This window comes from Lytechinus pictus, chromosome 12 (assembly GCF_037042905.1).
Source record: "Lytechinus pictus isolate F3 Inbred chromosome 12, Lp3.0, whole genome shotgun sequence".
Taxonomy (NCBI): Eukaryota; Metazoa; Echinodermata; class Echinoidea; order Temnopleuroida; family Toxopneustidae; genus Lytechinus; species Lytechinus pictus.
The window spans coordinates 15,050,833-15,195,011 of NC_087256.1; the positions used below are offsets into that span (position 1 = coordinate 15,050,833).

General features: G+C 36.4%; 4 protein-coding genes and 1 long non-coding RNA gene across 10 annotated transcripts; 1 reads left to right on the plus strand and 4 right to left on the minus strand.

Annotated features, from left to right (window-relative positions):
* Nucleotides 1–5,272: 5,272 nt before the first annotated feature.
* LOC129272449 (ribonuclease P protein subunit p30-like) lies at nt 5,273–24,148 on the minus strand. Its single transcript, XM_064107184.1, has 9 exons — nt 23,990–24,148; nt 17,512–17,570; nt 16,695–16,745; nt 14,818–14,892; nt 11,019–11,174; nt 9,950–10,096; nt 8,556–8,593; nt 7,084–7,163; nt 5,273–6,396 (listed from the first exon to the last, which is right to left on the minus strand). The coding sequence occupies exons 1-9, from the start codon at nt 24,072–24,074 to the stop codon at nt 6,182–6,184; spliced, it is 906 nt and encodes a 301-aa protein (XP_063963254.1). The 5' UTR covers nt 24,075–24,148; the 3' UTR covers nt 5,273–6,181.
* Nucleotides 23,905–71,600, plus strand: LOC129272447 (kinesin-like protein KIF20B). 5 transcript variants are annotated; one of them, XM_064107178.1, is made up of 37 exons: nt 23,905–24,337; nt 28,714–28,978; nt 29,702–29,960; nt 30,331–30,539; nt 30,995–31,139; nt 32,169–32,396; nt 34,065–34,176; nt 35,220–35,291; nt 35,674–35,823; nt 36,538–36,703; nt 37,457–37,768; nt 38,471–38,619; nt 39,109–39,280; nt 39,875–39,964; nt 40,971–41,087; nt 41,896–42,009; nt 42,396–42,512; nt 44,934–45,050; nt 45,657–45,773; nt 47,345–47,461; nt 47,944–48,060; nt 48,418–48,534; nt 48,723–48,839; nt 49,258–49,374; nt 49,562–49,678; nt 51,772–51,888; nt 53,863–53,967; nt 54,633–54,743; nt 55,523–55,714; nt 56,347–56,457; nt 57,013–57,081; nt 57,711–57,901; nt 58,458–58,572; nt 59,686–59,799; nt 60,335–60,461; nt 67,353–67,597; nt 68,221–71,600. In XM_064107178.1, exons 2-37 carry the CDS (start codon nt 28,742–28,744, stop codon nt 68,317–68,319), a joined length of 5,181 nt encoding a protein of 1,726 aa, XP_063963248.1. In that variant the 5' UTR covers nt 23,905–24,337; nt 28,714–28,741; the 3' UTR covers nt 68,320–71,600. The 5 variants fall into 5 exon arrangements, with proteins under 5 accessions (XP_063963248.1, XP_063963250.1, XP_063963251.1 ...); XM_064107180.1 differs by having other exon boundaries at nt 67,404–67,597; XM_064107179.1 differs by having other exon boundaries at nt 24,217–24,295.
* A 540-nt stretch (nt 71,601–72,140) lies between these two features.
* LOC129273590 (AT-rich interactive domain-containing protein 5B-like) lies at nt 72,141–88,247 on the minus strand. The gene is made up of 7 exons (XM_054910646.2): nt 87,945–88,247; nt 82,833–83,069; nt 81,910–82,013; nt 81,345–81,570; nt 80,768–80,918; nt 79,706–79,889; nt 72,141–79,171 (listed from the first exon to the last, which is right to left on the minus strand). The coding sequence occupies exons 1-7, from the start codon at nt 88,216–88,218 to the stop codon at nt 77,210–77,212; spliced, it is 3,138 nt and encodes a 1,045-aa protein (XP_054766621.2). The 5' UTR covers nt 88,219–88,247; the 3' UTR covers nt 72,141–77,209.
* A 17,415-nt stretch (nt 88,248–105,662) lies between these two features.
* LOC129272958 (uncharacterized) lies at nt 105,663–106,207 on the minus strand. Its single transcript, XR_008585776.2, has 2 exons — nt 106,115–106,207; nt 105,663–105,780 (listed from the first exon to the last, which is right to left on the minus strand). It is a non-coding gene; the product is annotated as an uncharacterized LOC129272958 (long non-coding RNA).
* Nucleotides 106,208–115,414: 9,207 nt separating this feature from the next.
* On the minus strand, nt 115,415–129,786 carry LOC129273588 (ornithine aminotransferase, mitochondrial-like). 2 transcript variants are annotated; one of them, XM_064107419.1, is made up of 9 exons: nt 129,555–129,786; nt 128,557–128,781; nt 126,830–127,053; nt 125,219–125,341; nt 123,780–123,908; nt 121,682–121,795; nt 120,108–120,252; nt 118,623–118,828; nt 115,415–117,572 (listed from the first exon to the last, which is right to left on the minus strand). In XM_064107419.1, the coding sequence occupies exons 1-8, from the start codon at nt 129,739–129,741 to the stop codon at nt 118,665–118,667; spliced, it is 1,311 nt and encodes a 436-aa protein (XP_063963489.1). In that variant the 5' UTR covers nt 129,742–129,786; the 3' UTR covers nt 115,415–117,572; nt 118,623–118,664. The 2 variants fall into 2 exon arrangements, with proteins under 2 accessions (XP_063963489.1, XP_063963488.1); XM_064107418.1 differs by having other exon boundaries at nt 115,415–118,828.
* Between the last annotated feature and the right edge of the window lie 14,393 nt (nt 129,787–144,179).

A 144,179-nucleotide genomic window follows, 5' to 3' on the forward strand; every position in this document is an offset into this window, starting at 1 on the left:
TCCTTAATATGCTTTACCTATAGGCCATCTATATAGGAATGTACATTCCTTCAACAAAACAAAAAAGAAAATGAATTAAAAATTCTTCTCTGTTATTGCAAAAAAATGACATCTTCTAGCCCCAATAATTCACCACCAGTTACAAATCTCTTCTCTGCTGTTAGGAAACTTTTGTCATTCTATACCATTGACCTAATGCTCCATTTCTAAATTTTTTTTAATATCCTGTTGCTCATCACATCCTATGAAAGTGTACAAGTAATGGCATCTCACCTGAATATTTGATACATATATAATAACCATTAAATGAGTTCACCACCTGTGTGACATGTAAACCGATTGTCTTTTGTCACTTTTTTGACAACTATAATCCTCTTAGTTGATAAGTTAATCCAAAGCCACAGGAAGGAGCAAACAAGATTTAAGAATGAATAAAAAAAAGATTTATGCATATTTGATCCCTATCTGTACTGCTACAAGCGACAGGTGACACTCGATAGCCAAAGATAGCCTCTACATGAATATTATGCTAGATAAAGAAGACTTTGTGGGGTAAAGTATTCAATAGATGCTTTAAGGCTTAACAGGCTACTCTGGATAAAGATTTGCAATAAATAAATGGAATAAATAAATAAATAATTAATAACAAGTGGAATGCCTCTGGCCGTCTCACCTGCATTACGCGATTCAATATAGCAGCAGTGCTGATTTTGAAAACTACTATAACTCGCACAAGATGTTCAGTGATACTTGGTTACTCTTATTTCCACGTTTTATGAACTAGACCAATACACTTATAGAGATATGATGGCAATTCAACAAATACCCCCAACGTGGCCAAAGTTCTTTGACCTTACATGACCTTTGACCTTGATCATGTGACCTGAAACTCGCACAGGATGTTCAGTGATACTTGATTACTATTATGTCCAAGTTTTATGAACTAGACCAACACACTTTCAAATTTATGGCTGTAATTCAACAAATACCCCAATTTGGCCAAAGTTCATTGACCCTAAATGACCTTTGACCTTGATCATGTGACCTGAAACTTGCACAGGATGTTCAGTAATACTTGATTATTATTATGTCCAAGTTTCATGAATCAGATCCATAAACTTTCAAAGTTATGATGGTAATTCAACAGATACCCCCAATTCGGCCAAAGTTCATTGACCCTAAATGACCTTTGACCTTGATCATGTGATGTGAAACTCATGCAGGATGTTCAGTGATACTTGATTAACCTTATGTATAAGTTTCATGAACTAGGTCCATATATTTTCTAAGTTATGATGACATTTCAAAAACTTAACCTTAGGTTAAGATTTTGATGTTGATTCCCCCAACATGGTCTAAGTTCATTGACCCTAAATGACCTTTGACCTTGGTCATGTGACATGAAACTCAGGCAGGATGTTCAGTAATACTTGATTAACCTTATGGCCAAGTTTCATGAACTAGGTCCATATACTTTCTAAGTTATGCTGTCATTTCAAAAACTTAACCTCAGGTTAAGATTTGGTGTTGACGCCGCCGCCGCCGTCGCCGTCGGAAAAGCGGCGCCTATAGTCTCACTCTGCTATGCAGGTGAGACAAAAAATAGATAAATGAATAAAATAAAGGGGGGGGGGCAAATTTTATTTCTTCTAGCAAGAAGGGAATACCAGAGGATTAAGGCAGAACTTGTTTAGAACTACAGATCTTTCTTTGTGAAACAGTCTAAATCAGAAGGTTGAGAGTATGAATCCCAGTCACTGCGGTAATTTCCTTCAGTTAGGGATTCATCCACAATGTGCTGTACTCAACCCAGGTGAGGTCAATAGGGACCTGGCACGATTCATTCCATGAATACTTGTGTGCTGTAAAAGGATGCAGACTAAAGAGCATTAAGGGTAATAGCAGTGGCGGACCGTGACCCGGAGGAGACAAAGCATTGGAGGGGCACAGCATTGTTCACAAATACAGTGCCCCTCCAATCATTTGTCTCCTTCGGGTCACGGTCTGCCACTGGGTAATAGTAATACTATCAAGTGTTTTGGAAGCGCATAGGACATGGTAATGTGATATGTACTTACCGGTATACAAGAATGGTTTATTACAGGTAAAAGAGAGCAAAATTTGCAGCAAACAATTACTTCATGAGAAAGCTTTTAAAAGCAAGGTTAATTACCACCAAATTATCATAGATCTAGATCTGGTACATTGAAATCAACTCATCTTTGTAAAATTGTGAAATCTTAGTAGAAAATCGATAATTCTGATGATAAAGTTACAAAAAGGCATATGTGGGACAGTGTATTAATATAGCTTGGGAAAAATAATGAACATTTTATGGAATTCTGCGCTTATTTTACTAATTTCTCAACAAATACCCAATTTTTTATTTATACCTACAAACACTCTGGTGGTCATTTCATTGGATTCTGTTCGAACCCATTTTGAGATTGTTACCACAACTGGTCTTTATCTTTAGTATCACTATTATTAATAAGTGGAGCACCTATGGCAGTCTCGCCTGCATTACGTGATTCAATATAGCAGCGATGCTGACTTTGAAAACGACTATAGAATAATCATTCACAAAAAACACCATTCATATGATAAAATACTATGATCATTGACCCTAGATGACATTTGACCTTGATCGTGTGACCGAAATCTTGTGCAAGATACTTGATTACCCTTATGTCCATATTTCATGAACTTTCAGTTATATTTTAAAAAACTTAACCTTGGTTAAGATTTAAGTTCATTGACCCTAAATGACCTTTGGCCTTGGTCATGTGACCTGAAACTCATAAAGGATGCTCAGTAATACTTCATTACTCTTTTGTTCAAGTTTCATGAACCAGATCCATAAACTTTCAATGTTATGATGGAAATCAAGAAATACCCCCAACATCACCAGAGTTCATTGACCCTAAATGACATTTGACCTTGGTCATGTTACCTGAAACTAAGTAACTAAGTAACTTATGTCCAAGTTTTATGAACTAGGTCCAAATACTTTTTAAGTTATGATGACATTCAAAAATTTAACCTTTGGTTAAGATTTGATGTTGACGACGCCACCGCTGCCAACGGAAAAGTGGCGCCTATAGTCTTGCTCTGCTACGCAGGCGAGACAAAAACTCGCCTGCATAGCAGAGCAAGACACAAGAATGTAGAGAAGTGGTCAGGACATTACATTTTTCTTATAAAGTTTTATGTACAATGATACAGTTCCTTGTGAGGTTCCTAAAAATATACCTCAAATAGTGGAACGAGACCAAGATGTGGGACAAGAACAAGATGTGGTATGATGGGGAGCCTCATGTCTGCGCAACAAAAAAAAAAATGCTTAGATAAAACATGAATTTCTTTTAAATTTCACAAGAATTTTCAGTTGACAATGCTCCTTATATTCTTACATGTGTGCCAAATATATCACTATAAATTATGAGGAGTACATGATTTTCTTGGGGAAAAAATAAAACAAGTGGAATGCCTCTGGCCGTCTCACCTGCATCACGCGATTCAATATAGCAGCAGTGCTGATTTTGAAAACTACTATAACTCGCAGTCTCGCACAAGATGTTCAGTAATACTTGGTTACTCTTATTTCCACGTTTTATGAACTAGACCAATACACTTATAGAGATCTGATGGCAATTCAACAAATACCCCCAACGTGGCCAAAGTTCTTTGACCTTACATGACCTTTGACCTTGATCATGTGACCTGAAACTCGCACAGGATGTTCAGTGATACTTGATTACTATTATGTCCAAGTTTTATGAACTAGACCAACACACTTTCAAATTTATGGCTGTAATTCAACAAATACCCCAATTTGGCCAAAGTTCATTGACCCTAAATGACCTTTGACCTTGATCATGTGACCTGAAACTTGCACAGGATGTTCAGTAATACTTGATTATTATTATGTCCAAGTTTCATGAATCAGATCCATAAACTTTCAAAGTTATGATGGTAATTCAACAGATACCCCCAATTCGGCCAAAGTTCATTGACCCTAAATGACCTTTGACCTTGGTCATGTGATGTGAAACTCATGCAGGATGTTCAGTGATACTTGATTAACCTTATGTATAAGTTTCATGAACTAGGTCCATATATTTTCTAAGTTATGATGACATTTCAAAAACTTAACCTTAGGTTAAGATTTTGATGTTGATTCCCCCAACATGGTCTAAGTTCATTGACCCTAAATGACCTTTGACCTTGGTCATGTGACATGAAACTCAGGCAGGATGTTCAGTAATACTTGATTAACCTTATGGCCAAGTTTCATGAACTAGGTCCATATACTTTCTAAGTTATGCTGTCATTTCAAAAACTTAACCTCAGGTTAAGATTTGGTGTTGACGCCGCCGCCGCCGTCGGAAAAGCGGCGCCTATAGTCTCACTCTGCTATGCAGGTGAGACAAAAACCATGGTTTTTAGATTGAATGAAAACGGTGCCCCATGTCTGCACACCCATTCACTTTTAATGTGATTCAGGTATTTTGATGAGAAGGGCTGAATTTTTAGGACTGTCCATGAAAGTCTGGAATTCAATATTAATCCAACATTTTAAGGGGATATTTTAATGAACATCTATGTATAGTAGATGTAAATTTTGTGGTCATTGCAGGTCTGCGTATGCGCGACCAAGGGGCGCTGCGCAGACTGAGGGCACCTTACCATACATTTTGGTTTTCTGTCATGCAGTTTTAAACTTGTCAAAACTTATTCCCTGTACTGGGAGTATATTAAATATTGATGTAAAACTGACAAAATAAAGTGTCAATTGATCTACCTCGAGATATGCCAGTAAGTCTCATCTGACAAATATCATGACTTCAGGTGAAAGTGTAATTTAAAAAATATGAAATATACTTGTATAGGCCCTACCAATCAATTTTCACACTATGCTAGGTCAGTTGAATGCCAAAGTTCAGGGGCCCGTTTCATAAAGTGTTACAACTGTTGTAATTTTGCCATTATGGCAACTATCGTGGTAACCTTGATTATGATTGGCTGCTGAGCCCTGTTGCCATGGGAGTTGCCATAATGGAAGTTACAACAGTTGTAACTCTTTATGAAACGGGCTCCTGGCATATGTGAGCCCTCTTTGCTTCATACTATGCAGGCAACTTTACCATCCAATAGAACTGCTATGAAACTCTTGATTACTCCAGTAGTTGCCAATCAAAAAAAAATCTGTATTTTAGTGATCGTAACAAAAATCAGAAATAGAAATCCTCTGAAAAATCATGGATGATTAAGTTGCAATAGTAGTATTCAAGAAATGAATGCTTTATGATTTTATTATGCGATCTATATCTGAAAACGAGATTGGTCTCTAATCAAATTATTGCGTAAAGCTTTCAGGCCGAGTCTAGTGGATTGAACACTGGCTCGGCAAGAGCAGATAGATTGCATATTGGATGAATGAAGATTTGCATTATATTTTGTTTATATAAGTTTTGGATCCTCTTCTTTCACAAAATAAAAAACATAAATACATGAAGCTTACTTACTTACAGAATACATTTCACCTCACAGTTAATTAGTAAATCAATTTATGAGTAGCAATGTTAGATTTGTCTTATCTTGTCTAATTAATGATTAATTAACAAACATCTAAAATTATCCAGTATTGAGGGCTTACAAAAAATCTAAAGCCATGTTGGCCCCCCCCCCCCACTCACGATATCTTTCTATTTTCTGCTTGAAAATCAGTCTGCCTCTCGTATGACAATCATACAGCACTTTGTGGTTTGGCTCAATTTCTTTAGAGTGAGACCTCTACATCCATCAAACACATTCAGATTCCAATGTAACTTTCTACTCTCAGGTTCCAGGGAAGGTTTCACAAAGAATTGTGTCTGACTAAATGCAGTGATGCATTACATGCAACACGCAAAGGGAAAAGTGTGATCTTTAATGAGGCCTAAATCTTTGTGAAACACACCCCTGGAATCATATCTGGCCATGAACATGTCCTGACTCGTCTGATGCCAGGTGAATGTTACCGTCTCCAACATTGGATTAGGGTAGGTGTAGATTTACTCATATTGGGTTATGAATCTGCAACCAGATCATAATGCACTCTGCTTTTGCTATTTCAATAAGCTTTCAGAAGTAAAAGCTAGAAATTCAAGTCTATGAAGTGTATCTATAATAAGGAGTGTCACCTCTGCTTCTGTCTCTTCTCTTTAGGCTCCTCCCCAGGAGTTCTTTCCTGGCTCACAGGCTTTTTGGCAGTCTTTGCCTCCATCTCTCTGAGCCACTCCACAGATAAACCACTGGCTTCCAGGCTAGCCTTCACCTTCCAAAGTTCACTGGGAGCTAATTCCGTTACTTTCTGCACAGACATCGCAGACCTCACAGTGCAGTTCCTGGTAACTGAAATAACGATTAGAATACATTAAATGTATGAAATGAATAAGTGAATAATAAATCTGACAAGTTATTACAGAAATAATTTGTCTTCTCATTTCCTATTTCATAATTATTTTTCAAAAAGAATAACCATTATACAGTTACATAATGAATTTTAACAATCATAACAGAGTGTGTCAAAAGAAAACAATTCCCAGGACTTACAACAAGATTTTATGCAAATCATTTATGTATTCCATAGTAAATGAGGGGGAAAACAAATATCAATCATAAATATTATATTTTCAAAAGAAACCAATCAAGTTTATACATTCTACATTGGCAAGAAGGGAAGATTGCCTGCCCCCAGCCCCCAAGATGCACAATTCATAATTCAAAACCATTTCAAACATTATAGATTTCTTTTTACTATTTGTTTTAGCAAAGTGCCAATTGAATATATGTTACGTGAGAGTTTTCTATGCTAAATATGCCCTCCCATCATCAGATAAATGTAAAAAAAAAAAAAAAAACTTGCTATCAAACTGGGTTGAAAAGGCTTATTCTAATCTTGAAATGAACTGTAACTTGTTTGTGAATTATTAATTGTTTTATGGTGGTGGTTCAAATGATTATGCCTACTGCCACTCTTTCACTTAAACTGGTAAAAATATGACCATAGATGGCCAGGGTATGGAATATCATACATACATGCATGGACGAGTGCTGACTGACAGTTGGTAGAGATGGCAGCTTTTGCTTTATCCTCACTCAAATCAAACAAGTTTCCTCTAAACATTCATTTGTTAAGGGAAATAAAAACAATACTTCCAAAACTGAAGGAGGAATCCACTCCGAGAAGTTTTGCCAGGGGCCCGTCTTACAAAGAGTTGTGATTGATCCGATCAATCGCAACTATGGAAAGCCAGCAAAGTCAACATATAAAATGCAGGTTTGCTCAAAGATTTTTTCTACATATATATATCCATACCTTCAAAGATTTCGTGACAATTTGGTGTGATCTCCTTTCTTTTTAAATAAAGGACATTTTGCAAATTTCCTGTAAAAAAAAATTATGACACTGATGGATTTCCATAGAGTTACGATTGATTGGATTGGATTGTAAGACGGGGCCCAGATGTCCACATCAGTGAACATAATGTTTCATTGACATTTGGAATTTCCTGCACATTTTGAGACCGCATACAATATTGATTGTCATAATTGAGTTGCACATACATGTAGAGAAAAAAAAAAGGCTTTATGAACCACCCCCTCAATGGTAATAAGAAACAATGAGAAAAAAAAACCTGACAAAACATTAAAGCTACAGAATTTCAGTTTGCTGATCTCATATATCTAAAACATCAAACTTCTACAAAGGCTTTACTATACACAGACATAAGAATGTCGAGTGAGTTACCCCCCCCCCCCTCAAAAACGGGATTTCTTTTCTTTTCTATATAAAGGCATATTGATTGCTTTTATTCAAAAGTGACATATACATTTTTATTTCTTTTCATGAAAATTTTGCACCTGATACCTTAAACTAGTAATAATGAATAAAAAAGTGCTAAAAGAATATAAAGAAATAAATATTCCTCCAACCTCAGGTGCTTTATATAATAATCCATAAAATTTAACAGGAACGCAACCTTTATGCAGTAATAACAATAAACAAGCAATATAATATCATGTATCTCTTTTCAAAAGCATTGGCTGAAGGAATCTTATTGATGTATCCTAAGGCAAGTCGCTTCCTAATGGGTTCAACCTCAGAAGTGTTATATTTCATCAGTTTTTTTGCTTCCCATATACATGTACCCCACAGCATACATTTTAACTGCATTTCAGTCCTTGCGCTTAAGATATCAGGTTCAAGATAGGATTCAGGTTAGATTCAGGATGTTCATTGATGGAACTTAAACCTTTTGAGAAAAAAATTAAACAAAACAGTGGTATTGTAGATTTTATTTTTCCCAGAAAAAATCTAAATAAAGAACACTTCTCAGTGGCTGTATTTTTCTTTACCAATTTATTTCAATATCTAATTAAAAATGCAACATAATCTGACAATGAGTTTTTAATCAGATTATATTCTGGAAACTCAGATTAGATGTCACGTGTGTTCTTTTTGACACATCAATCAATACATTCAATAGGTCACTGAATTTAAAGGATACAAATTGGCAACATCATGAGGTCCTCGTATCTCCATTGCCTATAATCAAACAGAAAGGAAATCACACACATAAAATAAATGTTTTAAGTCAGTACTTATTATCTGAAAAAAACAATGTAGTTTAAAATTATCACATGATAATGCATTACCTTTTGTACATAAGTTTTTATTTTGCAAATTGTGCAATTAAATTTATAGTCATGTAAACAAAACAGGGAGTAATCATTAAATGATCACATCAATAGTTAATTTTTTGTAAAATCCTTTTGTTCAAGAATAACTCCCCCGAGATCTGAAAGCTTTCCTTGGCAGAGTTGATTTTTGAAGATGTGATATCCATTGCATTATTTGCTCAAGTAAGTGGATTGTAAGTTAAAGGTAAAAGATAGTAGTTGCAGCAAACAATTATTTCATGAGAAAGTCTTTAAAATCAAGATTTATTGTCACCATATTATCATATCTAGATCTAGTACATTTATGTAAACTTATCTTTGTGAAATCACGAAATCTTAGCTCAAAACCTATATTTCTGATGATCACTCACACAGAAAAACATATGTGGGTCAGAGTATTAATATTGCTTGGAAAAATACCCCAAATCTTATGGAATTCCATGCTTATTTTGCTCATTTCTCAGCAATCGCTCACTTTCTTCCAGAGCCACTTGGCACATATTTCTTATTCATACATACAAAAACTTTGGTGGTAATTTTATTGGATTCTATTCGAACTCATTTTGAAATTCTTACCACAACTGGTATTATTTTTAAAGGTAATATTTGGGAGGTAATTTCATATCCCCTGTGGGCCGAGGCATAACAGATCTCTGCCATTACCCTTCTTAAATCAAAGGCCAAGCCCGAACCCCCCTCTCCCTACAAAAAAAGTTGACTAGAAAACATACAACAAAATTCAATTAACTTCAATGGTCACTTTTTTTTCCAAACTCAAAGGTCAATAAAAAGTTATGACAATTCATATTCCACAAAAGAAATAGATTCAAAACATTGGCAGTACTTACTCAGTGGATCCTTTGTATCTTATATATAAAAATATAAACCCTGGGGTGAGTTCACACTGAAAAGTTGGATTTGCTCTTATTGTATGATTTAATCAAGAGCTTCATTATTACTAAATACAACAAAATGAAAAATATGATATTCCATTATAAAGTAAATAAAAAGTGTGTGTGACAATCATTGATTCTCTCATTTGCATATCAACCACGTTCATTTTTTATAAATAAAAAAAACTTCATAATGCCACATCTCTCTTATTTTTGATTGGATGAAATTTTCAGTGGTATGCATGTTTGACTTTCTCTTATTCAAATCAACTTGTAGTAGGGGTGGACTTCAAACGGATATATGGAGGAAGAAAATATCAAAAACTCACATTTTCAACTGCACCGCTCAAGATAATATTCTTGCCTTTGGTAACACTAACAAGGTCCAAAGCGTTATGGAACAGATATCTTCGTAAACTAGTGTCTCGAATGGCTGGTGAATAACAGATCTCAAACTTTACTCCTCTCTCAAGAGCCTTTATAGTGGAAAGAAATAGAAAGGTTTATTGAAAGCAGAGTGTGCATAGAAATGTGGGAATTAGTGGTCTCAATATTCATACATTCTTATCATTCATTCAGTGTTTCTTCAAGTTTTGATGTTTCTTTGAGTTTTTGTCTATGTGCAAATGAACTGGTTCAGGGAGATTCATTCTCCTTAAACTCTATTTGAACTGGGCTTTATGAGACCAAGTATTCATATACCCCCCCCCCCCCCCGCACTTTTCAGATATTGGCCACAAAAAGGGTTATCGACACAAAATTTTGCAGACATTCTAATATTTCAACATACAAAATTGTTTTGATTTGTATAATAATTATAATAAGTTATGAAAACATGAGATATACATTTTCATTTTTGTTAATATATCACTACAATTCTTTTGCAAAATTTTTATGAAAAAAATCCCCAACGTATGATAGCAGTTTCTGGAAAAAATTTCAAACTTGAATCAATTTGTTTTGTCATTTTATTTAATGTATTAATAATTTAATTTTCAATGTATTCTAATCTTGAATAATTTATAGTTTTTATTAATGAATATTCAATATGGTCAAGTAATATTTTTGACCAATCAAAAGGATGTGAAATTAGCAGCATTTTGTGGAATTCATAACATTCTTTTCCATTTGTTTGCACTTTGATCCTAATTTGGGCTCTCAACAATAGACATGAATCTACTCTATGGTACATAAATGAATTATGGAATGCATGATCTTATGTGTTGTAAATATGTAATGTTTTATTGATTTGGAAATAAAAACACTGACATTATGGAATGCATTTATCATCTACTATATTTAAATATATTTTTAATGATTTGAATGCATTTATTTGATCTAATGTAAATATGTATTTTTTTAAATGATTCGGAAATAAAGACATTGGCATTGACTTACTGGTTTTATGGAGTGATATTTGAAGTAGAAAGGCAGCTTTGTAGTCATATCACATGAGATGATATCAATCTCAAGCTCTGTGCATGCCTTGTGAAACATCTTCTCAGTGGTGGGCTCAACTGCCAGAATATCGTAGGTTGATGTGCTATCAGATCGCTGAATGGAAAGCATTATTGAAAAGATTTGTGTAAATTAAAAAAAGTATCACATCCATTAAGTCAACTGGTAGGCCCATAGTTTCCCGGGGTGGGGGGGGGGGGGGTGATTATCTAACTGATCGCACTATCAGTTGGCACTTTCTGGGCTCAATATTTTCCCCAGCCTAAGTACATGTAACTGGTTCACTAAACTTCTACAGGTCTTGGATCAAGTTTACCTTTAACACATGAGTATTCTTGCTCTGACTATAATAGACTTCCCCTCAACTTACTTTTTTTTAAATTATTGGTCTTACTAATCAAAGATCACATATTTCAGCCATTCAATATTCATCACAAAGTTTACAAAAGTAAAACGATATCAAGTGGAAATCTACAACTTATACATACCGTAAGTAACGGTGTATTAACCGCACCCGTGTATTAACCGCACCCCCCATTTTCAGATGAAAAAAAAAAAAAAAAAAATCATCCAAAAAAAAAAGTCATCAAACTGACTTTCTATCTCTAATATGCGTATTAAAGAAAGAGTCAAGAACCAAAAATGTAAAAAAAAATATCAAAGTACCGATATTACTGGTAAAAAAAATATGGGAAATCAGCGCTTTGTCACTTATCTGCAAATTGCCGACATTATTGGCCAACTACACACTCACCTCACACACACACATATGGTACCGGTGTTCATTGAATGTACCGATACCAGCATCAACATGGGGGCTCACCCACTCGAGAAGATCGTTCATACCATAATTCCTGCATCACAGCCCCACTTTTGCTTTCAGAATTCTGTCTAGCATTCAATGTCTTGACATGAATTTCAGACACGGGAATATGGGAAGGTTCAAGATACAAGAAATTTGCGATTTTGTTCAGGTGTTTTTCTTGTCTGCTTTGAACCACTACCGGTAGTTCTCAGTACGTGTGTAGCGGTATCTTACAGACAGCAAATAGGAAAAAAAATGCTAGTACCGGTATACCGTATTTTCAATGGGAGCTCTGGGCGGGAATAAAATGAATAATAATAATTAAAAAAAATAAAAAGTCGGAAGGAATGAAGACGGGGATTGAAGATTGATTTTAAGATGATGGATGATAGAGAGAAATGAAGGAAAGGCAAATGAAAGAAATTGGAGTTTAAAACACAGAGAAAAAAGGTAACGTGGGGAAATGATAAAGAGAAGAAATTTAAGAGCAAGAATGAGATAAAGAGAGATAGGAGTTCGAGATAAATAATTTTTCTTTCTTTCTTGCATATTAAGAAAAAAAAAAGAAAAATAAGGAAATGAACGAAAGAATAAAGAGGAAAATTATAGATTGATTTTAAGATGAGGGATGACAAAGAAAAAAAATGCTCGTTCATAACGCCATTAGGCCTTCTTTTTCTGTTCCAAAATTTGCTTAATGCGTGACAGAAAACATCAAAATAATAATACAGGTAATCAATAAATGAGTCAAATTGAAATTATGACATGAAGTTCATGACACTTTCTTCCGTTTACCTCCCTCGTCATGGCACAAAATTGTCAAATAATACCAATAATTTGTCAAATATTATAACAGCCACAGAAAGGTAAAGCGCCAGCTTACGTTGACGTTGCGATAAACATATGCGTGTCTTATTCGGCTAGCCGCACCATGCTGTTCGGTCGATTGTCGATTAGCGTCTGAACTTTGCCGCGTTGACTAATAAATGACAACAAAGACAAAGTCACACCATTCAAAATGTCAGTTTCATGAAGGTAGGTGCGTTTGTTACCGTAATCTAACTTTGAGGGACATTTACGGTAGATACCGGTAGTCATAGTTGCTTCCCTTTTACATCCGAGGCTCATGCCCCTCTCTAAACGGCATTGCCCCAAGCGGCTACGCTCGGCCACCCGACGCAAGTTGTAAACTGGTAGTGGTATCGGGCCGAGATTGGCTTGGCTCAGACCTATCACCGTGTATAAACCGCACCCCCGACTTTTGATTCTGTCCCGCCGAGAAAAAGGTGCGGTTAATACACCGTTACTTTTCAGAATTGTATGTCACAAAGTGGGCTTAGCATTGATCTGTGTATACACATGCATCACTTTACATCATAGTGAATATTATTTGGTTGTCTCATTTGCTTTTTGGTAGACTATGGCTATGACAAAAATACTCATACTCCAGGCTATTTTCAAAAATGCAATGAAGCAACGAATCTGCAGGTTAAAGGTCAAGTGCCCCCAGAATTTTTTTTATTTGAATAAATAGAGAAAAATCAAACAAGCATAGCGCTGAAAATTTCATCAAAATCGGATGTAATATATGAAAGTTATGACATTTTAAAGTTTCTCTTATTTTTCACAAAACAGTGATAAGCAAAATCCATTGACATGCAAATGAGAGTCGATGATCCCCTTCACTCACTGTTTCTTTTGTTTTTTACTGTTTGAAATAGACATTTCATTTTTTACAGATTTGACAATTAAGGACCAACTTGACTGAGACATATAATATTAAACAATGCTAATTCCACATTTTCAGGGAGGAATTATTGTTGTTTTGCTTGACAATGAGGAGAAAATTAAAATATTTCATATTTCATATAATAAAATACAAAAGAAATAGTGATTGGATGACGTCATCAGTCTCCTCATTTGCATGCCGACCAGGATGTGTATATAAAAGTTTTGTGAAATTAAAGCAAAACTTTCATATGTCATAACTTTCTTATTTTTATGACTGATTTTGATGACATTTTTAGTGTTATGCTTGTTGGATTTTCCTCTTTTTATTCAAATCAAATTTTCGTTGGGGTGGACTTGTCCTTTAATTCTCGCTACCCCAAATAGGAACAAAAATCTCATAATGCGCGAGACGAGATAATTTTCACTCCGTCGGGTCGTCACCACCACTTCCGGTTCAGAGTCATGCTCGCGCGAGGTTCGTGATACTGAGTTTTCCACCACGCTGAAATCGATGCCAATCAGCGTAATATGTACAGATTATAATACTTTTTTATTTAATTTGGTCAGTTTTGATTCCATTTGAATTATGAATAAAAATGAAAAATATATTTTACGTGAAAATAATTTTTATTCATGTTTTTATTAGGTTACAAAAAATTAAACAAAAAATGAATATCTTAAAATTTTGCTTTTAGCGACCGGCCTGACATTACGGTCGTATTCGACTAGACGCTAAATATATACAGCATTCATTCCGTTCAATCTTTCGTCGACCACAAAATGGATAAAAAATCAGTTTCGGAACTTAAAAAAAATCTTAACTGACAGAGGAATACCGTGCAATGGAAAGCGTCGGGCAGAATTAGTGACTTTAGCAGAAAAGGCCGTTAAACTGTATCGTAAAAGAGAGGGTTGTGATCACGAACTTTCCGAGCGAAAGCTACGTTGTGTTGTTGTGCATGACGGCAATGTTGATCTGAATGGCATAACAGTGCATTGGACTTCCGAACAGGAAGTTGTAATACCGAAAAAGCTATCCCATAATGCAATGCGCGTTACAGGGATTTTCCCGGATCTCGACGAAATCGCTATTTGGGGTAGCGAGAATTGAGATTGTATCATGGTAAACTGATGGCTTGATTTGTTATATTTTTTATTTCATTTTATTTGCATTGTATCTGTGATGAGGCTTGGCCAGCTTACCAGGACAATGGTTTGTGCAGAATCATCTAAGGTCACAGTTAATCTTGAGAGGACCTTCAGTTCCTTCCCTTGAGCCTGTTTAAAAATTGGGGGCAAAAAAAAAGAGAAGTGATCTTTGAAATGTGACCTGTGTATGTCTGTACACAACATATATCATGTTGGCATTTCCCATTAATTACAAAAGAGCAATCCCGAATTGACGACGGAAAAATAAGTGAGTGAGTGAGTGAAAGAGTAAGTATTAAAGTAAGTAAGTAAGTAAGTAAATAAATGAATGAATAAATAAATATATAAATAATTAATGAAAAGGGGGGGGGGTGGCTACTTGAAGATCCAAAATGTCCAAGAGCTCAGTCAAATGCACGAGCACTGTGGTCAAATAAAAAAAAAGTTTTTTATTAGTTGTACAAAGAGTAACAAAATACAACATAAAACCCAAATGAAACTCAAAATTAATTGATTCATATTGTTTGTATATGATTTGTCATTGAAATGTAAATATCATTTTATTTGAAATAAAATAAACATGAATTTGAAGAACAAAGGTGTTTTGAAATTCAACAGAATGACCCTGGAGAGTACAAAGTATGTCAATAGAATTTCAAATTTCTATAGTAAAACTACCATATTATAGTAAAAAAAAATATATATATATGTATGTATCAAAATGATAAAAAATTATATTCTCATACAGGGAAAAAATTATTTTTTTGGGGGGGCTCCGTTTTCAATTTTTTGTAAAATTTCGGGGGCTCCATTTCTTCCTTACGGGGGCTACTTCTTGCATTTCGGGGGCTCTTTTCAAATGCTACGTTTTTGTATTTTGAGGAATACCTGTTCACTTATTAACGAATTGTATAATATTGTATGATTTTTTTAGTTATTTTTTCATGCTTAGAATCTTGGATGTGGGTGTGTTTGTGTGGGTGTGACTATGAGTTGAACTTGGATATAAATAAATTCAATATCTAATTTCTACTCCATCTATTCCAGTACAATAACCTGTACCCGGCCATGTAATAAAGGCCCACATACCCTAACTTTTCCTGAAGATCTTTGAAAATGCAGATCTCCACGAAAATTGCATTTCTCTATGGGGGAGTCTAAATTTGGTGAGAATGAACTCATTAATAACTTAAATATACATGTACATGACAATGAAGAAATCATCAAACTTTATTGGCAGTTTTGAATAATATACCCGAAATGTAAACTCTGTCTGAAACAGAAAATCACCATCATTGTGGCCTTTACTGAGCGAATTGTCCCCCAGAGACTGGCTAGCTAGTACAAGCGCCAATGCGGCAGCGTACATGCGTGAGCCTCCCGCCGGCCTTGTAAAATAGATGGAGCTGTTTGATGATTTATTGTCTGATATTTACCTCATCCCCTAGAAAAATAAAACAAATGATTTTCAAGTTATAATTAGCAAATAAGATCACAGAATTGTGATATCTGTAGGGGAAAATGTGCATTAGAAATTGCAAATGGTGGTAGTCATAATGGACCCCTATACATGCAACCATTTCCCGACCGTTGCGTTGATTTTTTTTTCATACCATGTGCATGGAAAAACGTGGTACAGAAAAAAAGACGCAACTTCAGAATTCGAAACTGTGCTTCTCGCTATTTCCAAGGCTTGTTCATGATTTTGAGTGCGGATTTTTGATTATTTTTAAATGGTAAGCAGAGCTCGAGCATATGGTGCTCGTGGGCCGCTGAGTTGTTATCGCTCGGCAATAATTTCGGGGGCGACATTAAGATTTTATGTCACCCCCGAAAGCATGATTTTGGGTGATTTCGAGGGCGACTTTAGGCATTTCCGGAGCGAATTCGCCCGCCGCCCCCGTGTATTTTTTTGCTGTTCTCATACCTACCTTTAGCTGGTCACTTTCAACATGCTTTGACCTCTCAGGGGCACTTGGGATCTATGGAGAGATGTTTAGAATTTAAAAAGAACCATTGTTAAAAATAAATTAATACCACTGGGGCTGAAGGCCACCCAACCCCTTCCATTATTCTGAGCAACCCCACAAAAAAGAAAATTGAGGTTCTCCTTTCTTATTCTACACAAAGGCAAGTTAATTTTGACATTTTAAGATACATAAATAACCTTCTTTTTGATACAATTACAAGTTGAGGAGAAAGAAAGTTTGAATTTTGATGTCAAAATAAAGTTGCAATGAAAAACTAGTCAGACGACATCTTCAGCTGGAAATGGATGGCATTTCGTTTGTGTTTTTTTTTCTTAATTTCTTTAACTTTCTTTCATTGACTCTGTAAATGACTGGGGATGCAGATTCTGGCATGAATTTCTGCACACATTGTTTTGCCAGGCCTGTCTTAATCAAAATGAATAAAATCCCATGTGTGACATATCCACTAAGAAATTGGACTAAACTAAAGAGAAGTTTGCTCCGATTCTATTAGTGTAAAATACATTTGATAGTTGGGATACATGTATCTATCCGTGAAAATATGAGTGTCCGTTTTGATAGGACACACTGTATATTAAAATATACAGTGCGTTTACTGCAATGAATGCAACAATACAGTTTGTCATATCACCAATGCAACTACATACCAGAGGATTAAAAAGTTATGGGATATGCGCTATACAAGAGCTGTTTATTGTTTTATTAAATTGTGGAGTTTAAGTCTGATATATTATTAGATTTCAAGAACAGAACTCACCTTTGATTTGCGATCCAGCTTCTTCTGCCTATGATCAATTGCAACCACTTCATATCCCACTGGAAGGGGGCGGGGGAGGTGATCAAAATGAAAAACAAATTACTCTTAATCAAGTCCATGTCAAGATATTTGTAATATTGGGTGTGAAACTACATTCTTGTAACTAATACATTGTACCCTTTCCAGACTGTTCCCCATTTCCCAGGATCTCCCCTGTAGGGGCATAGTGTAGACACTTGCTGGGACTCTCCACCCAAACAAGTTGGGGTTTTTTATTGGGGAAGTGACCTTAGAAGGGAACTCGACATCTTATACCTGTTCCTAACATACATGTAATTGCTCATGCACAAAATGCGGAAACAAAAAACTTCCATTAAAAAAGTAGGTATTAATTTTATGAAACATGCTATCAATTGGTTAACTTCCTATTCGTCTAATGCCAATTCGTCAATTGCAAACTTGTCTACTATCATTTGGTCTACCATTAGTTCGTCCACTCCCCACATGGTTCGTCTAATGCCATTCCGTCTGTTAGTCTAAATAATCATTATCATTATAATAATTATTTATAATCACGTATTAAATTTTAGTATTATTTTAAATAATAATTTGTATCTATAAATTGTTCTTCAAAATGGCATTTTGTAACATCGCTAATCGAATGTACGTCACCCGATGCGTTTATACCCAGGAGGGCCCAGCATCGTACACATCCAGATCCAGAATGAAGCGGTTCAAGGGTCAGACCTATTGTATTTGCTTTGTTGACAAACGGATCGAGGGATCTACACGAGGTCATTCTGGTAAGTTAAGAATAGCCTGGAGGCTTCTGGGGAGTAAAATTATTTCTACTATACGTAGGCTTACTCCCCATGAAGCCTGGTAGGGCTAAGCATAGGCCCACACACAGGCGAGTATTTGGAGACAACAATGTTGCTCCAAAATGCTTGATTTGTTTAACTTGCTTATCACACAATTTTGTAAATGGAAAAAAAGTTCATTTCCCCACATTAGGCACTTATAACATTATTTTTACACGAAAAATAATACAAATATCAAGAAAAATCATGTTAGAAGATGAGCAGATACTCACCGATGATCTTGTCGCCATATTTCTGTCTTTGTTCGTAGCCTAGTTACAAGACGCGTATAAGAGGGCGATGATATCATGAGCAGTGCCAAAAAAAAAAAAAAAAACTTCAATCGGCTGATGAATATCGTGAATTGTAAAATTTCACGGCCAAATTCATCGGCCAATTGAAGATTTTTTTTTCATTGGCAATGGCACTGCTCATGATATCGTCGCCCTCTCTTATACGCGTCTTGTAACTAGGCTACGAACAAAGACGGAAATATGGCGACAAGATCATCGGTGAGTATCTGCTCATCTTCATACATGATTTTTCTTAATATTTGTATTATTTTTCGTGTAAAAATAATGTTATAAGTGAATCTCGGTACATCTCTCTTCCATCTGATATTCTGCGTGCTGCAATTGATGAACCATCGATTCTAAATAAAACATAAAATGCTGGTTCATACGCAGTTGTCCACTTGGTCTTCTTTGTCTTGCGTAGCAATACGAAGTCACCAACAACAAAGTTGTGTGTCTTGGTGTTTCTGTTCTCTCGTAACCTTTTTCCTCTTTCTTTGTATTCACCATCTTTCTTTTTGATCTTTTCATCCTTCATACTAGCTTCTTCTCTTGGGTTTTTGTGGTCAAGTTTGGATCTAACTGACCTGCCCATCAGTGCTTCATATGGTGGTGTGCTTGTTGCTGGGTGTGGTGTTGATCTATAACCCATCAACATATCTTGTATAGCAATCTCTCGATCCTGCTTCTGGAGATGTGCTATTTGCTGTCTTGTTAAGCACTTTCATTAAGCTTTCGGCTTCGCCGTTTGCTCTTGGGTGGCCTGGTGTGACTCTGTGATGTTCAAAACCTTCTTCCTTTGCGAAATCTTGGAATTCTTTCGAATTGAATGGCAGTCCGTTGTCGCTTTCAACTCTTCTGGGAACTCCATGCGTAGCAAAGATTCTCTTTAGTTTTGTCTTGGTGGCCTGAAATGAGGTTGATCGTGTTGTTTCAACCTCTGGATATCTGGTTCTCTTGTCAATGACAACAAGATTATAATGACCATCTGGATATGGACCTCCAAAATCCATTGAGACTATATCCCATGGCTTCTCTGGGATCGGAGTCGACTTGACAGGTTCTTCCCTGTGATCCTTTGTATTTACTTGACATTCGTAACACTGACTCAAGTGTTCCTCAGTCATTCTGTTTATTTCCGGGAACCAGTACTTGCTTCTCAGTAGTTGCTTGGTTCTTGTTATGCCAAAGTGACCTAGTTTGTGTGCTTTCTTGATCACTTTTTTCTGCAAGGACCTGGGTATCACTATACATTCTAGTCTGAAGATTACATCTTGTGCAATGTATAGTTCATCACGAAGTGGGTAATATGGTTTGATATCTTCATCCTTCCTGAATTCCCACCAATCATTATTCATGATTCTTTCTTTCACTTTCTGCAACTGTTTGTCTTTTCCTGTCTCTTCCTGGATTCTGTCTATGACTATAGCATGTTCACTTTCTATGATCTGCTTGATTACTTTCTCTGTGTCATCTGAATCAGTCTCTGGTAGTGGATGTCTGGACAAGTAATCCAGTGGGTCAACTTCATCTCTTCCTGGCTCATAGATTACTTCATAATCCACATCTTGCATTTCCATCACCCATTTCTCAATTCTAGGTGGCAGTTTTGCTGTGGGTTTGTTGAACATTGGAATCAATGGCTTGTGTGCTGTGACTATCTTGAACTTTGGTGCTCCTAGTAGGTACACTCTGAATCTGTTCTTTGCCCATTTTATAGCCAAAGCATCTTTCTCAGTTTGGCTATATTTCTTCTCTGCTTGTGTCATGCTTCTACTGGCAAAATGTACAGGCTGCAATCCCTTCTCAGTTTGCTGGAATAATCCTGCTGATAAGCCTTCATTGAAACTTGCTTCTGTTCTCAGAATGATTGGCTTATTGGGGTCAAAGTATGTGATAGTATCTTCACTTGTGATACTTTGCTTCAGTTTCTGGAACGCATTTTCCTCTTCGTCTCCCCAAACGAACTTAGTATCTTTCTTGGTCAGTTCACTCAGCAGTGCAGTAAGAGTAGAATATCTGGGTATAAATTTGGATAAATACCCGATCACACCAAGAACACTTCTCACTTCTGCCTTGGACCTTGGTTGTGAGCTTTCCTTGACTGCTCTGACCTTTTCTTCAGTTGGCTTTAGTCCATCTTTGGTGAAGAGGTAGCAATAGAATTCTAGCTGGTCTACTCCAAACTCACACTTGTCAGAATTGAAAGTGATGTTGAAATCTGTAGCTCTCTTCAGGACTTGTTCTAGAGTTGCATCGTGCTCCTCAAGAGTTTTACCTCCTATCAAGATGTCATCTCTTTGATTTAGGCATTATGGGATATCTCCAAAGATGCGAGTGATTGTTTCATCAAACAGGTCTTGTGATGATTTTGCTCCAAAGATCAGTCTTTTAGGCCTCATGTTTCCCCATGGGGTGCTGAAAGTTGCTATGTGTCTGGACTATGGTGCGAGCATCAACTGGTGGTATCCATTCTTCGTCTAACTTGGAAAAGACTTTACACTCATGAAACTTGTGGATGAAGTCCTCTACCACAGGATTTTGGTTTATCCTGCTCCTTTCCATCTCTTTGTTTGGTATTCTTAGATCAATGCTTGTTCTTATCATGTTCTGTGTAAGACTCTCTTTTGGTTTGTCCTTATACCTTGGCTTTGGTTGTATCACCAATGGTGAACACCATGTAACCGGCTCATCTTCTGGTAGTGGCTCAAATATGTCTTCAGCAACACAGTGATCTAACCATTCCTTCAGCAGTTTCTGGAGATAGTATGGAACAGGGCGTGGCTTTTGAGCAACTGGCACTGCTCCTTCTTTCATATGGAAATGTGCATAAATATCCTTGTTGCTTCTTTTGTCATGTATCTTTCCAATGCCCTTGAATGCCTGAGCATTCTTCTTGATTATCTCATCCATAGAATCTGGTGGCTTGCTAACTTTCTTGGCTTGCAGAGTACCATTGGGTCTTATCTCCAACATTCCTAGTTTGGTTGCGGATACTCTTCCTAGTAGTGGTACACTGTCTATCTTCCCTCTTATCACATAAAATTCTTTTTCTATACCTAAGGTTTCATTCTCCACAGTTGTTGTGAATTTTCCTTTGACATCAAGTTCAGTTGTCAATGCACTGAGTTTAACCTCTGTGGGATGTAACTTCAACTCTCTATCGGATCTGTTAGATAATGCTTTAAACTGGTGCTCATCCATAAGGTTGACCTCGGAACCACTATCTACTTCAACCTTGGCATCTAGATTAGCAATTTTTATGCTGACATGCTTGTCCTGGATTCCTATCTTCCAAATTCGAACTGTTTTGGCTTGCTTAGTACTCAAGTGTTGCATAAACTCGTCATCAGAACTTGTATCTCCTTCCTGTTTCTTGGCAGTTTTCTTGACAAAGCTTATGTGTTTTCCTTTCTTTTCTTTACCATCCTTGAAAGAACTTGTTGCCTTCTTTTTGTCATCTGATTTTACCTTGGAGTTGGAACTTGATTTACCCACTGAGGCGAAGTGGTTGTATTTGCGACATTTATTACACTGCCTCCCATAAGCTGGACAATCTTTCCCTGGGGGATGTTTGTCAATCATGCCACAAAATGAACAGGCTCTCTGGTTCTGCTTGTTTGACTTTGGGTACATCTTTCCAACTTTACGTACATCCTGCGTACTCATGTCTGCCACTTGAAGCGAAACATCTTCTTTCTGCGTGGCTTCACTCAATAATTCGTTCAGGTTCCACCCTTTACTGATTGCCTTCTGAATTAGAGATGTGCTCTTAAGGGTTTGAATCAAATGCTCTAGGATCCTCTCCTCCAGTGAACTTCCAAATTCACACTCTACAGCTTTTTCCCGAACACGAGCAACATAGGCAGCAGTGATTTCCCATTCTTGCATTCTTGTTTTCGAGAACAGGTAACGAGCATGATGCTGGTTTTTCTTAGGCTTGTAATACTCATCAAGTTTCCTCCTTAGCTTTTGGTATTCATTCATTGGATTGTTAACATCCGTTTCTATTGGGTCTGGGAGTGATCTTGCTAACCTGGCAATATCCTTTCCCCCATAGATGATTAGTGCATCAGCTTTGTCAACAGGGTTCACTATCCGGAAATACCTGAATAATTTTCTTTCTAAGTCTTCTAACCATTCTTCCCAAGCTTTCCCAATCGAAAGTTGGTTATCCGGGTGGGTAAATGGACCAGTTTTCAGGTTTCTTGTTTCACTAACCACTGTTATGTTTTGATTCTGCCCAGTAGCCATTATTGTACTCTCTCACCATATAGTCACAAAAGAAATCTCCGTAAAAGTTTTACTATTACAGCGAAGTGGGGTCAAAACGAACAGGGAAGTTGCGGCAGGAAGACACAGCTACTCACCATTGGGCAATGCGATGGCTGGGCACACATCCATCAGGTTCCGTGGCGATTCAAAATCTTGGCAGGGTCGCCAATTTAACATCTAATTCTAAAGACTAAATTTCGAATCAGTCCAAATCATTATCATATCAGTCATTCCTCAGACATGCCACTTCATAGTTCACGCGACTGAATAACTCAGTTACTTCTAGGCTTGAAATATAAGTTTCATAACTTTACTTGTGTGTTTGCAATTACGTCACTGTTACACAATCGTGGCTATTAATTATGACTATGTATGCAGTTCTTTGTGATAGTCTTTGCATTCAGACTTTTCATTACTTTCTAGTCAGGGATATCATAAGTAATTCAAGTAGAAATAATTTTACTCCCGAGAAGCCTCCAGGCTAGGCCAGGTAAGAAACCTTAAAATTTTCACTTTTTTATTAACCAATTTTTTTAACCTTCATACGCATTACTAATTAGGCATTGTCATTGATTTAAGGCTCCTTAACCCTGCCACACTCATCTGTACACCCTCGTCATGAAGACAGTGAGATGTGGCCATCAAGGTAACTCAAGGTAACTCAAGTCAAGGTAAGGAATTAAGCTAAACTAAACTTCAAATATCAATAAAATTAATTCGTACAAATTACTTACAAATACAATACTACAAACCGATTTCACCCTGTAACTATCCATCCGGGTGTCAAGGTCTCGCTTCTGCGTCTATGGAAAGAGCGTCAAGGCTCCATGATGAAGAATATATGTCAAAATATTAAAAAACATCATCATGGAGGCCGGCCCAGGTGCACGAGCGCGAGCCGAACGAGATCCGCCGCTGCTTTCGGCGGGAAGTTCCCCGTGCCGAGTCTGACTCTGACTCTGAGACTGAGTTGTGTCCGCGTCCGGCGTTGATGGAAGAATAACCTGCGCGCGACTAAGCCTTAAGGAGAAAATTATGCACAATACTTACATCTTGCTGCTCTAGCGATTGCTCTTTGTTTTCTCTTCTCGTCAAACCGATTATCTATCAAATTTAGGTCAAAAAATTGCGTCATGTTTTCGATTGAATTCGACTTCCATACATGCACACGTGGGTAAATAATGTTTGTTTACGTTACATTGCGTGGATGGCGATCGACCAATCACTTTGCCCGTTACTCCTCGCCGCAATTAATGACAACCCCGTGTTTTGATTGGATAAGGTACTTCGCGAGCGCTCGAACCGGTCAAATTCGAAGAATCGCCAAGACCAAGTACATCATCAGTACAGCCTCAGGTAAGTCCAAGTCATTTAGTAAATTAAATATCATCTTATATGGTAAGCTTGTTCAACTATCTATCTTTTAACATTAAAGTAAGGCCTTGTAATTAAGTCAAATAGTGTGAGGTGAGTGAAGTGTAGTTTCTGGTTGTAGTTGTACCGTTTTTATGTTTGTGGCAGATTCATTTTCGCCTGGGATGCTGTTAAACTTAATGCGATGCCGATGGTGTTGTCGTTCATGTGCTATATGAATACGCGTATCAAGGAACCATGATATCACCAATTCAGTTGTGTGCATAATAATTTACTTACGATTGTATCATAAATGGCCACTCTTCATGCAATGCTTTTGTGCGAGGTTTTTTTTCTTAATGTGATGAATTTGTGTATGATTACATTTCAAAAGTGTGACTATTGATAGACAGGAATAACCGTCGTTTCTGGGGATTTATTCAACAATTTCTGACATTTTACTGTAATCCCCATTTAGATTTTAGTTTTACCGACGGTAGGGTGTACGTGTGGGCTCGCATGTGTTCTCATTCCCTCCCTTTTGTCAATTCACAGTCCAAAGTTTGATGTAATTTTACACATCGAATTTACAATCTAAGGATGTATAAACAACAAACTTTTAAAACTTGATATTTCAATGTTTAAATACTTTAAACGATATAGATGAAAAAGGCATGAAAAATATACTTTACCAATGTTTAATTGGGTTGAACACGATAAAAATGGTCAAAATGGCAGCCAAACTATAAAATATTTACAAACGAACGTCAACAATCACGAATGTGATATCGATATTGCTTTCGATATTATACGATCTGCTCCATATGCGAACGAAACCGAAGATAAACGATACTAGTTATACTAGTACTAGTACTAGTTATAATCGCGATATATCGATTCGAGACATTAATAACGATAATGACGTCATTCAAGATGGCAACTTGCAAGAAAAACCGTCAGGTCAGGTGAAAATGTCTTAGATGACAGATTTCTCAATCATCCAGAGGATTTTTTTCAATAACTCCGGCCCAAGGTATGCAATTACTTAAGTTATTTATATTTCCCTGATAATGGAAACCATGAAACTTTCAATTTTGCTTAAAAAACAGTTTTAAATCGCGATCTATAAAACGCTAGTTCACTATACGTTGGCTGTAGGTACGGGGCCCCGTCCCCTTCAGTCTATGTATGGTGAGTGGAGCCAACGTAGTTCAGCGGAACAACCAAAATACAGAGACTGAAGCTTTTGGTCTAGACTATTGATAGCGCATAGAAAATACAAAAGAAATGGTGAAAATATAGCTGCAGCGGGGTGGAAAATAGAGATTTGTTTGTTTTTTAATAATGTTTTAACAATAACAGACTGAGTTTTGCCTTTTGGTAAAATTTACTAAAAAGTTTGTTTGCCTGGCTTCAGTTCAGTTCAAGTTCTTTCTTGCACTGTTTACATTCCATAAAATGTGTAAATTTCTGTTGTCAGCTTTAATTCTGGGTCAAGCTGGCACGTTTTATGTAGAAAGGTAAAAAAGAATGCACACTGGCTTGGTTAATTGTTAGGCTGTCTGGCCTGCCTGGGATTTAGAATTAGTATTTTTCGGGGCTCAATGAATTTTTTTCTATTCTGCTCATTTCGTGTTCTATGGCTCGCTTGCATTCTTTAGCGGCTAGAAAGAGGGTGAGAGAGAGAATGAACAGGTGAGAGAGATAACTGAGTTGTAAGATACGAGTCGTAGAACGAGAGAATTAAGTATAGAGATTGGATGAGAGAGCTGTAGTAGTGGGAGTGGTTGAAGTGTGAGAGTCGCAGAGGGGGACAAGTTGATCGAGAGAGCAGTTGGGGGAGTGGTGAAGAGAGAGTTACGTAAGAGGGAAGAATAATGGAAAGCCGAAGAACTTGAATTTGGAATCATTAATTAGTTACATTTTATACATTGATATTACAGGCAGATTAATTTGGCGCATTGCACCAAAAGGGATAAGACCGATTTGGGGAAGGGTTTTCTCTCCACGTGGTGTTTGAGCCAAGAAGTATAAAATGGGCGTGTGCTAGGTCGGGCGGGGTAGTTCTTTTCGTTAACGATTTGTTTTGCTGCCGTTAGCCATGTCGGCTTAATTGTACTCAAATTGCGGTCGCCCAGCCCATAGATGGGACGTTATTATACTATATCAGCTTGTTGATTTGACATGGATTTTGAATAAACACATACACAACTTTACTTTATCTCTTTGTTCGAATTTGTCATTTCTCGGCTCCGTCTTTCTTTGAACGTGGGCAGCGCAAGACAGTGGGCGGCCACCGGCCGTCTTGCAAAGCTGTCCCGCTACAAAAATACCGAAAACTAAATTAAAATCCAGTTTGGTTAGCAGTAGAGGTGCATGGCCAATAATTATGCCATATGGGATGGGAAACTGTCTCCCATGAGAGAGATTATCTCCAATATCAGACTTGTAAAGAATTTGGGTATCCAATTTCCGAGACAGTCTCCAGTTGGGAGACCAATTTCCTTTGTTTACATTTGCTGCAAAAGGATTAGCTTAGTGGCACTCAAGGGTTCATTACATGCCGCTGTGCACGGGAAAATCAAGGCACGACTAACCATAGCTAGGAGGCTCCTAGAGTGTAAAAATGATTTACTAACGTATGCTTACTGTCCACGGAGCCAGGGATTGCGTCCCATTAATTTTTTATTGATTTTCATCAAAACTTTACCAGTATTTTTTCTCATTTGTTTTCTGATATTTTACAACAAACTTTCCTTTACTTTCTAAAGGTAAACCTTCTTTAACCCTAACTAGGCCGGGCTTTTTTGGCTGTTCTGTGGCCGGGGGGGGGGGGGGGGGGGGTTGATTCAACCCCCCCCCTGAGATCTCGGCCACCGATCGCGCGAGCGCCGCAAAAATTTGCATGCTGGTAGTGTGCGATGTAATCTACAAGGCTGTATGGTAAAATTTTCCAAAATAATGAGATTTTATTTTATATGAATTAATTATGCTAATTTATGCATAAATCATACTTTTTGCTCTAATTCACTAAATAAAGCTCCTAGAATGCTAATTTTTGGTAAAAATATTCTTTGTAGTATTCTTAACAATGGCAATTGAAAAAAACTTCGGTTTGGAAATCAATTTCTTATGTATTTTATTGTTTTATGAATTTCTTATGTATTTCTTTGTTTTTTGACCTTTTGTTTTTCTTTGTTTTTTTCACCAGATTTATTGCACAACCTTTTTGAAGCATAATTATGCTAAAATCAATTGCTTTCAGCTGTTTAAAGTAAAAATAATCATATCTTTATGAATAAGATGAGAAAACTCAATTTGCATTGACTTTGTACACAAAATCACGTTTTTGAACAATTTTTGGTCTGACATGCACTTACAAAATGTTGCGTAATTTCGGAACCGAATTCCCGGGTGTCATAAATTTGGTCTCAAAAGATGCGCGAGACTTAAAAGTATAAACTCTGCTAGTGGCGCGGTCAAAAAATTTCGCGCGGCGGAATGATCGCAGAAAATGTTGAGGGGGGGGGTTGATTCAACCCCCCCCCCCCCCGGCCATTTTAGGGTTAACAGTTAGAGATTTGGCACTTGTTCAGTTTTGCACCTGTAAAATGTAGTGAACCAGAAAAAATGTTCTTATTTTTTTATCACCAATGTAGATGGAAAACCTCACAACTAAATAATGATGAAACTAGGGTGATATTTTGTTAAAAACAATTTTGAATTAAAAGTGGGTGATAATGCCAACAAGACTCTTATCAATTGTGTCCATGAAACCCAAGTTTGACCAACTTACTTTCTTTCATTTGACATTCAATTTTGATGATGTATTTTTTTGCCCTCCCTCTTAAATTTCTGTGAGTGTGGACTTACCCTTGAATACTTTTTGTTATCTATCATAAAGTGAGTGATATAGACAATACAAAAAGCTTCTTCCCTGATGCGACCGCTGGCCAGGCTGTGGAATGCTTTACCACAGGCCGCTGTCTCCTGTACCTCTCTTCTATGTTTTTTAAAAAAAGAAAGAGAGGTACATGTACTCAAAATCCAAATTATTTAATTTTCACAGATGTCTTGTTTTTACATGTACATGCAGCTGCACATAGTATTGTAGAACCTTTTATTGAGACACTGTACATAAACTACAGATACCTGCACATGAGTATGGAAGTATACCAGACCTGTACTTACAGCAAAGAAGGAGAGTGATGTGCAGGTCAAATTATGTTGAAAATGTCGTATTTTGATTTTGTGCTTCGTTTTTGTCACAATTTATTCTTTCAGAAATCAGAATAGATCTAAGGCTTCAAGGCCTAAATTTATATCATTGCTTTATATTTTATAGTTGAATTCAGTTGAACAAACATAAATGCAATTTGACATACAGGTGTATCCTTTTTTAATTTTCAATTAAAAAATAGTGAAACGGGGAAGGACAGTATCGGCAACATGAGTGATTTCCCAGCCTCCAGTAACTTCTCAGACACTGAGGAGGACGTTGTTGAAGAGGAGGAAGATCTGCTAGCCTTCCAGGAGAGCATAAAAAAGGACCTCTTTACAGAATTCACGTCGGCCACGCCCATGAAGATTGCCAGGGTTAGCGTCGCTCACAATAGGGAACCGATGAAGGTTTATCTAAGAGTGAGGCCTTTCACTAATGCTGAGGTTGAAGGAGGCGAGTCCCAGGTACAGTATGTTTTTAGGCCTCCACCAACTGTAGGTGGTTGCTGGCAACATTCTGTTTTTGGTAGTACATGCATACTGTTTTCCTTCATGCTATAACTAAGAGAACTTGCTCTAATTGGGATATCGCACAGCAATTTAAAAATGAATTAAAAATATTCAATTAGATAAAACCAATCTAGACTTTTCATTTATTTATTCATTCTTTTGGTGTTTTTTTTCTGTTCTGACAAATTAAATATGGTCCTGAGAAAAACATTCAAGAATTGGTTTGTTTGGTTGCACCAACTCCGCTTTACACATGCAGATCCAATACTAGTAGATGAACCAGTTCAACTTTATTAGACTTGGTACATAAATGAATGGATTTCAGAATCTGATTGGGCTCTCAATATATTTGTATTAACAATTAAGAAGGTAATTCTGCCATATACCTCAGACCTGTTATGTAGGGAGCATAAAGTTTTACCACTTTCCCTCTGTCTCCAAGAGACCACCACCCTCTGTTTAAATTACCTTTAAGAATAAGGTTCTAATTTCCCAATTGAATTGTGTATACATAATTATAATAATAATACATATGATTTATATAGCGTCTTTTCCATTTTGATTAAATGCTCCAGGCGTTTAGAAGAGAGCAAAACATAAAAGTAAAGAGAACTAAGAGAAGTACAAGAAAAGGTAAATTACAAATGAGGACAAATGTGTGTCTTCATCTTTTTTCAGGAATGCATGGACCAGGAAAACAACACCACTCTCCTGATGAGGGCTCCCAAGAACAGCTTTGCCTTTAAGAGCAGCCAGCGCGGCTTTGGAGAGATGAACCACAAGTTCACTTTCTCAAAGATCTTCAATGAAGATACCAGTCAGAAGATGTTCTTTGATGAGACCATGCTCGCAACAGTCAAAGACTTCATCGATGGCCACAACTGCCTGCTCTTCACCTATGGGGTAACCAATGCTGGAAAGACATATACCATCCAAGGTTTGGTTACTTTTGAGTTAACTAATCTGGCCCTTGCACAATTTATATGATTGTTATTCTCATTTGAAGAGTCTCTTTGTCATTAATAATTGCATTGCTGAAATAAGTGTATGATTTGCTTTATGAGTTTTGCATAATGTCTGTAAACTCTTGCAAGTTAGCTCACATCAAAGTGAATCGTCAACAACAGAAATTACAAAATTGTTAAGATCTTAGTTATGGAAAGAATTAAACAGGATGAATAAACGGAACAGAAATATATTGGTTGTACATAAAATGTAAGAAACCGGAAAATGAGGAAAGGGACAAAGTTTCAAACAGGGAAAGAGCTGGATTATCTTACATTTCCATTTTACTTCATTATAACCAGGTGTTCCACAAGATGGTGGGATTTTACCCCGCTCCTTGGACGTCATCTTCAACAGCATTGAAGATCGCCAGTACCTATCAAACAGAGTGAAGCCACGCTACTTCTGCGATGTAGTGAAACTCTCTGAAAGGCAGCAGAAGAAGGAGGAAGAAGTGAAATCAAAAGTGCTTGCTTTGGGAAATATTCCTTCTACTGGAGCAGGAGATCAGGTAACAGGATCGTTTTCATCAAGCAAAATGTCAGAGATTTTATCAACAACTGTTAAAAGCTGCTCAAATTCATGCATCTTATTGGCTGAGGGACATTTCTCAGTTTATTTGTTAAAGGTTAATTTGACCACCCCGTCCTACCTCCCTGTCCTTTATTTACTATGTAATCTAGTTAAAAAGCTACTTTATTTTCCATGAAATGAGTAAACATGAAAATTCATTGAACAATTATGAGTTGCATAGGTATCTTTTTTTTTTTGCCAGTCTGATATAAATCTGTAAGCAGGTCTGCTCTAGGTCAAAAGTTGATTGTTTACTATTAAAGATGTGCAAAATTGGTAATAAATAATCTCATTTCAAATGTTTCCATGCCTTGTCCATCCACCCTGTTTTTGTTATTGTACAACAAATCCATCACGATTGTTATTACCTTTGAACAACTCTTTCCTATCTAGACAACAATGTTAGAAGGTGAGAGCATGACTGATGATAGCCTGAACACGGACATATCACATGCATCCTATTCTGCCGGCAATGATGATTCCCAGGACTCCTCAAAGCTCTCAGAGAGTAAGATGTCCACTACCAGAGACATTGAGGGTAAGACTGAAGTACAGTACTAGCCATGAATTAAGATATCAAAGTTCGGCGATAGTCGCGATACCTACGTGAGAAATTTAATTAGATTGCCGGATCAGCAAACGAGAACAGAATTTTTATCCAAGTATTATAGCCAGTAATAATGTTCTATGTAGGTATTGACTGCTTTCAATGTATTCCTTATTCTTATTTGAATCATGTTGTTAAGTACTGCAGGGTGCGCAGCATATTTTAATACTCACGAATGATCATGTTGAAGCTTCAATACTGCACCAATGACAAAACTTTTTATACATGTACAAGAATGTGTGAGTGAATGTTCTTAATGGGGAGGGGAAGGCTTCTAATAAAACAGTTGTGTGGCATACATTATAGAGTTATTTTGGCACCTCTGCTTTGTACTGTACATTGTCTCACCAGATATGCCAGCAACTTGGTTGACACCATCATAACAAAGACTAGTCTGGGTGTTTTGGCTGTTCTCTGACCTTATAACCCCCTTGAGAGCTAGGTCGCCAACATTTTTAAATAAATATATATATTTCTTTGATTTTCAACCTTTTGTTTTTCTTTGGTTTTTTTCTCCAAATTTATTGGAAAAACAGTTGGAACCATAATTATGTTAAGATCAATTCAGCTAGCTGGTGAAAGTGAAAATAAACATGTCTTTATGAATTTGATGAGAAAATTCCACTATTTTGAAGCAATTTGTAGTCAGGCATGCACTTGACAAAATTTTCCCTTATTTTGGAACCACATACCCGGGCATCACTAATTTGGTCTCAAACAATGTGCAAGATGTGAAAGTATAAAGTCAGCCAGCTGCGATGTAAAAAAGAATTCGTGCGGTGGAATGGTCACAGAAAATGTTGAGGTGACAGGTTTTTTCAATGCCCCCCCCCCCCTCAGCTGTTAAAGTCATAAAGTTGTGGTAACTACCTCATTTAAAATAGTCAAATTAGAGCGTAAGAATTGCCTAGTGATCTGTGTTCATTGTGTTTGTCCTTTCTATAAACCTTTTCTCTACAGCAATGGGCAACCAGACATTCTTAGACGAGGTCAACGCACGCATTCCTGATGATACCATGGTCAACGTGGATGCTCAGGGCCCCATCAAGTTCAGCATCTGGGTGTCCTTTGCCGAGATCTACAATGAGTACATGTACGACCTCCTTGAACCCCTACCGAAGGAGAAGAAAATCAGGAGACAGGCGCTCAAGCTTGCCGAAGACAAAAATGGGAGCATCTATATCAAAGGTACGGTTTTCATCCTTCATAGTTACTTGTATGGTATATTGTAACTGCTCAAGTACAACCCATTTCCTCTTCATAATTGGAGCTTTTGTCCCACATACAAATAAATATTTAAAAAAATGCATGTAAATAATTCCTGCACTGATCCCCCCTGTTTGATTGTTATTACCTGTGCCAATATCATAATGGTTATGAGAGTAAATACATACATGCATGTAGATAAATGAAATAGGCAAACTGATCTAAATTCACAAACTCTCCATAAAATGCATAAATACACTGAATTAGATCAACAAAACCAGCAATAGGAAATCTCCATAGATTTTTTGTCTCGCCTGCGAAGCAGAGTGAGACTGTAGGCGCCGCTTTTGCGGCGGCGGCGTCAACACCAAATCTTAGACCATGTTGGGGGAATCAACATCAACATCTTAACCTAAGGTTAAGTGTTTGAAATGTCATCATAACTTAGAAAATATATGGACCTAGTTCATGAAACGTGGACATAAGGTTAATCAGGTATTACTGAACATCCTGCATGAGTTTCACGTCACATGACAAAGGTCATTTAGGGTCAATGAACTTTAGCCATATTGGGGGTATCTGTTGAATTACCATCATAACTTTGAAAGTTTATGGATCTGATTCATGAAACTTGGACATGATAGTAATCAAGAATCACTGAACATCCTGTGCAAGATTCAGGTCACATGATTAAAGGTCAAAGGTCATTTAGGGTCAATGAACTTTGGCCAAGTTGGGGGTATTTGTTGAATTACCGTCATAACTTTGAAAGTTTATTGGTCTAGTTCATAAAACTTGGACATAAGAGTAATCAAGTATCACTGAACATCCTGCGCGAATTTCAGGTCACATGACCAACATCAAAGGTCAATGAACTTTGGCCATAATGGGGGTATCTGTTGAATTACCATCATAACTTCGAAAGTTTATGGATCTGATTCTTGAAACTTGGACATAAGAGTAATCAAGTATCTTTGAATATCCCGTCCGAGTTTCAGGTCACATGACGAAGGTCATTTAAGGTCAATGAACTTTGGCATGTTGGGGGTATTTGTTTAATTACCATCATATCCGTGTAAGTGTATTGGTCTAGTTCATAAAACGTGGACATAAGAGTATAAACCAAGTATCACTGAACATCTTGTGCGAGTTTCAGGTCACATGACCAAGGTCAATGGACTTTGGCCATGTTGGGGGTATTTGTTGAATTACCATCATAACTCTAAGTATATTGGTCTAGTTCATAAAAATTGGACATAAGAGTCATCAAGTATCACTGAACACCTCATGCGAGTTTCAGGTCACATGACAAAAGTCAAGGTCTTTAAGGTCATTGAACTTTGGCCATTTTAGAGGTAATTATTAGATTGCTGTCATAAATTTCAAAGGTCACATGATCAAGGTCAAATATCAATGAACGTAGTATTGAATCATTATATGAATGGTGTTTTTTGTGAATAATTATTTTAAAGTAGTTTTCAAAATCAGCACTGCTGCTATATTGAATCGCGTGATGCAGGTGAGACCGCCAGAGGCATTCCACTTGTTGTTTTTTTTATAGAATTGGGTTATTGGCTGACCAAAGACCTTGTTATTCTAGATCTGTAGAGATTCAAATTGTTCAATTCATATATCATTTCTTGTGTGAAGGACTGAAGCAGATTCGAGTCAACTCTGCAGATGAGGCTTACAGGATTTTGAAGATAGGTCAGAGAAACCTCAGCATAGCAGCAACCAAACTCAATCATTGCTCGAGCAGAAGGTATTGATGTCATACTATTTGTTCTCAAAAGATTTTGGGGACCTTTGCATTGCCTTCCAAGATAGGCTTGTATAGTGTCTCCATTCAAAAAGCCTCTTAAAATAATCATTCACCTCTAAAAAGACTGGGCTATTTCGATAACGAAAATGACTCAGAGTCTGATACAGTAGCACAATCCATGCTTATAAATTCCATGTAAGAGTAAAACATTCAGTGTACGTATGATTCTAGCTTGTGGAAAATATTAACATTAAAGGACAAGTCCACCCCAACAAAAAGATGATTTGAATAAAAAGAAAAAAATCCAACAAGCATAACACTGAAAATTTCATCAAAATCGGATGTAAAATAAGAAAGTTATGGCATTTTAAAGTTTCACTTAATTTCACAAAACAGTTATATTCACATCCTTGTCGGTATGCAAATGAGGAGACTGATGACATCACTCACTCACTATTCCTTTTGTATGCTTTTATGTGAAATATTCAAATTTTCTCCCTGTTGTCGTGTGAAACAACGATTAATTCCTCCCTGAACATGTGCAATTAGCATTATTTGATACTATATGGTTCAAACAAGTTGGTCCTTATTGTCAAATCTGTGAAAAAAAATGAAATATTGTATAATTCAAACAATAAAAAACAAAGGAAATAGTGAGTGAGGGACTTCATCGACTGTCTCATTTGCATGTCACTGAGTTGTGCATATCACTGTTTTGTGAAAATGAGCGAAACTATAAAATGTCATAACTTTCTTATTTTACATCCGATTTTGATGAAAATTTCAGCATAATGCTTGTTTGATTTTTCTCTATTTATTCAAATCAACATTATTCTGGGGTGGACTTGACCTTTAAAATTATAACCTAATGTGAATGAAATTAAACTATGGAAGTGGCATTGGCATTTTGTTAACTTGGTTTTCTGTCTTTTCTACCTACCTGTTTTGTCAGTTAACATATTGTTATAAATCTAATTATTTGTCTCTGTCACTGTGGTTATATGATTCTACTCTCAACCACTATATATGTTTTGATATTTCAGTCACTGCATCTTCAGTATAAAGGTCCTGAGAGTAGTGGATGTTGAGGATCCCCATGTTGCCAGAGTTAGCCAGTAAGTATCTTGGTCACTCTTCTATGCTATCTATTAATAACAGAAATTAATATTCTCCATGTGGTTCATATATCTTGATGAATCCTCCAACATTCATAATCAATATCATAGTTTGGCTCTGTATCCTTCAATGCGAGGCTTCATTGTATACATGATGTAAATATAAATGGTGTCATTTGAAAGCTTGAAGGAATAGGAGTACTAGTCACCATAGTTTTGAATCCAGTTTGTCTCAATGAACATGGGTGTCCAAATTGACATCACACTTGCATTGATAGCTCCTGCCCCCTGTATCCAATATCTACTTTGTCTTTCTGATAATATATGATAATTATTTGTGACACTTTGAACAAATACTCTTCTCACCTTGTCTGTAATCCAGCCTATCATTCTGCGATCTTGCCGGATCAGAACGTTACACCCGTACACAGAATACAGGAGAACGTCTCAAAGAGGCTGGAAACATCAATACTTCTCTCTTGACTCTAGGAAAGTGCATCCATGCACTTCGCTACAACCAAAACCATCCAAAGTAAGTAGATATTAAAGGTGGTGCAAGGATAGCTACCCTTGAGAACAGTTGGCCAGGGGGAGTTGTCTCCAAGGGAAGCTTTTCTTGGAGGGAGTAATCTTGAAGCTTTCCTTATTGGGAGATGCTCAAGTTTCTTATTCCTAGTTCAATTTGTTTCAAATGTTTACAATTCGTTTCTCACTTTCTCTTGTTTTTCTCTTTCCACACAGCTATTTCATAACCAAGGTTGGACTCCCCTGTATGAAATTGAGAGTCTGTTCTCTCTAATTTCACTGAAAGAAAATTATTGCAGAATAACACATAAATTGCATCAGCGATCTTTTGTAGCACAACTAATGTATTACGGTCCCTTGTACTGAATTTGGTGTTGTGTAAAATCGTGAACATTATTCAGCGTGCCTCATCATCCTGACTTTAAAACAAAAATTACTGAATATATCACAGTCCACTAATGAATAAGAAACTAGTGAATAAAAAGTCAAGTTTATCAAAGCACTTTGAGGCTTTCAACACCTTGTTTTGGTTGATACATGTGCTGTTATAACGATCGAATAGCATTGTTCAGGGGTGTGAGATTTTAGCTGTTTAGCTGACTTCAGCTATTTTAGTTCTCCTTTGTACGAAAATATGCAAGCTCTTTCAATTTCTACTGTTCTTTTTTTTTTTGCAATCACTTGCAACCCTGATTGTTGTAAATATTTTATTTGCTTTCAGGGTGCATCCCAAGATCATCCCATTCCGTGAGAGCAAATTAACAAGGCTATTTCAGAGTTTCTTCCTTGGGAAGGGCAAGGCCTCCATGGTTGTCAATGTCAATCAGTGTGCATCTGGATTTGATGAAACCATGCATGTCCTTAAATTCTCGGCTATCGCCAAACAGGTGAGATGCAAAGATTTATGCCTAAGATTTGTGTGTAAGGACTAGTGCTGGATGATATTTGATTTCAGTGTTGGTCGATTATCACCAGCAAGATATCGCAGAGTCTGAAAACTTATTATAGAAAGTTTATTATGAGCTGCAATTCCGTTAAGAGCAAGGAATGGGGAAATGAAAGTAAAGCTCTTGGTGCTTTTCCACGAAAAACAGGCATTTGAGTACCAAATTACGAACTTCTGAGTTGGTTGAAAGCGATACAGAGCATCATTTTTGGTCAGTGAATAGTGATTTACTTTTCATAATTGCCAATATTTTGGGCATATCGTCTTACCATGAAATATTAACATAACCATAAAACCATTATTGCATGATATTGAAATATTGCCAAGCACTAGTAAAGACTACTGAAGGGGAAGAATAGTGGATGTGAAAAACAGTGAGACCTTCATTAATATGGTTCTCTTTTTTCTGCTGTTAATCTAGCCACTTTTATCTCATGGTGAACTGTAATTGCCAGCGTTTTAATGCTCAGTATTTAAAATAAAATGAATGAGAAACATCAGTCATTAATATTGATACCCCTCATTATCATAATGATTATTTATGTGCTCACCAGGAGATATTGATTCTTCTTGATACAAATGGACAATAAAATATATTCATTCTGAAATTGTTCCCCTCTATTGCCCTAGTCATTTGATAAGACAGTATTCAGTCAAATGAATATTAATGATTACCATTCAAATTGTACTTTAGGTTACTACTGTCACCTCCAAGTTGGACAACAGATGGAAGGAGCCGCCTCCAAAGAAATCCAAGCGATCTGTACGGAATGTCTCTCTGGCTCTCAACCAGGCCCTCGACTGCAATGTTAAAGGTCAAAGGCCATCGATACCTTGGGCGACCCCTGGCACCATCGCCCAGGTCATGAAGGAGACAGGTCATGTGACCTCTGTTGAGGATACAGTCTTTGAAGTGGATGAGGAGGAGGAGGAAGAAGGAGAGGAAACTATGGAATCAGACGTGGAGGATACTCCTGTAGCTAAGAAGGATCAGAATGCTATCAAGGTAAGACCTGTTTCATCAACAATGTTGTCTGACAAGTTGTCGGATCTGACATCTTTCCTTGATTCTGATTGGCTGAGAGGAACTGTTACTATAGTAACTGTCAGATTAAATGGGACATGTCGGATAAAACGTCCGACAGGTCCTTTCATGAAACGCTCCCCTGGGCCCCGTAACACAAAGATAAGCGATTAATTGCTAATTTGAGAGGACAATGCTGATTGGTTCCTAGACAGTCTACTTAGTAAAATGCGCATGCAACGATGATAGGCCATTTCATTTAGCGATTAATCGCTAACCTTTGTGTTACGGGGTCCTGGGGCCTGTAACACAAGGCTTAGCAATCATTGTAGAACATTTTACCATTGATTGCATTGACCACAATGTACATTCAATAATTTTTGAGTATTTTATATAATAAGACTTTCAATTCAACAAGAAAAATAGTTTTTTAACTTTAACATATTCAAAACAGATATGTAAAAGGAAAAATGTATGACATTTCTATGTCAGGAAGGCAACACGATTCAGTTGGATTGTGTTATGCAGGCAAGACCATTCAGGCATTCCTCTTGTTAAAGCTTCAGGTCTGAATTAGACTTTCAATTTATGGGGTCAGAGGCCAGGTACATGTATTCAGAGATGTCATGAAAATAGCTTGTTATTGCAGTAACTTATGTATTGTCTGTATGCATGGTTTAATAGATCCAGAAAGAGCTTCTTGCAGTGATTGAGGTACTGAAGCAGAAGCTGGTGGATGAGAAAGCAGACAAGTTCTACTTGGAAACCAAGATCAGGGAGGAAGTTTGCCAGGAAATGGCTGAACAACTGGTAGAGATCGAACAAGACTACAAGTTAGTTTCTTTGAAACTATTTTGACTGTTAAGATGACCATGGTCGTAGAGGATCAGTCATTCAAGTTTTTCTTTAAGTCTTTCACTTCTTACATGTATATTCCTCTGCACCTCAGGAGTAGTGAAATAGATCAGTGATTTTTTTTTCATAAATACTTTAATAATTTTCAGTTATCTTGCCTGTAATACAATATGTCTTATCAATATAGGTTGTATTTTAACAAACGTTCAGTATGCTATATATTTTTTAGTGTTTTTGATTTATTAAATGTTATTTTACACACAACTGTCTCTTTGTATTTCTTTATATAATTTCAATTATTTGCATGTATTGCAGGATACTAAAGGATAGCAGGGGTGTTTTTTTTTTTTTTTTTTATTAGGAATTGTGTTGAAATATCAATACATGAAAAAAAAATTAAAATGGTGCATTCCAAATGTATTTCTTATGATTATAAATATTTGTATTTTGTTTTTAATTTTACTTAGTGAACGTCTAGAGGAAGATAAGCAAAGAGCTGAGGAGGTGTATGAGAAACGTCTGGAGATCTATGCCAGGTCCGTCAAGAAATCACACAAGAGGGGGCAGAACGACAATGATAGGGCTGATACCGAACAGGTTTCCAGCTCCCTTCTTGCTGCTGAGCAAAACAGAGTCAAGGTAAATGAAAATAATGCTTTGTGTATACCATTTTTTATTATTTTATCAATTTTAGAATGGCTGAGTCAAAGCAGTTGGTCTGCTAATATAAAGAAATAAATAAATTCAGCATCACCAAGGACAGAGAATATCAACCACTTTATTTCCTTATCTAGATCTGTATATCAAAACTTTCACACGATGCTATATTTCTTACCTTTAATCAACCAACTGGACCTATGGAATCAATAGTACCTAGCAGGATTTCACAATTTTCCTATTTGAATTAATTGGCCCGACGGCCTGTATAGCTATAAAAATCTCAGTGCTTGGGTGCTGCCATTCTGTTCTGTTTGTGAGACGTCAAACCTATATTATATAGATACAAAATTTGATACTCAATTATGTCCATGGTAATTTGATCACTTGTTCCTCTGTAATTTTCAAAGTTAGTCTGTAATAGGAGTTCACATCAATAGGTTCCTATCATATTGATATTATTCAAAGTCTTGTAGTTCAAGCATTCTCTTGGAGCTCCATTCATGTTTGAATACCAATTTTGTTGCCATAAAAGTTATCAGTACTCTATATATTTTTGGTCTTTTATATTTTTAGGATCGTGATGCACAGATAGAGTCATTGAGGGCAGAACTAGAATCAACTGAACAATCTCTCAAAGAATTTGAAGATCGGATGCACAATGAAGTATGCTAACAATTTTCTAAAGTTTTTTCTTAATAATTTAATTATTATCTTGGTGTTCTGGTCTTTTTTGTCTTCATGTATATATAGTGTTGTCAATTTTAGGGATGCCTTCCATACCTTCAAAAACAATTTTTTATTTATTTAGTATGTTGATACCATGCCTTTTTATTGTTTTAACTTCACATATATTTGGATTGTAAATTTTTAATATGAAATTTGCAGTATTAATTTCCTTATTTTTCAGAAATTTAAATGATGAATGATCTAGTTCTATGTGATTCTGTTCTGTCTGTCTGTTTCTGTTTATGGTAACTCCCGTAGGAACTCGACAGGACAGCATTTTGCTGGTAAATGTCAAGCTGGTATATATAACCAATTACCTGGGAAACATTTTTACGTCTAGGTTAATAAGTCATAATGACTGACCTTGTAGACAACAGATATTACTCTCGGGCCTTTTCATCAAAGTGGTGACAATGGCAGAGTGGGGATTTGAACTCACAATCTTGTGTTTGTGAGTTCAATGCTCTAACCACTGGACCACACGATCTGCACTTAATGAATGAATGAATGTGGCTGCAAACAAACTGAATTCCATATCCAGTGAAATCAAAAAGATAAACGAAATATTAAGAGTTTTCACAGTAGCCTTGGAAAAAACACAATTTGTTTTCTGAATTCATTTTAAAATTTGCTCTGCAGCTATATGTTCCATTTTCTTTTCATATTGTTTGCCCTTTATCTGTATGTTCACTCTATATCCAACATGATTTTTATTAAATTATTGTTATTCATAGTCAACATGGCTTGACTGCGAAGGAAGGCATCTATCCTGTGTTTTACATTTCAACAAATTTTAATTTCCAAATTCTTTCCCTCATTCCAAAGTTTCATCACCCTTAGCTTCCATTCTCAATGATATGTGGGGATGTTTTCTGTCATCAATTATAACTTTTTCTGCGAAGAATGTTAGAGCATGGAGTATTTCTATATATTTTCATTACAGGTTACTGAACTGAAGAAAACGATTGCAGATCAAAAGACATGCATAGAAGAAAATGAGGCCAAGTCTGCTGAGCAAGAGAAGACATTCATGGAAACTAAAGAAGCTCTTCAGATTAAGGTACAATAGGAGCAAAACTAATCAGTTCATATGACAGTGACAGGACTGTATCTTCTGGTGAATAATCCACTGCCATTTACAAAGTCACTTTTGATTTTGTGTTTGTGAATAAAAAAGACAGAAATGTGTCAAATTTAGATTAAGAATATTTCTTAAGATCCATTTTCAACTGTAAATGTAAAGTTCTTAACATGAAATAAAGACAGGATCTTTTTTTAGGAAAGCATTACCAAATTAATGATATTTAAGCTGATAATGAATCACAAGATTTTGAGAGGATTATTTTAATGAAAAAAATTGAACAATATGCATTTGTGTTTGCAGTAGCAGATTTGATATGCAATATAAATTGCAAGTGTTCTGATGGTTATATTGATTTTTTTAAGTGTTCCTACTGCTGTATTTTCAATAAAACTTGCTCAATCTTTGCTTCACCTAGGGTGCTACTGTTGATTTCTGTATATTAGATGCACCCCCCCCCCAAAAAAAAAAAATAATAAATAAATAAATAAAATGAAATAAATACAGTATCTTTCATTTCAGAGTGGTGATCAAAACATAATATTTCAGCTATATCATGTATTAAAGCAAATGTAGTAGTGGTCCTTGTTTGAAGTCTTTGTGACATCATCTTCATGTCAATCATGTGTGTTGCCAATTTGAAATTTCAAGTGGTCTAGTGATTAAAACTCTTAAAGATGTTAGAAATTCATAACTTATTAACGTTTACTATTGTTTACAAATGTTTATTTTGGTTGGGTTCCTTTTATTTCCAATGATTGTTTTTTTTTCGCTTTTTTGTTTTTAGATTGATGAATTAACGAGAACCGTCACAGAGCAGAAGCATAGATTGGTAGAACAAGAAAGAGAGATTAGCTCCCATGAAGAAGTGAAGGGGGATAAAGATGCCCTTCAACAACAGGTTTGGGTTTTTTAACTTGCTTTTTTTTTTTAATACAAAAGTGGTGGATGCCATAAATTCTGCAAAAGTTGTGCAATTAAAGTTGCAAGCAGCATGATAAAATGCCAAACCCATCCAACCCCCATTAATTGCATCTTCCTATGTAAATTTCACTTAAATCAAACATATTTCTGTGGTCCAAGGTGGTTTGACATTTCACACATTCACCTGTACTTAAAATGAAATGAAACATTATTAAAATACTGCCATTTCTGCTGTGATATTTTTTTTTTTAAGTATGCATATTTGAAGAAAAAAACTCCCAGATATTGGTGATTGAGGAAGGAATTCTATAGTTGCTTATGAAGAGGATTTGGACAAATCTTTTTCTCCTACGAATTTTCCAGATTGCTGAGCTGAACGAGACTGTTGCCAATCAAAGGAGAGATCTTGAAGAAAAAGAAGATTTGTTGAGTCGTCAAGAGAGGCGTCATTCACAAACGATGGCAGAAGTGAACAACAGGGTATGTGATGTGATTGTGTTCAAATCGTTGAATTTGAGTGGCATACCCTGACCGGACCCAAAAGTGAAATTGACATCATTTATCAATCGAAAATTCATGAATTTCAAAACACAGCAATGTAAGGTTTATGCATTTTCACCGCTTCCCAACCGAGTATTTTTGCTTTAGAATAGCTCCAGTTACCGGGCTTCGAAAATAGGCTTTGTTGTGCTTTTCACTGTCTTTAACTCTACTAAGACTTGGGGGGGCTGATTCAGCCCCCTCTCCTGGACATTATTTGCGATAAATCGAAATTTTGCGACCCCCGGGTACGTGGTTCCGAAATTATGCAACATTTCGTAAGTGCATGCAGACCCAAAATTGCTCAAAAACGTGAATTAGTGTACAAATCCAATGCATATACATGTATAGTGTTTTTAGCCAAAATTCATAAATGTATCATTATTTTTCCTTTTACTGATTAATATCAATTAATTTCCATTGAAAAATGATAAAACACAAAAAGTAAAAAAAATCAAAGAAATGCATAGAAAACAATAAAATATATAAGAAAATAAATGTGATGTTGAAACCTTTTTATAGTACATTGATCAGATTCCTATAGAGTCTTTGAACAATATTGCTAAACTTTCAATTTTAATAACTTTGTTATTTGTTATCCGATTTTGATGAAATTTTCAGCATTTTGCTCTGTGAATTTTACTCTATTTATTTAGATATAAATATTCTCAGTCTGGAGCATCCCATTAATTAGAGCACACTTTGGATTTAACGCATAAATTAGCATAATGAATTAGCGATGAGATTTTTGCATAACTTGATCTTATCGTGTCGTAGATTATGCCATTGGTGACGCGCGAGCCAATTTTTGTTGCGATTGCGCGATCGACGGCCGAGATCATAAGGGGGGCGGAATCCCCCCCACCCCCGTCTACATTTTTCATGATGAATCCACCGCACGAAATTTTTCAACCGCGCCGCTCGCTGACGTTTTACTTTCAAATCTTGCACAACTTTTGAGAACAAATTTGCGATGCCTGGGTACGCGGTTACGAAATTACGCAACATTATGTAAGTGCATGTCAGACCCGAAACTGCTAAAAAATGTGAATTCGTGTACAAATCCAATGCAAATTGTGTTTTTCAATTGTGTATTGTGTAATTCATGAATGTATCATTATTTCTACTTAAAATTAATTAATTTTGTCTTGTTTACGATCAGAATTAAGTTTGTAACAATTTCCATCGAAAAAACAATAAAAAAAGTCAAAAAACGAAGAAATACATAAGAAATGAAAAACACAAACACTGCCAGTGAACACCAAACTTGAAATCACCAAAGTAACAATATTTCACAGTGATGTTATTTTAAGCTAACTTCACAACTGCACAAAAGAAAGAAAACAAATCTTTCCTAATACACCCAAACAAAGTGAAAAGAAAGAAGATAGCCAAATTGCTTGTGAATTCCTATCCTGAAACAATTATGTGAAATACCGGTATGTATATGGGGTATTTAGAATATTCATTGTTGGTGAACACAATCAAAAGTCATGTACCTTTTGACATTCTATGCACTGATGCGATGCAGAAATGGGATTATGTTATATGCAGGATGTGTACAGAAACTGAACACTTGGATAAAAATCATTTCATTTTCATTTCATCTTTATTTCACAAGCCAATCAAATCAGAAAAGGTTGTTTATAATTTTATATTCACCTTAATTATGACCCCGCAGACAAAGTCTGGAGGGGGCATTAAGCGTTGCCCCTGTCCGCCTGCCCCCCTCCCCCCACTTGGTTTCTGCGCGATAACTCGAAAATAGTTAATGGTTTTTGAAAATATTTAGTGTGTAGGTAGATGACACCGAAATACAGGCTAAGTTCAAGTTCAGAGTCTGCAGGTCAAAGGTCACAGTTCATTAAATATGCAAGTTGGTTTCCGCACAATAACTCTAAAAATATTTAATGGATTTAAAAAAAATTTGGTGTGAAGGTAGATGACACCAAAATACAGGAAAAGTTCGAATTAAGAGTCCGCAGGTCACAGCTCATTATATATGCGAGTTAGTTCAAAGGTCTAAATTTGTTCATTATATATATGGATATTGGTTTCTGCACGATATTAAGTTCAATCATATCGAATGAATTTTTAGCACGTTATTCAGAGGCATCTGTGTCCTTTGGACACTTCAAATTGCTAGTTTTTCAAATTTGTTGGAATGAAATAAAGATTTAAAAAAAATGATTTTTATGCTTATTGTACATGTAGTTTTACTTATAAAAAGTCCATGTGCATGGCAGATGTTTATAGCTTTGTACATACTTTCATGCGCTTCATATGTAGGTTCTTTTATTTATAAGAAGGTACATGGCAGATATTAGTTTTGTACATACTTGCATTTGCTTTCATGTGTAGATTGCTGAACTGGACCACACTGTTCAAGAGCAGACGACGACATATTCACAGGCGATAAAACGGATAGACACGTACAAAGAGGACGACGCTGAAGTCAAAAAGACTTTACAAAACCAGGTACGTATCATTAGGCTCTTTGGAGAAATCATTGACATTGACACCTAAAAATAAAAATGAATAAACCAATAAATATTGGTTTTAAATTGAATTAATAAAAAAAATGTCTTGGACATTAAACATGCATTTTCTATGGAAAGGAATTCAATATTAAACATCTACATGTATTCGGCCTGATATATATCAATGTTTATTTTTTGATAATTTTCATGCATCTGATTTATATCCCGTTTGCAAAAAGGAGTAGATACTGTTGCTTTGTACCACTGTTCGGCAATAACAGGGGAATCAAACCTTGGTAATAAAATGGTTCATATGAGAAGAAAAAATAAAAACAGAATAGTGAACTTTTGGAAGGAATCAGAGAAGTAATATGAAAGTTTTACAGTTGTTTGAAAAATGAAACGGGAAATTCGGAGGGAAGATTGTGAGTAGAGGTTGGACTGCTCTCATAGTTTTCTAATTCTACATCAAATTTTGGTGATATTTTCAGTGCTATGCATATGTATTAGTTCAAATCAGCTTCTTGTCCAGGTGTACTTTGCCTCTAGCCCAAATGGTTATGCAAAAGGTGAACTATTTCTCTTGATCTCTTCTTGTATATAGATTTCTGAGCTTGAGGGAATAGTTGAAGAGCAGAAGAAATGTCTTGCTGAGAACGAAGAAAGATTCAGTGCACAGGAGAAAGATCATACCCTCTGCAAAGAAACCTTGCAAAAACAGGTATTTTATAGCATTTGCTGTCTTTGTTTAAAGCGATGCTCATTGTTTCGTGTAATGTTTGTTTAAAATAGATATACTACAAGATTATGATATGCGCGGAATGCACACTTTAGAAAGCGTGTGGTTTGAAAATCACGAAAAAAATAAAAAGGTGCGTTTTGAATATTTCCATAAAAAGCGTGCGCTCCTACAGACCACCTTTGAGCTGAAGAATAACCTAACTTCCTATCGCCCTCAATTTTTTCAGTGTCCGCCAATTGCTATACTGTACAATGCCATGTGTAATATTCTTATGATTAAACTAATCCTCGTAGTACTCTGGCTAGTCTAGACTTTCACGCAAATTGCTTCTAATGGTCGAAAATGGGTGCAAGAATTTAGATAAACTTCTAATTGATATAATAAGAATTTAGATAAACTTCTAATTGATATAATAAGCTTATCACTTTTAGGAAATATATGCTGGAAAATACAAAATTTTGATGACAAACACACAGGGTCAGGTTCTTTGATTGTTCATCACCATGGTTTTAATACAGCTTGAGCATACAAATGCACCAGCCAATCACGTTTTTGTTACCATTTTCAGTTTATGAATAATCATTTGCATTTCGGCAATCTGCAAGACAGAAGAATGCGTATGGTATTAACCCTAAAGGACTTGGGGGGGGGGGCCATGATGGTCCCCCCAACTCTGAGTGCGATATTTCCGAAACGCAAAAAGATAGCGCCGCAAAATTTTATGACATTTTTCTATGAAGTCTTGCACAATTTTTGTGACATGGATATAGCATTGCGATGCCAAATCGAGACAATGTCATGCCGAAAATGGGTCATTTTTATACTTTTTGTACAAAGTCTAAGGGAGATGAAATTCATAAAGGGTGATTATTTTTCATTTTAATTGTTCTACTTTAATTGATTTAGGGTTTGATTTAGTGGATAAATGGTCTGTAATAATTTCCATTGAAAAAAACAATGAAAAACAAAAGATGAAAAAAGGAATAAGAAATTCTAAAAACAAAGAAATATATAAGGATAAAATTGGCTTTCACAAATTTTTGTTGTTGAAACCTTTAAATTAGATTACAAAGATGACATCTGGAAAAAAAGATTGAATTGAAATTAGGTGTTGAATATGAAAATAATGTTTTTGCACAAATAAATTTGCATATTTTATTCATAATGAAAAAAAATAATTATTTTCAAAATTTCTTTTATACTGGCTTTTAGTTTGTGGTAAAGAATGTATGTGCAAAATTTTGGCTCGACCGTGCGAATGGCAGCCGAGATCAGAAGGTGGGGGAGGGCACATGGCCTCCCCCAGTCCTCAATACATCTCAAATAGCCCAGTACTTTTAGGGTAAATGTGGGGCAAAAACTTACAATTAAAATAAAAAGGGTGCTCAGCAAGATTCATCAGATATAAAAGGTGTCATTTCCAGCTTTTTCATTAAAAGGGTGACACTCCAGACCCATTCCACACTGTACATATTGTAGCCGAACATTGGATCTTCCAAAAGACTTTTCCATTTTGTTTGGAGGTAAACATGTGTGTTATATCTGTGTAGATTGCTGACCTAAACCAAGTGATTCAAGATCAGAAAAACGAGCTTGCCGAAAGGGAGACACAAATCAGTGCACATGAGAAGGATGAAATGGATGACAAAAATGAACTTCAGAGAGAGGTTTGTTAAGATGATGATGATGGTGGTGATGATGATGATGATGATGATGATGATGATGATGATGATGATGACGATGACGATGATGATGATGATAATGATGATGATGATGATGATGATGATGATGATGATGATGATGATGATGATGATGATGATGATGATGATAATGATAATGATGAGGATGATGGTGATGATGATGATGATGATGATGATGATGATGATGAGGATGAAGATGAAGATAATGATGACAATGAGGATAATGATGATGGTGGTGGTGGTGGTGGTGGTGATGATGAGGACAATGGTAATAGTGATGACGACGGTGATGATGATGATGATGGTGGTGGTGGTGGTGATGGTGATGATGATGACGATGATGACGACGACGATGATTATGATGATGATAATGATGACACTAGTGATGATAAATGTGTATCAATGACAATGGCGACTGTGATGATGATGATTCTGATTGTTCATTACAGATTTCCGAGCTTAAGAAAACAGTTGCTGAGCAAATGAAATGTCTAGATGAGGAAAAAGCTAAATCTGGCAGTCTTGAGAAAGAGATGGTTGAGAGTAATAAGGCACTTCAAACACAGGTATGTAGTGATTGTAATACCTAAGACAGATTTATTCATAGAAAGCCCTGATATATTCATTTAGTCTGATTTGTAAGATATTTCATTTATAATCCTGTTAAGTTATTATTAACAGTTATGAATTATCAGGTCTGATTCAAACATACAGATGTATGTTCCATATGCATTTCATCATTTAATTAAGAGATAGTGGAGATATAAAAAAATGCCTCCCCCAGAAAAAAAAAGAATAAAAAGTAATCAAATGATTTTTTTTATTATTGGATCTGAAAATATACACATGATGGAAGGGAAGTATTGCTCTGATAGTTTCATTTACCTAAATGCATCTCTCCTTTTTTCTCTCTTGAAAAATAGATTACTGAGCTTGAGGGAATAGTTGAAGAGCAGAAGAAATGTGTTGCGGAAAACGAAACAAGATTCAGTGCACAGGAGAAAGAGCATACCCTCTGCAAAGAAACCTTGCAAACACAGGTACACTTCTTTATTTTCTACTTGACCCTATCTAGGCCGGGGTATTTGGGAGATCATATGCCGGGGGGGGGGGGGTTAAAATGAATTCAAAATTAAGTGCATAGACTATGATACTGATGTACCATTGTACTATTTGATCAAGCCTCCACCTGTTTATTAATTTGTTTGCTCTCGCTGTAATGTTTTAGATTGATGGCTTGAACAAAAAGCTGGAAGAACAGAAACTAAAGCTGTCGCAGAAAGAGACAGAGGTCAGCACACATGAGAAGGAACAAGCAGAGGACACAGAGGCTCTACAAGAAAAGGTATGTATACGATTCATGATGGTTGCTCTTTCGTTGTTAAAGCTAAACTTGAATATTCACAGCAAACTATGGTCTTTAAAACCAAGGTCAATTGTCAGCATATCATAGAGCTATTGTCGATCAAATAAAATCATGTAGTTACCTGACTTTGTGACGTCATGAAGTCACAACTAAAAAGCTTAAAAGTGAGAACAATGAATGCTGTTAACATTGATTAGCACATGTGGAACCTTGTATTATTGTTTTTAGATCATTACCACTACTGACATTTAAGTTTTAAGTGGCTAAAAAGATAGAACTACATGTAGGATTGATTTCCGTATATGTTCTTGTTCTTGTGAGAACAATGAATGCTGTTAACAGTTGATAGTTTCATTTACCTCAATGCATCTCTCTTTTTTTTTCTCTTGAAAAATAGATTACTGAGCTTGAGGGAATAGTTGAAAAGCAGAAGAAATGTGTTGCAGAAAACGAAACAAGATTCAGTGCACAGGAGAAAGAGCATACCCTCTGCAAAGAAACCTTGCAAACACAGGTACATTTCTTTATTTTCTACTTGACCCTATCTAGGCTGGGGTACTTGGGAGATCATATGGCAGGGGGGGGGGGTTAAAATGAATTCAAAATTAAGTGCATAGACTATGATACTGATGTACCATTGTACTATTTGATCAAGCCTCCACCTGTTTATTAATTTGTTTACTCTCGCTGTAATGTTTTAGATTGATAGCTTGAACAAAAAGCTGGAAGAACAGAAACTAAAGCTGTCGCAGAAAGAGACAGAGGTCAGCGCGCACGAGAAGGAACAAGCAGAGGACAGCGAGGCTCTACAAGAAAAGGTATGTATACTATTCATGATGGTTGCTCTTTCATTGTTAAAGAGAAATTCCAGTAGTTGCAGTAAACACTGATTTCATGAGAAAGTCTGTAAGACCAGGCTTAATTGTCAGTATATCATCGAGGATCTAGATCTGGTACAGTTACATAAACTGAACTTTGTGAAATCTTGAAATCTACGCTGAAAAATGTTCAGACTGAACTTCCCCAACACAGATAAGCGCACGTGGGACAGTGTATAATTATTGCTTTAAGCGTTGGGCCCGACGCTCTACCCGAATCCTGTGCTTATTTGCTGATTTCTCAGCAATTACACAATTTCTTCCAGAATCCTTTGGCACATGCGTTTTATTTATACAAACAGACACTTTGGTGGTCATTTCATTGGATTCTGTACGAACTCATTTTGATATCGTTACCAAAACTAGCATTTACCTTTAAAGCTAAACTTGAATATTCACAGCAAACTATGGTCTTTAAAACCAAGGTCAATTGTGAGCATATCATAGAGCTATTGTAGATCAAATAAAATCATGTAGTTACCTGACTTTGTGACATCATGAAGTCACAACTAAAAAGCTTAAAAGTGAGAACAATGAATGCTGTTTACATTGATTAGCACATGTGGAACCTTGTATTATTGTTTTTAGATCATTACCACTGCTGACATTTAAGTTTTAAGTGGCTAAAAAGATAGAACTAGGATTGATTTCCGTGTATGTTCTTTTGTCATGAATAGTTATTGATGTAGCTTTGAAATTATTTATAGTTTGGAACTGGTTGTAGGCCAAGTGAATATAAGCCTTGAGTAACAATGCTTTCAATATTACCCAATCAATGGGTAAATGAAAAAAAAGGTTTAAAATGTATTTCACTTCCTGTAGCCTGCATCTAGCTTTTGTGTATTTTGAATTCAATATGCAGACCTGCCAACTGTCCCGATTTTATCGGGATCGTCCCGATTTACAACTTTCAAAATGGCCAAAAAAAAATATTGTAAACTTAATCGAAAGAGGGCGTCATCATATTACCTGCGTATTTTTTTTCATGCTATGCTACGTACTGCGATTCACACAGCGCGTGTACAGTATGCACTCTGCAGTTAAGCATTCAGCAGTGCGTAATAGGTAATACATGCCGGAGATGAAAAAATGTCAGCCGTGTGTTGCTGCCCTCTACGTTCAACGAGTTGTGCTTTTATCAAGGCTTTCCGATTAATTTTCGATATCCTGGGGAATCAATGCGAGCGACAAGTTCCTAACGCACGCACATCTACAAACGCAAAGCAGCGGCACAAATCGCGATATATAGCGACTGGTAAATACGTCTGTAAGGATGATGATGTCATCCAAGATGACAACTTACGTTGACCAACGAAAGGATCGAAGATGACAATGTTTCAATCATCATTTGAAAGGAATTAGCGGTAACTGCGGTCTAAGGTAAGATATTTCTGAATTTTATACATTTTTTTGTAAATATGAATGTAATTTCTTTTTCATAATGTGACATTTTATGTTAAAAAAACGATCGGAAAATCGGGTTTCCGCCGAATGTTAGATCTAACGTTACTGCTAACACGTCTGTACGTACGGGCCTCCAAGCTCTTCAGTCTATGTATTGATGAGTGAGCCAACGCAGTTCAGCGGAACAACCAAAATACAGAGACTGAAGCTTTTGGTCTAAGACATTACTCAAGTTCCACAGAATAAAAACGAAAGTTCAGTTGAAAGGTAGGTATATGTGTAGTGTAAATAGTGCAAAATGTTTGGTGACATCAAAATTAAGAGACTTGCTGTTGTATTACAAATAAATACAAATAAATTACAAATGATAGAAATGTACAAGCCCACTTTGATTACACAACAGTGTATTTCAAAAGATTTTGCAACCTTCAATACATTCATTTCAAGTATGAAAATTGTGTTCCCTTGGCCTTTAAAGTTGCTAGGCGGCCCCCTGGACCCCCGGCCGGTGGTTGTCCTGGTTTTGGGTTTCCAAATGTTGGCAGGTATGAATATGGAAAACTTTTCAACATGTCTTGATTGATTAATTCTCAACCGATACTGTAATATGAATCACAATCTTTGTATAGATTGATGAGCTTAAGACCGTTGTTGATGTTCAGAAGGATCAACTCTGCAAGAAAGCTGATAGGATAGACACACTGGAGAAAGAGATGGAAGCCAGGAAAATTATCCTTGCTGAAAAGGTAAAAACATCATGCTCATTTCAGGGGTTGGTGGGTCTGTTGAATAAAGCGTAGGAGAAGTATAAGTTATAACTTTAAATACTTGAAGCAGGGTTAGGAATTCCGCAGGATTTTCGCAATGGAAAATTTCTACAGGAAGTTTGTGGGAATTTTAAAGAAATTGGAATTTTCCAAAAGCAACAATTTTTATGATAAATAATAATAATAATATTCAGTTCTTTTATAGCGCATAACACATAGCAACGCATGTCCCTATGCACTTGGATGAAATTAAGGAAAGAAATAAGAAAAGTAAGTAAAGAGTGTTGGGCACTGAATTCATTACAAGTTTAAACAGATACTTACAGATAAATATAGGCCTACACTGAATAAGAAGGAGTGCCCAGTCAGATATTGCTTCAGTGAGCTTTGTAAGCAAGCTTCAAGCCAAATGCTCAAACTGTCAAACAAAGCAGAATTGTAACAAACTCCATGGAAAAGTGTTCAGTGGCTGGATAGTTGGCATAATGGCAGTACACTGCACATGCATTGTGCCGATCCTAAGATATTAAAGGGGAAGTCCACCCTGACAATGAGTTGATTTTAATAAAAGCACGAAAGTCAAAGAAGCATATTGGTGAAGTTTTGATGAAGATCCATCAAGGAATAAGAGAGTTATGATTATTAAAGTTTTTAATTTGTAATGTCATATGCGAGCAGCTCTACCATATATCATGTATTATAAATTCTTTGAATTACATTTTATTAATGAAACATGATGAATGAAAATAATTTTTGTCTCACCTGCATAGCAGAGTGAGACTATAGGCGCCGCTTTTCCGACGGCGGCGGTGGCGTCAACACCAAATCTTAACCTGAGGTTAAGTTTTTGAAATGACAGCATAACTTAGAAAGTATATGGACCTAGTTCATGAAACTTGGCCATAAGGTTAATCAAGTATTACTGAACATCCTGCCTGAGTTTCATGTCACATGACCAAGGTCAAAGGTCATTTAGGGTCAATGAACTTAGACCATGTTGGGGGAATCAACATCAAAATCTTAACCTAAGGTTAAGTTTTTGAAATGTCATCATAACTTAGAAAATATATGGACCTAGTTCATGAAACTTATACATAAGGTTAATCAAGTATCACTGAACATCCTGCATGAGTTTCACATCACATGACCAAGGTCAAAGGTCATTTAGGGTCAATGAACTTTGGCCGAATTGGGGGTATCTGTTGAATTACCATCATAACTTTGAAAGTTTATGGATATGATTCATGAAACTTGGACATAATAGTAATCAAGTATTACTGAACATCCTGTGCAAGTTTCAGGTCACATGATCAAGGTCAAAGGTCATTTAGGGTGAATGAACTTTGGCCAAATTGGGGTATTTGTTGAATTACAGCCATAAATTTGAAAGTGTGTTGGTCTAGTTCATAAAACTTGGACATAATAGTAATCAAGTATCACTGAACATCCTGTGCGAGTTTCAGGTCACATGATCAAGGTCAAAGGTCATGTAAGGTCAAAGAACTTTGGCCACGTTGGGGGTATTTGTTGAATTGCCATCATATCTCTATAAGTGTATTGGTCTAGTTCATAAAACGTGGAAAAAAGAGTAACCAAGTATCACTGAACATCTTGTGCGAGTTATAGTAGTTTTCAAAATCAGCACTGCTGCTATATTGGATCGCGTGATGCAGGTGAGACGGCCAGAGGCATTCCACTTCTTGTCTTATAGAAGGGGGTATGAAATGAGGTGATTGATGATACATGTACATGTATATTTTTCAAATTGCATTTAAAAAATGGGGGGGGGGGGGCTCAGAGGCCAAACAAATCTGCCTAAAGTATGACACCATTCAACATGATTTCTGATGAAGTAATGAATTACTGAAACATCAGATACTCTTTGCCTTCAAGTTGTTTTGTAGAATTGATCAAATATTTCATTTTTTCAATATTCATACTCTTTTATTTTAGGTTGGAGAATTGACAAGTATCATAGAAAAACAGCAATCTGAAATAAAGGAGCAAGCAGAAAGCCTAGATCTGAAGAAGAAAGAAATGGAGGAGCTAACTCTTCAGGTATATTAACAAACAAATTTTGTTTTATCATGATTTTTTTTTATATCAAAATACTTTTTGAAATTTTGATTGACTTGACTAGAAGTGAACTATCTAAAGTAAGATAAGATGATTTGAAAATATGTCACAGTTGATAAATTTGGATAGAAATTTTAATCCAGAATAGAGCTTCCAGTGACTGATGCACTAACAAGGAGGGATATCGTTCTTAAGAATGATATTTGGGGCTGGATGTTTATCTCAGCTTAATTTCAATTTTAACTCACTAAACTTCTAATAGTCTGGACTCAATTTAATCATAGCTTATATTAATATGACAATCGATTCCAATGATCATAATAATTGAAAACCAGCAATATGAAAATAAAACAGCAAAAAGGCTTTGATGTGAATACCAAAGGCATTGTAATTAACCCCAACACATGTTTTGATCAATATTTCAGTTTCAGGTTTTTTGTCAAAATTTAAAAGGAAATAAATAAATAACAAGGAATAGTTTAATTTTCAGAATCTTACCTTACAGGTCAAAGTGGCTATTACTTTTGTAGGTGTCCATTCACTGTAAAATTCAAGCTTTGATCCTTTGTTTAAGCTTGGTATTTTTCCCAAAATCTTAAATACACTCTGTCTCTCCCTCTTTCTCTTTGTTCATTATAAATCTACAGCAACACAAGGATCTTGAGGAGCACGAGACTCTAGTGCATGATCTAGAGGAGCGAATGGAACTCCTCGGAGGAGCAGAGAAACAGCTCGCAGATTCCAAGAAGGAGATAGCTGTAAATCAAATTTCAATATTTGCATAATTGAACATCATTTACTATTTATATTGTGTCCAACTTTTTTTTTTTCAAGTGGACTTTTCAGATCTTGAATAAACTAAAGGAGGGGGGCATATGCCCCTATTCTAATCCTGGGACCCGTTTCATAAAACCTGTTTCAATAACAAATTACAGTTTAAAGCTACTGAAATCAGTTGATCTGGAGGGCGATTGCTGTGAGTGTGAGGTGAATCTGGTCACCCCGTTCATGGGGGACAAATCTGGATTGAAAACTTTGGATTGATGATGATGATGATGGTGATGATGATGATGATGATGATGGTGGTGGTGACGATGATGATGATGATGACAATGACGATGACGATAATGATGATGATGAGGAGGAGGATTGATTGGCTGATATTAATTTATCATGCATTTGTTATTATAACAAGTCTTTATTAAACAGCACCCTGGTCTATTACAAATTTGTAGTTACATCAAAATTAGATATATCTACATTTTCTAGTTTAATATTCGTGCAGTTCTACTTTCAATCTTTATTCAATATTTCTCCACAAAGCATATAATCAAGTACAAAATGCCTGTAATACTATTGGTTTTAGATCGAGCTTTATTTTAGTCTAACTAGTTTTTAGCCCAACTAGAAGTTGGACCAAATTGGACTAGTTGCAATTTGAACAATGGTTAGTACGCAAACTGGTTGTGGGCAAACTTTGATTAGACTCAAGTTAGCAGGCGTCGACCAATTAATTTACCGTTTTATTGTGTGCTAGGAGCAAGAAAGTCAGATAGCGGATCTCTACAAGCAGCTGGAGGAGAGAGACGCTAAGGTGAAGGAGACTGGAGAGACCATGACGGCTCAGCTTTGTGAAGAAATCAAGATGCATGAGGAAGCCCAGAAGGAAATGCGTGACACCATCCTCAAGAACACACAAAATGAAACAGAATCCGAGAAAGTTATTGAGGTATGTCAACACTTGAGCACGAGTGAATTTGGTGCTTTATTCATGTATGTAACATTATGGTTATTATTGTTGTTGTTGTTATGAGGGAAGCATCAAGGTTCTTTTAGAAAATGTTGTGCCTTTTTTTATAAGAAAGTAATATTTGTCCTTGTTCTTTGATATTCAGAAGCTCAGAAAGTGATTGCAGTATGTTCACGCAATATTTTCATATTGATGGTGACGATGACAATAGAGTCGGGGATCAGTTGGATTCCTTAAGGTGAAAAGTGACGGCCACATTGTCCTTATTCCATATACACAGACAAAGCTGACAACTAGTATTGACATTAGTACTGAGAACTTAGAAGAATACTGATGGCTTCATGCAAATTGATCATTTCTAAAGTTTCATTTTTATGTGTTGTCCTATAATGGTAATTCTTTGAAAATGCTTATTTTTCAGCGTTTAAACCACTGAAATGATATTGTTCAGGTTGGCAGCTCTGAACAGGAGTTTTTTTAGGCATCATATGCTGAATATCAGATGCTCTCTGTAAATAATCTGTTTCAGATCAGTGTTCAATTTGCTACTGATATTGGGTATGACCTTTGATATTTTCACTGTTATATGTTTGCCATGTTGTACTTCACAGGACCAAGAGGCATCTATTGAAGAATTGAAGGCTGTTGTTGAGACCAAGGAGAAGCAGATTGAAGAACTCAAAGAATCCCTCAGTTCTAAAGATGAAGAGATAACAGAAATGGTAAGAGCATTTTTGGAAAAGAGATTTCCTGAAAATCTAACAAATTGTGTTTATGAATATTTGTATGAAAAAATGTAAGGTCCCAATCACAAGAAAACACCTGAAAAGAAAAGTTCATTCTTTTTCACCTCAGTTTTAATAATAATAATAATAATTGATAATATAGGATTTGTACAGCGCACGTATCCACCTTGCTAGGTGCTCAAGGCGCTCCTATATTACCCCGGCTAAGCTAGTCTACCGATTCTAGTTCACACAGCTTTTTGAGGAATTACTTCCTGCCGGTACCCATTTACCTCACCTGGGTCGAGTGCAGCACAGTGTGGATAAATTTCTAGCTGAAGGAAATCACGCCATGGCTAGGATTCCAACCCACGAACCTCTGTTTGAAAGGCGAGAGTCCGAACCACTAGACCACGACGCGCCCAGTTTTGATGTACAGAAACAAACAAACAAAAAACAGGGAGAGTTTTAATAGGTGTCAATGAAAGAGCGTATGACACTGAATTATGACTTATATTTTCATCTTTATATGTTTCTTTTCTTTTCATTCAGGGTATAAAACTTGAAGCAACTTCCCAAAAATCATCCTCTGTTGAGGAGTCGCAGACACAGACAGATCAGGTAACTCGTTTTTTGCGACCACCGGAAAATTGACAGAAGTTATTGTATATTTAGAGTTTGATTCTGACAGAGGACAGTCTCAACCTTGAATTGGATGACCCTTGCAAACTTTACAAAGAAAAGAATGTTCACTACCATATGATGATGATGCTCTTGGAGAAAATCTCAAGATTAAATTTCACCAGCCTCTTGATGATATTGAGAGTAGTACATGTAGTTAGTCATAAATATCATGTAGATTTATCAGAACTTTTCTGTCTTTTCAAACATTCCTTTTCATCATATCTTTCCTTGTGGAGAGCACAATAAGCAGCACGTTCTTAACAGGCATGATTGTGGGCAAGTGCAACCCAAAAAAATCTACGAAGGCCAGGGATCCAATGGGCCGCCAAGGCCCCTGGAGAGATGATAACCAGCCATATTGAAGAAAATCTGACTATTTTAGACAGGTCATGAGAGCATTAGAATATCAAATTTTCTTTATAATCAGATGGAGCTTATTTCAATAGCTTTACTTTATTTTTCCTTCTGTAATGAAAATGTTACTAAGCACTTAAGCAGCATTTATGGAGGTACCTCCATGCATCAATCTCATAGAAACATTAGAATATATTTCTCCTCCTTTTCAGACGGAATCTTCTTACTTCACCTCGTCCTCCGAGAAAAGCGATGATGAGCAATCTCGCAAGAAGCTCACCGGGATGCCGTCTACTACCTCCCTGGCCTCCACCATCTCAACCACCAGCACTGAAGACGATGATAGTATCATCATCATTGAGCCTGAGGATCAAGCGGGATACAAGGCTGGTCGCCTGTCAAGGTGCGCATACCTACAATCTCTGTCCATTCTGAATTCCCCCCAAAAATTATGTATAGTAATGTGTAGGGATATTGATTGATCGTGTGACCAGGGGCCCGTAGCATGAAGCATTGCAATCATGGTAGAAGAACATCTCTGTGATTGATTGCATTGACTACAATGTACGATCAATCGTGAAAATCAAGCGTACGATCAATTGATAACCTTTGTGTTACAGTACCCAGTTATGATGGAGCTTTCCCAACTTATGTCACCTAAGAGGAAACAAAAGACTCCTATAATAATAAGTTGTTTGCTACTTGTTTTCCCTTCATTACGTTAATCGTTACTTATATTATGTGCTCTTTTGTTTTGGTATGTTTTAAAATCCTATTCATTACTTCGCATGTGCTTCTATCATGATGAATATCTGCACATTACAAGTGTACATGTTTATATAAAGAGTCATTGTTTCAGCAACTGACCTATTCCTTAGAACATGAATCAAACAAATTATCTGGTAAGCTACAATCTTTTTAATCCACTGCACTTGATATCGTTTTCCATTCCTTATCAGAGTTGAGATAGATGCTACCCCCCTTCAGAAGAAGCCATCTCGTAAGGGACGTGCTGCTAAGGTCACCAAGACATCCCTAAGGTCATCAAGAAAGAGAGGAGGAGGTGGAGACGATGTGAGTTTTTCTGTACTGTTTTCCTGCTTTTGGTTGCTATACTGTTGTTTTAGTGATACAAAGCATTTTTCTTTTCTGTTCACTTTTAGTTAATCGTTTTTTTTTTTTAATGCCTGAGTATGTTAATTCAGAATCACATTCTGCGATGATTTCCACACTTGCAACAACAAGAATTTAGCAACAGCAGAACAACAAAAATCTATGCCTTCTAGGTTGAACCCTTACTAAACCGGGGGGGGGGGTCAATTTCACCCCCCCCCCCCTTCCAGCAACAAATTTCGTCACTACGCCATCGTGTGACATTTTTTGACCGCGCCGCTCTCTGACTTTTTACTTTCAAGTCTTGCGCATTTTTTAGATCAAATTTGCGACACCCGGGTACGTGGTTCCGAAATTACGCAACATTTTGTAAGTGCATGTCAGACCCGAAATTGCTCAAAAACGTGATTCCATGTACAAAGTCAATGCAAATTGTGTTTTTCAACCCAAAATCATAAATGTATGATTATTTTTACTTTTGTTGGTTTAAATGGATTTATTTTATGCTATTTATGATCACAAAAGGGTCCCCAACAAAGTTCATCGGAAAAAAACAATAAAAAACAAAGGTTTGAAAAAACACAGAAATGCATAAGAATTTAAAAAAACAAAATGCATGAGAAATAAATTATATTTTAGCAATTTTTTGTAGATATATGTTAGAAATGTAATGATTGATACTCCCACCAAAAGATAGCATTCTACTTGCTATATAAATTGAGTTAAAGGCAAAAACATACACAAAAATACAAATTTAGGGCAAATTTCATACGCTTATTTGCATATGAATTAATAAAGATATATAAACAAATAATTTTTTGAAAATTTTACCATACAGTCTTATAGTTTACAGTCGGCTCTACACGCGGCGATCGCGCAATCAGCGGCTGAGATCTGAGGGGGGGGGTCAAATTGACCCCCCTCCCCAGTATATACTGGTGTGAAATAGCCCAGTTAAGATAGGGTTAAGAAATGCAATGGAAGGACTACTTAGACATCATTTATGTGTTTGGTTTGCTTTTCTAAGAAAGTTCATTTTATTAACCATTATTATTTGAATAACTTTGAACTCAGGACCAGGACGTTGAGTACTCAAAAAAGCTCAAAGGAGATGATGGTGTTGGTGTCAAACCAAAGGGTCGTCCACGTCGTGCCACAAGGGCATCAAGCAAGACCAGTCTCCATGAGGTAATGTAACTCATGACAGGGTTCATATGGATCAGAGAAGAGACGTTTAAAGTTAACAGATATTCTCGGAGCAAAAATTTTGGAGCTTCTAATTTTTTCTCAGAAATCAAGGAAAATCATTTTTCTTTAATTAATACATTTGACAAAATTCATATTTTGATCTTTGTCTTTCTCTGTGTGCATATTTGTGTATGTCTATGCCTCTGTCATCAGTCTCTCCTTTTCTTTCTAATATGTTGCTTATAATCCATATACTTATTACAGTATTTCACAACCTGAAACAAAAGCATATATTGCATAAGATTAATTACAAACTGTTCTCCCCCCATCCACCTTCTTTATGGTTTTGATGGGAAGGAGAGGGGATGTTCCTTGTGCCAGTCAGTCTTGTCTGAATTTTATGCTCTTGAGAATCTCTGTAAATTGACTGTTTATCCTGAAAAACATAATTCACCTGTTTATCATGTAATTTCCTCCATGTCGTGACCCTTGTCTTTCTTTTCCTCCCATCTCCTTTTTTTCTGCTATCTTACAGGAGATTGAGAACCAACCAGAGGATGGTAAATCCCCTTCGACATCATCCCACTCAGATAGCAGTCAGAGGAGAGGCCCACTGGCTAGGATCAATGAATACTTGCAGAACTCTCCTATTGGAAAGTCTGGTGAGTGTTAAGTAATAGGAGATACCAAAGGCCCAATGAGATATACCCGCAAAAATGTTGTGATAGATGACTATTTCAACGAAAATCATGTAACCCTCTCATTTTCAATCATGATTCCTATCAGTGTTTCAGTCCCAACATCAATACAGTGAAATCAGGATTCCCAGCCCATCAGGGAAAATTATTTTTGCTTTTTTTCCAGTCAGGGAAAAATCAGGGAATTTGATAGAAAATACCTCAAATCAGGGGGAAAAATGCCTCAAATGAGGGAAAAATCTACAGAATTTTGTTTGGCCCAACAGTCGAAAGCATGGTAGTCAGTCAGACTCTGTTATATTTTGTTGCATATCAAAACAGCATCCATAGAATGACTAGTTATGGTGGTACTAATTAGTTTTACATTATTGTCTTTATACTGAAAATACATGTAATTCACTCCAAGAACTTAGAAAACATGCAAAACTAGGAATGGGTTTGAATAATTATCAGGGAATTTTTAACTTCATCAGGGAATTTTATTTTCTTGAAAAGCTGGGAACCCTGGAAATGTGTATACTAAGACCACCCAAGGAAGACATGGTATTTATTGACAGATTCCTTTAATACATGTGTCACATCTGGGAAAACTAAAAAAAATGTCTTTATAAACGGATACATGTAGGCCTTGTATACAGGTCATTGATAAAACAGGTTTAAATTTATTGATTGCTTCAAAAGTCACCCATAGTCCAAATGAAAATATGTATTTCTTTTTCAGGAATACTTCTTATGATATGTTTGGAATTAAAAGCCTTTATTCCGTCTGCATGAAACTCGGATTCATTTTTCATTCATTATTCATGTAACTCTCACAGTAAATGTATAGGTTTTTCTTTCTGTTCATACCTTCATAACATATTCCACTATTAGTAATACTCGTAAATTTCATAATGGTCTTTTGAAATTCATAACATTAACTTCAATACACAAATATCTCTACTCTGGAAGTGTAGCTTGCCTCTTTGTAAAAAAAATAAATGCAAAATATGAAGTAATTATGCTCAAATATCATATTTTTGTCTTTCCCCTTGCTCCTTCTCTTATAATGCTCTCCCTTATTTATAGTGTATGATACTGGTGAGTAAATGTGCATGATTTGATGGTTTTAGAAATCCACACTGCTTGAATTGTATGTGCTGTGTTGTAGCACTCCCTCTTGCTTTTCCTTTCTCCCCTCCCTCCTACCCACTCTTCCTGGTTTTCACCCCCACCCCCTTCTCCATTTCTCTCTCTCTCTCTCCAACTACCTTACTATCTGATCTCTCTATAACTGTCTATTCAATATATCTATCCATTTCTTTATCATGTATTTATCTCTTGATCTTGATAAAGTTCTTGTCGCTGTTTCACAGAGAGTTGGATGTGACTTTAATAGAGTCAGATTTGATTCCTAATTATGAGCCGTACGCAACAATACTACATTGACCACATTTTTTTTAGGAGAATGCATACTTCTCCATGGTCATCAATGAATTCACACATTAGTACCATGTGTGCAGAAATCTAGCATTGATTTTTTTTTCAAAGTTTGAATTCATTGTCAGATGAATAAAAGATTATAAGAAATTCATATGTGAACGATGTGATCCAAAACCATTTAAAAACATGTGAAAATCTTAATTTATATATTTTTGCCTAATTAAAAACACTGGGGTTCCAACTTTTTCTACTTTGCATGAAGCCAGATCTCTTGCATGGAAAGCTTTCTAATAACAAAACAATAACTAAATCAATAAAATTATTGTGTAAGCTTGGAATGTATAGAACTGTTATAGATGAGGTCTTTTCCCTTCTAACCAAAAGTGCTATTAAATGAAATAGGATAAGGAAACTTATTCCCTGCATTGTGAGTATCTCTCTATGGTGGCTTGGGAAAGGTATCTTTATTCTAATAGAGGCCAAGCCAGTCTGTCAAAACATCACAGAGTGGGAGCTAAAATCACATACAATGGTCAAATCCAAATTTTCACGAAAAAGTTGATCATTGTTAACATTATTGATTTTTTTCTTAAATTTTTGATAAGTCACACTTTCCTGTTGCTCTTTGTGAATCAGCAGCCTAGACTTTGAATAATGTAAAACATAATTGCTTAGCTCTAGAAGCTTATGTATAGAGAGATCTATATAATCACATAGATTATTAATTCCAGCTTCATACATGTAGCTTTCTAGAAATTTGTAAAGTTGCTGTTCTCTGTTCGTTACTATTCCTTGTTTTTCTCATTTATACTCGTGTATCCACCAATTATTATTAGAATGCTCATGTCTTCACAGAGAGGGGGATATCTTATACTGTATACTAGAATATAAAATATGAAATAACAATTCTTATAGTAGAATTTTTCTACACATATGAAATCTTCCTTCTTGTTATATGTGTTCTGTTCATACAACAAAGCAATGTAACTAGTAACTACTGTCTATTGATTTGTTTATGACCTGGCTGAGTTGCTAAATGTTTGTTCCATTTTTCTCCTCTTCATCCCTTGCATGATGTCTCATATTTTGTTTGTTTGCATTGTTTATTTTCTTTGCGCCCATTGATCTTATTTTTCAAATGCATTGATGATAAATTGTCTGCTTACTCACCTATAATTGGAAATGTATACTAACTCTTATACTGGGAGAAATATTGATTTAATCGCATCTTATTTCTATTGCATTTGGATTCATTTTCTGTTGCATTGCTTTTTAATTGTTTTGCTTTTATCATATGCTCAATATGATCGTTTAATTTCATGTTTCACCTCCCTTTGTTTTATAAATCACTTTCCTAAATATTCTTATTCCCTCATATTTGCATTTCCCCCTTTTCACCTCTTTCTTATTTCCCCACTGCATGCTCCACCCCTGCTGCTGCTCTGGGCAAACCTTTCCTATTTCATCACTGTATACTCCACCCCTGCTCCTGCTCTGGGCAAACCTTTCCTTTTTCATCACTGTATACGCCACCCCTGCTCCTGCTCTGGGCAAACCTTTTCTATTTCATCACTGTATACTCCACCCCTGCTCCTGCTCTGGGCAAACCTTTCCTTTTTCATCACTGTATACTCCACCCCTGCTCCTGCTCTGGGCAAACCTTTTCTATTTCATCACTGTATACTCCACCCCTGCTCCTGCTCTGGGCAAACCTTTTCTATTTCATCACTGTATATGCCACCCCTGCTCCTGCTCTGGGCAAACCTTTTCTATTTCATCACTGTATACGCCACCCCTGCTCCTGCTCTGGGCAAACCTTTTCTATTTCATCACTGTTTACTCCACCCCTGCTCCTGCTCTGGGCAAACCTTTCCTTTTTCATCACTGTATACTCCACCCCTGCTCCTGCTCTGGGCAAACCTTTTCTATTTCATCACTGTATACTCCACCCCTGCTCCTGCTCTGGGCAAACCTTTTCTATTTCATCACTGTATACTCCACCCCTGCTCCTGCTCTGGGCAAACCTTTCCTTTTTCATCACTGTATACGCCACCCCTGCTCCTGCTCTGGGCAAACCTTTTCTATTTCATCACTGTATACTCCACCCCTGCTCCTGCTCTGGGCAAACCTTTCCTTTTTCATCACTGTATACTCCACCCCTGCTCCTGCTCTGGGCAAACCTTTTCTATTTCATCACTGTATACTCCACCCCTGCTCCTGCTCTGGGCAAACCTTTTCTATTTCATCACTGTATATGCCACCCCTGCTCCTGCTCTGGGCAAACCTTTTCTATTTCATCACTGTATACGCCACCCCTGCTGGTCTGGGCAAACCTTTTCTATTTCATCACTGTTTACTCCACCCCTGCTGCTGCTCTGGGCAAACCTTTTCTATTTCATCACTGTATACTCCACCCCTGCTACTGCTCTGGGCAAACCTTTTCTATTTCATCACTGTATACTCCACCCCTGCTGCTGCTCTGGGCAAACCTTTTCTATTTCATCACTGTATATGCCACCCCTGCTCCTGCTCTGGGCAAACCTTTTCTATTTCATCACTGTATACGCCACCCCTGCTGGTCTGGGCAAACCTTTTCTATTTCATCACTGTATACTCCACCCCTGCTCCTGCTCTGGGCAAACCTTTTCTATTTCATCACTGTATACTCCACCCCTGCTGCTGCTCTGGGCAAACCTTTTCTATTTCATCACTGTATACTCCACCCCTGCTACTGCTCTGGGCAAACCTTTTCTATTTCATCACTGTATACTCCACCCCTGCTGCTGCTCTGGGCAAACCTTTTCTATTTCATCACTGTATACTCCACCCCTGCTCCTGCTCTGGGCAAACCTTTTCTATTTCATCACTGTATACGCCACCCCTGCTCCTGCTCTGGGCAAACCTTTTCTATTTCATCACTGTATATGCCACCCCTGCTCCTGCTCTGGGCAAACCTTTTCTATTTCATCACTGTATACTCCACCCCTGCTCCTGCTCTGGGCAAACCTTTTCTATTTCATCACTGTATACTCCACCCCTGCTCCTGCTCTGGGCAAACCTTTTCTTTTTCATCACTGTATACGCCACCCCTGCTGGTCTGGGCAAACCTTTTCTATTTCATCACTGTATACTCCACCCCTGCTCCTGCTCTGGGCAAACCTTTTCTATTTCATCACTGTATATGCCACCCCTGCTCCTGCTCTGGGCAAACCTTTTCTATTTCATCACTGTATATGCCACCCCTGCTCCTGCTCTGGGCAAACCTTTTCTATTTCATCACTGTATACTCCACCCCTGCTACTGCTGTGGGCAAACCTTTTCTATTTCATCACTGTATACTCCACCCCTGCTGCTGCTCTGGGCAAACCTTTTCTATTTCATCACTGTATACGCCACCCCTGCTGGTCTGGGCAAACCTTTTCTATTTCATCACTGTATACTCCACCCCTGCTGCTGCTCTGGGCAAACCTTTTCTATTTCATCACTGTATACTCCACCCCTGCTCCTGCTCTGGGCAAACCTTTTCTATTTCATCACTGTATACTCCACCCCTGCTCCTGCTCTGGGCAAACCTTTTCTATTTCATCACTGTATACGCCACCCCTGCTGGTCTGGGCAAACCTTTTCTATTTCATCACTGTATACTCCACCCCTGCTCCTGCTCTGGGCAAACCTTTTCTATTTCATCACTGTATACTCCACCCCTCCTCCTGCTGTGGGCAAACCTTTTCTATTTCATCACTGTATACTCTGCTCCTGCTCTGGGCAAACCTTTTCTATTTCATCACTGTTTACTCCACCCCTGCTCCTGCTCTGGGCAAACCTTTTCTATTTCATCACTGTATACTCCACCCCTGCTACTGCTCTGGGCAAACCTTTTCTATTTCATCACTGTATACGCCACCCCTGCTGGTTTGGGCAAACCTTTTCTATTTCATCACTGTATACTCCACCCCTGCTCCTGCTCTGGGCAAACCTTTTCTATTTCATCACTGTATACTCCACCCCTGCTCCTGCTCTGGGCAAACCTTTTCTATTTCATCACTGTATACTCCACCCCTGCTCCTGCTCTGGGCAAACCTTTTCTATTTCATCACTGTATACTCCACCCCTGCTCCTGCTCTGGGCAAACCTTTTCTATTTCATCACTGTATACTCCACCCCTGCTCCTGCTCTGGGCAAACCTTTTCTATTTCATCACTGTATACTCCACCCCTGCTACTGCTCTGGGCAAACCTTTTCTATTTCATCACTGTATACTCCACCCCTGCTCCTGCTCTGGGCAAACCTTTTCTATTTCATCACTGTATACTCCACCCCTGCTCCTGCTCTGGGCAAACCTTTTCTATTTCATCACTGTATACTCCACCCCTGCTACTGCTCTGGGCAAACCTTTTCTATTTCATCACTGTATACTCCACCCCTGCTCCTGCTGTGGGCAAACCTTTTCTATTTCATCACTGTATACTCCACCCCTGCTCCTGCTCTGGGCAAACCTTTTCTATTTCATCACTGTATACTCCACCCCTCCTCCTGCTGTGGGCAAACCTTTTCTATTTCATCACTGTATACTCCACCCCTGCTCCTGCTCTGGGCAAACCTTTTCTATTTCATCACTGTATACTCCACCCCTGCTCCTGCTCTGGGCAAACCTTTTCTATTTCATCACTGTATACTCCACCCCTGCTCCTGCTCTGGGCAAACCTTTTCTATTTCATCACTGTATACTCCACCCCTGCTACTGCTCTGGGCAAACCTTTTCTATTTCATCACTGTATACTCCACCCCTGCTCCTGCTCTGGGCAAACCTTTTCTATTTCATCACTGTATACTCCACCCCTGCTCCTGCTCTGGGCAAACCTTTTCTATTTCATCACTGTATACTCCACCCCTGCTACTGCTCTGGGCAAACCTTTTCTATTTCATCACTGTATACTCCACCCCTGCTCCTGCTGTGGGCAAACCTTTTCTATTTCATCACTGTATACTCCACCCCTGCTCCTGCTCTGGGCAAACCTTTTCTATTTCATCACTGTATACTCCACCCCTGCTCCTGCTCTGGGCAAACCTTTTCTATTTCATCACTGTATACGCCACCCCTGCTGGTCTGGGCAAACCTTTTCTATTTCATCACTGTATACTCTGCTCCTGCTCTGGGCAAACCTTTTCTATTTCATCACTGTTTACTCCACCCCTGCTGCTGCTCTGGGCAAACCTTTCCTATTTCATCACTGTATACTCCACCCCTGCTCCTGCTCTGGGCAAACCTTTTCTATTTCATCACTGTATATGCCACCCCTGCTCCTGCTCTGGGCAAACCTTTTCTATTTCATCACTGCATACTCCACCCCTGCTCTTCATCGGTAACCTCCAATTACTAATATCTTTCCCTGACACCAAACCCCAACATTCATTGCCATTGCAACACCATAGTCGAATCATCAGCATGCTTTGTAAATTTAACTCCATCTGTTGTCCGACCAGCCAAACGACTGGTTGACACTGCTACAGGTGCTGCATCACCGTCCACAGAGGTTGAGAAGCCCCCTTCCCCGTCCCCACCCAAGGCCGTTGAGATGGATACCTTTGTCCCGTCCCTGGCTCCAGAGAGGCAGAAGAGAAAGAGGAAGCTATACAAAACTGATATTTCTGCTCCATTTGAAGCTTCCCCTCACGAGGTAAGATTCTTTATATTTGAGAAAATCATTCTCCCTACCTCCTTCTGATCTACAACTCCCTCCCTCACCAAATGGCTCAATTCAATTCATACAAAGAAGTAAGTTGATCAACTTGTGTGGGAACGAGGAAACTTCAAACAAATTCATTTTGCTCAAAACCATTTCATTCAAAAGATGTACCTTTTTCATTCAGGTGAAAAATGTTGGTGTTTAGATTTCGCAAGATCTTTGAACCAGGAATATACCAATGTAAGATCTTCTTTTATAGTGAATGTCGATGTAAATGTAGGTGAATCTAGGTAAAATCTCTTGGAGCCACAGAAATCTGTTTGACGTAGGTGAAATTTTACTAAGATGTTAAAGTAACACATGTGTACATATTCTGGTCTGAATTAATGATTCGAGTGAGGCGATTATCTAACGGAAGGTCGACTTATGCGTAGTCTACCGTAGGTGTGGCTTGTTCAGTTATGCACCCTTTCTCTTATGAATGTAGAATTATTTCTGTCTTTTGAGTCTCTATCTCTCTCTTTTCTGTACATGCAGGTTAAGATTGATTTTATTGTCTCATTAATGATGCATGTTCTCTATCTCTTCTTATTTCCCCATTCCCCACCTTACAGATGATCAGCCGACAATATGTGGGCGAGGCCAAACCATCCGAGGGCTCTACAGTTACCGTTATCACCCGAAAACTTCGCTCTCGAACCAAGAGACACTGAACCATTTAGTACTATTCTTGTATCATGTGCCTTAATAATAAGGAAGCAGAAATCTTATCAGAGTGTGGATTCCAACAGTATCAACATTGTCTGTACATTTAGACTACCGTATACATGGTTATAATGTCTGATATGAATGCATTAAGTATGAAGCTAATTGATTGACTATGTGTTTCCATTTTCACCGATTTCCACGGTGTTTCTGTTCATGTCCATTTGAATGTCCAACCTTTTGGAATATCTGGCATATTTCAAAGTACCTTTGCCTGTACACAGTAGTGACTAGTGAGGTCAATTGAAATTTGGGATACAGCTCCATCTGAGATGGGTTTACACTAGCAGGATTTACATGGTCCACTGCATTATAGGGAAAAAAGCATACAGTTCTGTATATTACATGGTGAATGTGTCATTTTGTAATTTGAATATTCATGTTTAAATTCCAAATCCATTTTTTAGGGCGTATGTTTCAATGTCGGGTTCTTATTTCTGGTGTCTTCCCCCCCCCCCATCTTCTATGTTAATTCACTTTTTTGTTAGCATTGAATAGTATATATTGACAGATTTGTGAGACTATATATTGGAATGGATTGTCCCAGAATATTCATATTGTTTGGTCAGTAAAAATCCAAGCAAAGTCTGAAAAGAAGAATTTTCAGAAACACAGTCCATAATTGTGTTATTTACTCTGGAATAAAAGAAAGACAAACTCACTGATACTTAGTGTAAATATGTATGATATATATGAGTAGTTTGTATTTAGCCGAATTAAAAAAAAAGACTGATTACGAGATATTTGGAAAATACTTTGTTTTACATCTGCCCCCTTCACTCCTTCCAAACTTCTAGTAATTTTCAAATTCCTAATAACTGATCAAAATTTTACAGACATGACTCTTCAGGTCATCAGAACACAGACATTTTGTTGAATTTGTGAATAGTGTAAAAGTATTGCAGCATTTTTACAGTTGTTGTAAAGATCTGAAGTCGCTTATACCTTTATACACCTTGAAGATATTTTGTTTAATGGTGGGAAGGAGTCAACTAAATTACTTCAGAATAATTTGCTGCAAGATGCTCTTCTATATTTGATAGCAGTTTGGTTTCACTCAGCAATGTGCAGAGTATTTAGTGACGCAGAAATAAATCAATAACTAAAGGACTGTATATAGAATGATGTCTGATCTTGGAGCTTGATGATTGGTTGTTGCATTCATGGAGCAGGCATATATCACATCGTCAAGCTCGGACCAAAATCTGGCCAAGATCCTTCCTAAATAACACAAGAATTATTGAACCCACGGTTATAGAGTAACTTTTAGCTTTTATGGATTAACAAACTGCAGATTATACATCCATTTTGAGTTTGCAAAAACATTTAAAAAATACTAAGGGAGTGTGTAGTGTAGCTGTAACTATGTATAGTTTGTAAATAGAAAGCAAAACTTATAAATCTTGTTATGACAAATGTTTACATGATGAGAAAAATCATGGTATATCCTGCTTTAATTTCATTTTAAATGTGAAAAAGAGGTATATATGTGTATGCAAAACATGACAGGGGTTATTTGCATGTACATGTAGTAATAGTGCCAATTGTGGCTTTGATGAGAAAGGAATAGACTATTTTTGTTCAAAATGCAGACCTAAAATGCGATACTATTTTTAATATGAAAGTAGCCTTAATGATGAAAACATTGAGGCATGTGAGCTAGCCATTTGCAAATAGTGTCTAGTTCATTTGCAGTGTACATTTTATTACATCTACCAAGATGTAATTAAATTTGATACTGTATGTAGTGCATGGATCTACACAGTACTTTGTATTCATATTGCATTTATAATTCAATACGTCATTTAATGTAGACAGATAAAATGGCATGAAAAACTGAAAGTATGCATGAAACCATGGAATTCATCATCTGTTTTATAAAAGAATGAAATCTGATATCAAGATTGAAATTAATGGATAATGTGCGAAGTTGAAACCACAATTAGACCCTTCTGCAACAGGTTCCTTACAAAAGATCTGTGATTGATTGAGATTGATTAAAAAATTCAGAATGGCTTCAATTACAGTGCCTGAGTCTCTATGTCTTGACAGCCTTCAGGATCATGAAAATTGCCTTAAACCAAAACATTTTCATAAAAGTGTTCAATAACTGTACAGTGTAACATGTTCTGTTAGCTAATCAGATTCCTCATCACTTCCATTCCTGTCAGCTATGGTGGAAAACTTTTGAAACTATTTGTTAAGATTTGATTTATTGGACACTTAGTCCCACTTTATTCAAATGGGGTATCTCATTTTGCTAAAAAATAAGTGTTCCAGTCATTTGTAATGCATATCTAACTTATTATGAACAGCTTCAGGACACATCTCCAGAGTTTCAATTGGTATAGCATACCAGTATACATGTCAAGGTACCTTTGCCTATGTCGGATCTTTTTGGACACCAGTAATCTGTTTGACTTTAAGTGTATAACACATGCTTTGCATAATCTGGGTCCATCTTGCGAAGAGATGTGATTGGTCCGATCAACCTCAACTGTATGGAAATCCATCAACATCATATGACATAATTTTTCCTACAAGATTTTTTCACTGTCTTGTTTAAACAAAGAGCATACCAAATTGTCAAAAAAATAATGAATGTATGAGTATACAATATTCCTATACATCACATCTAGAAAACATTTTGAACAAACGTGCATATTAGATGCTGGAGTTGCTGACTTTGCAGCGTTGTGGTAGATTGGATCAAGCGCAACTCTGTTAGACAGGGCCCTTGTGTAAAAATTTATCTGGCTTAGGCATGTTAGATGTAAAGTCAACTTAATAAGGACTTCCTCGGGTTGACCTGTATTTGGAGTTTAATAGGCTGGAAATTAGAATTGGTTGCTTTGTTTTATCAGGAATATTTTTATAGGAAAATCGAATATCACAGAATATATCTTGAAAATCAATAGAATTCAACAGAGCAAAAGAAAAGTTGGTTGCCTTGTGAATTCAGGAATTGATTTTTAATCTCTTTTGTACATTGGGATTCTGCTGCGGCAGAATGCATGCAACGTATGTTATTTGGGAAGTTAAAATCAGTTGTTGCGTGTTAGTATAAGATGTGTTGTATAATCTATATATTATAATATTGTTCCTACTGTACGCTCTTCAGACTTCTATTTTTAGGACTGCAAGATGCAAGTGTACTTTGTAAGCAATATGATATTGTTATATAAAGAAGCTTCCATTAAAAGCAACATAAGTTTGCTTATCTTGCAAATTTTCTGTGTCAATCATTTTTTTCGTGTGTTTTTTTTTTGGGGGGGCTTGATATTTCTTCAGTGGCTTGTACATTTCTAATCACAATATAAAATGTCTCTTTATAGTTTACCCCTGAGTTGAACCATTCTCTGAAAGGGAATCATAATAAAAAAAGAAAAACTATATAAATTCAAACAAAAATGTGGTAAGGATCATATGACATGACTTATCAAGCCAAATCCAACAATGTTAATAATGCTGCAGTCACATTTTCCCTATGGCAGCCGTACAGCGAGTCGAAAACAGCAGTTCATTTTTATTCAAACCACCTACATGTATATGTAGCTATTACAAAAAATGTTACAACGGCTGTTTTCAACTCGCCGTACGGCCGCCATAGGAGAAAAGTTACTGCGCCATAATTCAGATTTTTCTGCTTTTATCATGCTTAACATATAATTCAGTGATGGACTTTTGAAATCACTGCTTAAATCTTTGATGGAATTCATATTTTCTTGTTTGTCTAAATTACCAGTAAACAAAATAAAATACACCATAGTTCTGTTGACTTTGTATGCAAATACTGCATAGTTTTATTTACTTTCATAATCAAACATGATATATAAATAGTACATCAGTACAAGTAGGGGAATCAAAACTACTCCCCACCATAATTTCAATTTCTGATATTTCTTCCACACACAATAAGTAACAGATGCTTCATGGGAAATAAGAGTTTTTCATACAAAATGAACACAAATGCCAGTTCAGGAGCATGTATATTTCAAAGCCAAAAACAAAATATTTTTTGAAGGGAAAAATTGTACAGCAATAAATCTATTTGAATTCAAATCAAAATTTCATCACATATATCTGGGGTTGTTTCCTAAAGCTATTTGTAAAATACGAATGAATGATTTTTCCAGGAATGCCACTTTTCAGACTGAAGTCTGAATTTAGGCTTTTTCTACGAGGCATACATGCTTTACGCACAAATGTGCTCAATGATATATTCCCATGTAGCTGACTTGCGAATGAAAAACGTTCCAGTCATTCGTAAAGTCATGTGCAACTTACAAACAGCTTTATGAAACACCAACCTGACCAATGTGCACCATGTCAATAGTAGAAGACATTGACAGTTTTAAAAAGCTACCGTTTTACAAAGTGTTTACAGGTTAACAGAGTATTAACCCTAATTTACAGTCATTTGGAAAGTAAATTGAGATTTAAAAAAATACCCTAAGTAGATCTTTAAAAAAAAATCAAGATTAATTTTTTATTGTTTTAAAATTTAGATTAGTTAGAAAAATGCAATGTAATTAACATAATTCAGGACGATTCCCAACTTTGCCCCGGTTACCTAAAATGACTACAATGTCATCTTTTAAAATTATCTTTGAAATGTATTTGTCATTTTCTGAGGACATAATATCATCATGTTCAATAATTACACTGTATTATTCAACATGAAATAAAGTTGCAAACATAGCTTTCTTCTTTATCTGGTCATCCTTATTGAACCCCCAAGGCTGTTGACAACATTTAAAATATGCATAAGACATAAGTACAATGGTCTGTATTTTTAACATTATATAATCTTGAATTTCACAAAGAAAATCTATATTTTTTTTTTCTTTGAGACAGTCAGACAAGTGTAATTGGAGTTTCATAAAAATCCATTATATTTTGACTTATAAAAACACTTAATAGAATCAAAGAGATTGGTTATTGGCTCTGATAATTTATCTGTTCCAAAACTGGCACTTATGTTGCATACATTTTCACACATACATGTATTTCTCACTGTACAGTCAAAATACTTCTTTACCTTTACAGCATTCACAAAGATTGGATTGAATAGCATACAAAAGACACAATTAATAACGAAAGTAACATGATAATGATGTTAAAGACATCCTCCTTCCCACATTCTTTCCTTCCCAAAGTCTTTGAACACAAAAATACATTGCTTGCCTAAAAATATTCATTTTATGGTGAACTGGCGCTTCATGTGGAAGACAAAAAGTACAGTCAAAAGAAATGTGATGTAGGAAAACAAATTGCACATCTGCTCACTAATAAATTCAAAATTTGACTGAACCAGATAGAAAACAGAAATGTATTCAGATAATAAATTGACAAAAAAAGGCATGCAAATAAACTTTTAACTGGATTAATCATTTATAAATACTTTGACATCTTTTTAAAATTTAAGTCATTCTTGTAAGGGATCATAGTTCAATGCGATTGTAAATGGATTAGTTCGTCATTCTTTTTATTTTATCATTCTTATTTTTACAAGTGAAAACAAATATTGAATTATCAACTATTTACTGTTAATAATCAACTTCCCAGTGATTCATTATAATATACATGGTTTAAAAATCATTTTGTCAAATTCTTATCGTTCATTTAGTTGACGTCATAGTATGATTTACAATTCAAGATATTGCAGCTTTTTTATAGCAAGAGTCAAGTTTTCAAATGAATCACCACTTTAAAGCCATACTTTTACACATCACTAAGATATTTTTCATCATACATAAATTCATTATGTAGGGATAAACCAATTACATGCTAGCACTACGGTAAATCGGTTTGCTTTGACTAGATTTTATTGGAGGAAAAAGAGTACCTTATTTTTGGTGCCTGGCACAGTTCTTCTACCATTAATCTTGTACAAGAGCCAATATTCCAAGGAATTATTTATCACTATCAAGAACAGGCAGCAGGAATGTGAATCCAAGTCAGCTCCTTCATGTCTAACGGCCCAGCGATGACAATACTTGTATGAAAGTGTTATTTCATACAGTGCACAGTGTTATTTATCATTTATTTATGGATGTGTGGGAACTAAACTAATGATGAAATCACAATCATTTTCATGCAAACAGAGCCATTACCACATGCCAAGTTTGTGGGCATACATGTAATAACAACATGGCAAGACAATGAGAGTGAAAACAATGTTCGATCATTCCCATCTCACTGATACCTGAACTATAATATTGTAGAACAAGAGCCATACTGCAATGCCATAATGACCAAACTGTGAAGACTCTCAATACTGCTGCTTTCGAACAATTTGGTGGTCAAATTTGGAGTTGTTTCATATGAATAAATATCCAATACCGGCCGATCGCTAATTCTAATTTGCAAGGAATTCTTTTCAAAATGAGCCTACCATACTGCATCTCGGCTATGCCACTAGCATATCTGTGGATTGACCCAATGCCATTTCATTATTATGGCCAAGAATGTCATGAGGGTAACTAGCAAAATTATTAGGGCTCAGGAGTCGATAAAAATATCCAGATTTGATTTTGATCAGGTTTAAATTCTTGCGAGTCCATGGCTTTGGATGCTCTATTTGCTCATTTTACTTTTTTTTTTCATTTCTGCTGTTACCTAGAAATCCCTACAAATATATAAATTTAAGGCCTGCATAATTGTAAGTCTTGATGAACACTATCCTAGAAAATGGATTGGACCTCAATCGTACTGTTCCAGTTCAAGTCCTTGAACTATATAAAGCACCCGTTGTTATCCGATAGCACAAAAGTGAATCATTTTCCAAAACCTTAAAAAAGGAAATATTTAGTCATGCTTTAAGCCCACTGCACACTTCAAGATCCGATACAACACAATTTAAAAAATTAAGTTTGAAAGTTTGAAGTTCGGCATATATCGATGAATACTAAAATCATAATTCCGTTTTTCTGCAAGCCTTGTGGCTGGAGTAAAGTCTAAATTGGCTTCAAGTCGCAAATGATGGTGATGATGACGTCATTGCAATTTGAAATTGAATTTGCATTTATTCCTACAGGGAGGTTCGAAATAGACTGGAATTTAGATTTCAGTATTTATACAACTATTCAGAACCCTAATTGTTAAGATTTTTGAGGTTGGAATGCTTTAATCAAGTGCTATTACAAGTTCTTTAAAAATAGGATTGTAACAGATAGCATAGTGTGCTATGGGGTTTACACATGTAGAAATCATTTCATGATTAATCCTTGAATCTTAATTTCACATTCCAAGCAGCAATAGACTTGATGTAGTAGTAGAATCATTAGAAAAGAGATAAATAGTATAAAAAAAGGCTAGGTAATTTATCAATTTTACCATTTTTTTTTATTCATTTGCCTACATCTATCTATAAAAAATTGTCTGCTGGTTTAACTTTTTATTTCAGAGGTAGTAACTGAAAAATATTTCCAAATGAGTCTTTCTACTTTTTACTTTAACAGAGGTAGCATGTATTAACCTGAATTAATTAATCTTGAACTAATCGTTCAAGTCTTGGTCATTTTTTTCCTCACATTCGTAATACTCTTCCTAAAGTCAAATACATGTACACCAATAAAATATTTGACTACTTTAAAGTCTCTTATATTTATTGGATGGTATAACCAAAATCAAAGTAGATCTGCTTTAAATACTGACCTCACTTTTATATACTTTCTTATGGTGAACTATTTATCAACATGATTATCTATGAATTTTTATTTAAATGCCAACTTATACTGGAATTAAGAGAGTAAAATGGTAATTTTTGCCAACCAAAGTAAACACAAAACGTGCCTGCCCCAATATGTTAATTACTGGTACTCGTAAATGTACTACATGTACATGTAGCTGTGATGATTCCTCTCTCAATATATACTCCACTTAAATTGCAATGATTTAACTAATGACAGGAGTTAAGAGCAAATTTTGCATAAAAAATGTCAAACAATTACCGGTACTTTTAACGATAAGACATACACCTTTATAATACCCAAGACTCATATCGCAGCAACATGACAAATATTACAATTGATCAACAAAACATCAGAGGATGATACATACATACTTTACAACGGCAGTGACATGAAATGTCACCTTCGAACACACACATACAACACAGATGGACCAACCACGATACCCCAAAATAAACTTTCAACGAATCAAATGTAAAACAAAATATGAAAAATATTACTATCAAGTGAATGAAGAAGGCTTTGTGATAATGTATAAAATACTCGATTTTTTGTGCAAAAATATAAATTTTTTACAAGGCACATGATGGAAGACTTACAAAAATAAACAAAAACTGACCAATGAATAAACCAACTGGAAAACGGACATGACAATATTGGTGCGCAATTGACCAAAAGATGTTGATGAACTTATGGCAGTGTTTCACTGTATTGTGCTTTCGGCCCATGACCAAATACAATGAGGATAACAGTAATTAGCAAAGACATTCACGTACAAATGGGATCAACCCGTTGCCTACTTAGTGCTCCCTTAGAACTAAAGGATCGCAAAGTTAACTTTTGACAGATTATCGACTTGACCTACAATGTTGTTACTTTCACATCAGGAAGCCAGCCAATGCCTGGTTCCCATTCTGTATTTCCCAGGTCGTGCACAGGTATCATCAGTTCATTGGTCACAAATGAAAATACAAGGTCACGATAACTGATCTGTAAACTTCTACCCACAGTAGTTCAGAAGAATATGTACCGGATGAATCTGCAAGAATGTGCAGTCAAATCCTGTTTTCTCCTCAATGATTTCCCTGGAGCACAGTTGGGGTCCCCACACCTTGATTCAAGATGTAACATAGGGCTACTATTACTAGCTTCTGTACAAGGAGGCCTGGGTGGAGTCTCGAGGAAGCTGTGCAGTACTATAAGGCACCGATGGCGCAAAAGGGAATGGAGGGCGAAAGAGTAGCCCCTGCTGAAGCATACTCTCGGCCTGACTGGTTGGTATACCTGGGACAAGCCCAGAAAGCAAGGGTGACCCAGCTGGGAGGAATGGAGGGCGTGGAAGCATGGGGTAGTAAGGGAGCATTGGGAATCTAGCAAAAGGATTGAGATCGGTCAGGGGTGGGAGGGGCTTACCCGTGCTGTCTACGGCCATTGGAAGACTCAGAGCCGCAGGGAAGTCCAGAGGCAAACGTGGGGGGGCAATATCATGGGCTGAGGATTTTGGAGTGGGGGCATTGGACGGGTCGATGGCAGGTTTGTGTAAAAGGGAAGGATGGGGCTGGTTGGTGGCTGGGTCAATGATACCCTGAGTGATGGAGCCACGAGGATTAGGTGTCATCTTGACTTTGGGTGTCATACCGAGTATTGAGCATGAAGCCGTTAGGGGGGACGGGTGAGACAAGTGTGGTGATGCGGAAGAAAGCAGTGGATGCTGCTCGCGTGACTGAGACAGGGGAGATGCAGAATGCTTGCGGAATTTCTTATCAGAAGTTCTTAATCTGTGCACCGGAGAGTCTCTTATCACATTGGTGGTGGAATGCAAGTTGGCATTACTAATTACACTTGGTCTACGCTTCTCATGAATCTCATCATCATGAGTATCTTCAGGATGCCTCCTCCGCTTTTTCGGCATGCTGAGGTCACAAGGTTCCTCCTGCTCTGGAAAGGATTCATACTTGACAGAGCGAGAAGAAGATGATGAGGAAGAGGATGAGGATGAAGAAGAACGTACCGGCGGCAACAAAGAAACTGGTGGTTTGATTGGAGTTGAGTCCGCTAAATGAAATTTGTTTCTAGAATCATCCAATTCATGCTGGCTTAGTTTATTTGTCACCTGAGTTGGAGCTATACTCAAGATAGTTTGGCTATTGAGGTCTACTGGAGGGCGGAAGAGGAGAGGAGATTGTGGAAGGAAAGTCATGTAGGGCGCTAGCAATCGTGGCCCAGGCCCTAGCAGGCCTGGCATTTCTGCAACCACTTTCTTGTAGTGTTCGTGCTCAGCTGCAAATTTGTCTTTTGTCATATTACGTAGGATGAGGTCATTGGGTTGCACAGCACTTGGAAGAGGAGAGTTGATTAACCCAGATGGAACATCTCTTTCAAGCTTCACCTTTTTGTGATGTGTGTGCTGTATCACTGATGGCCTCGAAAGGAGGCTTTCCTGACTGCATATCCTCGGTTCACCGAAGGTGACATTGTTCAGATTGTTCACAGGGTTTGCAAGAATACGCTTACTATCAATTCCTCTAGGATATCTTGACTGGTCAAGAGCACCAGGTTCTTTCTTGACCACCAAGTTATTCATAGCTAAATGTGTTCCCTCACTTTTAATTGTCACTGCTTCCTCTTGCTTCACTGCTGGTTCTTCCTTCTTCACCAGTGATGTCCCGCTATTCAACTTATCTAAAACTGTTGATGGTTGCGAATGACGAGCATTCTGTTGCTGCAAAGGTTGTTTCTGATCCTCTGTAGCCTGGTGGCCTACCACTGGACTCTCCCTCTCTTTCTTTGGTACCGTCGTGGCTGCTATGACAGGTACCTGAGGTATGGCTAGGATGACTTGACCCATGTTCTTCAGACCTAGTTGATGAGGGAATAGGTGGCCTCCTGGAAGCTGAACTACTGATGTCTGAGGCATGATGGGTGGCATGGTCATGATGGGTGTGCCGTTGACAGTCATTGGAGGCTTCACCTCTCCGCAGACAATCACAGATGGAGTTGCAGAGGATGTGCTTACAGGCACTGTGGTAGGTACTGTTGACACGGACACACTTGATTCTCTCATCACGACACTGTTCAGTCCCGCTTGTTCTAGCTGCCGATTCATCTACAGGGAAAGAAAAACAATGATAAATTCACCGAGTGTAAGAAGGGCAAAATACATCTATGGATAAAATGAGAGAAATATCTTTCCCCGAAAGCTTTTGCCTATAATGAATCTAAATAAATCTGATCAGAAAACGACAAGTGCTAGAACCTCACACGGGTATGGTGCTAGATAACAACATACTTTTGGGGAAAGATCTATAAAAGTTATCCAAATTATTTTCAAATACTTAACAGGGAACCAAGAGCATTGACAAATAAAATGTAGATGAATATGCGGCAGTCACACTAGCATAGCCAACTCAAGAAGAGGCAAATACATTATTCCAGATGACAGAGTATTGGGATTGGGTGGAGTAAGTACCTTTGCACTGACTGCTGCATAATTGAAGATTTGCCGCAAATTAAAATGAAATCTGATATTTTCACTTAACAAATCTACCAAATCATAATGAATTACCACTACCATTCATCATTTACATGTAGCTGTTTTATATGATTACTAGTTCCTACAATACTGTTATACACGACTTACCTCCTCTTGCGCTTTCCTTTCTGCTGCTCGCCATGCCTCAAGCTCTTGAAGTTGTTCCCGGACGTGTTTTACTCTTGACTTCTTCTTCTCCTTCTTCTCTTTCTTCTTTTTCTTGTCCTTAAAAGCATACTGTTCTGCAGGTCTGTCTGGCGTACGAAGGTGTTGCTCAAATGGAAAGAGCAACCTGAAAAAATAAGAAAATGAGAGAAAATGGTGGAATATGCTCCTGCATTTCTGGTAAAGACAAATTGAGTATTATTCAGTATTCAACCCACATTTCTATTAGTCTCAATTATTCAGTAATTTCTAAAGAATAAACAAATTGCTTTTGAGTCCCAAAATACCATGTAATTGTGTGGATTATTCAAAAACATAGATTGTATCTGCACACTAATGCCATTAGACAAAGAACAGTTCTCTTACGGCGTGTTTCTACATAGAATCCAGTTTATCTTTTCTGGAATCGAAAAGCTGTATCGCCCTTAAACCAACCTGTTTCTACAGAGCAAATAATCCGAGTAACTAACATTCTGCGTCGCAAATAAACGGATTAACACGGCAATAACCACCTCCCAGAGGTGGTTATGAGAAAACGTAATTTGAGCGATGCGGTTTATCAATAAACCACATCGTGTCTGTTTCTACAGGGAAGTTTTCCGGAATTCTGGATACTTACGCGGGTAATACCGTTTAACGATTCTCTGTAGAAACACACAGTTTATTAGTATCTGAGATTTTAACACAAAAAATGAATTTTAATCACCCTCTTTACTACTCAGCTTAGATTTGAAAAAAATTTGAATGAACTTTGACTTCTCTCTTGAAAGTTTATCACTGTTGAGTAGCCAAAATGTATATTTCATGGAGCATATTGCAAAGTGCCTTGTAACGGCAAGATAAAATTGCACCATAATAAATACTCACATGGATTTGATTGACAGGATTAAAATATGTACTCATGAAAAAAAAAAGATTTTCCCCACGATTGAGAAATGAGGCCAAGTCACTCATGCAACAAAAATACATTCTTTAAATCTTGATAACGATTTATAATCAGCCAACCTTTCATAGTGTTTCCTGGTACAAGTTGCAGCGCTGGTACTGTTAGGATTACCACCAAGGCGATCATAGATTACTTTCCATTGTTTCTGTGATGTGATACACCTGTATCCACCAAGTTTAACTGCTAGCTCAAAGAAGGCAAACAGATCAACTGCAGGGGAAAAAAAGACAGGAAAGATAACAAATACATTGAAAAGTCAAGCCCAAATCATAATACAAGTACTGATACTCAATAAAATGAAGGATACTTTTCTTTGAGGTTTCACATTTCACTTTAATACATGATTTAAAATTTGAATACCGGTAAACACATTAATTTCTAACATATTACTCTTTATTATTTTTGCACAAAAAATCCTTTATTTCATTCAGTTTACCTAGGTTATTTACAATTACACATATAAAGTGGATATTTCGGGCATTTATAAACTAATCATGTGCATTGATGGGACCATTCAGTGCTCAATCCAAAGACACAACCACTACTTTGGTACATGAATATTACATTAAACATCTTTTCTTCCTCTCCTTTCAATGTGCAAATTTGTAATGATGGAATTCCTAAACTTCATCTTACGCTGTTTGAATCCAAGATGTGGTACTCTGTCGATAGGCGTGTTCCTATCCTTCATATACTTGTACAGGTGTGTCAAGAAGAGCTCCTCACTTGTCACTTTACCCGTCCTAAACTCCGCCTTCAACTGAGCAAGGGTGTCCACACCACTCAGTCCAGGATCTAGCCGCTCTCTTGACCTCCGTGACCCGACCCGATGTAACCTCTTGCTAGCCAGCAGGAGGTTGTTCTATTTCATTCAAGAAAAATGATGTGGAAATTACATGTATAATTATATTAAAAACAGAATGCAGTATATTTGATTACATACACATAATCATCAGTAAACTATAACAAACTTATTATGGAATTTTACAAAGAACAATGCAATGCCAAAAAAGACTCCCAAAATTCACTGCTTTGAAAATTGTCAAATATATTACAACTGTGACTCAACACCACAAACTCGCCAAATGTGGGATTGTTTGAATTTTAGTTGAAGCTCCTACAAGCTGTATTTTGTCACAATGTCACAAATATGCACCTTGCGTAGGTAATAATTAGGACTGAGGTCTGGTATAGAGATTACCTGTATATTATTAGAGCTGGTGTGGTTTCTAGGAGGTTGGTAACGATCATCATCTGATTTTAACTTGACCTTCTTTTTCCTTGGTCTTCCTTTAAGCTTGGGTGCTGCAAAATACAATAAAATGTAAAAGATCAATATAAGAATAACATACAATTCGGTGGATTCACAACACGGTGCGCCATCTATCAGTTGCATCGAACAGGCCGAAATTCACAATGCATCATGGGTAAAAGTCGACATCTGTTACTTGTGAAAGCACTAAAAGTGAATACATGCATGCGATTATTTAGCGCTGGCCGATGCGGCTCGACCGACTACGATGTTTACTAGGGTCCAAGAGGTAGGTTTAGACTGTTTTTGGTAAATTCTTGCCATAAGGTTCTCATTATTGAAGCACCAGCACTGTACCTGTTCACTGCAACCAATAGATGGCGCTCCATATTGTGAATCTACCAAATTGAATTTGGTATGGAATTACAGTAAACTGCATTAGTCAAACTCTTGGCACTACAGAAAGCTGTAAGACTTTTTCAACATGAAATTCAACATAGAAGATGAAAGTAATATTTTCCACATTCTGGTCTAAACTTGTGTTACTTTTTTTTATGAATATTGACTAATTGACAATTGACCTATGCAAGCTCTACTGTATGGTACCTTTCAAATTTTGTCTTTTTTATGATGAAAATGAATAGGCTTCATGTTATCATCAGGGTTTGAAAAGTCAACAGTGGAGGTTGACAATACTAGCTTGCATCAAGAAACAAATATTTCCAGATTTTCTGTTTAAAAAAACACCCCCAAATTTCATAGGGGCTCTTTGGCAACTTTCTGGTCCATTTTGACATTTAATGGGGAGGGGGGTCAACACTTAATGCCTGTTCCATTATCCTTCTCAATTTCTTGAAAAAAAGACTATTTACCTGTATATTCACACAACCTCTCGTCCTCCTCCATAATAGGATGATCAAACTCATCTCGGCAGAATAGCAGTTTGGTGTTAGGGTGGGGCATGGACAGGAGCCCTAGAGCATTCAGGAGGGGGTTACTATGCCACTTGTCTCCTTGCTTCTCAATCCTCTTCATGTTGGCATGGTAACGACAGTAGCTGGGATAGCTGACGACCATCAAATTCTGTTTCTCCGCCTCCTTGCAAGGTTCTAGAATGTTTGGATAGATTTGAAAATATACTAATTATGATTCATGATTTTTCATACTGTATTTGTTTTTCATTATTCATAGATTTTCAAAGAGAAATGCTAAATAATTTTCTGTGGCAAAGCATCACCCCCTGTTTTGTCTCAGTGTCTATTTAAATCCTATGGAGTTATGAAAAAGTATCATTATGGTTTTAAACAATGTATAATCACACATTTTTACTCAATGTGAAACGTTAAAAGTGAAAAAACAAATCTACAATCAGTGTAGTCAATAAAGAAATGAACATCCCATCCCATCCCTGTATTATAATTGCAATACTGCATGGATACTGTACACCATTGACTTATTTTTATAAATTCATGTAACTTTAACACTGTACATTTTAATGGCAAAAAGAAGCTGCTGAAAACTGCTTATCTAATAAAAGAGAGCCAATGGAGTAAATTATAAAGTCAAAAAGGGGCCTAAGCTTTCGATCCTAGCAGAATCTTCGTCGGAGGCAAAATGACAAACATATAAAGTGGAACAACCATAATATAGACCACAAACAAGCTACAGCAACACTAGAAACAAGGAGACAAAAGGGGCATTAGTGAGTAGAGAAGACCAATCAGGTTAGTGAAGGGGATGAAAGAAAAGGAGTAGGCAGACACAAAGGGAAGTTAGTGTAAGTAAGGCCAAGAGGGATTAAGATAATGAGGCAGGCAACATCAAACAGGATCTGGAACAAAACAGTGATAGAGGGATGAATAACTAGAGAATTAGTGAGAGGTGGGTCAAACAGGTTACAAAGAAAGGCTTAATAAACTGGTGCATAAGAGTGGGGGAAAAAAAAAAGGAAGAAAAAGAATGGGGAACAACTGATAATATGCAAAAGACATATAAGTATATATGATAAAGCATTAAACAAACTAAGAGAAGAAGGTAAGTGTAAATATGTATCTATAAGTGATATGTATATAAATATATCCAAAAAAGAAAAGTATATGAAAAAATATATAAATATATACACATATGGTGTAACTGATATGGTAATCCGCTAGGTGTGACGGGAAAAAACATAAGACTATATAGCAGGAAAGAAAAAAAAAACCTGTATATGTGAAAAAGAGGAAGCAAATTGCCTAAAAAGGTAAAAGCAAATATAGAAGAGAGGGGGTGTATTATGAAGAAACCATAGTATACATGTAAATAAGCAAATGTGGTAAATCTAAAAGAGGTGAGTGGAGAAAAAACAAATATATATATATATATATAATAATTAATATATCGCCTGACTAAGGAAGGAAAAATTGGAGCTGAGCTTGTATGAGATATGGGAGGAAAGTAGAGTAAGAAACTATAATGTAACTATTCAAAAGAGCTGAGGGGAAAAATTATATGTATATATAAATTGAAAGTGGATAGGAAAGAAAAATCAGTCGTTCCCCTCTTGGATGTTCAGGCCATGAGGTTGGGTGGTGCGAAGTCGTCTCATCCAGAGCTTCTCCCTGCTAGCACGGACTGAGTCAGGACGGGTACCTAAAGATTCGATGCCCTGTAGCATCATGTCAGTGATGGAGTGGTTGGGGAGGTTAAAATGGCGGCCAACTGGAGTGTCCAGCTTTGCTGTGTTGACGGTGGATCTGTGCCCGTAGAATCGTTTCTTGAGTGTGGTCTTGGTTTCCCCTATGTATTGTACCCTACAAACTCTGCAAGTGATGAGATATACAACATTAGTGGTAGTGCATGTGATGTTGCCCTTGATTTGGTGAGACAGGCTGGTAGAGTTGCTGGTGAAAGTATCGCCCTCGTGAAGGTGTATTTCACATATGATGCACCTGTTGCTGGTGCATTTGAAGGTGCCATGCTGTATGGGAGAAGAATGGTTAGTGAGGGAGGGCACTTCAGCACGAACAATGAGGTCCCTGAGATTCGGTGGGCGTCGGTATGCTAGAAGGGGAGTATCGGGAACGGCCTGTTGGAGACGATCAGAAGTGTGTAAAATGTGGTGGTTATCAAACAGGATTTTGCGGAGAGGGGGTAGATTGGGATGGAAGGTGGTCACAAGCGGTATTCTGTCGGTGGTCTCCTTGTCACTTTTTGGTTTGAGAACTTCAGATCTGGGGAGAGAATGAACTTTGTTAATTGCCAGTTGGACTGCCCTGGCCCCGTGGCCCCTAGCACAGAGATGTTTCTGCAGATTCCTGGCATGGAAGGAAAAATCAGGGTCCTCGGAGCAGATACGGCGAAGTCTGAGGGCTTGACTGTAAGCGATGCCGGTTTTGCAGTGACGGGGGTGGCACAGATACCCACCAGTACCTCCACTCATCCAGCTGCCACCCCCGTCACTGCAAAACCGGCATCGCTTACAGTCAAGCCCTCAGACTTCGCCGTATCTGCTCCGAGGACCCTGATTTTTCCTTCCATGCCAGGAATCTGCAGAAACATCTCTGTGCTAGGGGCCACGGGGCCAGGGCAGTCCAACTGGCAATTAACAAAGTTCATTCTCTCCCCAGATCTGAAGTTCTCAAACCAAAAAGTGACAAGGAGACCACCGACAGAATACCGCTTGTGACCACCTTCCATCCCAATCTACCCCCTCTCCGCAAAATCCTGTTTGATAACCACCACATTTTACACACTTCTGATCGTCTCCAACAGGCCGTTCCCGATACTCCCCTTCTAGCATACCGACGCCCACCGAATCTCAGGGACCTCATTGTTCGTGCTGAAGTGCCCTCCCTCACTAACCATTCTTCTCCCATACAGCATGGCACCTTCAAATGCACCAGCAACAGGTGCATCATATGTGAAATACACCTTCACGAGGGCGATACTTTCACCAGCAACTCTACCAGCCTGTCTCACCAAATCAAGGGCAACATCACATGCACTACCACTAATGTTGTATATCTCATCACTTGCAGAGTTTGTAGGGTACAATACATAGGGGAAACCAAGACCACACTCAAGAAACGATTCTACGGGCACAGATCCACCGTCAACACAGCAAAGCTGGACACTCCAGTTGGCCGCCATTTTAACCTCCCCAACCACTCCATCACTGACATGATGCTACAGGGCATCGAATCTTTAGGTACCCGTCCTGACTCAGTCCGTGCTAGCAGGGAGAAGCTCTGGATGAGACGACTTCGCACCACCCAACCTCATGGCCTGAACATCCAAGAGGGGAACGACTGATTTTTCTTTCCTATCCACTTTCAATTTATATATACATATAATTTTTCCCCTCAGCTCTTTTGAATAGTTACATTATAGTTTCTTACTCTACTTTCCTCCCATATCTCATACAAGCTCAGCTCCAATTTTTCCTTCCTTAGTCAGGCGATATATTAATTATTATATATATATATATATATTTGTTTTTTCTCCACTCACCTCTTTTAGATTTACCACATTTGCTTATTTACATGTATACTATGGTTTCTTCATAATACACCCCCTCTCTTCTATATTTGCTTTTACCTTTTTAGGCAATTTGCTTCCTCTTTTTCACATATACAGGTTTTTTTTTTTCTTTCCTGCTATATAGTCTTATGTTTTTTCCCGTCACACCTAGCGGATTACCATATCAGTTACACCATATGTGTATATATTTATATATTTTTTCATATACATTTCTTTTTTGGATATATTTATATACATATCACTTATAGATACATATTTACACTTACCTTCTTCTCTTAGTTTGTTTAATGCTTTATCATATATACTTATATGTCTTTTGCATATTATCAGTTGTTCCCCATTCTTTTTCTTCTTTTTTTTTTCCCCCACTCTTATGCACCAGTTTATTAAGCCTTTCTTTGTAACCTGTTTGACCCACCTCTCACTAATTCTCTAGTTATTCATCCCTCTATCACTGTTTTGTTCCAGATCCTGTTTGATGTTGCCTGCCTCATTATCTTAATCCCTCTTGGCCTTACTTACACTAACTTCCCTTTGTGTCTGCCTACTCCTTTTCTTTCATCCCCTTCACTAACCTGATTGGTCTTCTCTACTCACTAATGCCCCTTTTGTCTCCTTGTTTCTAGTGTTGCTGTAGCTTGTTTGTGGTCTATATTATGGTTGTTCCACTTTATATGTTTGTCATTTTGCCTCCGACGAAGATTCTGCTAGGATCGAAAGCTTAGGCCCCTTTTTGACTTTATACTGTACATTTTAATATAATACATGCTCATGTATATCAACATGTATATGTACATGCATGAATTGACCCAACAAAACTAATTTTACATACGAATGTACATCCTGCAAAAGGTATAATGATTTTCACTTTCATTTCTCTTTAAATATATAACATGTATACAATTACATGTAGTACACATAGTGCATTGAAAATGTATAATTGATATTAATCAAAATAATCTGTAACTGTGTGTACATGAACATATATGTAAATGTAGTGCATACACTGTACATGTATTTCTTCTTCTGATAAATGACACACATCTGGCTAATGAACTGGTTGAAGACAATATGAACCAAATGTATAAGAGGGTAGCATCTGCGTCCAATTTTAATCGCATGCATACATACAAGTAGGCAAGTTGGTGTAACCACCTCAATTTTGTCATATCAATCATCATCAAAAAGGTCAATGCAATGGTTCTTACACTATGTAATTCCATTAATCATGATATAGCCAGCAAAAATTATTAAGAAATGCGAAACTGGTCAGCTGTAATTGCACAGCAATCCCGCCAACCATTGCCACTGATGAAATTTGATCTCAAGTTCTCCTATCAATATAGATTTTACAGAATTTAGCTTTTTAATTGTGACTACTGTAGGTGTACATGTACATGTACACTCACATACATGGGGTGTACAATCAATTTTATTCTTACAAACGATGTATTACCACTGACCATTTGACTTTGAGCTGGAGTCGACTCTAGTCCGTAACCTGCTCGATGGTCCGTCTTCTGATGCATCTCCATCCGTAGTAACCACACCCTGGTCCTCACATGCCCCGCCCTGGTCCTTCGATGCCTCGCCCGGTTCCTCTGTAGTGGCTGTGGAGGGTGCATCCTGTCCCTCATCGGTCCTTGAGGGAGGGTCCGAGGGGCAGATCGTCGGGAAACCATCGATCCACCTGACATCTTCCATGATCACCCAGTCAAGAAGGTCTTCAATGCTCATGATGGCTTTGCCGTTCACCGCTATAACCTCATCCTGAAAAAGTTACATTGTACATAAAAAATAAACATTAAAGGATGCAAACGTTTATCGGAACATACATGTACTATACATGTATGTATAATTGCAAAATTGTCAACACTACCTGTATGCTATCGTGAAGGCAACACAGTTTCTGACACCAAAATATTTAGTCTTGCATTGGGAAAAACACTTTACCAATGTTCTTTGTGTGATGAGAGAAATGAGAATTATCTGTTTTGTATCTACATAGGTTTTATAGTACCTGTTTCATTCTTCATGCTCCTCATATCTTCCCCGACCCCCCACCCCCTCCCTTTTGAGGGGGGGGGGGTGATTTTCCCTCTTTTTGTCACCATTATCTATTATGAATACTTGCTGTGATTTTGAGAATCACAGCGACTTGAGCAAGTATCAAAATATTAGGTTTTTTGTGTGTGTGTGTGATCCATTATTCTGCAAGCATCAATACACGGAGTGCATGAAATCTTGTTTCTATCTTAGATAGCGCCATCTACAGTTGTAATGGCCACAGGCCAGATATCAATTTTGGTTAATGCTACACATGTACATCATAGCTCCAAATGTGTATATTAAGCACTGCAGATTATACACTGTAGTATGAATCTCATGACCCATATGAACATCCTTAGCAGTGTACATTAACTTTTATCTCACAGATTTAACCTTTTATCTCACAGATTTAACCTTTTAGTGGCTTTGGCCTATATTTATTGAGTACTATCAACATGATACAGATCTACAATAATAAATGTTTCCACATTATTACTGCATACATACAGGTATTAAAGCCAATTAATGACATTAAAACTGTTAAATGAATAATAAATTGAGATGTGTACATGATTAAAGCAAAAATCCTACCAGCATACATGTAAATTGCTCTAATTTATTAAAAATAAAAACATTTATCCAGTCCTGCATGTATCAGACAATGAATGACATATCATCAATATTGTACATACATGTACATGTACTGTAGCTACATTATGTGAATAGACCTATTTTATGTAAAAGTGAACTGCTTTAAAAAATATGGATTTATTATGTATAAATCTGGAATAAAATTTGAAAGAAAAAAAATCGGAAAGAAATGCATGTGATCACATCCTACTGCTTCAGAATGTGCACTAATGTGTATTAATATTTTTTCTATTCAAGGGCATTTTTTTCAGCCATTAAAGGAGAATGAAACTCTTGGAGCAAGTTAGCTTTTGTGAAAGCAGAAAAATCAAAGAATAAGATCAACAAAACTTTGAGAAAAATAGGACTAGCAATAAAAGAGTTATGAGCATTTGAATGTCGAGATCACTAATGCTATGGAGATCCTCCCATTGGCAATGCGACCAAGATCTGTGATGTCACACACGTACAACTCTCCCATTTGGACACTGAAAATATACCCCAAAACATCTCTTTTTGCTCATTCTAATCATATGACAAACGATTCATCAATGATATAATGTTGTGAAACCTCTGTACTTGTCATCTCATAAAGAGAACACCTCACCTTGTGATAGACTCTATAAAAGTGAGAATATAAGTGAAATAAGTACTAAAGTAATGAGGGAGTTGTACGTGTGTGATATCACAGATCTTGGTCGCATTGCCGTTGGGAGGATCTACATGGCACTAGTGATCTCAATATTCGAATGCTCATAACTTTCTTATTATTCATTCAATCTTCCTCAAACTTTCAACAATATGTTTCTTTGATTTTTCTCTTTGATATGGATTCAGCTGGTTTCAAGGGTTTCATTCTCCTTTAAAGAGAATCTCCTGGTGTGCAAAATATAAAAACAATCATTATGAGTTTTCAAATTCTTTTCATGTTGTTTATAAAAATTCTTTTATGGGAAAAGGATCCACTGAAAAGAATTTATTGTTAGCCTTGTGTCCCAGTCAAATAAACATCATGTGACTAATACATGTACATAGCAAAATAGTGTCAGATTTAATATCATTTTTTGTTTGTATAATTAATATTTCCCTTTCACTTTCTTGTACTTGATCCTATCTAATGACCATAACTTAATATTTAACATCACATCATGAATTTCTCTTCAAAAGAAATATTATTATTATTTTTTTTTTTTTCAAGATTTTTTATTTCTCAACTCATTCCATACATAAGTATCACATGCACAGATACATCGTAATTGAAAACAATAGCATACTTTTTAAACAATTCAAATAATAAATATTATTGAAAAAATATTCAGGCACTGCTTTTATAAAAATTAATTCCAATTCAAGTAGTAATTAGTACTGAGTACTTTTAAATGTATGACCTACAGATACGTAATGTGATAATTCCTTATTTGGACAAAAGAAAAGCATAGTATCGGGACACGAGCAGTGTGGATGTCATTTATCATCAATAAAAAAAACCTCATCTGTTATTTCAAAAGAGAGCCTGAATAAAAAATAATTCATGTTTGGAAGGTGATCGTTCTTTTATTTAGAAAAATCATTTGTGGCTATTACAATAGAGTATCATACATGTACATTGTCATTTGTCAATGTCTAAAATGTTCTCTTCATAAATGCAGTCTGACAAGTTCATCCCCCCCCCCCCCACCACCATCACAAAAATACAATTGATTTTCTTGAACTGCATACTGTTTACTAATACTATTGTTATAAGAAATGTAGGTGTAGGCAATAGTGTGGCTTCATCAACTCGATGAAGGCCAAGCCAATATTCAACACAATACATGTACATGCATAACTGTTGTATTGCATGCCAAAATAGAGGAAAACAAATCAGAAAAGACAAGACTTCTGAACTACTTCTGAGCCTCAGGGGCCAGGGCGCATTTTTATAATTTCCAACATTATTTTGAAAATGATTAAAAGTTTTATCTTTGAGAGTAGATAAATTATTGCCAGTGATGAGAAACATGTTCATGTTGAAATTAGTTTAAATTTAAATTTTCATCATGCACATATACAGCATATCTCCTTTTTTTTCTAGTCTCTTTTTTTCTCCTAGTATGATAATCTGGCAGCAATATCATACAGCAATGATATCATCATATCCTCCAAATGGGTCTTGGGTTTCGTCAAGTAGTGTGAGTCACCAAGACCTCCAGTGGCAGAATCTTAATTGGACTCGAACCAGGGAGGAAAAGAGAAGGTTTAGTCACAAACAAAATAAAACTTCACTCCCTCTTTCATGAACCCAAAGTCGTGGAGTAGGTAGAGCGCCAAAACTGCATTGACTGACTCACAGTGGTCATATAATGCACATATCCGTTGTCATGCGGGAAAACTAAACATTCATCCCCAAGTTTTACTGCTTTTTTTTTGTCTTGACCCACTGCATGTGGTGTTCAGGCAGGGTCAATGTCAATGTCTTCTTCAGTGTCAGGGCAAACAAACAACAAAACAGAGTCATGTGTACTCTGTGCATGTTTGCAAAGTAAGAAGTAATTAAATGTTTAAAAATTTGCAGTGTACACCTGTGTATGTCTATGCCCCCCCCCCCTCCACCCGGGTCAAATGAGGTCCCTCAGGTGACTAGAAAAATAACATCTTAAATTTGAGTAAACATCACTTTGAATTATATGTACGTAAAAAATCTATCAAATAATGTCCTTCCAAATCACATCTGTATATCTTTTAAAATTGATAAAATTATGATTATAATTTCATGTAAACATATCAGAGAAAACGGAAAGTGTGGATGACAAAGAGCATACATGTACATGTAGAACAATTTTTCACAAAATATTGCTAAACTTTAAAATTCAATAACTTTATTTGTTGTCAAATTTTGATGGAATTTTCAGCATTTTGCTCAGTGAATTTTACTCTTATCTAGTTAGATATAATTATTTTCAGCCTGGAGTACCCCTTTTTTGTAAACGAGGAGATACAAACTGTACATGTAGACCTGTGTGGGCTTATGCACAATTTTGTTTGCCCTCTCCTTTATATCGCCCTTGCATCAGCAATTTACATTAGGTATAATGTGTAAAAAAAAGTGAAATTGAACCCAGATGAAATAATGAAAACCAATTTAAATGATTTTAAAGAGTCTTTTTTTCTTTATTTCATGGTTATCATCCTGTAGGCCTAAATATTCTTTAATTATCTAATTATAAAATTTATCTCAAAATACAAATAATCCTCATTGTACGCCAACATGTATCAAATGGTTATCAATAACTGTCATAAAAAATGAACTTTGTTCTTTGTGAAGCTCTCACATTTTATTGAGAATACTGATAGAGCTTATCAAAGTAATCTCATTATATTTCCTGTCCGAAATTAAATATCAGCCACCATCGAAAATAAGAGATTTTGAAGCTACTGTGTAGGAGATAGGATTTCTGCTTTGAGCTTCATTTATCTTTTCAGTACAATCTCTACTTGGCTGTGTACTAGTCTTTGCATTAGGCCTACACTGTACACAAGTATTAGATGATGTTCATCCTGCATGACGATTGAAATATTTTCAAAATCAAATTTCAATCATATAATAATAATATTAATAAATGAATATTATAATTAATAATTAAATCAAATAAATAAATACAAATAAAAATGAAAATGAATCAATAAAATGAATAAATAAACAAAGAATCAAAGAAACAAATCAACCAATCAATCAATGAAATAAAAAGAAAGAAAGAAGGAAAGAAAGAAAAAAATGAAGTATGAATAAAAGAACAACATTGTTGTGGCCAAAAAGTTTTGTTGGTTTTACTAGATTTTGGTATGGTAAAGATAAACTCTATTGTACCAAATATCTTATCTATCATGTGACAAAAACAGTGATTTTTTCATCCATTCTTTGGAACATTAACCTGTCTACTGTACTACATGTACACACAAAAACCAGTTGTTTTATCATCCTGCTACATGTACATGTACATGTACATGCATTTCTCATAAGGATTTTTTTTCAAATTAAAGGTCAAGTCCACCCCAGAAAAATGTTGATCTGAATAAACAGAAAAAACTAACTAGCATAACACTGAAAATTTCATCAAACACGGATGTAAAATAAGAAAGTTATGACATTTTAAAGTTTCACTATTTTTCACAAAACAGTGATGCACAACTCAGTGACAGGCAAAATGAAACAGACGATGATGTCCCTCACTCACTATTTCTTTTGTTTTTTATTGTTTGAATTATATGTTATTTCATTTTTTAAAGATTTGACAATAAGGACCAACTTGACTGAACCATATAGTATTAAACAATGCTAATTCCACATGTACAGGGAGGAATTAATCATTGTTCCACTTGGCAATTGATGAGGAGAAAATTAGAATATTTCATATTTCATATAATAAAATACAAAAGAAATAGTGAGTGGATGACATCATCAGTCTCCTCATTTGCATACTGACCAGGGTGTGCATATAACTGTTTTGTGAAAATTAAGCGAAACTTTAAAATGTCATAACTTTCTTATTTTACATCCGATTTTGATGAAGATTTCAGTGTGGTGCTTGTTCGATTTTTCTCTTTTTATTCAAATCAACTTTTTGTTGGGGTGGACTTGTCCTTTAAAGAAGATGCAAACAGGGGGTTATTCATACTTGTAACAACGCAGGGTCTAGTTTTTTATGCAGGTGTTCACCAGACTATTCACATTATTTGACAAATAATCCAGATGATTCACAGGTGAAAAAATGCTCCCAGCCCCAGGTTTACAGTTGGGGGAAAATCATTAATACAATCAATTAAATCAATCACGAAAAATCTGATGGTGTCAAAAATGAACATATTCATTTTAGTCTGTATTCTAATAAAAAGGTCTGAACAAAGAGCCTAGCGATGGAGCATGAAGTACAGTATACCGTTTAAATTTGTATACTGCTCGCTGTTATTAATAATTGAGAAAGGACAAGTAGGGGACACTGATTCTCTCAACTGCATATTATTGATTGCTATCGGCATCTAAGCGCAATGTTGGACAGCATGTTCAAGCCTCCATCAAATGGCAAATTATAATATTGATTGTGAATAACAATAGTGTACAGGTACATAATCTGAACTTCCAAATACATTACATGTAATTGTTATTGATACATGTATAATCCTAGTCAACACATATCCCACATGTACATGTAAATGTAGCTCACAATACCAGTATTTATGAACCATTATCATTGTCTTCACCATTCACAATTTAGAATGGGAGGGAGGAAGTTGTGGGGGGAGCAAACAATGTACGCCCTGCATTAATGACTAGTGGGGGTCGATAACGAGTGTAATGAAAAAAGATGATTTTATTTGGTGTGGATTAATTAGGAATATTTCAAAACTATTATTAACCATCAGGTCAAGGAATATGGAGAAATTCTAGAGAGATGCATACATGTACACCTCCATTTATTCACTAGGGGGCCTGTACATGTACTTGTAGGCATAATACACCCAATTTTTAACAGATCCCAAATTTGCATTCTATGAATTTTATTTTGACAATTTGATTATTCTCATCATAATTATGTACATGTATGTATGTAGGTTATAATGACAAAAGGCTACTGATGTTTGCTTATAAAAATAAAATAATAGAATACAAAATTAAATGAAGGTATTTACTACATGTATGTAAAAAAGAAAATGAGATCTCTATAAATATGTTGGAATAATTAAAGTGGAAATCATTTAAGATTTTTAGATTTATATGCATATTCTAACTGGGGAGATTTAATAAACAATGTCATATATGTAGATGCTAGTCAAAAATAACCAAAATCAATGTAATGCAAAGTATTACTGTATAACTTGAAGAATGTGTAGAGTATGTGTTGTTGCATCCTACATTATCTATTGCATCTCAATAATAGCTACCCTGTGAGAGATTGTGTGCATCTTTGGGTACAGTACAGTAATGCATGTTCAACAACGCAAAAATAGCTATCACCGCGCCGCTTTATTACAAATCCACGCTTGATGAGAAGAACAGGGATTATGCCATGAAAATCAACTCAGGTCGGATTTCTTTCTGAATCTATATTAAGTAGCTGAAGAAATTACAAGTTTGCACTGAATAATACATTCATTGGCTCTTACGTATATCACAAGTGTTATTTCTTTCTTCCTTGTAAAAAAGTAAGAGTCCCGACTCCTTAAAAACTATATTTAGCTTTTAGTGTATAGTTACAAATCAGTGAGAAATTCCTTTTGCTTTTTTTTATAATGGGGTGGATTTAGATTTGCATTTTTACAGTGTACATGTATCTATCTACCTGTAATTTATTAAATATTTTGTTCACTGGCATTGCAAAAAATAAACAAAATACCAGAGACAAGAGCTGAAATGTAGTATATACAAACACTTCATGAACAATATCAAAACAGAAGTTACAAAACTCAACTTTACTCGAGTATACATGTATCTCAAGAAAATTTATTTGAAAGAATAATGCTGAAATTTCATCAAAATCAGATTTTGTAAAAAATGAAATTATTATGACATTTTAAAAGCTGCTTTGAAAAAAATTCACAAAAAGAGTTTTATACAGTGTACACAATCACCAACAATTTGCAATGAGGAACATGATGGCGACAGCGAGATACCAACTCATTTTTTTTTTCAAATTATATACCGGTATTAGAATATTCATATTAATATATGAAATATTTCAATAAGTAATACTGTACAAAAACATGGCAATGACAAGGTATTACCTATAAAATGAATGCCTATATTATAAAACTGATGTCAATTAAATATGCACATTATGCAGGCGTGTATGTCCTGAATTGATATGACATTTTACAAGCTGGTTCATGATGCAATAATTGAAAGAGAGAGATGGGAGGAGCTCATATTCATTCTCTTTAGATGAATGTTATCTCATCCCTTACATGTATTCATCATTTATTTAATTGCGTGTGGTTAATACGTCTGTTGGATAAGCACAGCGCCATGCTCACGTCAACAGCATGTATTTGCATCCATTATTAGAATTAGATGATGATGGGGAGATGCAATGATCGCTTTATTTGACAGCTGGCTTTGTGCTAAAGCTATGGTGGAGATCTTCCGCAAGAGTGCGGGGGATGGGTGGGGTGCTGGTGAAACCACGGATATTCCCAAGTGAAACTCTCAACTGATTTGCAAGACAGGCAGTGCATTGTACAATGTAGACTGTCATTGGGATTTGGGAAATATCACAATTCGTATACAAGATATATGTACAGTTACTGATGAACATCACATGCACCACACATCATATTGTGACAGACTTCAGTCACTTCGCTGAAGGAATAGCATACTTTTTTATTATTCACTAAATGTCAAAGTTAAAAAAATAAGCCCAAAATATACTTAGTAGATAATTTTTAAAAAGAGCACAAAATGAAACCTATTTGATTTATTACAGCAAAAAAGCATTGATCAGCCAAAATCCAACTCATGATTTTTTTACATGTAATTCTTGAAATAAATTTTACAATATGACTTTTGCAAGAAAATGTGTGAATACTGTATGTTCTACATGTATTTCAAGAAAGATGTGAATGTGAAGGAAATATGATATTCAACCCTTGGAACGAAAGCAGGAAATGCAGACCTCCTATTGGCAATGCAAACAAGATCTACAAAATGTATGACGTCACACATACACTCTCCCATTTTGACAGTGAAAATATTCCCCCCCCCCCCCCTGGCCAAAAAGGGGGAGGTTGGTTGACGTTACCTTTTTGTTTGAAACAAACTATTTCAGCATGGAAATACATGTATGTACTGTAATAATACCGTATCATACATGTCTAATTCTGTGTGAAAATAAGATAGGCCTTTTACAGATCTGAACATTTTTTTTTTGGGGGGGGGGGGGCAAAAAATGGGAATACACTGAACATGTAGGGCCTACATGTACATTGTATAGAATAATAAGTGATGACAATATACATACACATGTACCATGCAAACTTGTGCAATGGGTGTACTACAGGAGTAAAGCTCAATATATTCTGGATATATATTCAATAGCACTGGTTCATTGCACAATATTATGAATAACCGAAATGTGTACACACAAGAGTATTGATTGTTCATTCTGATAATATCCCTCAGAATAGTATTCATTGAGCGATCATGTTTACAGGGATGTGCACTTCGCACAGATTGGAGATGCCAACTTGACACCGGTAGTCTTAAAACTAGACTACATGCCTGGATATCACTCACTATATACAATCTGTACAGTATCCCCCTCTATTGATCTCTCTCTCTCCATATCTCTCTCTTTCTTCTATTTCTCTCTGTGTGACTGGGTGTCTCCCTCCCTCTCCTTCTTTCTCTGATCATAGTAAAATACTAACCAGATCTTTAAATGAGGTACATGTAGTTGTTAATTAATACCCCCCAAAAAATAATAATAATAAATAAATGAAAATATCAAAATAAATATAAATAAATAATTAAAATGAATGAATAAATAAATAAATAAATAAATAAATTCTAAAAAATATATTTGCATCATCAGCTCATAGTCTGGTATTAAACCATAAAAGAAATTTTATTACTTTGTATATATTGTATTCAAATAAAAAACTTAAAATACATGTAGATGAAGAAATGAGGCTGGCATTTATAGAGCACAGGTAGTCCTTTCCAAAAAAAAAAACAACAACAAGGAGTTATCACTCCTTGAACCAACTATACTGGTACCTTTGCCATCAAGGCCTACAGTCCTACATGTACATTGTAATGTAGTAAAGATGTAGTAAAGACTCCAAACAATAAAAACCAAGGATTCAATCGGAATTGTCATGGGCTGGTAATCATACAATAGGGCCTTGGACGATCAGCAAATTATACTTCCACACCAAAAAGAAAAAAAACTCAAATTATTTGGTACAAAGCCTATAGTCGAGCGAGCACGATCTCAAGACCTACATGTAGGGTCTGAAGATAAAGACTATTCCCAGGGTATGTATGGCTCATTATAATATCATTGATTCAATTTCAGCATTCTCTAAGCATGACCCCATATGATCTTTGTGCTTGAATCTTGCAATGTTCAACTCAACTCAATTGCAGCTCAAATTGCAATTCCTGCAATTTTCCTTCTCCTATTTTCATTTATTACTGTCACATTGAATTTAGGAAGCCATCACGTTTGGCCATTTAAAACAGTGTTGGTTTATGAATTTACATATCATCCCTTATTGGCTTTGAGGATTCAAGTGTTTAAATCATGAAAAATCCCCTGTTTAAAAAGTATCAAGGCAAAACAAATTTTATTGAAAAGTCTATCCCAAAGTTTACAAGTTGATTTGAAGAAATTGATGAAAAAAATAAACAGGCATTCCTTTTAAATTTTCATCATAATCAGGTGTGAAAAATTATGGCATTTCAAAGTTTTTGCATTAATTAGTTTCACAAAAATATGTAAACACAGATGGTCAAAAGACAATGTGAGAGCCATACATGTACATTGTATGAATATTATAATATTTTAAATGCAATATCAATATTCATTTTGAGATCAATTTCCATGGATCAAAGTAAACTAAAAAAAAATGATTACATGTTCCAAAAAGAGTCACAAAATGGACTTTCACATGTACATTATTGACACACAAAAAGGGAAATATAAAGGAAGATACTGCTGAAAAAAAATATGAAGTCCACATTGTTCAGACTACAAGAAACATTGATCATTATCTACCAAAGGGCAAGATTAGTAATTATAATGAGATACACTGTTGGCATGATACACAATCTTTAGTACAGTATAGAATACAATTTGCACTGCACAATTGCAACATGTGTGTGTTGTTGGAATGATCATGATATTGACAAAGACAGATGCACTGCACTTGGTCATGATATTGCTTGTGATTGCATCTTCCGCTCACTACAGCTTTGATAATAATAAATGTGTAAAGCATGCCTTTGCTTTCCTAAGGAGAGATCTTTATTTGCATAGATGCCAGTTTTGTACGCTATGGTACTGTACATGTACAGGTATTTCCATAATCAACCCTTACAATACAATCTTGAATTACATGTAAAGAGCTGCACCCCCCCCCCCCCCTCCTCAAAAAAATTGTGACAATTAAAAATTAGAAAGAAAATTCTAGAAATAATTAAAAAATGTAAGTTTACTCAAATTGGAAAAAAATAAACATCTAAAGTCAATACAATGAAAATTTGTGGTGTAAAGCGCTTTGGGCCAACATGTACATTTGTGTACAGTGTTAAAGAATTAAAGCACTGTGTATCTCAACAAAAAGGTAAAATTAAGTAAAAGACATCAAAATCAACAATAAACAAACAATACTGTAAGATAGTATAGAAAACATACCATAGTCATAGAGTACAGCATATTTTGCAATTATTTTTTAGTACTACAAAATAGTATTGAATTTATTGCAAGAATGCAAGTTTAATAAAAATTTTATCACAGTCCACACAAATGAAAAAAAATAAAGTCAGGAATGTGATGAATTGTAATATTCAATTGTAAAAAAATAACAAAAATAGTATCTACATGTACAGAAGGGTACAACAAATTAGGAATGGTACATTTTAATAGGTCAGTAGGTTCATCATTATATGAAAGGAATCGGAAGTGAAATCTGAAATAACATGACAGAGGAAATTACACTCGTCTCTCAGTTTCCTCATTTTAAAACACAATGCACAAAAAGATTAGACATAATACATTAAAACATGTTGTTATGATAAATGATTATACAGTATGCGATTGCGCAATATACAGTTTCTATACACAAGGACATGACAGAGGTTTTAAGCCTGAGGACTGTACTCATTTATGTCGATGTTTGTCTATTTTCTGTGTCAGTTTTCTTTTACCTCCGAGTTGCACTTAAATTTTTGATAATCTATATAAAGAATTTATAGCCAATTCAATTTTAGGTATTTGTTTTAACAGATTTGGTCATATAGAGTAGACGGGCAATTAATTTTTAATTTCCAATTGATTACTTAAAATATGCATACAGTTTAATATCATAATAGTACCCCATTCATGTACACTGTATGTATGGTAAACATACATGTTTCAGGTACTGAAAGAACATATTAAATATTTGTATAGTAGTAGTGAATATATATGTACATGTATATATCTTCTGGAAGTTCTGCAGCTTTATTGATAAAATTGATGTCATTTGATTATTTCCTTGGACAATTTTGATAATTGCCAAACCAAACTGTACAGTACATGTACAAGCAATGTAACTTAGGGATTTTTCTCAGTTGAAATCAAAGACAATACCAGGTTAATTACCTTTCAGTTCCAATTCAACACTTTTGATTTTAACAATCCTATTGCTTTGTGCCAACAATTTGTTTCTTCCTGCTCTATTTGCTCGCGAGCAAACGGAAGAAACAGACAAGTGGTCACCATCACTGCCTTAAACAGGTTTCCTGTTGCTGTCCTTAAAAACGCTCATTTTCAAAAACATTTCTTTATTTCCATGCTAAGTGCATTTTGCATTTGGGCCATTGTTTGCATTCTTCGATAGGAAGGGTGTCTTGTCCTACTTATAAATACTGTACATATGTACATGATGTAGATTAATTTCCCGCGTGCAATACTTGGCACAAATATGATGTTATTGTGATTCATACTCTAGAGTATACCCTGGTATTTATTGGGCACAATGCAAATTCATGTGATGTAAATAACTATCTATTTTACCATGTACTTTATGAGCACATGCCCTATTCACTGATTTGTTGATTCACTGATCCATTCAGTATTCATTCAATTTTCAATTTTATCTTTTTCTCACTCACATTATCACAACCATATACAATGTAGGACTACTCACAATAATGTGTAGACCTGTATTGGCTGTGTTGTGATCTGTTTAAAAACTTTATATACAAAGTAGGGATTTGGGAAAGTACAAGTATGTACATGTAAATCCGAAATGTTTATGTTTGAGAAAAGGAATGTGGTCCGAGCTGCACTCAAAGGCCATGACTACATACATGTACATATAATAAATCTACCTGCATCAAAGAAATTGTACAGAGTAACACTTATTACATGTACATGTATGTGGCCTGATGATTAGCCTGTTAACGTGTACATACAATAGAGATAGTGTACAAAACACAAAGACTCACTTAGAAATAAAAAAACATTGGATTTTCAATACAGGTCTGTACCTGCAGGCTAACTTTAATCCAGACACAATTAAGGTTGTCTTTTCTTCAAGAAAAAAATCTAGAAAACAATTAGCGTAAGGGCCTGTTTGTACATACATGTATGTATGTACGTGTACATGTATATCTGTAGACCAATATTTACAATATATTTAGCTACATAGTTCATACCTACCATTCACACTTGGAGGCTACATGTACTGTAGGCCTACAGGTCTAAAAATGAGGTCTTAAATGTTATTTGAAAGCCTACATATACATACATGTACTGTACAGGTAATAGCTTTATACAGCTCTACTGACTGATTATTCAAACTGAATTTTAATTTGAAAGCTGCAAAATGTACATGCAGCTAGCAGGGTTGTAGTCTCTGTTGTACCTTGGTATTTCTTACCCTCATGAATATTCATATTGTTGAGCCTTGTTCACGCCCCCTAGATGAATACACACTTATGTAGACAGACCATCAACAGTGTAAACTCCCAGTGCACTGCACCAAATACTTACTGTTCACACACACACACACACACTCAGGTTGGTATAATCATGATCAATAGTATTATTAAGAAAGCAGTATAAAGGTCTAGATATTTAATGATTGTTTAGTGATAGAGAGCAAGATCATAATACAATCCGCTCAATTTCTGCAGTAGGCCTATGAATATACAACAATGTCAAAAAGTATTGTTTCACCTGTATTGATGTCATGCAGGCCTATGAATAATGACTTTGAAATTTATACATGTAATCAATTCTAAAGTGTAAAGACGTAGTACATGTATCAGCTACTTAATTTTCAAATAATGAAAATCATACCAAATTAAAATAAGAAATATTAATATACCGTAAGTAAGCCCTACATGTAGGCCATACATGTACTCTAAAATAGATTTCTATTTTTCTAATTCTTCTTTCACCCTATCCACTAAACAATTAATGGGCCAAAAGTCTCGGCATCAAAGTAGAGGTAATAAAATATATAGGCCTATTAAAAATATATGATCAATCAAGAAAGAAGAGGTAGAAAGGTATTAACTATATAAATAAAAAAGCAATGTTTGCCTTGGTTTAGTGCCAGCAGATCCAACATACATGTACTGTACATGTACCATGCATTTAACTTTAAGACAAATATGCAGATCTGCATAATTGTCGCATTACTCTACAGAGCTAGATACACAAACAATATTGATAGTACTAGCCTCAAAATAGTGATTCCATTGTATTTGTGCACAATACATTTAACAATATGTCTGTGCTGTTGAACAGTTTCTTCTCTTTTTTAGGGCTTTGCCACCAATGTACTGAATAGACTATAGTAGATCAGTCAATTCAATTGTGTAGTTCTCATTGTACACAAGCTTTATTACACAGTGTACACTTGCGATTTCATATACCGGTACCTACATGTACATGTACATGTATAAGGATTTTTGTTGTTGTGTTATTACCATATAGGCCTACATGAATACTGTTTGATCTTCTAAAATAAACACATACAAAAAGAGCAGGGAATAAGATTCCAATGGATTCATTACCAGTACATTGTAGATTCAATAAAAAAAATGGTGATTAAATTTGTCAAGGAGAATTCACAACAATAATAACAATAATAATAATAATTAATTATAATAATAATATATTGATATAATAATAAAAATAATAATAATAATAATAATTTACAATATTTATGAAGCAAATTGTAACCAAAGTTGAAGGTACATGTTGAAACCTATGGAAAATGATGGATTCTGAGGCCAGGTACGATTCTTATAAAGTGAAGTTGTGGAAAGATCCATGAATATCTCAGAAGAAGGAATAATCTCATAGACTGTGGCTTTAAATGAATCAAGAATTTTAATAGTGCAAACACCACTATTAAGCTGTGAGTGTGTTTCTCTCTCTCTCTCTCTTTCTATGAAAGTTACAATAAGGAGGTGATATCTCCTTGGTTATACAGCATGGATTTCTAAATTATATCAGTAGGCTTTCAAAATTGTTGAGAGATCATTAACATGACAAAGAAGATGATTCCAAACTCCAAACTTCTTGATGCTGTGGCACTTGCGGGGAGCTTTGTTCAGTCACACAATGTAATGTAATACTAAAGGAATGCAGTGGGGCAAACAATTGTTAAAGACCAACAGGCAAGATAAGCTCACAGGTTTGTTTTTCTCTTATTTTTTTAAGGAAAGTTACATCCTTCAAAACATTATTTAAATTCTTTAATACTGTGCACAGTAGTACAAATATCTTATATCACTTTTAGTACAATTTACAGTGATTGGCTTAAATTTGCAAAGTTCAAAGATGAAAGCTATCAACTAATTTCTAATGTGCCAAAGTGTAATTTCACTAAGATACATGTAGCTGCAGGTGATTTACATTATTTTGAAAAGAGCAAAAGCAACATTCGAGCTTATTATTACAGTTGGTTTAAAACTTTAGAAACATAAAAATATAAAGGAAATCTGCAATTAATACCTTTTGCCAAGACTTATTATAAAGTCTTTCAAAAATATATACATGTGTATGTATTTTATAATAGTACTAATTACCTTTCCTTTCCATAACAAAGATATTCATTTTCATCCAATGACACATGAAAAGTTGTTACCATCATTATCATAAAATCTTACAAGAGAGATCTCTGAGATAATTCCTCAGAACTTAACTAATTTAGAAAAAAAAAGTCACAAAAAAGCTTCAATATCTTCTCTCAGTTTCCCTCTCTCTCTTTCTTATTTGTTTGTCTTTTCTCACATACAACTCAGCTCACATCCAGGTTCACAACGATATGTTGTGACTCACGATGAGTTGGCATGCATCGCTAACAGGCAGAGACCAGATCAAGTCTCACCGGTATTGACATAAAACTAAAAGAATCAGAGTCAAACCTCGGAAGTTTACAAATTAAACTGTTGGAGAACCTAGCGCTAGCACCTATTTTTTAAATACTTCCCAATACAACAATCCATGTATATGAGCCTTTTCCTGTCATTTTTTTTCTCAACTCTGTAATTCCAAGGTTAACTAATTTAGTAGTTTCATATTGCAAATAAATATCGAAGCCAATGCATAAAGAAATTCATTGTGAATAAAAGGAAGCCTAGTGAATTATGATGCAGTAATATATCAAACAAAAAATAATGAAAATGACGGACACATTGTCTGCCCTCTCAAACATTCCGAAGTTCCCTTTTACTACATGTTTATATATTTATACACTAACAGTCTACAGGTTAAATTATACATTTTCACTAGGATCAAAGGATAGAAACAATTATTCATTGAAAAGTGCAAAGTGAGCTTACTGTAAAGAATTTTTTAAAAACAGGTGCATGTTGCATATTTTCCCAGAAAAAAAAAATTTTTCATTAAAATTTTTAAAAATATATTTTACTCCTATCAGCAAAAGAAGAGCCGATACTGTTGTAGCATATCAGAATAACACAGATAAACACAAAAAGTAAAAAAATATATATATAATCTAGAAATCAAACATAAATTAGGGAAGGTATAAATAATAAGTTAGGATTCCACTGTTTTCCAGAGCATTTGGTAAAAAAAAAAAATCCTATTGCAGACTCAGCTGTAAATGGCCCACCCCCCCCCCCAAAAAAAAAAAAAAATTCTACTATGCAAACTAGGCCTACATTCAAATCTAATTCATCATTCATTGATTATCAAAAGATGCTTGAACAACAATAGATTCAATGTATTCAAAGGAGACTAGTGTGTAAAAAAAAGTCTGTTCAGAATTCAGCAGGGTTATAGATACAAAGGTCAATCAATACATCATGCAATACTAAGTTATTGTCCAAAACAATTCAGTTGCAGGTACATGTACTGTATCATCATCGTATGTGTGTAAGATTTGTGTATACATAGATCTACGGATTCGAGACGCACCAGTGTATCGCCTATAAATGGTTTTTCAATTTGCTCACTGTTCCATATAAACAACAATTCATTATCTGTGTATCCGACACCTTACAATGCTTGTCACATCACTATTAAACCATTTATGACTTTATTATGTTATGATCGGACTATATCATATTTCAATTTAGAGATAAGGATTTTTCATTTTATTTTGATAGGCATAGATTTAGTGGAGAAAATAAAAACTCACTTCTCCGTGAGAATGATGTCTCCCATCTGGGGTATGTTCGGGAAGAAAGTAGAGCCGTAAACTGGATAGCATAATTCCATCCGTGCCCTTGTCTTCCCATAATAATTGCAGTTCAGCTATGCAGAGTGGGTCGTTTTCAGAGCACTTGACGAAAATGAAATCGCCGAGTGAAATCGTTCTCCAAACCGAGTTTTTAAGAAATTTGAATCCCTTGAAGAAAGTATAGGGCCCATGTTGGCCACACTTTGACCCGACCCACTGCAAATCAAAATAAATAGAAGAAATCATTAAAATAACGAAGATATTTGAAATGCAATTTAGTCCTAATTATGTCTGGGTTTATCATTTATGCACACACAGCAGCAACAGCGAGACACACACACAATTCACCAATATCGTAACATTACACTCCCTCAAATATTCCACCAAGGGTCAAACTTCGAATCGAAACTTCACTCGCGGTCTTTGAATGGTAGCAATATAAAATCACTCTCAAAACATAAATAATGGCACGAAAAAATAAAAAAACTACACCACGCTAATATATCATGTATAATACTTGATTTGGTAAAATATTTTCGAGAAAACTCACCTGCAACCTGTATTTATCCATAATTTTAGCACTGATATCGCGCTGTTTGAACAGTGGTAGTTGTGTCTTCTCGTGATTACACACTTGTTGTTTGATAGTGACGTCATTCCTTATTTGCATAATTTATTACACTCGTTATTTGCGACTTGACTTGATTTGCAGCAATTGACACATGAAATCACGTGATTTATTTTTATTGACAAACTTGTGATTTGCATGACGATAACCCTACTTGTTGGCATATGAGGAAGCTTTTAACAGTATTAGGTCTATTTCATTTCATTTCATAAGGATAAGTGAAACTTTTAGAGGAGACGGACGGGGAAAATAAATTGATTATACAATCAATTTTATGGTAGATCAATGCGCCGCAGTCAGTTCTATTTAATTTGTTTTATTGTTTAGAGTTTCCCAAACTTTTTATGCATGAGAGCTTATATAACACCCGGGCTAAGCACTAGTCAAGTAGGCATTATTGGCCCACATTGAAGTGGATATCTTGCGATATTTGACATCTTTGCCGGAATATAATCTAAAGGCATATAGTGGGGGATTTCACGATGACGATGAGGATCAAGGAGGAAGGGATCGAACAACAATGATATAATAATAATAATAATGATAATGATATTAATGATAATAATAATAATAATATTAATGATAATAATAATATGATAATGATAATAATAATAATAATAATGATGATAATACTAAGAAGAAGAAGAAGAAGTATTATAATATAGTGGTATTTTGATATATGCCCTATTATCATAATTATTATTATTATCATTATTATAATAATTATTATTATTGTTGTTATCATTATTATTATTAACATTATTATTATCATTATTGTTATTATTATTACTTTTTTACTATTATCATAATTATTATCCCCCCCCCCCCCCTCCGGTCCCAGTGGCGGATCCAGGCGGGGACACAAGGATCATCTTGCATAGCATCAGTTCTGTGTTATTGGATCATATATGCGTATCTTACATGGGCTAATGCAGAGAGCAAGGAAATATAAACTTTTCCGTCAAAGAAGTATATATTTCATTTTAAAATGCGCTAAATAATGGATATCAGAAATGTTATTGGATCATTATCAAAATTGCTTAATTCGATACCTTTCCGACTTTCGAGATAATCTTGCATCTGGTCACCTCGATGATGATTGATCCGTTATTATAACGAGTACGTGCACTGAGCGTTTCGAGAAAACAAACAGCAGTCGTTTTTAAATTACATGTACATGTAGGGGGACTTTTTTCCAGAGCCTAAATCCTAAATATTAAACCTCTAAAGATTGTAGGTCCGTATTTTATTTGTCTCTTGCTTGCCGAATTCGTCTTTTAAAAAATCTTAATATCATAATGAGAGCGAGTGGAACAATCGAGGAAACTGCAAGAAAGCATGCAATTTTGTGAAAGAATTATAGTTTTGCTACATAAAGAATAAATAGCAGAAACTGAAATTTCCAATCACCATATCTCTGCCGAATATATACTCTTGCGATTTGTAACAATTGATGCCAGTAAAATGAGCCAAAAGTTTTGAGGGGGCCAGATAATAGCGTAACGGGCAAATATACCGTGTGAGTAAAAAAAAAAAAACTTGACACTTCACAACAACAAAAATCCCCAATATAAGAACAAAATAAATATAAACACATAATTATTATATATGGCCTGAAAGAGTATCTTCTCCCAAATAATCTGATATCATATGTGTAAACGCTTGGATAATCTGGATGTATTTTTTACTATGATTTAAAGTTTGATTTGCGCCAAAAGTAAGGCATGGCTGTAATTAATGAATCCAGATATGCTAATGCTGTCATAAGAGTTGGTAAACATACTTGCAAAACCCTATTTATTCAATGAAATTAACTTGAGAATCGATACCAAAAAAAATGTTAATTAAACAAATATAACGCTAATTATTGAAAAGATGCTTTGAAATGGATTTTAGTGCAACCCTTGTAGTAGGAATCATTGATATCTGGATTCATTTATTGGAGTCATGCCTTACTTTGGCGGAAGTCAAAATTTACATAACTGCAAAGAATACCTACCAATTATCCAAGCAAAAGGACAAACCACATAAATATGATATCAAAATTTATTTGGGAGAAAATACTCTTTCCGGCCAAATAATGATATGTGCTCAAGACAATTTTGTGATATTTATTTTACATAATATTCAGAAAATAATATCATATTTCACCATTCTCTCTTTTCTTTGTTTTTTCCTTTTCTTTTTTTTTATTTCTTGGTCCTGAAAGTTTTTTTGTTTGTTTATTTTTTGGGGGGAAGCACCCACAAGCCTCCCCAATGTAATAATAATGATAATAATTAACATTATTTGTATAGCGCTTATCACAAAACATGTCTCTAAGCGCTTAGAAAAAAAAATAGAAAGAGAGAAGGAATGTACGTCACTGATTAATGCCATAACAAATTTACACATCCGGCCCCCCCCCCCTAGAGAGGGTTACAAAATGTAATGTAAATAGGCCCCCCCCCTATGTCATTTTTACCCAAGTGTGCCCCCCCCCCACCCTTTGTAAGTTGGGACCTTTTTTGTCAAATTTATCGTGGACGAATGAATTACCTTAAATTTTAGGTAAAACCTTTTTTTTATCGGGAAAATGTGCCCCCCCCCTTGAAAATCCTGGATCTGCCCCTGATAATCGGTGGTATCATATTTATAAGGGAAAATGATAAGACGGCTTTTTCAAAAGCAGCAAAAAGTAGGGGAAATATTTGTGAATGTTAAATGAAATTTTGCCAAAGAATAACGGAGTTGTGAATATTAAAGCATTTGATTTTGTGACGTCACAGACGAGTATAGCTCCTCCACAGGTCGTGTCATCATGATGGTGATAAAATGAATCTGGAAAATGTAATTATCTCAAAAATTGAAGAAAAAAAATTATTTGTTAGTATTTTTCCGCCATGCAAAAAAAATTTCATAATGACAAAAATATCACATTTGCATGCAACATAGTATAGAAACTAAGCCTAAATTAAAGGAAAAGTCCACCCCAACAAAAAGGTTGATTCAAATAAAAAGAGAAAAATCCTTCATGCAATACTCTGAAAATTTCATCAAAATCGGATGTAAAATAAGAAAGTTATGACATTTTAAAGATTCGCTAAATTTAACAAAACAGATATATTCACATCCTTGTAGGTATGCAAATGAGGAGACTGATGATATCACTCACTCACTATTTCTTTTGTATTCTATTATATGAAATATTCCAATTTTCTCCCCGTTGTCGTGTGAAACAACGATTAATTCCTCCCAGAATAAGTGTAATTGGCATTGTTTACTACTATATGTTTCAATCAAGTTGGTCCTTATTGTCAAATCTGTAAAAAATGACATATTGTATAATTCAAACAATAAAAAGCACAAGAAATAGTGAGTGATGGACATCATCGACTGTCTCATTTGCATGTCACTGAGTTGTACATATCACTGTTTTGTGAAAAATAAGCGAAACTTTAAAATGTCATAACTTTCTTATTTTACATCCGATTTTGATGAAATTTTCAGCAGAATGATTGTTTGATTTTTCTCTATTTATTCAAATCAACATATTTATGGGGTGGACTTGACTTTAAATAAAAAAACAAAATGTTTGAAGCGTAAAGCAATGCGGGGGATGAACAGTCACATCATGCCCCTTCTATAATTTTATTCAATATACGTTCCATTAAAAAAGTGGAATTTATTAAAATCATATTACATGGTTGGAAAATGCTTGCATTTTTATGTCACAAGTCAAAAACCTTAAATATTCATGACTTTCCATTTTTCGCGGATTTTCATCAAATCTTCATCAATATGTTGTCTCTAATTAAAAGTAAGCTTTCCCTTTGAATAAGAGTGATATTGCTGCTTGAAATCATTATGTATTTATATTCGACAAAGGACGGCAGCGAAGGATAATATTATTATTGCTTGCGATGACTTTCCCCTATTCATAGTGAAAAAGAAAGAAGAGAAAGAACGAAGAAAGAAGACTGATAGGTCTGAATCTTGCTAATACTCTATATCAGGGGTCGCATAACCGGGGAAGGGGGGCTGGGTGGGCTTCAATCCCCACTTTTTTTTCTCCAAAACCGTGTACAAATACGTATGACCATCTGATTGTGATTTCATTTGCATGGTCAGATCCCCCCCCCTCACTTAAAAAAACCCTGCTCCGCGCCCCTGTATATTACCACTCTTTATTCAACTAAGAAAATCTATGACGTCAATTTTAAGTTGTCTTGCCCCCCCATCAAAACACCCTGGCACCCCCCCCCCCTACAAAACATAACAAAAATGCTGCTCAACTTAGAAAGAAAGATAATACAGAAATACAAGAAACGTCATCAACAAAGATAGGTCCTATACAACCCCTACCGCTCGAGATACAGACGTAAAAGTGTATAGAAGACCGAAAAATTTACTTCAAATAATAATTAAACATTTTTTTTTTTTAAATGTAACATTGAGAACCAGGGGAGGCGGAACCGGGGGGAGGGGGGCAAGTAACCCCAAAATTCCCCGTAGGAGAAAATGCAATTTTTTCAAAATGGAAAATGCCATTTTTTCAAAATGAAATACGCTTTTTGAAGTGCATTTTTAGGTTAGATAATCAGAAAAATTTTGGCTCGCGCTTTGCGCTCGCATCAATTATTGTTTAGTTAAGGTATTCGTCCTGTTCATGGTTACAAAAACTTGCAAAGAATGTCCAGTTTTCCGATTGGAATATTACACATTTTTGGCTCGTGTTTCGCGCTCGCATCAATTATTGTTTATTAAGGTAGTTAGGTAGGCCTACAGACTCTTCTGTTCCCGGTTACAAACAGTGCTTAGAATATCAAGTTTTCAGTTGAGAAAATAACAATTTTGGGGCTCGTGCTTCGCGCTTGTATCAATAATTGTTTAGTAAGATACTCATCTTGATCATACAAAAATGCTTAGAATGTCCAATTTTCAAATCGGAATATTACACATTTTTGGCTCGTGTTTTGCGCTCGCACCAAACATTGTTTCTTAAGGTGGTCATTCTGTTCCTGGTTAAATGAAATGCCTATATAATGTCCAGTTTTCTGGATAGAATATCACAAATTTTTGAGCTCGCGTTTCGCGCTCGCATTATTAGATTGGTGAGATATGTAGTCCGTATCCTCGAAATGCAGTATCTAAAAGGTTCCTTTTCTGGTCAGTATATATATTAAAAATTTTAGCTCGCGCTTCGCGCTCGCGTTAATTCTTTTTTCATGATTACAAAAACTATGAAATTTCCAAAAGTTTGAGGTTGTGATACGCGCTTGCAACATCTCACAAGGATGCCCTTTTAACAGTAATTGACCAAAAAGCGAGTTTTACAAGCTTAGATTTGAAAACTTTTCCAAAACCACTCGCTCGCTACGTTCGCTCGCGAAAAATAAAACCTAAATATATATATCTTATCAATAAAAAATCACTTAAAAAAAAAAACTTTGCTAAACTTAATTACTATAAAACACACAACTTCTTCACTCAAATGATAATCTCATGGAAATATCCGTTTGTAGCAAAATGCTCTTTTTTGGCATATAAGTGCCCTTTTTTTGGCTTTGCCCCCCAAAACGAAAACACGTTCCGCCGCCCCTATTAAGAACCTGGTTGAGTTCATCAATCAACTCGTCCTTTCCCGAAACGTGAACATAAAGTAAACGCAGATGGCGCTACACAATTTGCTTTAAAATCTATTCTAAGTTTACATTTATATACAGTCAGTATTAAATTGAGAAATCACGCTATTTAACAAAGTTAATTATTTTGTAACGTTTTAAAGATAGTTAATGCATCCCACGTTGCCTAAAAAATATGTAGTGTTGGCTGTACATTAGGAAATATACCTTTTATTCAGTCAATGCAAAATTTGTCTTCTACATACAAACTTAAAGGTCAAGTCCGCCCCCAAGAAATGTTGATTTGAATAAATAAAGAAATATCAAATTTACATAACGCTGAAAATTTCATAAAAATCGGATGTAAAATAAGAAAGTTATGACATTTAAGATTTTCACTTATTTTTCACAAAACAATAACCGCGATTGATATGCACAATTCAGTGACATACAAATGAGACAGTCGATGATGCCCTTCACTCACTAGTTTTTTTATTTTTTATTCTACAATATTTCATTTTTTACATATTTGAAAATAAGGACCAACTTTACTGAACAATATATGATTGAACAATGCAAATTCCACATGGTCAGGGAGGAATTAATTGTAGCTTCACTTGACAATTAGAATTAGAATATTTCATATTTTATATAAAATACAAAAGAAATAGTGAGTGGATGACGTCATCGGTCTCCTCATTTGCATACCTAACAGGATGCGCATATAACCGTTTTGTAAAATTAAGCCAAACTTTAAAATGTCATAGCTTTCTTATTTTACATCCGATTTTGATGAAATCTTCAGTGTCATGCTTGTTATATTTTTCTCTTTTTATTCAAATCAACATTTGATTGGGGTGGACTTGTCCTTTAAACAATAATCATGGAGTACCATAATAACATGACTGACAATATATTGTTTAGTTGAACTATATTGAATGTACATAAAACTGAAACTTTAAGAAAAATAAACAAGGAGTAAGCAAACTTCTGGAAAATACCCCATTAATGTTATCCAAGTTGGGAGATCTAAATTGTCTATTTATAGACTTAGTTTTTCTAATAAATAATCATGTTTCTGGACTTCAACTTTTCTCTACCAGGGGATGTGGAACAGTTTTCAAAGTGGGGGGGGGGGGGGGTTACCATGCAAAACATCACAATCATATGGTCATTTTACGTTTTTGTACACGGTTTTGGAAAAAAGAGGGGGGGGGGGGGCTTCAGCCCCCTCTTCTTCCGCGGCCCCTGTCTAACAGTCACAGATATATTTATATATACATATACATATATATTATATATATATATATATATATAATTGTGTGAAATTATACATGTACAACAGCTTTGGCAACTCTTATTTAAATATTTTGTGAAAGAAATGGATGAAGAGAACAATGGTAGGCGTAGCTTAAATCAAGGTTCCCCAGAGCTATCTGCCCTTTGGAAAAATTGGTGATGCCGAAAAAATGTCTCCGCCGGGAATCGAACCTGGGCCCCCAGCTTTGAACGCAAGTGCCTTAACCTCTCGACCACTTGTATACTATCTCCCATACGTGTACTGTATCAAAGCAATAGCTTTGATCCAGCTGAGGCATGGCGGCTTGTCATTGTTCAAAACCCACCTGCACCCGACAAAGGAAATTATAATTGGTAGTGTCAAAAATCTGTCAATCTGACAGTCAGTCGGATCGGGGTCACCCTAGCCACTAACCCGTTTCTGTGGTCTTGTGGCTAATGCACCGGCGTTGAAAGCTGGGGGCCCGGGTTCCATTCCGGGCAGAGACATTCTTTCGGCATCACTAATTTTTTCAAGGGGCAGATAGCTTTGGGGAACCTTGATTTAAGCTACGCCTACCATTGTTCTCCTCATCCATTTCTTTCACAATTATATATATATATATATAATACATTATCCCAAATGTGCTAATCTGTGTTGGGGATCTTCAGTGTGATCGCTTTTCAGCTTTGATTTCATGATTCATGATTCCACAAAGTTTAGTTAAACTTTACTGTACCAGATCTAGGATGATATAGTGATAATAAACCTTGGATTTACAGACTTTGTCATGAAATCATTATTTACTGTGGCAAACTCCATTTATTCTTAATTTAACCGGTCCCCAACCGATTAGTATCAGTAAGTTTTTATTTTCATTAATTTTGTGATTCACATATTTCAGATATTACTTAAGGACGTTCCACAGTTAAAGTGAAATCCATGTCATTTTCACCAAACTTTGCACATAGATACTTTAGAACCTGAATATTCGAAATATGCAAAAATTAACATAGGTCCATGTGCTTGATTTTTTGCTATAGAGCTTCAAAGTTCACCTAAATGGATGTTCTTAAGAATTGCGCATTCAAAAGAATTTGGCATTTTTAGACCTCGCAATATCACTACAATGAGTTTAAACCTATATTACTCAATCAAGATACATGAAAAAGTCATCAAATTTTGCAAGAGAGTTAATCATTGTATTGTTAGAATGGAGAATCTATTTATAGTGCTATTTGTTTGCAATTTTAAGTCTAACAGCACTGTCAGTTCTTATAAATGGCGTTAGAGATAACAAAAACCCAATCTAAAAAATGTGAAATTTCAATAACAAACTGCAAAAGTACAAAAAATGCTGCACTTTATTCAAAATCCATGTCATTTTCACCAAAATTTACAAAGTTGTAGAGGAAGGTATACATAAGAGGTGCAAACATTAAAAAATAGGGGTTCATGTGCTTGTTTTCAAACTATCAGTATTTTTATTAGAGAAAATGTGCTTTCTAAAACACCAAAAATGTGCCAAATGCTTTGTATCTATGTGAAAACAAAAAACAAAACCACTCTACCATTTATTCAAACTCGGGGTAATATTCGTGATTCTTGGCAGCATTGCAGAGTAAAGTATGTCAAAATTGTAGACATATTTTTAAAAATGGTCCATGGAATAATTCCATTTTTTTAGCTTCATAAAATAACGCATCGGATCTGTAGTTAGCATGCAGATGATGAGAAAAATCAGCTCATAACCACAGCTAATTAATCGCCTGTTCATCCATTGTGACGTCAGCGCGCAGAGTGTAAAATATGCGCACAAACATAACTGTGGAACGTCCTTAAACCTCCTCTTCACATCCTATATCAATACACATATACTCCTTTGAAGTAGCACATACCTCTTTTGAAAACCACTTTAGTATCATTTAAATAACTAATATCATAATACCTAGACCTTGGAGGTAGGCATTTAAAGTTTAAGCTTATTTGCCTCTCGACTTCTCATGAAGAATTCCGAACAATATTTAATGGGGCTGTACAGCATTTGAACATGGACAGGCAAAACTTTCATTAGGGTCAAATTTCTCTTTTCTGGAATTCCAATATTCAACAAATTGGATCCTAAGCTGTTTACAGATGAGCTCTCGACTACATTTGAGGGGAGGTTGTTCTGATGCATCTCTGTGAAAAAGAGCTGTGTCTAAGCCAAGAGGAGACTTGCTTTTTTGCATTATGTAATAACCTATTCATATAGAAACATAAAAGAGAGACACACACACCCAATCGCACACACACACCAGCCTATACACAGAATGCAACTTAAGAAAAAAATTTAATCAGTTAAAAGCCAAAAATATGAATTTATTATCAACATTATTTATTATTAAGCAGATGCATGCAAATCATATTGCAATGCAATATCATTAGAGTGGAATACACTGAATATCTTATTAATATACATGAGTATGTATTTTTTAAATACAAATTTTAATAGTTAGTGTGAAAAAAGTAAGAACCAAGAAGAAAAAATGTGTTGAACTTAAGACTTTACCGCGTTTACATTTGCTACAATTATTGAACAATGTATTAGTCTACAATTTTAGATGGAATTGTACATTCAGTGTAGGTGGCTGCAGGCTGCGATATGTGTGTTAAAAGGGCCAAACACAAAGCCATATGAGGCCTTACAGAGATCATATGAAGCCCATGTGCTAATCCAACTATAACCCTGCCCTGGACCCCATCTTACAAAGAATTATGATTGATCTAATCAATCTCAAGTATATGGAAATCTATCAATGCCATAATTTTTTTACGCTCTATGTGACCCATCTTACTGTGCAAAAATGTAATAAAAATTGGGTTTTGATGTAATGGCAACAAGAATAAATACAAATAATGAATACACATTTTGAAAAGTATCTGTCTACATTTCCAAACAGAGTCAGCCTACTGAATTGTAAAATGCTAGCCTACGATGTGCTTTGTGAGAGATGCCTGAATAGAATAAAGCAATTTATGTTTTATTATAAAAAAGAAAAATATATAACATTAAATAAATAAAAGCGCACAAAAATAGCCAGTCATCTCTACATGTATATCTATACAAAAAATAATGGACTGCAACCTAAATGTACATACGCAAAACCGTTTATTAATTCATCTCACAGTACTCTTTCGATAAACATATAATTTATATTTCAGGTAAAAACAGATCAATCAAAGCTTTCTTACACTTGGGCTGGATCCCCTTTACAATGATGTACACTGTAATCGTCTACTTCGGATTCAATTTGAATTCTACTAAAACATAAATTGATTCCACAGAAAATGAATGAAATCGTTTGATGCATCAAGGGGTAATTGATGATTGATATTGCATTTAACAGCAAACATTGATTCAGATCAATTTTCCCAAAGCACGTAAAGACTCATTTTATGTACATCATTGACAATTTCATTAATGTTTTCTAAGGCATGATTCAAGTTTGGGTTTAACATTAGCTTGAAAATCACACTAACAAGTCTTATCTTGTTAAGACTCCTCTTTTTTAAAGAGGAGTCATTACTCTCGTAGCCATAGATGCCTCTTAAGACAACATTGACAATAATAATCGTAAGAATACTAGTGAAAGAAATATATTGTAAAAATAGATGTAGAATCCTTACACTATAATATAAGACATTAAGATAATTATCATACAAAAACATGATAAATGTATGAATAATAGATAATAAACATTTCACATTAAAAATATTGCCACATAGTTGCATTGCTATACACAGTGACAGTATGCGCTAGACAATATTCAGATCAGCTGACAGGCTTTGCTCTCTCTCTTTTGATACGACGAGAGAAATAGAGAGAGATAGAAAAAGGGGGAGAAAGAGCGTCGATAGGGGAGAAAGAGAATGAGAGGTAGAAGACTTTTCCAAGATGGGCCACAAGGAGTCATGCTATCTCATAACTGTGTATTTTTTTTCAAGTCAAGATTTCCTTTTGAAAAAAAAACAATAACGCCTTCACTTGACCCTTCAATATGTACTGCTGTTCTACAGAGCAACGTTAACTCCTGTTTGTCTTATTACACAATGTAACTTTGACTATTAAAAATAAATCGTATTTTTCCTTTGATTGCTAGTATTGAGGTGTGGAATGTGAATGCCTTGTAAAATCTATTTACTGATCTCATGCCTTTAAGTTCATGACCCATGTTTTGAACTTGGGTTTGACTTAAATGACATCTAATCTAAATATGTGGTTTAACTATGGATAGCTGACTGTGACGCAAATCTCTTTTACCGGTTAAATTTATTAGCTGATATGACACTGTTGAATTATTCACAAATGTCTGGTAAATGGCTAAAACAGTTTGTCCATTAGAGCATGAGAGCACAGTAAAGATGAGAAACATACCCTGTAAACCAAATTTTGACATTTTTGGCTTCCAAATTCTTCTTCAGCACAGGATTAGACCATGGCCTTCAGTAAACTGGACTATAAAATACAGGTCAATATGATTAAATTTCATTTTGCTTCCAGCCAGGTTGTATATATCAAATTACTATAGCTGATTCTTGAATAATAAACACCCCACAACAGACAACAACAACATAAACAAGAGTATAGACGTCAATGAAAATTAAATACAGATATTACCATCATTCTAGGGCCTTCCTCATGTATAGACCACTGTAAGGTTTATCGCTAATCAGAACCGCAATGCATCATGGGATCGAAAAGGGGGCCGTTAGCAAGCTCAGCGCACGCGCACTTCGGACTGTCCGAGCGCGGAGCTAGCTTGATTGCCCCCTTTTCGGTTCCATGATGCATTGCAGTTCTGATTAGCGATAAACCTTATACATGTACTCTGATTCATTTTACTGTCCCAAGCAAGAATCCACGTGATTCTGATCCACACACAAAAAAAAAAAAAAAAAAAAACAGCGAATAAAACATACCTTGTCATACAAGGCTTTTTCACATGGAAATTCGATTAGTTGATTTTTAGAAAAGAATTTACAAAAGTCTTTCACACCGATTGTTTTCCCATGATTAGGATTATAACACAAGCTTGCTCCCTCACATCAGGGAGGTATTTCATTTCAAATGTACAAGAAAAAATGTAGGGTTTTTTTCCGGTCAAAATACCACTTGGCATATGAACCACCACAATTCTTCCAATGACAAAACCCTGGGAGTTTCTTCAATCCTAAAATCAACATTTATAATCAATTTTAACACCAGATCTGTTGGTATAACCTTGTAGAACAATGAAATATATCATAAAATTGATATTAGGGTGATAGCATCAATTCAAAGGCATTTAAATAGTTGTTTTTACAATCTTATGAATAATGATTTTTTATTGATGAACATCCTAGGGGATAAAGCTTTTTTCCGTCACCACTTGAGGTCTTGTGAAGCTCTAATCCAATTAAACCTCCACATTATGTTCAATGCGAGTCTTGGTAAGTTGTATAAACATGGTTGGACATCCCATTTAACTCTATGAATATATTTCAATGGAATTAAATTTTAACTTACTAAGGTATTGTGAAACCTAGCCTGACAGTTACCAAAAGCCATTTACAGGAAAGAAAGGATGGTTTTCTTGATGATACCAAGGCTTTCTTCGAGCTCAGCATCAGTCAGAGTAAGGGGTGGAGCCAGTCTGATGATGTCACCATGAGTGGGCTTTGCCAGGAGACCATTGTCACGGAGACGCAAACAGACCTGCCATGCGTCATATTCTGGAATAGAGGTAATAAATGAATGTTAGTATACACAAGCTCAAAAGTACAATAAAATTGTGCAGTATCAGCAAGAAAGTATCAATGACGAGACATACATGTACGCATCATAATGAAAAAAAAAACAAAGATATCATAAAAGTTGTTTAATCCCAAAATTGATTCATGAAAATAATTTAATGTATTTGTTATGAGGGGAATGAAAAATACAATCATACAAATGGCTCATTAGCTTTTCTCTCTATTTCTGTCATTGAACTTGTCATTATGCATCCTATTTGAAAACTGCTCACTTAAATTTTTTTTTTAATGTTTCAACATTGTATCATTTCTATTTTGATATATTTGAACAATGTAATGAGATAAAGAATTCACTATTAATATTATTATGATTCACTCAACACTAAAGTGGGGAAAAAACCCATGAGTTTGAACTTCAACTTTGGCAATGATCTACAATTACATGTAAGAGCACACACAAATTGCAGTGAAAAAAAATACATAGTAAGGCTCATTTTATTTTTTACTTGGGCTGTCAGGAACAAAGTTCAAAATTCATAAAACACTTAATTGGTTGAGTAGGATTTTTATAAACTCCAGCCACATTGAAAGAACTCTGAAGCTCAATGAGGAGTACAGAATAATAAACAGGATGTGCTGTGTCTATTCACAAGCCAAGTGCTAATTGTTAACCAAGATGTAATAATCCCTCCTTGGAGGTTGATAGTGGATTTTGATCCCCTGTATAATGCTTTGCACTATAACTGAAGAATGAGTGTACTTCAAGCAGCAAAGCAGCATATCAAGCGATGACATAATTATGTTATAATTCATAATTTTATAAAGATTGTATATTCAGCACAGTGGCAAAGGACATGCTGGACTTGACAACTTGCTGAGACCATCCTATCAGGTATATATACCAGTCCATTACAGTGCAGCCATCTTAGAGGCTGAAACATTGCCTAACATGCATTGGTGATATGCAGCTACTGCATCTCTGACAACTCCTTTGATATCATGTCTATTAAATCAAGTTTATTTCTCATTACCTTTAATAACTTTCTAATTCCTAATCAGAATTATGTCAAACTTTATTATCGTGTTTCCTCATTTTTCAGATTTCACTAAAATCATTTTATTACCAATGTTGGATTCCCCTTTACATAATTATTCTTTTTTTTTCTCAAACATATTTCTCACTGTGAATACATGAGTCTGACTTTGATTTTGGTTTACAAAAATACATAAGAAAGCAAACAAAATAAATGAGGCTTACGTTGTGTTTCCTTGATAATAACAGCATTGAGCAGACCCTTGCCTCTCACTGCTGCCACAATGTTATCATCTAGTTGGCTCAGCTCAGACCGTACAATCTTCCCAAGACGCTCTGCATTTTCTGCCAGTTTCTCCCCCTCAAGAACCTGGGGAAAAAAAGATTTAGGTAAATTTCTGGAAACTTGATTCAGAATTAATTGATGAATTTTGTATTTGTCATGGGTATATTAGTGAGGGGGAAGGGGGTGTGCTGTTTCCCTATCCCCATCAGAATTGGCAAAATGGTCACTGTGCTCATAAAATCCTTATAGAAGGAAATACATCATATGCAGTCTACATACTTGAAATTGATTTTGAAGAAATTAATAATATTTAGCTAAAATAACGAAATGTATTTGTCTTAAATCATGCAATCCCCCTAAAAAAATAAAGAAATAAATATTTAGAATTAACAATTTGGATTATATGAGCTGGGTATGTTTGAAGCAACTGGGTAGTACCAGCACATTTTCACATCTGGGGGCCGTTTCATAAAGCTAACTTAAGTTGAGAACGACTGGTGATCCTTTCTTGTGGTAAATTATATTCACCATTAACCCTAAAAAGACTGGGGGGGGGGTGCTGATTCAGCCCCCCCTCGACATTTTTCGCGATAAATCTGTAACGCGAAAAGCTGGCGCGGCGCCGTTCCATGACTTTTTTCTTTTAAGTCTTGCGCAACTTTTGAGACCAAATTTGCGACGCCCGGGTACATGGTTCCGAGATTACGCAACATTTCGTAAGTGCATGTCGACCCAAAGTTGCTCAAAAACGCAAATTTGGGTACAAATCCAATGCAAATTGTGTTTTTAGCCAAAATTCATAAATGTATCGTTATTTTCAATTTTACTAATCAAACTCAATTAATTTCATCTTGTTTATGGTCAGAATAAAGTCGCGGATGATTTCCATTGAAAAAACAATAAAAAACAAAGAAATATAGGAAATTTTAAAAACAATAAAATACATAAGAAAAGAATTGTGATATAGAATTTTATTTAAAGTACATTTGATCAGAATCCTACAAAGAGTCTGTGAATAAGAAATTAGCAGTTTAGAGGCCTTATTTAGTTAATTAGAACAAATCTGAACAAATCTGATTTTATGCATAAATTAGCATAATTAATGAATTATGAGATTTTTCGGAAAATTTGATAATACAGTCTAGGAGATTATGCCATGGGTAACGCACGTGCCAATTTTCGTCGCCATCGCGCGGTCGACGGCCGAGATCATAGGGCCCCCCCCCCCCCAGTCTTCTTAGGCATCAAAATAGCCCAGTCTATTTAGGGTTAAATGTTCATTGGTGATTATTTATTGAGTAAGAAAGGTTCAGTCATTCTTAACTTACGAACTGCTTTATGAAACCCTAACCTGATTCTATTTAGAATATTGCCCATTTGATATCTCCAAATATTCAACAATTTGTGGATTTCAAATAGCCATGAAATTGTCGGCAGTCCCTCAAAATTCAACTCTGAAGTTTCTGCATGAATGTAATTTTGGGGAGTTGAATTCCCCTTTATGATAACTCACCTCAAGTGCAGCCATAGCGATCTTACATGCCAGCGGGTTACCTCCATATGTAGACCCATGTTCACCTGGTCTAATGGTCAACATAACCTCATCATCAGCAAGAATAGCAGATACCTGAAATAAACATTATCATTATTTGTTTGGCGTCACTTGTGCCTGGGAGGTGAAAAGCAAACCGAAGCACTATGACCCGCAGGACTCTCCTCCCAACATAACTGATTGGGGGAGTGCAGGTGGACCACTACACCGGGGTTCCCCCTACTCTTATACGAACAGTGCAGTGGGTTCTTAACGTGCAAAGGTGGTGACTCTCCTCTACACAGGGCCTCCATTTAATATCTATTCCTATCCTAGGGACGGATAGGACATAAAAGCAAAATTAAGCAAAATTCATGATGGAATTCTTTGAATAATCTGATTTGATTAATATTTTTGTTTTCAATTGGTTATCCCACCAATGCTAAAAGACAACCTATAAAAGTAATGCTTGCATTGTGTGCATTGTGTGTAAGTGTGCTATTACACTGTATTCGGTACAGATGTGAATGCACATAGAAAACAATTCATCCATAGCAAAGGACCTTAATTGTTGGTCCTGATTATCAGTAAGTCACAACCAATGGATGTTTAAACATTACACCATTCATAAAAGAGAAAGGATGTCCATCTGTATATTGCACTACAATACTGTTAAAATCTTCAGAATTGACGGAGGCAGTGTAGCTTGGAAAAGAGGAAGACTAACAATACAGAAAAAAAAAAGTATTCGAGTAGCAGCATGTCATGAAGGAAAGGAAATAAGTTGAAAACCCATGGCTCATTAAATTAATTAATCTCTGAAATCTCTATCAAATTGACTTTTTACACTTGAGCAGGCCTCTGATATATAATTGTTTAAAGAAGGCTCTGTATTGTGAATTACATTCCTACTTGTTTACAAATTTCTATTCCCAAATCAATCACCACCTGTATCTTGTATATTTCTTAGATCCTGTAATCAACAACCTTGCTATTGTTTTACATTTTTGTTCAGTGCATTACACTCATACTGAAGTCAATTACATACCAGGGTATGTGAATTTCACATCTTTGGCATGTCCTGTGTAGTATACAACCTGTTAATCAAATATCACCTGACCAACATCTCCAACACCAATGGAGCATTGCAAGAAATTTTTTGATATCAAATTGCAAATCAATTTCAGGTTACGATATCAATCATCTCACTAAAACTTAATTGCATTTTCGTACTTGATTGCTGGGCCGTCTTACAAAGAGTTATGATTGATCCAATTAACCACAACTATAATGTATGGAAAGCCAGCAATGTAATAATCTAAAATGTGAGGTGGTTCAAAATATTTTCTAGAAATGAGTGTATATTCGTATATTTCATAGTTTTCTTGAAAATTCAGTGTGCTTCTCTTTGTTTTCAAAGGACATTGTACAAATTTCCTGGAGCAAAAATTATGACATTGAGGGATTTCCTGAGTTGAGATTGATTGGATCAATCATAACTCTTTGTAAGATGGGGCCCTGGTCTGTTTCTTCCAGCAAGAAGTAAAAATAAATTATTCTTTAAGTTACAACTGATATGTCAATTGTAAATAAGCAGCAGAAATTATTGATTGATTGCAAATAGTTTCTTCCTACAACCACTTTAGTGTTTGTTCAACTAAAAAGCATCAAATACTTATTTCTCTTTCAAATCAATAAGAAAATAATATTTAGGAGCTTTTCATCAAGGCTCTAGAAATTCTGAGAACAAAATAATCACATGATCAGATCTTGTCAAGGCACTATAGCATACAATTGAATTGTTTCTCCTTTTTACTGGAGTTTAGTGAACATTTAGCCATAAAAGGACTTGATTATTTCAGCTTCTAACTAGGATGGAGGGGAAAGGGTAGGGGCTTTTTCACTGAAACAAATTTGTAATCAATTCGCACTTGTTGCAGCAAAAGCAGACAAATAATCAATGCTAAATTTGCAATCAATCACAACATTAACAATTACTCGGAGGACCTTAACTGTCTTGCAATAGATTGCAGAGATTTTTATGAAAGGTTCCCTAATTTTGAGAGGATACTTCACTTACAGGATACATGCCTCCTGATAGAGCTTTGCCAAGGATGACTATGTCTGGACGAACATTGTCATGGTCAATACACAGACGCTTCCCTGTTCTGGCTAGCCCTGTCTGTACTTCATCAGCAATGAACAGAACCTGAACATACAAGATAAAAATAGAGAAATAGTCAGGTTATGAGAGAGAAAGGATCAAACAACAGTAATTATGTAGAAAAATATTGAGGGGAAATGGGCAGGTTGTGATGGCAAATCATAATTTCTTTTTAAGCATGAAATAAAAAGTACAACAGTTCAAATTAATGGATGTATGCAAAAAAATAAATAAATAAAAGTCTACATTTTTCTGACCAGGGTACTGTATCAGAAAACCTCTTTTCTCAATGACAAAATTAATCATTCATAATAATAGAAGTTTTATTAAAGCAAGTGAAATCATTTATGGCTGGCTGGAATGTAACAGATATCTCCAGGGGTGTTTCCAAAGATTGAAGTGTGACTTAAAATCGCACTTTCATTTCAGATTCATGCGGTATATTACACATCACTGCATTGGGTCAGATGCACGCAGAGGACGCTCATCCATCAATAAGATTATGTGTTAAATAGTGCTTGTTGGCTTTCAAGCATGATTTAACTACTGTACGCTTACGGTACCTCTTTGTGAAACACCCCCCTGCTACAGAGACTCCTACTCTTCCACTTCGGCGGGAGATCTCCCACCGAAAAAAATTAGCCTGAGATACATGTAGCACAAGAGAGCATCTAGAACCTAGAGAGCTTTCAGGCCCTTAAGCCGGCCCTGGACCCCGGCCGTCAGGGACTTCGCGCTCGTGATGTACGCTTAGTGTGCGTACATCAAGTTGGAGTCTCCAGTTTGCTAAGGGATCCAGGTGGCCATTTCATAAAGCTGTTCGTAAAGTTACACACAACTTTACACACGACTGGAACATGATCTTAGGTCCTAACTCAATAATATAGGGATATCACTTGGCATGAGAAACGGTTACCAGTCATGCGTAAAGTCATTCGTATCTTACAAACAGCTTTATGAAACACCCACCAGGTGGGAAAATCTCCAGATCAGGAGGTACTTGGGGTTGGAGTCTCTGCTGCTATTCTGATTTATATAATATGGACATAATCTCATGTTCCAAGTCTTTATAGAATATAAGAGAATAAAAACTTGTCAGTGATGTGACACTGCAAATATTGTCATTTCCATTTATGCTCAATATTATACTGTTTTTTGTTTTACGAAGTAAGAATGCTCGTCTGTAAAATTGTATTTGATTTGTATTACTTTATATTACTTTGTATTATGTTTTGAATGGAAACGGAATAAAGAATTGAATTGAAATTGTCATACAATAAAAAAAGGGAAGAGTGTATACTACAAAATGCGTATTTAAAATAAAATCCTTCGACAAGATTTGACACTAAACTCACATTATTCTTTGTGCAGATATCTCGGACACCTTGAAGATAACCTGCATCTGGGACCCTGACTCCGGCTTCACCTTGGATTGGTTCTACCATGTATGCTACAACAGTTGGATCCTGAGTCGCTTTCTACAGGCCAATAGAAGAAGAATCAAGATTTTATAAGAGACATACATATGCACAACTTAATGAATTACAATGGGGAAGAAAATAAAGACTTGGGATTTACAGAATGCAAACAGCCATGTTTCTGACTGAAATGTTGTTCACTACATTAAAACAAAATGAAATGTTGTTGAAAGCTTCGCAACCATAAATTACAATCATAACAGAGAAATGATTCAATGTCTTAAGATCAAGACTTCATAGACTGGGTAAGTGGAGAGCAACAATGTCAGGCAAGCCATTTCTAAAGCATTATAAAATTTATACATGTATATTATACATGCCATGGGCTTATAATGCGCCACCATCCCATTCCATTGGATGAACATGTTGCAGAGTGGATCCTGGCAAATTGCCTACATTCACCGTCTTTGTTGACTTCCATAAGGTGTACACATAGGCCTGGAGTGAACTAATAAAACATCATAAACACATCCGATCCTATGGGCACGTAATGTGGATGCTGGCAAATTGCCTACTTTCATTGTCTTGTTTCAAACCATTTACTCACTGTTGACTCATCAATATCACAGATATGTAGTAGCTAGTAGCGCAAGGCTTTGTGAGACTCAAAATCATGATGAAGAGTCATTGACCACAGAGTATTTAATGTTTACCGTAACCCCGAGTATAATCTAACTACATCGCAAATTGTTTTATACCATGCAGGACAAGGAATGTACATTACTATTTTGTTTAATACCCCTCTACTTATAAACATTTTTGAGAGGCCAGAATTTCAGACTAAAGAGGAACCATTACTCAGGGACTACAACAGCTCCAGGAAATGTTATGGGCACACAGACTAGGTTTCTCTCTCAGGACCCATTGCATTCTATTAAAAAAACTGTAGTGCATTGAAATATAGGGTCTGTGCCTACAGACTAATATCTAGTTCTCATTGGTAATGGGTTCAATTTCAAGTATACATAGTAACCTAGGATGCATAGTACTGTGTGCATACAGAGAGGTAGGGCTACCATGAATTACATGATCGTAAACAAGTGCATCTACATGTACGACCAAAGTTTGGGTATTATCTGAGCAAATGATGTAAATGTGAAGGAGTCACAAGAAAGTCTTGCCAATAAACTGTAACGTTTGGGACCGAAAATGAATGAACACCATTTGAATCCTTTACTCTCACATTCAACTAAAAGGGGTAGGATTACAGCTCAAAGGAATAAAGCAAGATATTTTGTATGTAATATTTACAGGCTAACTTGTTTTGATTCCGTGATTTGCTGTCAAATAACCCGAGATTTTCACCCAATGGCAGTCCCAAGTAACTAAGCCCCTTATCTCCATTAAATTTACATGTACATGTATATTCATTCATTGAGGGTGTTTGTTTTTTGCTCCATCTAACACATCATTATACGCCAGTAGTAAAACTAATGGTATTTAGATTGACTATAGAGGATTTGTGAAATGATAACATGACAAACTTACATCTAAAGCTCCCAAATCACTATAGGGAACAATGTCGAAGCCAGGCATGTAGGGTCCAAAGCCCTCATAGCAATCTGGATCTGTAGAGCTTGAGACAGCAGCCATTGTTCGACCCCAAAAGTTACCCTCTGCGAAGACGACACGAGCCTGGTTATTGGGGACACCCTTCACTTTGTATCCCCACTTGCGGGCCAGCTTGCAGGCTGTTTCGCCCCCTTCCACACCTATGTGGAATAAAATAAGGATAGTAAGTCACGACACTAATAAAAAAAAACATTAGATCCAATACAAAATATCTTAAACTCATTATCACTCTTCATTTAATTATGAGCTAAGAAACAAGTCCTTACAAATGGTAATAGTTTGATGTTTTGGTGAGATTTACCATGCTAATAAATCCTAATAAAACAGGGGGGGGGGCTGATTCAGCCCCCTCGACATTTTTCGTGATAAATCCGCTGCGCAAATTTTTTTACAACGCAGCTCACTGACTTTTTACTTTCAAGTCTCGCGCAACTTTTGAGACCAAAATTGTGACCCCTGGGTACGCGGTTCCGAAATTACGCAACATTTTGTAAGTGCAAGCAGACCCAAAATTGCTCAAAAGCGTGAATTTGTGTACAAATCCAATGCAAAAAATTGTTTTTAGCCAAATTTCATAAATGTATCATTATTGTTCCTTTTACTGTTAAAATCAATTAATTTCATTGTGTTTATGGTCAAAATAAAGTCCCCAACAATTTTCATTGAAAAAACAATAACAAACAAAAAGTCAAACAAAGAAATAAATAAGAATTTAGAAAACTATAAAACACATCAGAAAATAAATGTGTTGTTGAAAGTTTCTTAAGGCAAATTTGATCAGATTCCTATAAAGAGTCTGTGAACCATAAATTAGCATTTTAGGGGCATTATTTAGTCAATTAGAGCAAACTTTTGATTTTACACATAAATTAGCATAATCAATTAGCAATGAGATTTTTTGCAGAAATTGATCATATAGGTTTGAAGTTTATGCCATGAGTAACGCCCGTGCCAATTTTTGTCGTGATCGCGAAATCGACCGCCGAGATCATAAGTTCAGCATTATGGCCAAAACTCAGTATGCTCAAGCAATCAACTCTCTTTACATTTATCTAACTTTATATAATTTCAAACTATTCACAAGGAATATCAAGTGATGAATATACCAGATATCCACGCTGCAAAACAAAAAAGAAGCATGTGACATTACAAAAATCATTTCATTTGAGAGATTAAATGTTATATACATGTACATGTAAGAGTCTGGCCTTAGCCACGAGTTTCCCCATCATCTAATTACATGTAGAACTCAAAATTTCTTCCCTGTTCGTTCCTTACATTTCATTCATTCTTACAACCCAAACAGCAAAAGAAGATGATCTTTACTCAGTGCTAAAATAACAATATAATAATTTTACTATAATTTTCATATTTAATGATTATGGTCTCTACCTAATGGGGCCAGAAAAGTGCTGTGCATTAAGACAACACATCACGAAATATGATACCGAGTGCAATGCGCAGTAGAATATATTATTGCTATTAATATATGTAAACCTGTGCTAAATAAATGGTATATATCATTATTATTGCAATGATATCTGAGCAAGTAAAAAAACAAGTTCTCTCTTTCCTACAGGAAATGCCACTTTTGCCATGTGGGCCCTCTCAGGGTAGGGTAGCATACTGGGTAATCACCTTACCTGTATTCATGGGAAGTACTTTGTCATATCCAAACAGTTTGGTGATGTATTCTTCATACTCTCCCAGGACATCGTTGTAGAATGCCCTGGATGTCAGGGAGAGGACTTGACACTGATCCTGCATGGCCTGGACTATCTTGGGGTGGTTGTGACCTTGGTTCACTGCACTGTATGCACTCAGGAAGTCCAAGTACCGCTTCCCTTCAACATCCCACACATGCACACCTGATAATTTCAAGAGTTAAAAAAAATGTTCAACTTTTCTTTTACATGTTTGATGGAGGATTATAGATCAAGGTGATAAACCATGGACCTACTGTACATCTGAAAATCTCATATACCAAAAAAATTGGCAGAAAAATATTCTTGAAAAAAAATACTGATAAAATTTTTATGCAACATGGCCTGGTATTTTTTGGTCCAATAAAAATAAGAAATTCCAGAGGAAACACATACACAGAAATTAAATATGCTCCTTTCTTTTAATAGTACATAAAGATGTAAAAAAACCAACTAAAAATATTGAAAATTCAAAGAAATTTGAAGAAAGAATGTGTTTTTAATGAAAACTGACTAAGTTACAAACTGCTCAAACAATAAAGGAAGGAAATTAGGAGGAAATGAACACTGACTGAACAAAAAACAAGCACTGAATTCCCTATCGTTTGAAAAATGTTCAGAATGCACATACTTTCTTCACATCTCTACACATTCTCATAATTATCATCATCATCATCATCAAGCCATCATTATGACCAGTATTCCAATAAACACATAAATTATTAAAAAATGAGGTTTGCTATAAGATGCAGTACTCCGACCGGCTCAAGTAAAAAAAAAAATGTCATCTCCTATTATTTCCATGATCAACGTACACATCTTTCCAACAACAGCTCCCCTTTAACTCAAGAAGCACTGTATGCTTGTCAAAGATACCTCTGGCTATAAAGGTCGATTATACTGAAAATAAATCTTGTTCAATGAGTAAGAGATCTCACCTTTAGCCTTTGCAAGTGCCACAGGGAGTGGGTGATAGTTGTGGGCTCCATACCGAGACTCCCTCGCAAAGACCTGGTCTGATGTAAGTTTGCTTGCAGCTGCTTGGCTGGGAACAGAAAATTGGGATCGGACCAGCTGCTGCAAGGAGATCCTCCGAAGCAAGGGACTACAATACCTAGACATCATGGTTGTGAATTTTGTTGGAGATTCTGAGAGAGAACAAAGAGAATATCATTTGCAGAGCTCATTTCACTGAGAGTTCTCATCAGTATATCCTCCTAGAGTATTAAATGTGCCTGAAATTAGCTTCATGCCCCTCATCAAGTGTGCTTGGTTTATATACCTTGTCCAACAAGCTGTGAACAAGCTAAAACTGGGGTTTGGAGATTTTATGTCTTGTGTTCTTCTTAGATATTCTAATGTTTTGGTGGTTCTTGTGGTCAGTCTCAAAGGAGACTCTCATGCCTCTGTGGCTAAGATACTGAAGTAACTGAACAAAACAATTTTGATAAGTTGATTTCATTGCTTTCAATCTGAATAACCTTGAGACAGCCACCCCAAAACCAGCAAAAAAATCCTGGGGAAGGTTCTCCGTAAATAGCCAATATAAAAGTTAGGTCTTCACAAAAGTAAAAATTATGAAATTAGCTTATACAGTAAGAATAATTATCCTTCTTTTTAATGTCAAACTTTGTATTAGTAAAGTCAAGTAAAATATGAGATAAAATTAATTTATCTGACAGTACTTTCTTGACTACTCGGAAGTTTCACTGAGATTGTAGAGTGGCCAGATAATGCTTGAGTGAACTCCAAACTTTCAAACATTGTTTCTCCTTATTCTCTGATGTTCGTGTCCATCATCTGTACGTGTAAGTACCATCTTAAAGCTTATGATGTGTCTTTTCAAGTTCAATAAAAATCTGAAAATTCATTTCTGGCAAACTTCTATTGGTTTAGGGTGGCAGATCACACAGGTACAATGTAATGGCCTTGAGACAGTGACTGTCTTGTGTCTCATCTTGGTCTCAGGTATTCCTGTGTCTTTGTCTCGATAAATATCTTGGCCATAGGATCATTTGGATAAATTCACAAGCTATCTTGTTTTTGCTACTTTTTTATATAGTAAAGTGCCTAAATAGTGGACAGATCTAAATATTGGACGAAAATGACAAGTTTCAACTTTCTCCCGACAACTATAGGGTCCTGCTCTGGCTTTGGACTTGCAAGCCTGAAGCATGTGATAGTATCATGAACTTACATTCTATTGTACTGTACATAGAGTAAACCCAGTGTGCTGCTCAAAAAAAAAATCCAGTGGCAAATCCATGATTTTGACTTCCAAAATTTCTTATGACCCTGTCCCTCACTAATTTTTTACTCCAAAAGATTGATGACCCCCAAACATCTTGTATTAAAGGGCAAAGTTGTTGGCACTCTGTCAAATATTGACAATCTCTGCCGATTTAATGGATTCGCAAGACGGTGCACCGTCTATCAGTTGCAGCGGACAGGACAATATATAGCCAACGTTACAGACGCATATCCTTGGCGAAGAACAAAAAGAAACAAGATGGCGACGTAAACATCGCGCAAGTTTCCCCCATTTTTTCAAAATATTTTTCTCGTTTTTTAAATGAATCATTGTTTAAAAATGAAATCACTATCGTAGAAGTGTCGGAAATGAAGTTGTATCCCATAAGAGTCTAACTTACATGATTTAGGGCTAGATCTGGTAGGGACAGTGATTTTCCGTTTCAGAAAATCTTAAATTCTGTTTCAGCATGTCAGAAAACGGAAATTTTGTTTCCCCATAGACTTTGTGTACAGATAAAACTGATAATTTCGTTTACCCATTGAATAGCAATATCACAACACTCGCGCTGGTCAAAATTTGTATCTGCCACTGTACCAACAGCGTGGGGTGGGGACACAAAATATTTTGACTAACACATTTTGCGTGAATGTTTTCGATAAGCTCAACTCCGCCCGGCCCGCGCCCAGCCAAGGCAGGATACGGGCGCGAGGAGGGTACGATCGAGTGTGATGAAGTCAGTCCAGTCACGATGTGTGAATTGTAATGATTGTAGCGAAGTTAAGATTTTTTTTTATGGGGTTTTGTGGCCATTTAATATTCATATTTTGTTGAGTTTTTTTAGTAATTTCTATTGCTATTCTGTGCATTTTGAGGAAAATTATGTTTTCCGTGATTTTCCACTTGAAATGCCACTTACCATTTCAAAAGTCCCTTTCCGTGAATTCTGTCTGTTTTCCGCGATCGCGGAAAATCACTGTCCCTAATCTGGCATCTAGATCTAGACCTAGTCTCTAACGTTAGTCTTCATGGTCTTGACTTAAAGTATACATCCAAAGAAAATTCACGAAAGTGATGATTATAGACAAATTATATATGAATGGAAAGGTCTTGTCTCTTTATACACAAATATGTCACTAAAAAGTCTTATTGATGTCGTGGAAATGCAAGAAATGAAATTATTAGAGACCATTCTAAGCCCCCCAGCCGCCCCCAGACCGACAGTTCACGCAGTGAAAACAGTCGAGAATAATGACGTCACACAATCATCGAGCTCATCATCCCTCTGTGCATAATACACTGAATCACCTTACTGACCTCTTCAATATCTTCAGAATTTACCGTTTTCTTCATGTAATGTGACATCCGAATTCTGTTTTCGACAACTTCAGACTATAAGGGAACCAGAACTGTGTTATTTTGCCCGTTTTTTATTGAATTGTGAACTGGAAAGATCGATTTTGTCCACTCGACAGTCTTCGTTGTGTTGCTCTACTAACTATTGAAAAACTCCAAGCTGCACGGTCCCATTCACTTGCTCCCGATGCATGTTGCAGGCTACGCTGTTTGATCCAGTCAAAAGTCAAGGTAAACATGTTTGGAAACTGTACTTGTTCTGACGATGCATTCAGGTCAGATGACAGATACAGATCTGATATAAGTTTAGAATCATGCATTTTGGCATAACTACTATTAAAATTAAAAAGTTTTTATTTTAGAAATAATGTTTTTGCACAATTCCACCCAAGGGTTCATTACATGCCGCCACGCATAGAAAAATCAAGCCATAGAAGTCGTGTGTTGTGGACCCAAGAAGTGAGATCCCAGACGCCTCCAGGCTAAGCACGCGCGACCCACGAGTTAGAAATCCACTGCCAAACGCGGTTCGTGGTGCGAGGTTAGTAGTATACTTAATACTTGTGAGTGGCACAATTCCAGCAGATTTTTTCTTCAGATTTCTAAAACTGGTCAGGACTCAGGCAGGCGATTAAATTATTTAGGAGCACTGAGTGGTATGGACCATGGCTAAAAATCTGCTGTTTCAGAGGAATGTTTAAGTTTTTATTATACACAGAATTATATCACCATGATGCCGATGTCATGAAGCCAGACAAATTTTCAGCAGTGATTACCCTGATTCCTGGCCAAAATCACTCACACGTATTGCGAGGTTAGTATTAGTATACTAACCACGAACCGCGTTTGGCAGTGGATTTCTAACTAGTGGGTCGCGCGTGCTGGGATCTCACTTCTTGGGTCCACGACTTCTATGGCTTGAATTTTCTGTGCGCGGCGGCATGTAATGAACCCTTGGGTGGGCCAAAATTAGAGTCTGGTGTTTCTTTCTGATTAGAGTGTTGCTGCATATATGTATGCGTAATGCCTTCAACAATGAAGATAAATGCAATCTTTGTAATGACACAGAGACTCAGAGAGCACCGTACCTCAAGTGATGTTCGTGTAGTCTCCACTTCACTACTGGAGTACTGCTACAGCCTACACTACACTACACACCTACCCGGGTAGGTGTGGCGTACATGTACGGTAGTGTAGCGGTAGTGAAGTGGAGTGGGGCCTACACAAACATCACTTGAGGTAGAGCACCAGTGTTCTGAGTGGAACTTTTCAGGTGTCTAAACCTACTATCATTTGTTGTTGACCGGGAATTACATGCCACCGCACGTCATCAATCATCACGATAATTAAATTCATACTTTGATTTGATTATTTAAACTATTTCTTTTTTTCTCTCTTCTACACACAGATCTGCACACTTGCTGACTCTGGTGACTTCTGGTCTCTGCTTGCTACCTCAATCTGGGAGATTCCATCATGTCCTTTTACTATGATTTGGGTATAGCCATTTTTTTCTTCACTCTTTCCAGGACCTACGGTTTGCAAGTTGTGGACTGATAATGATACAAAAGAAAAATTTTCTTTATCAATCTTGGAAACAACTTTGAGCACAGTTTTGGAGAGAACTAAGAAATTTGACTTGGACAAGAATACAGCTTGTCAAAAATAATAACACACAATTTAAACGAAAGAACAATTTTAATGTTACTAGGGCATTTTGCGAGAAATGTTATACTCAATCACACGTCCCAAATCAAGGGTAAGTCCTTTGATTAAACATGTAGTTGAATTGCGATTGCAACTCGACCTTATTACGCTTGAATTTGAATTTAAGACTTACGCTTGATTTGCAATTGAACATAAGTTTCTTGCAGTGCCCCATAATTATGTTTTGTTATCAGATATTTAACGTGCTGATTTTTCTCGAAAGGTATAATATATTTGTCCTTTTAAACGGTATTTGAATATGGGTATGCCTTTTATTTGTTTTCCACAATATTTATTGCATGTATGAACAGAAGTGAAATATTTATTGTGAAGCACTGTGAATGTTGTGTGACGGTTCATCATTTTTGTTATAAGACTGAAAGCCTGGTGGATGTGAGGAAGTGGCCTGGATGAAAGAAAAGTGAACATGTGTCCAATTACTGATTTGCATATTCTAAGACAATTTTGTTTCTGGATAAATTTTGCTATGCATTCCCTACATTAAGAGTAAAGGAGAAGTCCACGCAATCAAAAATTCATTTGAATTTAAAGAAAAATAATAAGATATTGCAGGAAATTTCCTAAAAACTTTGATTCAAATTTATACACTACTCAAAAAAAGTTAAGGACCACTTTTTAAAACGTACATAAAGATCTTATACAAGGTGTTTTATTTCTGGAAATACCTCAGTACAACTGTCCTAAATGTCCTTAAACACGCTGTAATCAATTTCACGCATGGGTGGTTTCAGTTGTTGCACAATGTCTCTCGCATCACTGCACATCCTGAAAAGTGGGCCCCGAGGGGTATCAGCTACCGACATGAAGTGGTAAAAACGAATGTCTGAGTGTCTTTCAGGCAGTTCAGTAACGAGTGTGACCACCTCCTGCAGCAATAACGGCTTCACAGCGCTGTCTCATGGAGCTGATGAGGCGATTGATGTCTCTGACGTCCAGTGCATCCCATGCAGCCTCCAGAGCCACACCCAGCTGCTGCAGTCCAAGTGGATGGGCTTCGAGCTGCCCGAGACTCCTCCCCATCATGTCCCAGACGTGCTCTATCGGGTTTAAGTCCGGGGACCTCGCTGGCCACTCCATACGCTCAATCCCCTGGCCCTCAAGGAACTCGGTCACCACCCTAGCTCGGTGGGCACGGGCATTGTCATCCATGAAAATGATGTTTTGTCCCACATTTTCTGCAAATGGCACCACTATAGGTTCAAGGACCTCATCCCTGTACCTCACTCCTGTCATTGCTCCCCCTGGGACCACGTAGAGACGAGTACGGTTGGCGTAGGTGATGCCTCCCCACACCATGACGCTGCCTCCCCCATAACGGTCATGTTCTGCAATACAGGGGTCTGCAAATCTCTCTCCTGGTCGCCTCCAGACTCTCGAACGTCCATCATTGTGGTCAAGGGAAAATCTGCTCTCATCTGTGAACAGAACTCTACGCCATTGCTGTCTGGTCCATCTGACATGCTCCCGGGCCCAGTTGAGACGAATTCTTCTGTGAGCAGGGGTGAGTGGGACACACTGAGCTGGCCGTCTGGCATGCATATTGGCTCTGTGAAGTCGGTTACGGATTGTTTGAGTGGAAACAATCACTCCAGTTGCTGCAGCGAAGTCATTGTTGAGGCGGCGTGCACTGTGAAAGCGGTTGCGGAAGCTGAGATTCGTCAAGTAGCGATCATCTCTAGGGGTTGTCGAAACTGGTCGGCCACTGCGGGGTCTCTCGTGTGTGTCCCACTCACCCCTGCTCACAGAAGAATTCGTCTCAACTGGGCCCGGGAGCATGTCAGATGGACCAGACAGCAATGGCGTAGAGTTCTGTTCACAGATGAGAGCAGATTTTCCCTTGACCACAATGATGGACGTTCGAGAGTCTGGAGGCGACCAGGAGAGAGATTTGCAGACCCCTGTATTGCAGAACATGACCGTTATGGGGGAGGCAGCGTCATGGTGTGGGGAGGCATCACCTACGCCAACCGTACTCGTCTCTACGTGGTCCCAGGGGGAGCAATGACAGGAGTGAGGTACAGGGATGAGGTCCTTGAACCTATAGTGGTGCCATTTGCAGAAAATGTGGGACAAAACATCATTTTCATGGATGACAATGCCCGTGCCCACCGAGCTAGGGTGGTGACTGAGTTCCTTGAGGGCCAGGGGATTGAGCGTATGGAGTGGCCAGCGAGGTCCCCGGACTTAAACCCGATAGAGCACGTCTGGGACATGATGGGGAGGAGTCTCGAGCAGCTCGAAGCCCATCCACTTGGACTGCAGCAGCTGGGTGTGGCTCTGGAGGCTGCATGGGATGCACTGGACGTCAGAGACATCAATCGCCTCATCAGCTCCATGAGACAGCGCTGTGAAGCCGTTATTGCTGCAGGAGGTGGTCACACTCGTTACTGAACTGCCTGAAAGACACTCAGACATTCGTTTTTACCACTTCATGTCGGTAGCTGATACCCCTCGGGGCCCACTTTTCAGGATGTGCAGTGATGCGAGAGACATTGTGCAACAACTGAAACCACCCATGCGTGAAATTGATTACAGCGTGTTTAAGGACATTTAGGACAGTTGTACTGAGGTATTTCCAGAAATAAAACACCTTGTATAAAATCTTTATGTACGTTTTAAAAAGTGGTCCTTAACTTTTTTTGAGTAGTGTATAATTACTATTTTAACAGTTCCGTAAATATAACCTATTGTGATCAGATGAAGAGTTTCCTATCGTCAAATCTGCAAAGAATAAAAAACAAAATGCCACAAAAAATAGAAACAAATGTGATGTGAGTGACAACTCTAATTTGCATATCATTGTTTTGTGTATATGACTGTTTTGAGTAAAAACAACAAGGGAAATTACTCTATTCAAATAATTTTTAGTTGATGTGGACTTGACTTTTAACTCTACCCCTCCCATCCCAAATAAGAGTAGAAATAATCTAATCAAGAACTTGAAAATCAAAAGCAGCAATTAAGAAGCAAGATTTGATAAATACAGGTCTGAATAGAATTTCACAAGAAAATAAAAAGAGAAAAAAAAGATGGGTAGGGACGGGGAAGGAATAAAAAAAAAATACCCAGAAAAAAAAATTCCGAGTTTCGAACCAGGGTCCTCGCACATGACAAAACAATGGCCAACGCATTTAGCCACAGACCATCGCCCTAACGGGAAGGCATTTTTAAGATATATGAAAGAAAGTCCGCTCGCCGTTGTTTCCTAATAATGCTTCGGCAATTCAACTGCAATTTCAGTCATTTCGCGATGGATATTGTCTTTTTTTTTTTGTGGTTCCTGACTTTGCTACTTAATGAAATTTCATAATTTTTGTTCAGTCATAAAGAAGAATGTCTATGCTTTATATTGACTATAACATTAATGTGACGCAAGTGTGATTTCTACGTGAAAATATGCTTTGTTTATTCACATATATTTCTTGAAAAAAAAAAAAAAATTCTAAGCTAAATATCGGTTACCAAAATACGTTAAATGTGCACTTTTTTTCACTGTTCAGTAAATTCAAACTTTTATCTATATAACAAGACCAATCTTAAGAGGAATAAACAATTCTAAGAGCAAAAAACGCTGATTGGAAAGATCGTCTCCAATGGGCTGCTGTCAGCTCAGCTGCTCACTGCTCATTGTGTGACGTCACTCAGCTGGAGCTCGCAAGAGGACCGGTGGAAGGCAGAAATATGGCATGAAAATAAATCATTTTTGAGAGCTGATTTCTGCAATCTCTGATCACTATTTTGAAAAGTGAAGTTATATATCTGATTAGTAATACTTCCCCTTTACAATGATGACCACATAAAGTCATTATAAAATACTTTTGATTCTTTGGATGTATACTTTAAGTTAGATCTTTTTTAATGAAGTAACTTTTAGAAATCTTTGGGGCGAAAGTTTCAGTTTTTGTTGCGGTACACCCACATGAATGGGAGTCTCTCCGGGGGGGGGGGGGGGGGGGAACTCAGTATATAATGCATAGTGGGTATGTGCCGCGGAGGGGACCCCATTAACCATTTTTACACAAAAATTTCCGTTCCAAGGCATAGCATTTTTGTCTTATTGAGAAAAAGAACAAAGAAATCCGCTCCAAAGCTTCGCATATTTTCCGTAACGCCATTCCAGCCGCATTGATCTGCTACAATGAGCCGCAAAGGCGCAATTTTGGTGAAAAGCGGTCGCAGAGCGCTGTCCGACCATCGCCTCTGCGTTAGCGCACCCGGTGCCCGTGCCGCCGGGCTAGCTGCATGCACGTTTCATAACTCATAGGGATGGATACGCACTCACACGCAGGCGACCCGTTCCAAGGACCCCCGTTTTCACAAACATTTGTAATTGTACTAGACTAGGGCCTAGTTCCGAAGCCGGTTCCGAGCACTCCTAGTACCAATGAGGTCCAAACATTACATGTATGGACCTCATAGGCGACATAAGTGATAAAACCGGTTAGACATTGCCGTTTCTATTCGCACACAAGGACTTTGGCAAATGTACGCCTTAATACAAATTGGATGGTAAATATTTTTGGTATAAATTAGTTCTTAACATCTTAAATAATCTATTACAATGGTTAAAAGTTAATGGATTGAGGTTAAACTTACATTTTCAGTCTTTTTTCTTGAATTCTTGGTGAGCTTTCCAAACGCTGTGGGGACTGATCAACTCCGATGTGATTCACGTACTGGTCAGCTGATCGGTCAGGTGATCGGTTGGTTATCTTTTTGTCAGACGTTCATAATTTATATTACAATATATCAATCTTCAGTATCTTGATTTCAAGCATCAGTATTGCAGGGAAAAGTCATTATCGATTGGAATCAGTGGCAGATCGGGGGGGGGGGGGGGGGGTGGTTGAGCATTTCTGGCCCGTTCCACCTTTTGAGTTTCATAGTCAATATTTTGGATGTAAAAAAAAATATGTCGTTCGTACAAAGTTATGTCCCCCCCCCCACCTCCTTATGAGAATCACAGCAATATTTGTAATGGGGATATTTTGTTCATATTCTTTGCTCTTTTTTGTCCTTTTCTTTTTTGCTACTCAAATTTATTTTACTTTGAACAACATGACTTTCTATATTTAATGACAAACTTTTTTAGGGGGGTGGGGGCTTGCCAAATATAACGCGCGACAAGATGACCTTCTTTTTTTAGTGACAACTTTTTTTTTATTTGTCAAATTTTACGAGAGACAAAATGACCTTCGATCATTATTAGTTAAACCTTTTTTTTGGGGGGGGGGTAGGGGGCTCGCCAAATAGTGACACACTTTTTTTGTAAAATTTTACGCAAGAAAAAATGATCTTCAATCATTATCAGTTACCTTTCATTTGTTTTTTTTTTAGGGGGGGGGGGGCTTGTCAAATTTTACGTGGGACAAATGACCTTCATTTTTTAGTGATTTTTTTTAATACTTGACAAATTTTAAGAGGAACAAAATGGCCTTCAATCATTTTTAGTTAAAACCTTTTTTTTTTTTTGGGGGGGGCTTGCCAAATATTTCACAAACAAAATGAACTTCAATTTTAGTGACCATCTTTTTATTACTTTTAAAATTTCACGCAGGACAAAATGACCTTCACTTTTTTTTAATGTTATGTTATATCGAGATTTTATACCTGACTGCTAAACAAGCACGAATGCCTGTGAGCAAGCAACCAGGGGACCGACGGCTTAAGGTCCTCTCCGAGGGACCTGGTAATGAGGATAAATGCCTTACCAAAGGGCACTAGCGCACCACTTGGGAATCGAACCCGGGTCACCGGAATCCGAAACCCCCGCTCTACCGACTGAGCTATCGCGCCTCCGATATGTTAACATTGGGGGGGGGGGGGGGGGGGGGCTTGCCAAATATAACACGGACAAAATGACAGTCTTTTATTTTTAGTAACCATCTTTTTTGTTTTACTTGTCAAATCTTACGCGAGACAAAATGACAATTTTTCTGTGATAACCTTTTTTTGGGGGGTTGTCAAATTTTACTTGAGAAAATGCACCCCCCTACTTTGGAAAATCGAAGATTAAGATCATGAGTATAGCCTACATCTCAGAGGCGTAAACAGATGGGGGCATGGCTGGCCATCCCCCGAGTGGATTTCACCTGAAAAAAAAACATGATAAGAGCAAAGGAAGGAAGGAAGAAAGAAAGAAAGAAAGAAAGAAAAAATGAAAGAAAGAAGGAACGAAAGGAAATGTAAAATGGAAGGAAAGTCATGTGAGAACAAATAATCACGGGGGGGGGGGGGGGGCTACTCAGATAATAAAAAAATCTGCCATCTGTAATTAAATTGGATTAGTTAATATCCAGAGGTCCCAGGGCTACCAACATACATGTAGCGCGGGCAGTGGCGTACCTAGGATTTTCCACAGGGGGGCAAAATCGGCCGCCAAAAAATTTGACAAGCAAAAAAAAAAAAAAAAAAAAAGGTCTTCAAGCTCGTCAGGGGGGGGGGGGGGGGGGCAGAGATACGTAATTTGCATGGGTTTGTGACTCATCGGGGGGGGGGGCAGACTGCCCCCCTAGGTACGCTAGTGCTCGGGACTTACATTACGTAACTATTATCTTCCACACGCGACATGTGCTATGCCCCCTCTTATATACCCCTGTTATGCCCCTGCACAGACTCGTCTACATTGATTTCGATATTTAAGAGTCATTATAAAATTATAGCAAAAAGAACGCCTTGATTAAAGGCCATTACCCCTAGAGACTCGCGAGCGTCATGTGACAACTCGCCCTGGATTTGCATGTACAGGATCCTATGGCGACAACAGCCATCGCAAGAGTTGGCCAGAAGAGGCGATGAAAACACAAAATTTGGAAAGAAAAGAACCCGTGAGTACCCATTTTACATTATAATTAAGAAATTAGTATATAATGAATAAGTTAGACCTAAATTTAGGCCGTAATTTATATGAATTTGCTGGAAATTCAAGGCCAAAACGTACCCGTCTGGCGTCGACTTTTCCAACACGCGTTGGAATAGCGGTGTAGCCCCAGAGTGGTTCCGAGGACCCTCCTTTCTAATTTTACAATAAGCCCGCACCAAGTAGGTATGTGACAAAAAAAATGAAAATCATCAAATATGAATAAATTTGGTATCACTTGAAAGCTCTTAAAAAGACCTTTAAAATGATACCAAGAACTTTAATTTTCATCAAGAAATTAGAAAGTTATTCCAGTTTAAGTTGCGCATATTCATCCAAATTTGTGGTCATTGTCTTAATGTAAAGTCAATGGAGTACAGAACCCATTTTTGTGACCATTTTGTGACCATTTTGAACCCAAGTCTTCAACAGGTTCTAACTTCTTTGTTTTTGAGTCCTATGAATTAATTTAGGTATCAATGGAAAGGTGAGAGAATGCTCAATTGATGTATATCAATTCATCTTGTAATTTTTCTTATTATGTGTAAAATAATTTCTTCTAATTAATTCTAATTAATTATGCAAATAACACAAAATCACAATTACTCGCCTCTTTTTTTGCCAAATGAAGGTGATTATGATAGATAATTCATATAATTTAGTTGGTATCAAGACAGCATCATGGAGATAATTTCCTAAATGAATTTGTCTAAAGTATTGTTATTGTAATTTCTAATGTATTTCTTTGTTTTTCTGATATAAATTACAAGCTCTTTTTCAACTTAGTATTGTAATTTTGTATATGTGTATGTACGGGGGTCCTTTTTTACATATAAAACATTTTCTTTTGTACTTTGTATGACCAAATAAAAATATGTGTGCTTTTTTCTGATGATTTTGATTGTTTCACCAATTCCTTATGTATTCTATTGTTTCAACAATTTGTTACACATGTATAATATGTAGCTTTTGATTTGAGAGACAATGGACATGTGATTACATTTTTTTAGAAGGAATGAGCAGCTGAGTGTAAAATATGTATGTAGAATTGTATGCAATTTATTTCAAGTATCAAGAAGGACGAAAATTAAGTTTTAATATATTCTATCAGTTGTCAATGTCTTATATTTGTATACATACATTGTATTACTAAGGCCCTGTTTGAGCTCTCTTTTTAAAGAAAAATAAATAAATTCAAATTATTAGTCGAAGCCAAAAGAAAAGGAAAAGAGTGGTCTATTTCTTTCAAAACAAAACAAAAAACAACCAGGAAAAATATATAACAAAGCTCTAAACAACAAAACAGACATCAAAGCTCCAAACAAGCACTAAAAACAAGAGAAACAAAAGTGACACAAAAACTTGTACCAATCCCATCCCCATTTTCCAATTCAAAACACAACCCCCACCTGCGCCCCTAAAAAAAGAAAAGTGAATAAAAAATAAATAGTAAAATTAATAATAAAGAAAACATAAATACATGACTTAGACCCATCTGGAAATGAAATATTCTTTCCTCTGAGTTTTCATGTATTTTCTTACAAGAGTGAAAAAAATTACAACAAAAAAATAAACAACATCTAGTTCGTGCATTTTAATAAAAAAAAATCAACATTTAAGATATTCTCCTTTCAAAAGCAAATCCAGTCTCCTAATAATGAAATATGACCCCCAAAAATGAAAAAATAAACAATACAATAATTAAAAAAAGAAACTTTAAAAAATATATAAAAAAAGAAACTGAAAAATTAAAAAATTTTGCATTTTAATTAAAAAGTCAACATTTATGATATTCCCCTTTCAAAAGCAAATTCAGTCTCAAAATAATGAAACATGATTGAAAAGTTTCAAAATATTTTTTTTTTCTACAAAAGAAAAAAAAGAAACACTATAGATTTTGCATTTTAATTTAATAAGTCAACATTAATATTCCACTTCCAAAAGAATCCAGTTTCCAAATGATAAAACATGATTGAACAATCAAAGTAAAACATGTTGACTCTATAACCTTAGGAGGAAAGAATGTTTTTGTGACAAAATGTATATATTTAAATCAATATCAGAATAACAATCTACGGTATAATGACAGACATTTTCAGAAAAAGGCACAATATTATCAAGTAAACAATTTAGATCCAGTTCAATCCAGCATGAACGACTCACTATCGACCGCTCCCGTCACCAAGCCCTCCGCATCGGGTACCGGTAGCTCGACTGCCGAAAGACGGACGGGAGCCCACCGCATCGGGCAGCTCGACTGCCGAGAGACCGGCTTTGACAAGGGTAGCTCGCTTCTCTTATATCTGGACAGCTCAACGATAGAATCTTTTAATTTTAATTTTTTTGTTGATTTGAATATATTCTATAACAATTCAGATACATAATTGGATCGTAGTTCTACTTACCATTAAAAAATTTCGATCATTTGCGCATCCAAAAATTTGATGAACTTTCAAGCTCCGATATCCACACTTCACAGGCGAGTATCCACATTGAAACTTATATGTACAGAAAGAGCACATTTTCAACTGTCTGTATCAAGGCACAAGATTGCATCAACTATGTGCGCATGCGCATGAAACGCCATTTTCGATGAGCCTCCCAGACAGAGGCGATGCCACTTGCACTTTTTGCAGCGAAACCCGCGCGAAAACCGTGCAGCCAAAACCAGCGCTCGCGATGCGCCCGTATTCGCACATACCTACACCAAGGCCCCCGTTTTTTGCCTCGCCCGCGGCACGTACAGTACCTACTACTTTTTTGGTCGAGTACCCCCCCCCCCCCCCCCCTCGTAGGAGCCTCCTGCCCTGACTAGTCCAGCCTTGACATCGACCAGTGGGACGCGAGTACGACCGGTACTGCTGGGGCGTCGGTTGCGGTGACCGGCGGTGTCGCCGACATGGTGGCTGCCGCTGCTGCTCACAGTCACACTCACTCAATTAGATCTTTTAGGATTGAATTATCAAATGAATATTTATTGTTCTAAAAAGTCAAACAATTAACTGTGGCACTGTCTAACGTTCATTTAAGCTGCCATAAATTTCCAGGTCAATGGGCTAATCCAACTGATATATATACGGACAATACGATATTATAACTTACCAAAAGTCCAAATGCAGAGAGACAGACAAACGTGCAATCATGTGTAACGAAATAATTGCGTCGACGATAACGTAATTGACATGTATCTTACCGATGCTGGCGCTCTTCCAAATTCACGTGTACGTAAGATCGTATCTCTGTGGTTCACGTGCACGTAAGATCTAATCGCTGTGATTCACGTCGAGTCTCACTGATCGATAAAGCGTCAAACATGTAATTATCACATTCTAAAATTAAAGTTAATGGATTCTGACGGATCTGAAACAC

Excerpts from the sequence above, each read along its gene's own strand:
- LOC129272449 (XM_064107184.1), bottom strand. The coding sequence starts at position 24,074 with ATGACGCAATTTTTTGACCTAAATTTGATAGATAATCGGTTTGACGAG. Across the intron at positions 16,746-17,511 it reads AGCTGGATCGCAAATCAAAG|ATCCCAAGTGCCCCTGAGAG; the intron begins GTGAGTTCTGTT and ends ATCTCTCCATAG. Across the intron at positions 8,594-9,949 it reads TGAGCGGTGCAGTTGAAAAT|GCAATGGAGATACGAGGACC; the intron begins GTGAGTTTTTGA and ends GTTTGATTATAG.
- LOC129272447 (XM_064107178.1), top strand. The coding sequence starts at position 28,742 with ATGAGTGATTTCCCAGCCTCCAGTAACTTCTCAGACACTGAGGAGGAC. Across the intron at positions 35,824-36,537 it reads TACAACCAAAACCATCCAAA|GGTGCATCCCAAGATCATCC; the intron begins GTAAGTAGATAT and ends ATTTGCTTTCAG. Across the intron at positions 49,375-49,561 it reads AAGAAACCTTGCAAACACAG|ATTGATAGCTTGAACAAAAA; the intron begins GTACATTTCTTT and ends GTAATGTTTTAG.
- LOC129273590 (XM_054910646.2), bottom strand. The coding sequence starts at position 88,218 with ATGAGCATTGAAGACCTTCTTGACTGGGTGATCATGGAAGATGTCAGG. Across the intron at positions 82,014-82,832 it reads GAGGTTGTGTGAATATACAG|CACCCAAGCTTAAAGGAAGA; the intron begins GTAAATAGTCTT and ends TGTATTTTGCAG. Across the intron at positions 80,919-81,344 it reads ACATCTTGGATTCAAACAGC|TTGATCTGTTTGCCTTCTTT; the intron begins GTAAGATGAAGT and ends TTTCCCCTGCAG.
- LOC129273588 (XM_064107419.1), bottom strand. The coding sequence starts at position 129,741 with ATGATGTCTAGGTATTGTAGTCCCTTGCTTCGGAGGATCTCCTTGCAG. Across the intron at positions 123,909-125,218 it reads ATATCTGCACAAAGAATAAT|GTTCTGTTCATTGCTGATGA; the intron begins GTGAGTTTAGTG and ends TTGTATGTTCAG. Across the intron at positions 120,253-121,681 it reads TCGCTATGGCTGCACTTGAG|GTTCTTGAGGGGGAGAAACT; the intron begins GTGAGTTATCAT and ends TTTTTTCCCCAG.